This window comes from Bos indicus, chromosome 10 (assembly GCF_029378745.1).
Source record: "Bos indicus isolate NIAB-ARS_2022 breed Sahiwal x Tharparkar chromosome 10, NIAB-ARS_B.indTharparkar_mat_pri_1.0, whole genome shotgun sequence".
Classification (NCBI taxonomy): domain Eukaryota; kingdom Metazoa; phylum Chordata; class Mammalia; order Artiodactyla; family Bovidae; genus Bos; species Bos indicus.
In genome coordinates this window covers 63,126,537-63,270,715 of record NC_091769.1, presented here as the reverse complement: position 1 = coordinate 63,270,715, position 144,179 = coordinate 63,126,537, and the positions used below count along the sequence as shown (strand labels likewise).

General features: G+C 36.5%; 1 pseudogene; it reads right to left on the bottom strand.

Moving 5' to 3' along the window:
• Positions 1 to 37,839: 37,839 nt before the first annotated feature.
• Positions 37,840 to 139,604, bottom strand: LOC109564384 (voltage-dependent anion-selective channel protein 3 pseudogene; annotated as a pseudogene).
• Between the last annotated feature and the right edge of the window lie 4,575 nt (positions 139,605 to 144,179).

Genomic DNA, 144,179 nt, shown 5'->3' with positions numbered 1-144,179 from the left:
TCCTATTATTATACAAAAGGTTTCATATACTATTAAATTTGAGTTGATATCAATCTAGATCAGATTTCTATACATCAAAATATTATTTGAAAATTCAAAAAAAATGATTTTTTCTTCAGCTTTGTAAAACAATTAAAACATAGTGGAAAAAAATGACACAAGAATAAAAATGGTACAACACAAAATGTCTGTTTAACACAAAGGAAACTAATAATGAAGGAATAGAAGAAAAATGTTTAGGATATTAAATATATGAATATTACAGGTATAAATCCTATCTTATCAGTTCAGTTCAGTCTCTCAGTTGTGTCTGACTTTTTGCAAACCCATGGACTGCAGCATGCCAGGCCTCCCTGTCTATCACCAACTCCTGGAACTTGCTCAAACCCATATCCATCCAGTCAGCGATGCCATCCACCATCTCATCCTCATCCGTCCCCCTCTCCTCCTGCCTTCAATCTTTTACAGCATCAAGGTCTTTTCCAATGAGTCAGTTCTTTGCATCAGGTAGCCAAAGTATTAGAGTTTCACCTTCAGTATCAGTCCTTCCAATGAATATTCAGGATTTATTTCCTTTAGAATTGACTGTTTGGATCTCCTTGCAGTCCAAGGGACTCTCAAGAGTCTTCTCCAACACCACAGTTCAAAAGCATCAATTTTTCATTGCTCAGCTTTCTTTATAGTCCAACTCTCATATCCATACATGACTATTGGAAAAACAATAGCTTAGACTAGAGGGACCTTTGCTGGCAAAGTAATGTCTCTGCTTTTTAATATGTGATCTAGGTTGCTCATAGCTTTTCTTCCAAGGTACAAGTGTCTTTTAATTTTATGGCTGCAGTCACCATCTGCAGTGATGTTGGAGCCCCCCAAAATAAAGCTTCTCACTGTTTCCATTGTTTCCACATCTATTTGCCATGAAGTGATAGGACCAAATGCCATGATCTTAGTTTTCTGAATGTTGAACTTTAAGCCAATTTTTTCACTCTCCTCTTTCACTTTCATCAAGAGGCTCTTTAGCTCTTCTTCACTTTCTGCCATGGTGTCATCTGCATATCTGAGGTTATTGATATTTCTTCCGGCAATCTTGATTCCAGGTAGTGCTTCATCCAGCCTGGCATTTCACATGATGTACTCTGCATAGAAGTTAAATAAGCAGGGTGACAATATACTCCTTCCCTGATTTGGAACCAGTCTGTTGTTCCATGTCCAGTTCTAACTGTTGCTTCTTGACCGACATACAGGTCTCTCAGGAAGCAGGTCAGGTGGTCTGGTATTCCCATCTCTTGAAGAATTTTCCAGTTTGTTGTGATCCACAAAGTCAAAGGCTTTGGTGTAGTCAATAAGCAGAAGTAGATGTTTTTCTGGAACTCTCTTGCTTTTTCGTTGATCCAACAGATGTTGGCAATTGGATCTCTGGTTCCTCTGCCTTTTCTAAATCCAGCTTGAACATCTGGAAGTTCATGGTTCACATATTGCTGTTAGGTCCATGTTGTTTCTGTCCTTTGTTGTGCCCATCTTTGCATGAAATGTTCCCTTGGTATCTCGAATTTCCTTGAAGAGATCTCTAGTCTTTCCTATTCTATTGTTTTCCTCTATTTCTTTTCATTGTTCACTGAGGAAGGCTTTCTCTTCTCTCCTTGCTATTCTTTGGAACTCTGCATTCAAATGGGTGTATCTTTCTTTTTCTCCTTTGCCTGTAGCTTCTCTTCTTTTCTCAGCTATTTGTAAGGCCTCCTCAGACAACCATTTTGCCTTTTTGTATTTCTTTTTCTTGGGGATGGTCTTGATCACTGCCTCCTGTATAGTGTCACAAACTTCAGTCCATAGTTCTTCAGGCACTCAATCAGATCTAATCCCTTGAATCTAATCTAATCAGATCTAATCCCTTAATCTAATCCTCTTGCAAAATTCAGACTTAAATTGAAGTAGGGAAAAGGACTAGACCATTCAGGTATGACCTAAATCAAATCTTATCAGTTACTACATGAAATATAAATGGATTAATCGTACTCAAAAAAGATGAACAATGGCACAATGGATTAAAGGAAAATACAAGTTTACTTTCAACATAAATGTAAAGGAAAACTTTGACAGTAAAAGGACGAAAAAAGATATATTATGTAAACAGTAAGCAATAGAGAGCTGGAATGGCTAAAATAATATCAGATAGAATTGACTTTAGGACAAAAAATTTACTAAAAAAAATTACTATTATAAATTGTTAATTTATAATTATAAGGGTAAACTCATCAAGAAGATAGAACAATTATAAAAAAATGTGCACCTAAAATAGAACCCTCAAAATAGGCAAAACATTCAGGTTTTCCTTGTGGTACAGTATTCAGGGATCTACCTGCTAATGCAGGGTACACAGATCTGATCCCTGGTCCTCGAGGATCCCTCAGGCCATGGGGTGACTGCAGCTGTGCACCATGATTACTGAGCCTATGTTCTAGAGCCCATAAGCCATTGTTGCTGACCCCTCGTGCTGGAACTGCTCGGGCTTCCGTGCCCTGAAGCCTATGCTCCACCAAGGGAGAGGCCACCACTACGAGGGACCAGCACACTGAAACTAGAGAGTGGACCCTGCGCACTGCAAATGGAGAAAGCCCACACACACAGCAAAGAAGACCCAGCAAAACCAAAAATAAAAATAAATATACAAATAAATAAATCTTTTAAAAAGAATACATAAAACATTAATTCACAGAATTTAAGGAAAAACAGGCAAAACAACTGGGATAGTTGAACAATTCAACGATTCACTCTCAATAATGGACAGAACAACTACAGAGAAGTTTCGAAAGGAGAAAGAGCACATGACCACACTATAAATCAATTAAACCAAGCACACATGTATAGAACACTAGGGTATTAGCAAAATGTGGCTCAGATGGTAAAGCGTCTGCCTGCAATGAGGGAGACCCGGGTTCGGTCCCTGGGTCGGGAAGATCCCTGGAAAAGGAAATGGCAACCTACTCCAGTATCCTTGCCTGGAGAATCCCATGGACAGAGGAGCCTGGTAGGCTACAGTCTACGGGGTGGCAAAGAGTTGGACACGACTGAGCAACTTCACTTTCACTTTCATCTAGCAAGAGCAAAAAACACATCCTTAAGTACCAGAGAACATTCTCTAGGATAAACTACACATTAACCCATTAAACAAGTCTTAATAAATTTAAAAGGATTGAAATCATACAAAATATAGTTTCTAACCACCAAAAATGATATTAAAAATAAATAACAGACAGAAATTTGGTATTCACAAATAAGTTTAAATTAAACACACACTGATAAAAGATCAGTGAGCTAATGAGAAATCACAAAGGACATGAAAAAATAACCTTGAGATTAATGAAACAAAATCACTGCATAACAACTTACAAGATGCAGTAAATGAAAGATTAGAGGAAAATTTATAGCTGTAAACACCTATATTAAAAAGAAAAAAGATAACTAATCTTTTACTTTAAGAAATTAGAAATAGAGAAGGAAATTATGCTCATACTATGCAGAAGGAAAGAAATAATAAAGATTAGAGTAGAAAAAAGTGAAATACACAAACCCAAAAGATGGTTCTACAAAAAGCCAACAAAAGTGATGAAGCTATAGCTAGATTATACAAGAGAAAAAGAGCAAAGAATCAAATTATTAAAATCAGGAATGAAAAAAATGGGCATTATTAGAAATGAAAATTATTGCAGAGAATACCAATCCTTCACAAACTCTTATAAAAAGTAAAGAGAGAGGAAATATTTCCCAAATCATTCTGTAAGATTAGTAAAGAGGCATAGAAAAAATCATTTGACAATATCAAACATACTTATATAATTAAAAGAAAAATAAACACTCAAGAAACTAGGAACCAAGGGAAATTTCTCAACCAGATAATGGACACCTAAAAAAAAAAAAAATTACAAAATTAACATCATGTTTAGTGGTAAAGGATTCAAGTATTTCCACTATGATTAAGAAAAGATGAGGATTCCCACTCTCACAGCTTTTATTCAGCACTGTACTGCAGTCCCTGGGCAAGACAATTAGCAAGAAAAATAATTTAAAAAGCATCCAGATTAGAAAGGACTAAATAAAACTGTTTCTATTTATAGATGATATTACCTATAATATAGAAAACCCTAAGAAATCTAGTAAAAAGAAAACTATTAGAGCTAATAAATGAGTTCAATAAAATTTTAGGATACAAGATAAATAAACAACAAAAAAAGTAAGACATATTCTGAAATCTACAAAATACCATTGGAAGAAATTAAATACCTGGATAAATCAAAAGACATCCTGTGTTGAATGAGAATGACTTAATACAGTTAATGCACCAATACTCCCCAGAATGGTCTACAACTTTAATGCACTCCTTCACACAATATCAACTCATTTCTTTATAGAAATTGACCAGCTTATTTTAGCCTTTATATGAAATTTCAAAGGACCAGAATAGACATAACAATCTTGAAAAAAAAAATAGTAGAAGGAATCACACTTCTGATTTCAAAAGTTACAAAAATCTGTGGCAATGAGGATGAATGGCTCTGGTCAAACACTGACATATAATAGATCAGTGGAGCAGAACTTAAAGTTCAGAAATAACCCCAGATGTTACAGTCACTTGATATTTTAGTAGTGTGCTAAGATTGTTCAATGTGGAAAAATGGTCCTTTGAATAAATGGTGATAGAACAGCAAGACCACCACAAGCAAAAGAATTAAATTGAATCCCTAACCCACACTATACACAAAAATCAAGATTAAAATGAATCAAAGACCTTAATATAGAAGTTACGAGTATAAATTTTTTATAATAAAACATCATGGTAAATATTTGTCACCTGGAATAAGTAATTGTTTCTAAGATACGATACCAAAGCACAAGAAACTGAAGAAACAAAAAAAAGTTGGATGTTATCAAAATTAAAATCCTTTGTGCTTCAAAATACACTATCAAAAAATTGAACAGGTAACCCACAGAAAGAGAAAAGTCAAGAAATAAAGAAAGTGAAATTGCTCAGTCATGTCCAGCTCTTTGTGACCCCATGGACTGTAGCCTACCAGGCTCCTCTGTCCATGGGATTTTCCAGGCAAGCTAGAGTAGGTTGCCATTTCCTTCTCCAGGAGATATTCTGGATCCAGGGATTGAACCCGGGTCTCCCTCATTGTAGGCAGATGCTTTACTGTCACCAGCAGATGCTTTAGAGCCACCAGGACGTCACAGAAAGAGAAAATATCTGTAAATCATAAATCTAATAAGGGGCTTATATCTAGAACAAAGACAACAGAGGACTCTCACAACTCAACAATAAACCACAAACAATCCAACTTTAAAATGTTCTAAGAATTTGAATAGTAATTTCTCCAAAGATAAACAAATGGCCGATAAGCACATGAAATGGTTCTCAACATCATCAGTTATCAGGGAAATATAATTCAAAACCACAACACGATATCACTTCATACCCACTACAATGGCTGTAATCAAAAGACAAGCAATAACAAGTACTGATAAGATTGTGAAGATATTAGAATTCTCATATATTACTTTTGAAAATGTGACATAATGCAGCCACTTTAGAAAAGTGTAGGGCAGTAGTAAGTAACTCAAAAAGTAAAACAAAGAGTTATGTGACTCATCAATTTCACTCCTCAGTACGTAACAAGAAAAAAGAAAAAAAATATATATATATATATGTATCTCCACACAAAAAATTACACACGAAATGTCATTGTACAGTTTCCAAACCCAAAGAATCTACAACAAGAGTGAACCCTAGGGAAACTACAGGACTTTGGGTGATTATGATGTGTTATTGTAAGTCATCCTTGGTAAAAAAAAATTACCATTCTGGTGAGTGATATTGACAATGCGGAAGGACATGCATGTATGGGGGACAGGGAATATATGGGAAATATCTGTACCTTCAACTCAATTTTGTTGTAAAACAAACTGTTTTTAAAAAGCAAAGTCCTAATTTTAAAAAATTTACATTTATGAATATTATGGCAATTTTATTCATAGTAACCAAAACATGGAAATAATTCAAATGTCCTTCAACTAATGAATGGAGAAATAAAATATGGTATATCCATAGAATGAACTATTATTCAGTAATTAAAATTAATACCATACTAAGTGAAGTCAGAAAGACAAATGCCATATGATATCACTTGTATGTGGAATACAAAATATGACAAAAATTGTTATCTACTTAATTCGATACAAATTAGATAAAAAATTATCTACTTAAAAATAGAAAGAGACTCACAAAGAGAACAGATTACTGGTTTCCAAGGGGGAAGAGGGAAGGAGAAGGATGGATTGGGAATTGGGGATTAGCAGATGCAAAATATTATACATATAAAGAATAAACAACAGGCCCTACTGGATAGTACAGAAAACTATATTCAGTATCTTGTAATAAACCATAATGGAAAATAATAAGAAAAAGATCAAACAAAGAAAAAGGGAATGAAGTATTGATACAACATGAATATATCTTGAAAACATTATGTTAAATGAAGGAAGCCAGTCACCAAAGGCCACAAATGCATGATTCTACTTACTTGAAATGTCCAGAATAACAAATCCATATAAACGGAAAGTAGATCAGTCATGATGAAGGTTGGGAGAGTTGTCAGGGAGTGAAAGCTCTGAGCTGAGAAGAATGTTCTTGAATTCAGTGATGATGGTTGTAAACTATTGTGAATAAACTGGAAACCACTCAGTCATATATTTTAAAAGGCTGAATTGTGTATTAAGTAATTTATATTTCAAAAAAGCATAAGAATTTATTAATGTGAATCACTACAGATTAAAGAAAAATTACAAGTTATCTCAATTTATGAGGAAGAAATATTTGATGAAATTTAATACTGTAATAATTTTTAAAATTAGCAATAAACTAATAATAGAATGCCCTACTTAAATTGATAAACAACATTCAACAACATATCAAATAACCTAAAAACAAATCCAGAGTCCACAAGAAACTTCTACCACTAAAATTTTATAAATCTGACACAAATAACATATCATGCACATACAAGCTGTTAGAAATATGTGACCAAATAACATGGAGTGAGGGGAAGTTGGGACACTATAAAATTAAGCCTCAAAAGTAACTTAAATATTAAAAGTTGCAAAATTAGACTTTAAAATAATTATGATTAATATGCTAAATGAAATAACTTAGAAGGTAGAAAACTGTGCCAGAGGACTCATAACAATACCAAATGTGAATTTTAGAACTTAAATTACTATAACTGAAGATGAAAATGTAGTATACAGATTTTAAAACATTGAAATGTAGCTGATGAAAAAGTCAATTGATTAATAATAATTCAATAGATTATATCCAGACTGAAGCACAGAGAGAGAAGGGTATGACCAATTAACAAAAAGAAGATAATAGATTTGTGGACCATGTGAGAGAAGAGAAGTTCTAAAATACCTATAAAAGAAGTTCCAAAGGAAAATAAAATAATGGATGGGATAAAAACAATAGTTGAAACAATACTGGGCAAAAATCTTCCAAAATAGAAGTAAAAATACACTTAGAGGTTTAAGTAGCTCAATGAATCATAACAAAGAAAAATACAAAGAAAAGAATGCCTAGACAAAGCAGAGTCAAACTACTTAAAGCTAAAGACAGAAGAAAATTTTACAAGCAATTGAAAAGAAAAAACAGGCATGTTGCCTTAACAGAATAACAAGAAACTCAGCTTACTTTCTAACAAAAATGATGGAAGCCAGAAACACAAGAAATATTTTCTTTAAAGTGCTGAAAGAAAACAACTGCCAAACTAGAATTCTATATGCAGTGAGAATGTTCTTCAAAAAAAGGCCACATGGGAATTCCCTGGCAGTCCACTGGTTAGAACTCCAACTTTCACTGCCAAGAACCCAGGTTAGATCCCTCCTAGGGGAACTACAATATCAATCCTAGAAGCTACAGGGTAGGGGCAGGGGTGGTGGGGGGCAAAAAAAAAAAAAAAAAAAGCCATAGGAAGATCCTATTCAGAAAAAAGAAAAACTGAAAGAGAATTCTTCACCTGCTGAATCTTAGTAAAAGATGTAATAAAGGCACAAAGTGAATTCTTTGGGTAATAGATGGAAGTACAATGGATGCTCAGTGGAAATACAAAAAAATGAAGGCAGATTTTAATGGTATACATGTGGTTAAATACAAGTAATTATTGAGTATATCAAACAAAAATATAATTTTGTGGGTTTAAAGTTTATGAAGAATTAGAATCCAAGACCCTAAAGTACAAAAGCTGTAGGCAGATAAGTAGACCAGTGTTGTAAAGGTTCTTGTTTTGTCAGTAAAGCTGTAAACATTCTAATTTAAGTTTTAATAAATCAAAGATATATGTTATAATCTAATGGGTACCCATTGAAAGAATTATAAATATATATATATGTATATATATATATATATATAACTACAAAGCCAATAGAGGAGAAACACAGAATTTTACAGAATAATTGATTAATCCAAAAAACTCAAAATACAGCAAAACAATATAGAAGTAGGACAGAAGAAATAGTATGAAACACTTAATTCCAAATATATGTACAATTATATGTGAATGAATTAAATGTTCAAATTATATTTGAAAACATTGTATTGCATATGAGATAACATAAATGTAATAACATGAAAAAGTTAAAATAATGCAAAAATGTATTGCATGAAAACACTAACCAAATAAATGCTAGTACAGTTGTACTGTTAGACACAGGAGACACTGTGACATAAACATTATTAGATATGCAAATTATTTTCAAAATAGTAAAGGATTAATCTTTCAGAAAGATATTCTAAATCTGTATGCACTGGATAATTTAAAGTCAGAAGTTATAGGGAGATATAAAATCATAGGGAAAGAAGGTGCTCAGTCACTTAGTCCTGTCTGACTCTTTGCAACCCCATAGACCATAGCCCACCAGGCTCCTCTGTCCATGGGATTTTTTTCAAGTAAGAATACCAGAGCAGATTTCCATTTCCTTCTCCCAGGGATCTTCCCGACCCAAGGATCAAACCTGCATGAGGGAAAGAATAGTGGACTCATAAAAAGTCAAGAGTACACATCCATGCACATAGATTATTTACCCAAATATAACCATATGCTGAATCATAAAGAAATCCTCAAAGATGATCTTTGATAAAAGTAGAAATAAACTAGAAATCTGTAATAAAATGATGTCTGGAAAACCCTTAGATGTTTAGAAAGTAAGTCTTTTACTTCTACATAACACAATGGCTAAAGTAGATACTATGAGGGCATTAAAAATTGAATAATAACTGAAGTATTGCATGAAAAAATCCTAGATAATCTTAGAAAAAACAGATTAAAATTCATATATAAGAAATAAGGCCTAGAAATTAATATAAGTTTTCATTTAAAAGAGTTAGTGAATGCCAGAAAATGAAATTCAAAGAAAATTGCTAAATGGAAATGACAAAATAATAGCAGCTATTAATGAAAAAGAAAAGAAAGGTACAATGGGGGAAATAAATAGTGATAAATATTGGTCTTTGAGAAGAGAAATACAATTGATAAGCCTCCAACAAGAGTAATGAAGAAAAAAATCACATAAATTAAAAATGGGACACTACTGCAGATTCTACAGATGTTAAAAAGATAATAAAAACAGACTCTGGAGAAATTCAGCTAGTAAATACCTGAATAGTCTATTTTATTAAATAAATCAAAATAGCATTTAAAATGCTCCTAAATGGCAACCCACTCCAGTACACCTGCCTGGAGAATCCCCTGGAGGGAGGGGCATGGTAGGCTACAGTCCATGGGGTCCCAAAGAGTCTGACACGACTGAGTGACTTCACTTTCACTTTTCACTTTCACAAATAAAGCCCGGGTGCTTCCTTTCAGGTTCTTTCAAAGTTTTAATAATGAAATAATCTCAATCTTCTAAAAACTTAGAGTATAAAAAACTCTAAGTTTCTGAAGCGGAAATACTCCCACTTCATTTTAGGTGGCCAAAATGAACTCAAAAATCCTGAAAAGACCACAAGAAATAAAAATGTAAAACTAATATTCTCATTACTAGTCATGAATTCTATTCCAAGTAATAGTTAACTGAAAGTTATAATTAATATAAAATACAAACAGTTTAAGTTATTCCCTGAGTATTAGCTTGGTTCAACACTTAAAAATAATAATAATAATAATAATAAATGTAATTCACTGTGCTAAAAGAAAAAATATGAAATCAGTTTAACGTGCAGTAAAGTTTTTCATCAATTTAGTTATTTATGATAGAAACTCTTAGCAAACTGTGTAAAAGAAAGTCATTGAACTATACACTTATGACTTGTGAACATTTTTGTATACATTCTAATTTTCACTGGTAAGTTTATATTTTAAATAAACAGATAAATACATGTGACCTTCAGTTCAGTTCAGTTGCTCAGTTGTGTCTGACTCTTTGCAACCTCATGGACTGCAGCAGGACAGGCTTCCCTGTCCATCACCAGCTCCTGGAGCTTGCCCCATTCATGTCCATCAAGTTGGTGATGCCGGGGGGAGGAGCCAAGATGGCAGAGGAGTAGGACGGGGAGAACACTTTCTCCCCCACAAATTCATCAAAAGAGCATTTAAACGTCGAGTAAATTCCACAAAACAACTTCTGAATCCGGCAGAGGACATCAGGCACCCAGAAAAGCAACCCAACTCTTTGAAAGGAGGTAGGAAAAAATATAAAAGACAAAAAAAGAGACAAAAGAGGGAGGGACAGAGTTCCGTCCCGGGAAGGGAGTCTTAAAAAGACAGAAGTTTCCAAACACCAGGAAACCTTCTCACTGCCGAATTTGTGCCGAGCTTTGGAAGCACAGAGGGCAACATAACAGGGAGAAAAAATAAACAATTAAAACTCGCAGATTGTGAGCCCTATGGTAACTCCCCCAGCGGAGAAGCAGCGGAGACGCCTGCACGCGCCATTAGCAGGTGGGGGCTGGGCAGGGAGGCGCGGCACCGACTGCATCGCTTAGAGTAAGAATCTGGCCTGAATACCCTGAGACTATCTGAGTGAAATAATTTGGGATAGCAAACCAGACTGTGGGATATCTACCACGAGAAAAGCCAGCCCCAACCTAAGACACCGCCAGGCCCGCGCACGGAACAAAGGACTGAACAGAGATAGCCGGCTGCAGATCTTCCCCCTCCGGTAACAGGCAGCCAGAGCCGGAAGGGGGCAATCGCAACCCCAGAGAGACATTATCTATAAAACTGTAAGCAGGCTTCTTTGCTAACTAAAACTTCTTGGGGGTCTGGACGGTCAACATCTGCCTGAGAAGGTGCGCCGGTTTTACACCCAGATAACTGAGTGGCGGGGAGGCGATAAGTCGCAGCATTGGCGTTCACCAAACACCTCATCACCTGAGCTGCTCGGACCTGGGAAGAGCACAAAACGCAGGCCAAACTGAGTCTGCACCTCTGAGGACTACCCAAGTGCCTGAACCTGAGCGGCTTGGACCTGGGAGGTACATGCAGCCCAGGGCCAGCCTCGGATCGTTCTTGGCAGAACAACCTAGAGCCCGAGCAGTATGGGCAGGGAGGCTACACGCGCCATGAGTGGGGGCAGACCCAGTGTGGCTGAGGCACTGCGAGCGCATGCCAGTGTTACTTGTTTACAGCATCCCTCCCTCCCTCCCTCCCCACAGCACGACTGAAAAAGTGAGCCTAAAAAAAAAAAAAAAAAGTTTCCCCCACCGTCCCCTTTGTGTCAGGGCGGAAGCCAGACACTGAAGAGACCAGCAAACAGAAGAAGTTATAACAGAGGGAAACGCCTTGGAAGCTACGGGCAATAGATTAAAACCCCGTGGTTACTACGGACTACATAGGAAGGGGCCTATAGATCTTGAGAAATATAAGTCGGACCAAGGAACTAGCCAAAAATGAACTGAACCCACAATACAACAAAACCAGAGAAAGTCCTAGATATATTTTTACTATTTTTATGATCATTCTTTCTTTCTTTTTTTTAATTAAAAAAAATTTTTTAAGTCCTCTATTGTTCCTTTAATTTTCACTTTTATAACCTATTACTTTGCAAAAAAAAAAAAGACCCTATTTTTTTCTTCTTCAGCAAACTTCATATATATATATATATATATTTTATAATTTTTTGACCTTGTTTTTTTTTTTTTTCTTCTTCTTTTCTTTAATACTGTATTTTTGAAATTCCAAACTCTACTCTAGTTTTTTAATTTTAGCTTTTTGGTATATGTTATCAATTTTGTACCTACAGTTTTTTTTTTTAATATAATTTCTGTGAATTTTTTTTTTCTGTTTCATTCTCTTCTTCTTTTATATAACACTGTATATCTGAAATTCCAAACTCTACTCTAGATTTTTAATTTATGCTTTTTGGTATTCGATATCAAATTTGTACCTGTATTTTCTTTATAATTTTTGTGACATTGTTTTTGTTTGTTTGTTTTCTCTCTTTATGTTTCTTCTTCCTTTTTTTTAACATTGTATTTTTGAAATTCCAAACTCTACTCTAGATTTTTAATTTTTGCTTTTTGGTATTAGTTATGAATTTTGTATCTGTATTTTCTTTATAATTTTCGCGACCTTGTTTGTTTTTCTTTGTTCGTTTTTTCTTTCTTTTCCTTCTTCTTTTCTTTAACATTGTATTTTTGAAATTCCAAACTGTACTCTAGATTTTTAAGTTTTGCTTTTATGTATTTGTTACCAATTTTGTACCTTTAAGAACCCAATCTTCAGGACCCATTTTTCACTAGGGAGTGAGATTACTGGCTTGACTGCTCTCTCTCCCTTTGGACTCTCCTTTTTCTCTACCAGGTCGCCTGTGTCTCCTCCCTAACTCCTCTCTACTCTACCCAACTCTGTGAGTTTATGTGTGTTCCAGATGGTGGAGAACACTTAGGGAACTGATTACTGGCTGGATCTGTCTCCCTCCTTTTCATTCCCCCCTTTTATCCCTCTGGCCACCTCTGTCTCCTTCCTCCTTCTCTTCTCTGTAGAACTCCGTGAACATCTCTGAGTGGTCCAGTTGTGGAGTGCACATAAGGAAGTGACTACTGGCTACCCCACTCTCTCCACTATTGATTCCACCTCATCTCATTTGGGTCACCTCTAACTCCCTCCTCCCTCTTCTCTTCTCCATGTAACCCTGTGAACCTCTCTGAGTGACCTTCACAGTAGAGAAACTTTTCATCTTTAAAGTAGATGTTTTATCAATGGTGCTGTATAGAAGGAGAAGTTTTGAAACTACTGTAAAAATAAGACCGATAACTGGAAGCAGGAGGCGTAAGTCCAAACCCTGACTCCAGGGAACTCCTGACTCCAAGGAACATTAATTGACAGGAGCTCATCAAACGCCTCCATACTGACACTGAAACCAAGCACCACACAAGGGCCAACAAGTTCCAGGGCAAGACATACCAAGCAAATTCTCCAGCAACAAAGGAGTACAGCCCTGAGCTTCAAGATACAAGCTGCCCAAAGTCACCCCAAAACCATAGACATCTCATAACTCATTACTGGACATTTCATTGCACTCCAGAGAGAAAAAATACAGCTCCACCCACCAGAACACCGACACAAGCTTCCCTAACCAGGAAACCTTGACAAGCCACCTGTACAAACCCACACACAGTGAGGAAATAATAAAGAGAACTCCACAAACTGCCAGAATATAGAAAGGACACCCCAAAATCAGCAATTTAAACAAGATGAAGAGACAGAGGAATACCCAGCAGATAAAGGAACAGGATAAATGCCCACCAAACCAAACAAAAGAGGAAGAGATAGGGAATCTACCTGATAAAGAATTCCGAATAATGATAGTGAAATTGATCCAAAATCTTGAAATTAAAAGGGAATCACAGATAAACAGCCTGGAGACAAGGATTGAGAAGATGCAAGAAAGGTTTAACAAGGACCTAGAAGAAATAAAAAAGAGTCAATATACAATGAATAATGCAATAAATGAAATTAAAAACACTCTGGAGGCAACAAATAGTAGAATAACAGAGGCAGAAGATAGGATTAGTGAATTAGAAGATAGAATGGTAGAAATAAATGAATCAGAGAGGATAAAAGAAAAACGAATTAAAAGAAATGAGGACAATCTCAGAGACCTCCAGGACAATATTAAACGCTACAACATTCGAATCATAGGGGTCCCAGAAGAAGAAGACAAAAAGAAAGACCATGAGAAAATACTTGAGGAGATAATAGTTGAAAACTTCCCTAAAATGGGGAAGGAAATAATCACCCAAGTCCAAGAAACCCAGAGAGTCCCAAACAGGATAAACCCAAGGCGAAACACCCCAAGACACATATTAATCAAATTAACAAAGATCAAACACAAAGAACAAATATTAAAAGCAGCAAGAGAAAAACAACAAATAACACACAAGGGAATTCCCATAAGGATAACAGCTGATCTTTCAATAGAAACTCTTCAAGCCAGGAGGGAATGGCAAGACATACTTAAAATGATGAAAGAAAATAACCTACATCCCAGATTATTGTACCCAGCAAGGATTTCATTCAAGTATGAAGGAGAAATCAAAAGCTTTTCAGACAAGCAAAAGCTGAGAGAATTCTGCACCACCAAACCAGCTCTCCAACAAATACTAAAGGATATTCTCTAGACAGGAAACACAAAAACGGTGTATAAGTTCGAACCCAAAACAATAAAGTAAATGGCAACGGGATCATACTTATCAGTAATTACCTTAAACGTAAATGGGTTGAATGCCCCAACCAAAAGACAAAGACTGGCTGAATGGATACAAAAACAAGACCCCTACATATGTTGTCTACAAGAGACCCACCTCAAAACAGGGGACACATACAGACTGAAAGTGAAGGGCTGGAAAAAGATTTTCCTTGCAAATAGGGACCAAAACAAAGCAGGAGTAGCAATACTCATATTAGATAAAATAGACTTTAAAACAAAGGCTGTGAAAAGAGACAAAGAAGGTCACTACATAATGATCAAAGGATCAATCCAAGAAGAAGATATAACAATTATAAATATATATGCACCCAACACAGGAGCACCGCAGTATGTAAGACAAATGCTAACAAGTATGAAAGGAGAAATTAACAATAACACAATAATAGTGGGAGACTTTAATACCCCACTCACACCTATGGATAGATCAACTAAACAGAAAATTAACAAGGAAACACAAACTTTAAATGATACAATAGACCAGTTAGACCTACTTGATATCTATAGGACATTTCATCCCCAAACAATGAATTTCACCTTTTTCTCAAGCGCACATGGAACCTTCTCCAGGATAGATCACATCCTGGGTCATAAAGCTAGCCTTGGTAAATTCAAAAAAATAGAAATCATTCCAAGCATCTTTTCTGACCACAATGCAGTAAGATTAGATCTCAATTACAGGAGAAAAACTATTAAAAATTCCAACATATGGAGGCTGAACAACACGCTGCTGAATAACCAACAAATCACAGAAGAAATCAAAAAAGAAATCAAAATTTGCATAGAAACGAATGAAAATGAAAACACAACAACCCAAAACCTGTGGGACACGGTAAAAGCAGTCCTAAGGGGAAAGTTCATAGCAATACAGGCACACCTCAAGAAACAAGAAAAAAGTCAAAAAAATAACCTAACTCTACACCTAAAGCAACTAGAAAAGGAAGAAATGAAGAACCCCAGGGTTAGTAGAAGGAAAGAAATCTTAAAAATTAGAGCAGAAATAAATGCAAAAGAAACAAAAGAGACCATAGCAAAAATCAACAAAACCAAAAGCTGGTTCTTTGAAAGGATAAATAAAATTGACAAACCATTAGCCAGACTCATCAAGAAACAAAGGGAGAAAAATCAAATCAATAAAATTAGAAACGAAAATGGAGAGATCACAACAGACAACAGAGAAATACAAAGGATCATAAGAGACTACTATCAACAATTATATGCCAATAAAATGCACAACGTGGAAGAAATGGACAAATTCTTAGAAAAGTACAACTTTCCAAAACTCGACCAGGAAGAAATAGAAAATCTTAACAGACCCATCACAAGCACGGAAATTGAAACTGTAATCAAAAATCTTCCAGCAAACAAAAGCCCAGGTCCAGATGGCTTCACAGCTGAATTCTACCAAAAATTTAGAGAAGAGCTAACACCTATCCTGCTCAAACTCTTCCAGAAAATTGCAGAGGAAGGTAAACTTCCAAACTCATTCTATGAGGCCACCATCACCCTAATACCAAAACCTGACAAAGATCCCTCAAAAAAAGAAAACTACAGGCCAATACCACTGATGAACATAGATGCGAAAATCCTAAACAAAATTCTAGCAATCAGAATCCAACAACACATTAAAAAGATCATACACCATGACCAAGTGGGCTTTATCCCAGGGATGCAAGGATTCCTCAATATCCGCAAATCAATCAATGTAATACACCACATTAACAAATTGAAAAACAAAAACCATATGATTATCTCAATAGATGCAGAGAAAGCCTTTGACAAAATTCAACACCCATTTATGATAAAAACTCTCCAGAAAGCAGGAATAGAAGGAACATACCTCAACATAATAAAAGCTATATATGACAAACCCACAGCAAACATTATCCTCAATGGTGAAAAATTGAAAGCATTTCCTCTAAAGTCAGGAACAAGACAAGGGTACCCACTTTCACCATTACTATTCAACATAGTTTTGGAAGTTTTGGCCACAGCAATCAGAGCAGAAAAAGAAATAAAAGGAATCCAAATTGGAAAAGAAGAAGTAAAACTCTCACTGTTTGCAGATGACATGATCCTCTACATAGAAAACCCTAAAGACTCCACCAGAAAATTACTAGAACTAATCAATGACTATAGTAAAGTTGCAGGATATAAAATCAACACACAGAAATCCCTTGCATTCCTATACACTAATAATGAGAAAACAGAAAGAGAAATTAATGAAACAATTCCATTCACCATTGCAACGGAAAGAATAAAATACTTAGGAATATATCTACCTAAAGAAACTAAAGACCTATATATAGAAAACTATAAAACACTGGTGAAGGAAATCAAAGAGGACACTAATAGATGGAGAAATATACCATGTTCATGGATTGGAAGAATCAATATAGTGAAAATGAGTATACTACCCAAAGCAATTTATAGATTCAATGCAATCCCTATCAAGCTACCAACAGTATTCTTCACAGAGCTAGAACAAATAATTTCACAATTTGTATGGAAATACAAAAAACCTCGAATAGCCAAAGCAATCTTGAGAAAGAAGAATGGAACTGGAGGAATCAACCTACCTGACTTCAGGCTCTACTACAAAGCCACAGTTATCAAGACAGTATGGTACTGGCACAAAGACAGAAATATAGATCAATGGAACAAAATAGAAAGCCCAGAGATAAATCCACGCACATATGGACACCTAATCTTTGACAAAGGAGGCAAGAATATACAATGGATTAAAGACAATCTCTTTAACAAGTGGTGCTGGGAAAACTGGTCAACCACTTGTAAAAGAATGAAACTAGAACACTTTCTAACACCATACACAAAAATAAACTCAAAATGGATTAAAGATCTCAACATAAGACCAGAAACTATAAAACTCCTAGAGAACATAGGCAAAACACTCTCTGACATACATCACAGCAGGATCCTCTATGACCCACCTCCCACAATATTGGAAATAAAAGCAAAAATAAACAAATGGGACCTAATTAACCTTAAAAGCTTCTGCACATCAAAGGAAACTATTAGCAAGGTGAAAAGACAGCCTTCAGAATGGGAGAAAATAATAGCAAATGAAGCAACTGACAAACAACTAATCTCAAAAATATACAAGCAACTCCTCCAGCTCAACTCCAGAAAAATAAATGACCCAATCAAAAAATGGGCCAAAGAACTAAATAGACATTTCTCCAAAGAAGACATACAGATGGCTAACAAACACATGAAAAGATGCTCAACATCACTCATTATCAGAGAAATGCAAATCAAGACCACTATGAGGTACCATTTCACACCAGCCAGAATGGCTGCGATCCAAAACTCTACAAATAATAAATGTTGGAGAGGGTGTGGAGAAAAGGGAACCCTCTTACACTGTTTGTGGGAATGCAAACTAGTACAGCCACTATGGAGAACAGTGTGGAGATTCCTTAAAAAACTGGAAATAGAACTGCCGTATGATCCAGCAATCCCACTGCTGGGCATACACACTGAGGAAACCAGAAGGGAAAGAGACACGTGTACCCCAATGTTCATCGCAGCACTGTTTATAATAGCCAGGACATGGAAGCAACCTAGATGTCCATCAGCAGATGAATGGACAAGAAAGCAGTGGTACATATACACAATGGAGTATTACTCAGCCATTAAAAAGAATACATTTGAATCAGTTCTAATGAGGTGGATGAAACTGGAGCCTATTATACAGAGTGAAGTAAGCCAGAAGGAAAAACACCAATACAGTATACTAACGCATATATATGGAATTTAGAAAGATGATAACAATAACCCTGTGTACGAGACAGCAAAAGAGACACTGATGTATGGAACAGTCTTATGGACTCTGTGGGAGAGGGAGAGGGTGGGAAGATTTGGGAGAATGGCATTGAAACATGTAAAATATCATGTATGAAACGAGATGCCAGTCCAGGTTCAAGGCACGATACTGGATGCTTGGGGTTAGTGCACTGGGACGACCCAGAGGGATGGTATGGGGAGGGAGGAGGGAGGAGGGTTCAGGATGGGGAGCACATGTATACCTGTGATGGATTCATTTTGATATTTGGCAAAACTAATACAATTGTGTAAAGTTTAAAAATAAAATAAAATTAAAAAAAAAAAAAACGTGAATAAGCAAGTGAATAAAAAAAAAAAAAAAGTTGGTGATGCCATCCAACCATCTCATCCTCTGTCGTCCCCTTCTCCTCCTGCCTCCAATCTTTCCCAGCATCATGGTCTTTTCCAATGAGTCCGTTTTTCACATCAGGTGGCCAGAGTATTGGAGTTTCAGCTTCAGCATCAGACCTTCCAATGAATATTCAGGACCGAGGTCGTTTAGGATGGACTGGTTGGATCTCCTTGTAGTCCAAGGGACTCTCAAGAGTCTTCTCCAACACCACAGTTCAAAAGCATCAATTCTTTGGCACTCAGCTTTCTTCACAGTCCAACTCTCACATCCATACATGACTACTGGAAAAATCACAGCTTGGACTAGATGGACCTTTGTTAACAAAGTAATGTCTCTGATTTTTAATATGCTTTCTAAGTTGGTCATAACTTTTCTTCCAAGGAGCAAGTGTCTTTTAATTTCATGGCTGCAGTCACCATCTGCAGTGATTCTGGAGCCCAAAAATACAGTCTGTCACTGTTTCCATTGCTTCCCAATCTATTTGTCAGGAAGTGATGAGACAGGATGCCATAATCTTAGTTTTCTGAATGTTGAGTTTTAAGCCAATTTTTTCACCCTCCTCTTTCACTTTCATCAAGAGGCTCTTTAGTTCTTCTTCGCTTTCTGGTGTCATCTGCATATCTGAGGTTATTGATATTTCTCCCGGTAATCGTGATTCCAGCTTGTGCTTCATCCAACCCAGCATTTCACATGATGTACTCTAGGGTGACAATATACAGCCTTGATGTACTCCTTTCCCAATTTGGAACCAGTCTGTTGTTCCATGTCCAGTTCTATTGCTTCTTGACCTGTATACATGTTTCTCAGGAGGCAGGTCAGGTGGTCTGGTATTCCCATCTCTTTCAGAATTTTCCACACTTTGTTGTGATCCACACAGTCAAAGGCTTTGACATAGTCAATAGAGCAGAAGTAGATGTTTTTCTGGAACTCTCTTGTTTTTTTGACCACCCAATGGATGTTGGCAATTTGATCTCTGGTTCCTCTGCCTTTTCTAAATCCAGCTTCAACATCTGGAAGTTCACATTCATGTACTGTTGAAACCTGGCTTGGAGAATTTCAAGCATTACTTTGCTAGCATGTGAGAAGAGTACAGTTGTACGGTAGTTTGAGCATTCTTTGGGATTGGAATGAAAACTGACCTTTTCTGGTCCTGTGCCCACTGCTGAGCTTTCCAAATTTGCTGGCATATTGAGTGCAGCACTTTCACAGCATCATCTTTTAGGATTTGAAATAGCTCAATTGGAATTCCATCACCTCCACTAGCTTTGTTCATAGTGATGCTTTCTAACTCCCACTTGACTTCTCATTCCAGGATGTCTGGCTCGGATTATCTGGGTCGTGAAGATCTTTTCTGTATAGTTCTTCTATGTATTCTTGTCACCTCTTCTTAATATCTTCTGCTTCTGTTAGGTCCATACCATTTCTGTCCTTTATTGTGAATGATAAAATTCTCCCTATTTATTTTCTTGCCTTTTTAGGTTACTTTATCCAATCATTCATTCCCTATCTTTGAATTATGAGTACCATCCATATTTGAAGCACCTCTAGTTATTGTAGGTACAGTATATTGTCCTGTCCCATTTTATTTGGTTTGCTCATGTGACTGCCTTGATCCTGCAATGTTAAGGAGCTCTACTCAATAGAAGCTTTTCATATGCTATATGGTTTAATTTAGTCCCTCATGTTTCTGCCACAAGTCATGAGAAGATCATGTCCTGGGTATCACTGATCCAAAGAGAACAAAAAGACAGTCTTGAACCAAAATGTCAGCCAGAAGCAGACATCAGTCAATCCCAACCAAAGCTAGCATAAGTATACAGCTTGCTTGTACACAGTGAGAAAGAAATAGATGCTCTTCATGGTGAACCATGGAATTTTAATTATTTCAATGCAGTGCTATTTCAGCTGAAATCTGATCAATATAGCTTTCAAAGATTTAATGGACCCATGGATAATTCTTAATTTACATCAGTAATTCACAAGGCTTTTGTGAAATTAAGCTAGAGGTCATGAAAAGACTGGGAAGTCAAATAATACTGGGTAGTTGAAATAAAATAATCATATTTTAAAATAATTAATGCTTCATACCATTGTTTTATAATATTTCACAAAGTTTGGTGCATTAATACATAGAAGTATATGTGTGATTATACTGTATATGTGGTGCTGGGTGCTGGTGGAGGGAATGTTTTCTTTCAATAGAGTAACCCAACTTTGCCATTCCACTACCTCTCAGTGCCATGCCTGACTCTTTGCGACCCCATGGATAGTAGCCTGCACCAAGCTCCTCTGTCCATGGGATTTTCAAGGCAAGAGTACTGGAGGGGGTTGCCATTTCCTTCTCCAAAAAGTATTGGTAGAGTTCTTATTTAGTTCTGGTGACATTTCTGACTATTCCCCTATTGTATTAGTGTGGTTGGAGGCTGTAAGTAAATTCATGGAGAAGCTAAGAATGGACATATAAATTGGTTCTATTCTTTTTTTGGGGAAGCATTTGGAATATTACAAGGTGCATTGTTGGTTTGCACACACACATATGCACACAGATGTCTGACTCTGTCACAGCCATCAGTCTACTGCACAAATGTTCCTTTTATACATCTTCACAAGACTGAGCGCACACACACACGCATAGCACAATGGGCCACATTCCTGTTTCTTCCTCAAAATCATATCCACCAGAGCTGCTACACAGGTATATTTTTATCACCTCTTCCTTTACTCTTGCCAGTATCAAATGAGGTAGCAAATCCTTTCTAGGCTTTCAGACCAAAGTCTATTAGCATTTTGCAAGGCCAAAACACAGATGGGTACTATTTTTAATTTAAAAGCACAATCAGATGTTGAAAAGGAAAAAAGTTATCCTTTTAAAACACTAAGATAAATATATTCTTTTAAAAAAGACTCATCATTTTTAATTTGTCCCAACTTATAATAGCTAGTCTTATTTTTAAATATCTTAATTATTATTGGAGAAGGAAATGGCAACCCACTCCAGTATTCTTGCTTGGAGAATCCCATGGACGGAGGAGCCTGGCAGGCTACAGTCCACAAGGTCGCAAAGAATCAGACACGACTGAACGACTTCACTTCACGTCACTTCACAGTCTTGTTTTATTCATATTGTTAAAGTGTAAAATACTTATCTTGTTACACAAATATGAGCATAACCACACACATCTTTTATAGAAATTTCCCAATAAGATGTCAATTAAAGAAAGAAAATATAAACTTTTATTGCTAATATCTATGTTAGGTGCCAAAGAGGTATATAGCAATGAAAAGCTCTCTTATACTATTTAATGCACTGAAGTATACAAATGTTTTTCACATCCTTAAACACTGGAAACTCTGCAAATCAAAGTTTATTTCTTGTAGTTGTGAATAATTATGACATTCACTCATCTAATCATAGGACTCAAACCTACTATATATCTGTTGTACTCTTTTGGTTCTATATTTTTCTCTATTCAGAAGGTGAAAGTAGGCATAATTTGGGGGTCTTTTTAAAATTAAAAAATCCAATCAGACTTAACTAAGATCTATGCTTTTTAAAAAAAATTAACATTTTATTTTGTGATACCTGCTGATGCACATATAATTGTAAAAAATATCACAGAGATCCAATGTATACTTTACTAATCCCCCACCACCTCAAAAAGCATCTTGAAAAACCATAATACATTATCACAACTAGGATACTGATAGTGATACAGTCAAGATATAGAAGATTTTCATCACCACGGAACCCTCCAGTTGCCTTTTATAGCCACCTGCAAGGAGATCCAACCAGTCCATTCTGAAGGAGATCAGCCCTGGGATTTCTTTGGAAGGAATGATGCTAAAGCTGAAACTCCAGTACTTTGGCCACCTCATGCGAAGAGTTGATTCATTGGAAAAGACCCTGATGCTGGGAGGGATTGGGGGCAGGAGGAGAAGGGGATGACAGAGGATGAGATGGCTGGATGGCATCACTGACTCGATGGACGTCTGAGTGAACTCCGGGAGTTGGTGATGGACAGGGAGGCCTGGCGTGCTGTGATTCATGGGGTCGCAAAGAGTTGGACACGATTGAGCGACTGATCTGATCTGATCTGATCTCACCTTCTTCCCTCAGCCACCTTTTCCTTGACCTGTGGCAAACAGTAATGTGTTCTCCAGTTCTATAACTTTGTCATTTAAATACTGTTATATAAATGGAATCATGCAGTATGTAACTCTTTGGGATTAGCTTTTTCACTCAGTATAATTCTTAGAAGATTCAACCAGACTGTTTCATGTATCAATAGTCTGCCCATTTTTATTCTAAAATAGTATTTCATATTGTAGATGTATCATAGTCTATTTAAACATTCACCCATTGAGAGATATCTACATGTGTTCCAGTTTTTGGCAATTATAAATAAAGCTTTTAAAAATTAACATGTACAGATTTTTCTGTAAATATAAGTCTGTTTCTGTGGGATGCATACCTGGAAATATAAATGCTGGGTCATATGGAAATTGCATGTTTAGTTTTTTGTTTTTGTGTTTTTAATCTAACAAGCTATTTTCCAAGGTGAAATCAGCCTTTCATGCCTGGAATAAACATATCATAGATACCATATACAATCTTTACTACTGCTAGATTCTGTTTGCTAATATTTTGTCAAGGACTTTTACTACTATATGTATGAGGAATATCAGTCTATAGTTTTCATTTTGCGTACAGTTTTTGTCTGGTTTTGACATCAATCTAGTACTAGCTTCTAAAAATTAACTGGGAAGTCTTCTCTCTTCTATTTTCTGAAAGACATTACATAGAATCTGTTTCACTTCTTTTTAAACATTTGGTAGATTTCAGTAGTGAAACCATATGGACTTGAAGATTTCTTTTTTGGTAGTTTTCAAACTACAAGTTAAATTCCTTAAGAGGAGTTTAAATTAGGCAATTTAAATTGTATATTTCATAATGGTGAGTTATGGTAATTTGTGTTTTTAGAAGATTTAGGCTAATTTGTCAAGTTAACATACAAAGTTTAGGGATATTCTAAAAGGGATTGTGTGTGTTCTTACTTATCCCAATAACCAGCAGTCTGAAAACTTCCAATTCTATATGTTAAAAAGCGTTGTTTATGAATCTAAAGGCATTGGTTGGAGTGTCAGGAGATGGTGGAAACACTTCTGTTGATGGAGGCAATGAAGATAACATTGTGCTCCTTGATTAACCTGCTAGACAAAGCAGAAAATCTTAGACATGAGAACAAGTAACAGGTGCAATCCTGATGTGTTGCTGAAACCAGAGAGCTCTGCCAGTTGCAGCATTCTCTTCCTCCCTTTTTGGGATGGCCCGGCATGAATGGCTGAGGCATTCTCCTGATTCCTAGTTAAAATCTGCAAGTGTTGGCCACCGTGACACTCTCCCACCCTCTGGCTGGGGCTAGCAAGTATAAGGAGTCTCAGCATTATCCTCTTCCTGCCAAAAGTCAATTCAACACTCTTCAGGCTTCTGGTTGGGGCCAACAAAAGCAAGCAGTCATGGCATCCTCCTGCTACAATCAAAAAGCTGACATGCAGACACAGACAAGGCACTATCGCACTGCAGTGCTAAAGCCCACAGGCACAGCATTTTCCCAGTGATTTCCTACAGCAAGAGAGCAAGTCTTCCCCCTCCACTTTCAAATTTCCTAGCTAAAGAAAATGGGTATATGCAATCCACACAAGGGATACTCCTTGACTTCCTGGCCCTCGTGGCCAAGGGGACTGGTGATTCTAAGCTCCGTGGTACCATAACAATCAGAAAGAAAGTTATTGGCAAGCTATCACAGAGCAGAAATTTCACAGATAGAAGACAAACACAATCCCAGACTTCCTGTGAAAAAGGGCTGATAGGAAGAAAGACTAGTGTTTGTGATCTTACCCAAATATCTGCTAAAAAAAATCACCTGGCTATTTAACAAAATGTGATTTTTTTTTTTAACTCATGTATTCAAAAGAGGAAAACATTAATGATGGAAAGGACAGGAAGAGTTGGGTAAGACAAATGGACAGAACTGGCATTTACTGAGTATCACCTAATTGTTATGCCCTGTTAGACAACTTAAAATGTTAATCATTTTTTCACCATTTTCTTATCTTTGTTTTAGAGGTGAGTAAAATTAAAGATGAAGGAAATGAGCCAGCTGGCCCAACATTACACAACTTGTGAAGAAATTCATATGCAAAATCCATGATTATTCTCTTTCTAATTTATTTATTAAATTAATGGTGGCTATGTGGTTGACCAGAGATATTTCCAAATATCTATAGATATGCTAACAACTTTAAATAATTTCCTAAGTCAACCAAAATCATATCAAAATTGAAAGACAAATTCATAACTTAAACTTATCTATAAAATGAAATCTTAAACACTATCTTTAAAAAACATTATTTACTTGGAGAAAACTTCTTGGTTTTCAATATTATTAAACTTAACAGATAATTGAAAAACAATATTCTCTCAACTGGACATAAGAGGCCAAAAGATATAAGTCCCAGGATAGGATCAACCATGGGGACTGAGAGCTAAGAGAAGAAGTGGTCAGAGAAGCTCATTTTGATCTCCCAAAGGAACAAGTGTAGCTGGGTGGGAGTTTCATCAGATTGCCTCAGAGGATGAGTACTAATTTTATTTTATCTGAGATCTTCAGAGTCTCAGAGCGGGAAGGGATGATGAACTCGTCACTGATGAAGAGACACTGACAGGCCATTATTCATTATGAAAAGTTGGCCTAAACTAGTCAGTTATTGTCAACAAGAAGAGGGATAACAGAACTTAGAACAGGAAATGTAACTTTTTTCTAGCAAGTATGATGCAATAATCTTAGCTCAGGAGAGCTATTATAGTCAGTGAAGAACTAAACATTGCTATTTTTCCACAAAAACTAGAAAGGGAAAGATAAAACTTCAGATGGTAAAAGGAGACTGCAAGGGAGACTGCTATGGAGGTCCTCCAGGGTCCAGGCTGGCGAGTCTTTAAGACACATTATTACTAGGTGTTTCATTATGGAAAAATAGTTAACCTTTCTGAGTCTGTTTTTCACCTGCAAAATGGACTATCATGAGGACTGAATAAGATTTTTAAATATAAATATTATAGTGCAAACTAAGAGGTTACTGAATACAAAGTGAGCACTCAGAAAATTTTTGTTATTAACTAGGGACAGAATGTGAAGACTGGAAATGTGTGATCTGGATAGCAATGCTTTTCTGTCAGATGAATCTCTCCATCTCTCTTTCCGCTGACTCTTCCTACACTTGCATGTGTGCGTGCTCAGTGGCTTCAGCCGTGTCCAATTCCTTGCGACCCCCTGGACTGCAGCTCTCCAGACTCCTCTGTCCATGACATCCCCCAGGCAAGAATACTGGAGTGGGTTGCTGTGCCCTCTTTCCATGATCTTCATCACCCAGGGATTGAATCCAGTTATTATGTCTCCTGCATTGGCAGACAGGTTCTTTACCACTGGCATCACCTGGGAAGCCCCTTCATATACTAAGTCAATGCTATAAGCAACGCCAAGAGTTTACATAAAAAGTGTCTCAATGCTGCTGGCAACATCTAGATAAAATATATTTATTACAAAAGGTATGTCTAGTACTGATTTCATTTCTCCAGGATTCCTTCAAGTACATCTTATCTCTGGGCCTTCAAAGCACAATAATTTGTTTCAAGATCAAGATTGTGAAACAAGAAGATTCTGAGCTGACCTCTCTAATAGATACATCAAAACTACAAATACATATAGAACAACTATCTCTGAGAATTACCTTAAGACTGACAGAACAGATTTTGTACTGTTAAGGATATAAAGAAAAGGCCACACTGAGATAGATAGGAGAAGTCAAGATGAAATCTAGGCAGAGCCCACACGCCTGTCACAGCCACATAAGCAAGAGGAATATCACAACTGCAAGAGGGTCCCCAGAAGAGGAAGGGGTCTGGACTCCACTTTAGTGTTCCCAGCATGGGGGACCTGAACTGGGAAGACAGACTCCCATAACATCTGGCTTTGTATATGTTTTATTCCTTTGTTCCGCCTAGCTACATGTACAAACCCTAGTTAAAAGTAATTAGAGGGGAAAATAATGTAACTTAAGGGAAGTTCTGCAACCACATAAGATGCAAAAAGCTTGAATAAAACATCATACTCCTCCTAACAATGAAAAACCTTTCAGTTCAGTTCAGTTCAGTTGCTCATTTTGAGACCCCATGAATCACAGCACGCCAGGCCTCCCTGTCCATCACCAACTCCCAGAGTTCACTCAGACTCATGTCCATCGAGTCAGTGATGCCATCCAGCCATCTAATCCTCTGTCGTCCCCTTCTCCTCCTGCCCCCAATCCCTCCCAGCATCAGGGTCTTTTCCAATGAATCAACTCTTTGCATGAGGTGGCCAAAGTACTGGAGTTTCAGCTTCAGCATCACTCCTTCCAAAGAAATCCCAGGGATGATCTCCTTCAGAACAGACTGGTTGGATCTCCTTGCAGTCCAAGGGACTCTCAAGAGTCTTCTCCAACACCACAGTTCAAAAGCATCAATTCTTCGGCGCTCAGCCTTCTTCACAGTCCAACTCTCACATTCATACATGACCACTGGAAAAACCATAGCCTTGACTAGACAGACCTTTGTTGGCAAAGTAATGTCTCTGCTTTTGAATATGCTATCTAGGTTGGTCATAACTTTCCTTCCAAGGAGTAAGCATCTTTAAATTTCATGGCTGCAGTCACCATCTGCAGTGATTTTGGAAAAACCTTTAGGTAATGTATAAAATCATAATTCGAATCCTTCAGAAAATTGAGATTACAAGCCAACCAGATGATGTGGATTTCAAAGAATGAGAGTCTCTTCCAGTGAGAGATGAAAACACTAAACTCTCATTATTGTCAGAGCATAGGAAAAAGTAGCTGATAACTAAATAGTTAAGTATTTTAAGAAACTCTTAAATCTGTTTATGCTTCAGTATGACAGTTTAAAATCTCTAGAAGTGTCAGACATACAAGCTACATCAACTTGTTAGGTTTTTTCCAAGGGCCTCTGTAATAGGTGCTCAAAAAGAAATGGTGACAGGGCAGGAGACCCAAAAGAATTCCCCTCAAAAGACACACAGAACGTCTGTGTAGGTTTTACAGTGGAACAGGTGAATCTGTAGAAGCCTTCAGATTTCTGGACCCTGTATGAAAATAAAGTGAGGATCAGCAGTCCCTAGAGAAAAGGCTATATACTATCCCACATGCTAGGCTTTTCTGTGCTATAAAGCAAATATTGGCTTACATTAAGTGAGAAGCAGGAGATTGACCCATACAGCAGACCAGCTCTAACATAAGGCACAAGCCATCTGTCAATGAGAGAGAGAAAGGAAACACTTTCATATCTGGTCACTACCTGTGTGCTCAGTTGCTCAGTCACACCCAATTCTTTGCAAACCCATGGACTGTAGCCCACCAGGCTACTCTGTCCATTGGGATTACCCCAGCAAGAATACTAGAGTGGGTTGTCATTTCCTTCTCCAGATGTTACTACCCTAATACCACAAAAAAGTTGGCTGCCACTGGGGGAGGAGAAAAAAGTCCTTTTGTTCTCCAGATGCTGCTACAATATTCATATAAAGTAGAATGCTACTGCCACTGATGGTAGTGAGGGAATCTCACTTGCACTCAACTTGTCCCTCATCACCAATAAAAGACAAAGTTAGACTGCCACGGGAATGGAGGCAAAGGGAAAGATAACCCATCCTTGTAAAAGTCACAAGTTGTCTACCATTAGAGGATGGGAAAAACTGAAAAAAAACTACCCCTGCGATTTTGCCTGCCTCACACACATAATGTCTGCTTAAGACTGCTGTTGTATTAGAACAGAGATATCTCCCTATATCAACCATTATCCTTTACCAAATCATAAGCAATAGCAGCCTGTGACAAAAGAAGGAACTAAAGCAGAGAGAGTGACTTTGTTATGAAAGCATGCAGGGCAGCACACAGGGCCTGCTGAAAGCTTAGGGTAGAGAAGAAATACTGGGGAAATCCTCTGGAACTCCAGCCCACAGACACGGGCAAGCTAAGACAGTTCACTACAAAAGAAATTTGAAGCCTTTGGTTCACTGAGGGCTTCCCTGGTGGCTCAAATGGTAAAGCGTCTGCCCACAATGCAGGAGACCCAGGTTCAATTCCTGGGTCAGGAAGACCCTCTGGAGAAGGAAATGACAATCCACTCCAGCACTCTTGCCTGGAAAATCCCATGGATGGAGGAGCCTGATAGGCTACAGTCCATTGGGTCACAAAGAGTTGGACACGACTGAGCGACTTCACTTTCACTTTCACTTGGTTCACTGAACGCAATCATAGAAACAAAAAATGTAAACCCAGTATAATTACTAACTAGATTGACTTTCAGTTCAGTCACTCAGTCGTGTCCAACTCTTTGTGACCCCATGAATTGCAGCACACCAAGCCTCCCTGTCCATCACCAACTCCCGGAGTTCACCCAAACTCATGTGCATCGAGTCCTCCCGGAGTTCACCCAAACTCATGTGCATCGAGTCAGTGATGCCATCCAGCCATCTCATCCTCTGTCATTCCCTTCTCCTCCTGCCCCCAATCCCTCCCAGCATCAGAGTTTTTCCAATGAGTCAACTCTTCACATGAGGTGGTCAAAGTATTGGAGTTTCAGCTTTAGCATCATTCCTTCCAAAGAAATCCCAGGGCTGAGCTCCTTTAGAATGGACGGGTTGGATCTCCGTGCAGTCCAAGGGACTCTCAAGAGTCTTCTCCAACAACACAGTTCAAAAGCATCAATTCTTTGGTGCTCAGCTTTCTTCACAGTCCAACTCTCACATCCATACATGACCACAAGGAAAAACCATAGCCTTGACTAGACGGACCTTTGTTGGCAAATTAATGTCTCTGCTTTTGAATATGCTATCTAGGTTGGTCATAACTTTCCTTCCAAGGAGTAAGCGTCTTTTAATTTCATGGCTGCAATCACCATCTGCAATGATTTTGGAGCCCCAAAAAATAAAGTCTGACACTGTTTACACTGTTTCCCCATCTATTTCCCATGAAGTGATGGGACCAGATGCCATGATCTTAGTTTTCTGAATGTTGAGCTTTTAGCTACACACAAATGGCTTAACAGAAGTGTTATTTATGCCCATTACTGGGCATAAGTAATATATACTTCAGTTTCTCTTGTTCTTTTATCACAATGTACCTCATTTTTCAAGAATTATAAGACATACACAGACAAAAGAGGAAAGTCAAGAAAAATGAACCAATTGTCAAGAAATAGAAGAGTTAACAGAACCAGGTCTGCATATGCCCAGATATAGAAACAATATTTAAATAAGCATAATTAATATGTAAAATGGCTTCGCTGGCGTCTCAGATGGTAAAGAATCCAATTGCAATACAGGAGACCCACGTTCAAATCCTGGGTTGGGAAGATCCCCTGGAGGAGGAAATAGCAACCCCACTCCAATATTCTTGCCTAGAGAATTTCATAGACAGAGGAGCCTGACAGGCTACAATCCATGGAGTCACATAGTTGGACACGACTGAGTGACTAACACTAACTAATATGTAAACTAATCTAGTGGAAAAACCAGACAATAAACATAATCAGGAATTTTAAATGGAGTTAAGAAACTATAAAAAAAAAAGATCAAATGTACATGTTAGAAATTTTTTTAAATATATCTGACCTGAAGAATTCCCTTGATGGTTTTATTAGCAGATTGGATACAGTAAAGAAAAAAAAATTGTACTTTAAGATAGTTTAATAGAAATGATCCTTATGAAACAAAGAGGGAAAACAATTTTTAAGAAAAGTTAGCTAACAATAACGAAGAGAAAAATGCATTCAAAATCTGTGAGACAAAACATAATAAAATACCTATAACTGGAATCCTAGAGAAATGAAGAGAGAGACAGACCCAACAGGACATAAAAAATTATTTAAAGAAAAAGAGACCCATGGCCAATAATTTTCCAATATTTTCATAAGACAATAGTATACAAATTGAAGAAGCACAATGGATCCTAGAGAGAATAAATTAAAATAAAATAAAGAACACTCTTAGGCATTTATTAGCTAAAAGGTGAGGATCCAAAGATAAATAGAAAATATTGAAGACTGCCATAGGGTGAAACATTTCAATCAGAGGAACAAAATTAAAATTATAGCTCGCCTCTCATCATACACTTTCCAAGTCATAGAACAATAAAATATCTTTAAAGTTCTAAAAGAAAATGTCAAACTAGAATCCTATATACAGCAAAAACATCTTTAAAAAGGGCATGATAAAGGACTTTCTCCTTTTTAGATAAACAATTGCTGAGAAAATTTATTGGGTTCAGTGGAACACTGAATCAGAAAGTAAGCTCATGTCAGTGACTCCATATCTTGCTTTAAAGTTTGACTTTATTTGGCAGGTTATAGGGAATCTCTGAATTACTTTTTACCTCAAAAAGTGGTCTACCCTCCTACACTGTTGGTCAGAATGTAAACGGGTACAGGCACTGTGGAGAATAGTATGGAGGTTGCTTTAAAAAACTAAAAATAGAGCTACCATATGATCCTGCAATCCTATACCAGGGCATACATCCACAGGAAACAGAGGGATGGATGAATAAGCGGTACATATATGCAATGGAATATTACTCAGTGATAAAATGAATAAAATACTGCCATTTGCAGTAACATGGATGATCCTAGAGATTGTCATATTGAGTAATATATGACAAAGACAGATATCATATGATATCTCTTCTATGTAGAATCTAAAAAAGGGTACAAATGGAGTTATCTACAAAACAGAAGTAGAGTCACAAATATAGAAAACAAACTTAAAGTTACCAGATGGTAAGGGGAGAAGGGAAGAGGGAAACTGAGAGATTGGGATTAAGATACTCAAACTGCTGCTGCTGCTGCTGCTACATCGCGTCAGTCGTGTTCGACTCTGTGCGACCCCATAGATGGCAGCCCACCAGGCTCCCCCATCCCTGGGATTCTTCAGGCAACCCACTGGAGTGGGTTGCCATTTCCTTCTCCAATGCATGAAAGTGAAAAGTGAAAGTCAAGTCGCTCAGTCGTGTCTGACTCTTAACGACCCCACGGACTGCAGCCTACCAGGCTCCTCCGTCCATGGGATTTCCCAGACAAGAGTACTGGAGTGGGGTGCCATTGCCTTCTCCAAGATACACAAACTACTATATATAAAATAGATAACTAAAACAAGAAAATAGGTAACTAATAAGGACCTACAGGTCACTCTACTCAATACTCTAATGGTCTATATGGGAAAAGAATCTAAAAAAGAGTGGATATATGTATAACTGATTCACTTTGCTATACACCTGAAGCTAATACAACACTGTAAATCAACTATACTCCAATAAAAATGTAAATAAAATCTTTATAGATATGAATTTATTCCTAAAAATAGTTCTATGAGGCAGATGCTATTACTCCTGCATATAGAAGACATGAGCAAGGCCCTAAGACATTAAGACAGATGATGGTGAACTGCGAGCCCTAGGCACTCTGGCTCTTTGTCTTATCCCAGTGCCTCCTGTCTCCCTCACCACAGATGCACTTCCCAGTCTTTGCCACCCTGCTGGGACCCTGGAAAGCTGACTTGGGAGTATGGACTCCAGTGAAGATGTCTCTTTCCCTCCAGCTTCTGGTTATGTTCAACCAATAAAGAGAATGGAGGAGAGGGATACGTGCATATTTATTCCTCTGGCTTCCTTCTTGTAAGGTGGCTGCTGGCATCAGGCTTTCCTCCATCTAAGATTACTTCTATTAGGTGACATATCCTCTCTGAGTTCTGGTAACTATTGCCCTGACCTCATTACTCTGGAATTTCTAGGTATAACACTTGTTCTTTAAAAGATAATGCACCTAGAGTGCTTACACACACTTCAGATTGAGTGTCTTCTTAAATTTTGTGCCTTCAGTCCCTAGCTCCATCCCTGGTCACTCATTATCTAGCATTCCATCTGTTTTTTGCTGAGACATTGACCAGTACATGTTCTAACCATGATCTACTGATCTATTCTGCCTCCTAAAATGCTCAGAAAGACTAAGTTAAATGGCCCTGCCAAATGATGACCATGGGGTCAAGGCTAAGAGACTCAATTTAGAAGCAACACATTTTCAAATAAAATAATTTTATTTAAATAAATAAGAAAAAAAGAAGCATTTGCCAAGTTGATTTCCATGACAAAATTACCTGTCTATTCTGGAATGATTTGAAAACCATTGTGCCTCTTTCCTTGTGTGTTTTTTGAAAATTACCATTGGATTCAGAGCTTTTAGCAGCATAGGCATCATCACTGACAATTATTTACACCACTTATAAAAACTTCCATGTCCATTATCTTGGAGTTTGTAACATGCTGATCATCAAGCAAATTGCATACAGATTCTACCTCAGTAGCTCTGAGGTGGGATCCTGAATCAATATTTTCATAGGCATTCCAGATGATGCTGATGCACAAGATCCATGGATTACATTTAGAGATACAACTAGGCTATTACTCTACTGATGGTTCATAGGATTGGCATATCTTTTGCTAATTCCACAATATTTTACTTTCTCAATTATCCATACCATCACCAGGTGCAATTAGGTTCTGTTGATAGAAGCAATGGAAATGTTAACTGTGGTGGCCAGAAGACAGGCATATTCTGGAGTGTAGTGGAAAGTCTCACCTCCAATGGAGCATAAAACAAAATAAAACAATAACAAAAACAATATACAGTATTAGTGAATAACAAAGACTTATGAGTAAAGATTCAAAATAAAGATAAAGATTCATAATAAAGATATTTTATTAAGTGATAGAATTAAGGTGCTATGACAGTTCAGTGGATCAATCTATTTTTAGGTAGACTGCCTTTATACTGGCACATTAATCTTATTTCATGGGCCTATACAAATCTTAATCTTATTTCATGGGCCTATACAAATTTGTCAAGTTCACTCTGGGTATATTACTTGTTTAGTTGCTAAGATGTATCTGACTCTTTTGCGACTCCATGGACTGTAGCTCACCAGGCTTCTCTGTCCATGGGACTTTCCAGGCAAAAACACTGAAGTAGATTGCCCTTTCCTTCTCCAGGGGATCTTCCAGACCCAGGGATTGAACAGGCATTGCAGGCAGAATCTTTACCGCTGCATCACTGGGGAAGTCCATGGTATCTTACTAAACAAAGTTAGACAGATCTTTAAAAGCGCCAAATTTCTCTCCTCAAGTTTCAGTAATTTATGAAGATGATAGAGATGAGAATAAACGCTATGAAACATATGACATAAAATGATTATGCCTCCTTTATATACTCTTTTCCAATCACATTCATTATAATGACATTTATCATCTACTTAACTTAAAATAGTTCCTATACTTCAGTGAAAAAATTAAAATAAATAAAATAAAATATTTCCTTTCTTTCAATACATACTTTTCATAAATAATATATATGAGCGAACTCTGAGTATAAATTCCTTTGTTTTGAATGACAGTGTGCATGTTTTGATAACTTCTGCTTAAATAATACAGCATTAACTGTCCTAGAGGCTCTCTCTTGTAGTTGTTTTCTATTTCGCATGAGGAAATTCGCAAGCTGAATGCTACATTAACATATTCATTTAATGAGGCCATGAGATGACATGTAAAGCACTGACTGTCCCTTCTCTACCAAATATTTAAATAGAAAAAAAATACTCAAATTGTAACTTTCAAGTTTTCTGTCAAATGACATCATGCAGCAATTTAAGAGTAGACTTGGTGAAGCAATAATGCAACTTCGTCATCTCACTTCTCTCAGTATAAGCAAACCAGCTTCTGTTGCTAAAAGTTTTGAATGATTCTAAGTTTTTTAGTAAAGAAAATAACAGTGAAATTATGATGTTTTAAATCTACAAAGCAAATAATGTCCATCTTGGAGAGCCCTGTTCTGTATCACCTGACTTTCAGAAACAAGTATTTCATAAAAACACCATTTACTTTTGTTTTAATTTATAATTATTGAAATTTTAATAAGGATTTTGCAGCAATATCAGCTATCACATAATACCAGGAAGGAATTATAACTTTATTGCAGCCCACACTGACAGCCAACTCATAAAAATGAATGACATTCTATATCATAACATCTCATAGGCTGTTCAGAATGTTAATAGCTTACTTCATCTTTCTTTAGCGTAATGAGGCAGACAGTGTAACAATACTCAATGTGAAAATGAAGATTAAGAAAATCTGAATTAAGGTAGGAAAGTAACATTTAACAGAATTCAGACAACATTCAGATTAAAAGTTTCAATTAAAACACTGTTAGCAAGCTTTTTATCACAAAAGCAAAGCTTTGTCACCCAAGACCAATCACTATTTTGAAGAATATTTATTTATCTGTAGACACAGTTAGCTCTTCTATTCTATTTTTCATTCAACTTCTATTTATAAAATGTTACAAAGTTTCCACCAGCACTCCAGAATTCTTTGACTCAGATGGAACTATAAAAGGTCACTGAATTAAAATAATTGCAAAAGAACCTTATGGACACATAACTGAAATAATACTTATCTCTATTTAAACCATTCATTAATCCAATAGCCTTAAACTTCCTAGCTTACCTTTGGATTGAGATAAATCCAAAGACAGATGAGGGTACGTGAGTTTTTCCTTAAATGTATCTATGATTTATTAATATAAATTTCATATAAATACAAAAATGTATTATATAATAATATACTATAATATATGATTTATCTGCCTTCTCCAGTGGCTTAGAAGGTAAAGTACCTGCCTGCAAAGAGGAGGCACAGATTTGATCCCTGGGTCAGGAAGATCCCCTGGAGGAGAACATGGCTACCCACTCCAATATTGTTTCCAGGAAAATCCCATGGACAGAGGAGCCTCATGGGTTATGGTCAGACATGACTGAAGTGACTAAGCACATATAATTTATAAATATAAATTGTATATAAATACAAAAATATATTCCATAATAATACATTATAATATTATATATATTTTTTTCCAGTTCCATGTTTATGGGATTAAAAATGCAATAACCATGAATAAATAAAACAAAGTGAGATACTTCTAGTAGCATATAAAACTTAAAACTGGTTGTCCCTCTTTGTAAAACTATACAGCAATACAAAAATTGAGTACTTTTCAATCTCTTTAACTTTGTATAGAATTGAGAAATTTATTTTTTGTCATCTTTCTATGCACTACACAGAATTTTTTAGTTAGCTGGGTTGCCCAAACTGCTGAAATAAAATGGCAGAGAAAGCAGTCAAGGTTAGCCCCAGATGGGGAACAACGGGGTTTTCATTCTGAAGCTGAATACAAATGGGGGAAAGTAAAAGGGATTAGAGGGGCTTCCCAGGTGGCGCTAGTGGTAGAGAACCTGCCTGCCAATGCAGGAGACATAAACGATACCAGTCCGAACCCTGGGTCAGGAAGATCCTCTGGAGGAGGGCATGGCAACCCACCCTGGTATTCTTGCCAGGAAAATCCCCATGGACAGAGGAGCTCGGCTGACTACAGTCCACAAGGTCGCACAGAGTCGGACACATCTGAAGCGACTAAGCACACAAAAGTGATTAGGGACAAATTAACTGTGCCTAATAGACTTCTACAACCACTATTATAATAAGAGAATGATAATGTATCATTTTTGAGAGTCATCATACTTCTTGTGTGGATTATTTATGATGTAAGAAGAAACTAAAATACTAGAAAACACAATGTTATTTCACACTTTAAAACAACTGAGATTTATTATCATGAAATTAAATTTGTTCCTCATTTTTCAAGGTGTTAGAATAGTGTCAATTCCCTTTAATGAGTGCTATGTCATCATTAGCGATTTGATATTTTCTAAAAACTTGTCTATTTAGTAACATTACTTAATTCAGAGGAGTGCAGAATTTCTTGACCATACCAGCTAAACATTTTTAAAAATTTTGTAACTTATGCTAACTGCACATTTGTTTTCATATATTATCTAATTGTAAGAAATCTTAAAAAAAAAGTTTTCATTTTCATTCAATGCTTCAGTTACCATGAACTCTTACGGATAATTAAAATTCTTCTGATGGTACAATTATACAGCTACTTTGAAACAGATTTAATGACTTGTTGAAACCTTTGAATTTATCACATTATGTTAATTTTTCTTGGAAAATCTCCCTATATCCTTCAATTGTATTTAATATTTGTTCTATTAATGCATTAGAAATTCTTTTATCTGTGACATCTGACTATGAATAAAGGGAATACTTGCTTCCATTCTCTTTCATTTTCATTATCAACCTAGCTGACACAAACTGTATTTTGGATCCTAACCTTAGAAAATCAAAGTTTGTCCTTCCTTTTTAGAAATGGTGACCTCTAAACTTTATCCTTTTACACAATATGTTTTTGTTTTTATTTTTTTATGTTCCAAATATGATGGGTTTATTTTATTTTATTCCAATGCAAAACCAAAGATTCCACTATAGTACAGAGGCAAATACATTACAAGGTCATAAAAAAGTGGTGTATGACATGTAGGACGTGATGGACAACTGGAGGGTTGGGTCAACTTCTTTCTAACATGACACTACACTATTGCTGAGGAAGACATTTAAAATAACACTGCAGAACTGAACTGAAATGCAGCAGGAACATGACGACTTCTAGACATTCCTTCAAGTACCTCCCTTAGGATGGACTTGTTAGGTAGGCCTCAGTGTGGAGAGGATTACAATTCTTCAGAATAATAAAAAGTTCGCACTACTGAAATTTCACAAAAGAATTTTAAGGTCAAAATATAGTGGGTTCATTTTTCTTCATCTCTAGGGACAAAGCTGATGCTTTACTCAAAACCTAGTTCAAATCCCAGCCCAAACTTGTGGCCTCCTGCATTGATATTCTTTCTATTAATTAGAGCTGACAGGGTGAGTTTCACTCTGGGTAAAAGGGTCTGAGTATAACCCAATTCAATCAGACTGATATTATTTACTTTATCAGATAGAGAAATTCTATATCCAGGTTGTACTTAGCAGGGATGCCTTAATGGCTGTTATCACTGCTGGTCGTCCACATTAGGTTTATTGACGTTTCAATCGTCTCGTTCATCTTTTGGTAGATGGACCCTCCAAATTCAGTGCCATTGTTCATGTGAGTGTGCAGCTGGAAGTCTGTGGCCTCGTAACCCAGTGGAAAATTATTCTGTGACAGTTTGGATTTGGCTGTGTCAAAATTCATCTGATAGCCTGCAAACCAACCTTCAAAGGGCAGCATAGCCCAATCATAGATGGTTGGTCTAGAAAAATCTATATCAATGCTACTGTCAAGACTGAAACAATCCTGTTTATATGAGGCCTTTAATTTTCCACTCTTCTTTTCTTTTCTTGGTACCATTTTTAGTACAAAAATGGTATCAAGAGTCAGTTTCAACTCTTCAGCCAACTTATTCTCCAAAGAGATTTCTCTTCCAAGAGTACTGTCTGTGTACCACTTTTGGGTGAGGGTCAGCCCACAGTTACAAATTTTGTATTTGACCTCTAGGTTGCCCTCCCTATATTGATATAAACATGACCAGAAGTAGAAAATTCCACTCCATTACATAACTTGGTTCTCAGATCTATTTGACCATACCAAACCCATATCCTTTGTTGAAGACATCCTTGGCAGCCTTTCCTAGGTCACAGTAAGTCAGTGTTACACATATCTCCAATCAGAGGGCCTGACAGTAAGTTTTAAGTGATATCTACCCAGGTGGCTCAGGGTTAAAGAATCTGCCTGCCAAAGCAGGAGACATAGTTTCAGTCCCTAAGTCAAGAAAATCCCCTGGTGAAGGAAATGGCAAACCACTCCAGTATTATTACCTGGGAAATCCCATGGATGGACAGAGTAGTTTTGAGGGCTATGGTCCATGGGATCAAAAAAGAGTCAGACACGACTTAGTGACTAAACAACAACAACTATCGTTAAAGAACATAATTTAGCTGTTCACTCTCACAAGGAAAAAGACAACATATACTTTCCAAAGAATTAAAATGAAAAGAGAGACCTCAGCTTCCTTTGCTGGCCCTAGTCCTCCTTGCTGATACCTGGAAAAGTAACTTGATATTTTAGAACATCATCTTATCTCACACATAACGTGGGCATATCTTTTTTGTTTTACCTTGGTAAATAAGTAGGCTAGATTGAGCTATGTTTCCCTCGTTTCTTATCAAATTTGAGCAGTTTTAAACCTTGCTACATTTCAAAAGAGTAACATAATTTTCAAAAATGATGTGGATCAAATCAAGGACGGAAGGTGCAAAGAAGGGGCAGGGCAACCACTAAAATAAAAGTCCAGAAATAATGAATTAGATGTCGAGTGCGGCCCAGGGAGGCACACACTGCAGTGGCTAAAGAAAGAATTTTAGAGTCATTTGGACATCGTGGCTTTTGGCACATTATCGCTTACCTCTTTGTGTGTGGTTTTGTTTTGTTTTGATAAATAAAGCACGGATAATAAAACCTGCCTCTGAATGTTGGTATAAGAATTAAATAAAATCATGGAGGTGAAGCATTTGGCACAGTACCTAGCAAATAACTATTTGTATTTCTACGTACTAGCCTTCATTCATTTGAGACTTAATGGCAAGATGGCATGAAAGAAAACCAACAGTTGCAGTATAACCCAAAAGTGATCTTTCTGTTTCAGAATATTTTAGTAAAGCTTCCCACCATATTTGAGAGACTTCATTTATGCAAAATTCAAGCAGCTCATCTAAGAAACAGCTCAAACCTTGTGAAAAATGCATCCTTCTGGAAGAAACTGAAGATGATGAATGTAAAACTGTCTAGATGTACAAATCTAGATGTGCAGTTTTCTGATACAGCTGTAGAATTAATCTAATAAGATAACATTATAAATCACTGCAAATGTACATGGTGTAGTTTCTAAAACTTAAATTGACATTCTTGTCTGAGTTGTGAAAATTATGTAATATGGCTTAAGCTATGTCAAGTAAATGCTTCTGGTGGAGTAGGGAATAGAATGATGTAAATCAAATCTATCTGACTAATGATTTAAATAAAGGTATAAGATTTAATTTGAATCTCATTGATCCCAACTCTAGTCAATTTTGGATTAGCTGTGAGTGGAGATGAATAAGGCAAACAATTCAAATAATTTAGGAACTGATGTAGTAAATGATGTTATGTCAGTCAAAGAACCTGTAGCCTCTTACTCTCTGAAAAGAGACTGGATACTCACTAGAAGTTATAAACTAACTTAAGTGGTATTCAAGAGATATATCAATAGGTAATGACAAAACAGATTTATCATTTGGATGACCAAGTCATAGACAGTATTGTGGAAAGAAGATAGCTTGGTTAGCTTATGAAGTAAAAATGAAAAGAAAAGGGAAAAAAAAAAGACCAAAGAACTCATAGATACATCATCTGAACAAAACTTTCTGGCAGTACCCTGGCTGGCTGAACTCATTGGCATGGGATCCAACCCAAATTCAATCTGAATCTTTACACAGCCACTTATTAGCCATGCTATCTATAGTAAGTCACTTAACATCTCTGAGTCTCTAGCTTTGTCATCAATAAGAATAATAACACTTCATCTGCATTGTTTTAAAAAGGACTACAGATAAAATATGCAAAGCATATTAGCAAAACAGTAAGTACTTCATAAATGGTAGCTATTCTTATAAAATGATAATATGATGATTACCCCTTGCTACAAATTGCCCAATTTTGAGAGCCCTTAAGATTATTTTCTCTTGGGAGGCTGCCCTTTATGTTTAACTGGATTGCACTTATGTATAAATGAGTGAAAATAGAAAATAAAGTAATTTGAATTTCTAGAACCTTGTATTCTACTGCTAATGCCAACCCCCACTCTGGTTGATACTTAGAAAAGATAGGAAGCTTATGCAGAAAACATCACCTTTATTCTAATCAAGCCTGGTCAAGAATGGAGAAACCAAACCTCACTGGTTATCTTCTACAAAATTAAATGAAAATACTTATATATGGCAAGCTTGTAATTATATAATGTGCCAAGTTGCTTCAGTCATTTCCAACTCTTTGAGACCAGTGGACTGCAGCCTGCCAGGTAGCTCTATCCATGGGATTCACCAGGGAAGAACACTGGAGTGAGCTGCCATTTCTTTCTCGAGTTACAAAACAAGGTCATATTATTTGTTAGTCCTGAAATTACAGTAACTCAAAATTGCATCTCAGTATTCTGTAGCAATTTCTTCATTAGTCTTACTTCCCCAAATAGTTTCTAGATTCCTCAGAGTAGGCGTATATATTTCACTTCACCTGAAGCACGAGGTGAACTACCTATTGCACAATGACATATTCTTTCCCAACTGCCCTTATTCCAAGGTCAATAACCACAGAGCTCAGAGAGGAAAACGCCTCATGGCCAAAACCCCAGTTCATCTATCCAGCCCTCCTTTCTTGTCTCCTCTCACAAGAAAGATCTATACTCAGTATTTCCAAAGTTCTCAGAGGATACCCATCTCCACATCTTAAGGCGAACCTACTTGATGAATAACCATAGAATGATTCTGGCACATACAGTTGCAGGATATTGTATCCTAAAGCTAAGTACTGATCCAGTTTTGGGACACCAGTTCTGGTCCAGGTCGAGTTTCTGTTGCCCAGCCCAATCTCCTTTTGACTATATTTCCACTGCTCTGGGATGAAAATCAGGCTTGCACATCTTTTCTTACTCTCTCTGTGACACCTGTTGCCAATCTAATAAAATGACTTGTTGGACAAGACAAAATACAAGCATTCCTCCCAAGAGTAAGTGAAAATGTTCAGGGATGATGAAATCTAAATTGTTACATAAAAAAGAAACCATTACTTGACCACAAGGCAGAATATTTGCAGAATATCTGACTAGACTCCTATTCACATGTACGAACCAGAATACTTGGCTTTCTAGTCTTAAAATATCTATTCACTGATTTCTTACTTTTATCACTGATTTTTAGGAGGAAAGTTTATATTTCTTTTGAATTTCAGGGATAATCTGTAACATTTCTTAATAATCTACATTAAAACTTTTGACCTTCAGTAACACCAAGAAAAACTTTTAAAAAATAAAAGGATTCTATTTTAACGCATGTCTTTCTCAGGAATGATTGTTCAATACTTGCCTTATATTTGCATAATTAAAGATCACAGTTTTTTAATTTTTTTATTAAAAAGAGAAACTGCAAAGGTAAATTCATGTCACAACCTCTTTAATACAGAAAACTGCCGAAAGCTTTGAAATTACTATCTTCCATAAACCTTTTAGGAATTTTTTTAAAAGAGTCTTCATGAAAATATGATACTCATTACAAGCATTGAAGAGAGGTAAATAAAAGAAAAACTTCCATGCTAATCTAAATAGGAGGTTTGCCTCCAAAAAAAGAAGTCTGAGAGAGATTTGATTTAGGCTAGATTTGATTTAAGGCTTCCAAGGAAAGAATATGCATGTGTCACTTCAGTCATGTCTGACTCTTCCTGACTCCATGGACTATAGCCCACAGGCTCCTCTGTCTATGAGTGTCTCCAGGCAAGAATACTGGAGTGGTTGCCATGCCCTCCTCTAGGGGTACTTCTCGACACAGGGATTGAACCCACATCTTCTGTGGCTCCTGCATTGCAGGCAGATTCTTTACTGCTGAACCACCAGGAAGCCCAAGGAAAAACTATATATTAGGGGGGGAAAAGTGATTTTTCTGGGAATCAAAAAAGCAGAAATAGATAAAAATGATTGCGATCCTTATGAATATAGTGTATAGCAAAGTAATATTAATGTCTTCACAGAACTCAGCATGATGTGCTTTTCCAATTTGGCATAATGATTTTCAGTCCTAAATCTTTTCCGCTCTAACTACTGAATCTACTGTAACATTTAAACAAGTGTAAGAATATGTGAGAAATATTGCAAGAAGAAAGAAAGAAGAAATCTCCCTTGAAATATTCACTAAAAGCTGATTTTCCAAACTATAGCAGTCAGGTTCTGGGAAGAAATATATGATACACTTAAATGGGGATATCTGAATACAGCACATTAAAAAAATGAGCTATTAACAAGTTGTGAGTAGATACACCAAAAATAATAATGCTGTATGTACACTGCAGCTGGTACTATCTCTAGGCCTGAAGGGGCAGAGAATAACAGACTCATCACAACCTGGAAACAAAATGTCTGTGTGAAGAGAGCCACCTTGAAGAGCAGTGATTTTTCTTTTAAGGACAATTCATGCTGTGATCACCCAGAAGAAGTCAGATCTTTTATCTCCCTCCTTGATGATCACTGACAGTGCCTACCCAGAAGTCAGAAGACAAGTAAGCACATTGAGATGCTCTATATCAACAGATTCCTAAGCTACAGGAGTACATGAGAAAGAATCAAGCATGTTCAGACACTCCACTTGCTTTGTTTTGAGCCATTCAGGACATGGTTTGAAAGTGGAAGAGGGCCATAGAATTGTGGGGTGGTCTACTTAGTAGACTTTAGTAGGCGTCCCTGGTGGCGCAGAGGTTAAAGCGTCTGCCTGGAATGCGGGAGACCCAGGTTCAGTCCCTGGGTCAGGAAGATCCCCTGGAGAAGGAAATGGCACCCCACTGCAGTACTCTTGCCTGGAGAATCCCATGGACGGAGGAGCCTGGAAGGCTACAGTCCATGGGGTTGCAAAGAGTCGGACATGACTGAGTGACTTCACTTTCACTACTTAGTATATATACTTTCTTATTTACAATTCACACAAACATGTAGAGTTTCGCTATCATAATTTTAAAAACAGAATTAGAATACCCAAGAGTGTAACTGGCTGAATAATACAACTAACTCAGAGGTAACCACAAAAGAGGAAAAACAACTTTTAATTTTCATGTGTTACAATTTCTCCAGTGATACTTTGAAACAGCTATGTCAAACACTATTATCTTTCACCCATGGTTAGATTACTTGTAATTCAAATTCTATATTAACATCTGTCAAAATAATCAGGCTAGGGACCCCTATTATGATGGGAGAACACTACAGAATGTGTCTTTGCTATTATTCATGCATACTATCACACCCATGCATAGATCTCACAGATAACCTCAAAGAGAGTAAATATGTATCACATTATTTTGAGGAGAAACATTCCAAATAACCCATCCTTTTTAAGAAATGTGTTCTTTTTATACATCACATGTTCTAGTTCATGTGTTTTGATTTTTATGGGTGTGTGCCAATTTATTATAGAAATAAATGTATATTTTATATATATATATATATATATAAAGAGAGAGAGAGAGAAAGATAAAGAAAGAGAGAATGAAGAGAAGGGAAGAAAAGAGAGAGACTTAACAATGTGATCTTCTGCTGGACATCCCTAATCATTAGGACCATCCATGGGTCAGTTCCACAGAACTAAGATGCAAAACATGGTTAGCTGAAACTAGGTCGTTTTTATCTCCTTCACATTAAGCCTACACTGGTATAGCAGCTTGCTTCACAGGGTCCTAAGAAACCAGGTATGGATATGGAGTTCCATCCATGTTGCAAGGATCCAACTTTTTTTTCTGTGTTGCCCAAGAACATCGCACCTCCACATCTTTATTATAGCCAGAAAGTAGGGGAATACGGAAAAGAAAAGACACATCTGTTCCTTTCAAAGGCATATATATGAAATTGCCCATATCTTCTTCATTGTTTCATCCTTTTGTCCAAAGCTTATTCATAGGGCCACATATTTTTGAAAGAGGCAAGAAAATAGTCTTTTAGGGGGTGGCCATAAATTCAACTATAGAAGAAGAAAGCATGGGTATTGAGGAAAAGGAGCCAAAGTCATTTGGAGTGACCAGGCATTTGCCATGAAAATCCATTCCTTTGTATAGGAAAGGAATGTCACAAGGGATTCATTCTCATTTTTGCCTAAATATACCCTACAAGAATTGTTGACCAATCACCAAAATACTCAGTGCTCACTGTATACTAACATAAATTGCTCTTAAACATCATATAGACAAAAAATAAGTTACTACAAACCAGAGAAGGAAATCATAAAGAAAAATCATTAGCATTGGCAAGACAAGCTAGGGTAGAAAAAAGGAGGATAGAAACAAAGCAGGGAGAGGTGACAGTACAATGAACGACAAATCTGAACAAGCACTGGAGATATGGAAATGTAAAAATATCTTGATTTTAATTAAGAACAACAAAGAACAAAGAAATAAATAAGAGTCAATGAAATGTGCATGAATAAGTTATTTACTACTGTGTATGGTTATGCTGGAGACTCTGAAAGATATAAAACATGCCTATAATTTTGACCTTATAACTGTCTACCCAAGTAAAGAGAAAACTGTGTATTTTACTTATGATTTCCTGCTTTTATTTACCGACTGAGTATTGTACCTGGAAGCATCAACTTTCCAGCATGTCTTGTCTTCCAAGAATGACCAAAGAATGCCCTCAGGCAGGAAGGTGTGGAAATAGAAAGCTTTGGGAATATAAAACAAGGGTCAACTGGGGTGCAGGTGATTTCTAGGATGGCCTCAAGAGACATGAGTGGAGGAGTAGAGGATGAACAGCATCTGTTACAGGAAGTAACCAAGATATACAAAATCAATGCTTTTGTGGATTTTATAATTCATCAGAATTGATGTACAATCAACAAGTAAATAAATACATGGGTGAGATAATTCCTGGTAACAAAAGACAGATGCTATACACATAAAACAGAATCATGTGATAAAGAATGACTGGAGGCCAGGATGAAGGAAAGAAAAAAGAAAGAGAAGCCAGATTAGGTTCGGTTATCAAAGGAAGTCTCTGAGAAAGAGGAAATAAGTTCTGCAAAAAATCAGGGAATAGAACATTCCAAACAGAGCAAAATATAAGAACAACAAAAACTCAGAGGTAGGATCAATCTTTATAGAACCGTTCAACTTCAGCTTCTTCAGCGTTACTGGTTGGGGCATAGACTTGGATTACTGTGATATTGAATGGTTTGCCTTGGAAACGAACAGAGATCATTCTGTCATTTTTGAGGTTGCATCCAAGTACTGCATTTCAGACTCTTTTGTTGACCATGATGGCTACTCCATTTCTTCTAAGGGATTCCTGCCTGCAGTAGTAGATATAATGGTCATCTGAGTTAAATTCACCCATTCCAGTCCATTTTAGTTCGTTGATTCCTAGGATGTCGACGTTCACTCTTGCCATCTCCTTGTTTGACCACTTCCAATTTGCCTTGATTCATGGACCTAACATTTCAGGTTCCTATGCAATATTGCTCTTTACAGCATCAGACCTTGCTTCTATCACCAGCCACATCCACAACTGGGTATTGTTTTTGCTTTGGCTCCATCCCTTCATTCTTTCTGGAGTTATTTCTCCATTGATCTCCAGTAGCATATGGGGAATACCAGACCACCTGACCTGCCTATTGAGAAACCTATATGCAGGTCAGGAAGCAACAGTTAGAACTGGACATGGAACAGCAGACTGGTTCCAAATAGGCAAAGGAGTACATCAAGGCTGTATATTGTCACCCTGCTTATTTAACTTCTATGCAGAGTACATCATGAGAAATGCTGGGCTGGAAGAAGCACAAGCTGTAATCAAGATTGCCAGGAGAAATATCAATAACCTCAGATATGCAGATGACACCACCTTTATGGCAGAAAGTGAAGAGGAACTAAAAAGCCTCTTGATGAAAGTGAAAGAGGAGAGTGAAAAAGTTGGCTTAAAGCTCAACATTCAAAAAATGAAGATCATGGCATCTGGTCCCATCACTTCATGGGAAATAGATGGGGAAACAGTGGAAACAGTGTCAGACTTCATTTTTGGGGGCTCAAAAATCACTACAGATGGTGACTGCAGCCATGAAATTAAAAGATGCTTACTCCTTAGAAGGAAAGTTATGACCAACCTAGATAGCATATTCAAAAGCAGAGACATTACTTTGCCAACAAAGGTCCATCTAGTCAAGGCTATGGTTTTTCCAGTGGTCATGCATGGAATGTGAGAGTTGGACTGTGAAGAAAGCTGAGTGCCGAAGAATTGATGCTTTTGAACTGTGGTGTTGGAGAAGACTCGTGAGAGTCCCTTGGACTGCAAGGAGATCCAACCAGTCCATTCTGAAGGAGATCAGCCCTGGGATTTCTTTGGAAGGAATGATGCTAAAGCTGAAACTCCAGTACTTTGGCCACCTCATGCGAAGAGTTGACTCATTGGAAAAGACTCTGATGCTGGGAGGGATTGGGGGCAAGAGGAGAAGGGGATGACAGAGGATGAGATGGCTGGATGGCATCACCGACTCGATGGACATGAGTTTAAGTAAACTCCGAGAGTTGGTGATGGACAGGGAGGCCTGGCGTGCTGCGATTCATGGGGTCACAAAGAGTCGGACACGACTGAGCCACTGAACTGAACTGAACTGAGGATCAATCTTGGCATGCTCAACAGTCAGAGAAAAGGAAGCAGAGCTGGAGTGGTAGAGAGTGATAAGAGATGACATTGAAGAGGGAGTCACATTACATGGATCCATAGATCACTATAAGAATTAAAATGGTAAAACTCATTTATATTTTTTTTAAATCAGTTGGGTACTCTGTAGGATATGTATTTTACGGGGGTGAGAAGGAGGAGCATTATCACAATCAGTAGTCTAGACAAGAGACAATGTTTGCTTAGACAAGACTGGCAGCTCTGGAGGTAGATCAGGATATATTCGTGATCTTCAGTTCACTAAATGTGTTGATAGATTGGAGCACAGAGGGTAAGTGATATTCTACTCTTCTGCTGCTGAGTCACTTCAGTCGTGTCCGACTCTGTGCGACCCCATAGACATCAGCCCACCAGGCTCCCTCATCCCTGGGATTCTCCAGGCAAGAACATTGGAGTGGGTTGCCATTTCCTTCTCCAATGCATGAAAGTGAAAAGTGAAAGTGAAGTCGCTCAGTCGTGTCCGACCCTCAGCGGCGCCATGGACTGCAGCCTTCCAGGCTCCACCATCCATGGGATTTTCCAGGCAAGAGTACTGGAGTGGGGTGCCATTGCCTTCTCTGATTCTACTCTTCAATGAAAGAGAAATATAAAGGGAAAAAATGGAGTGTTGGGAGTTCAGGAGATTTAACTCTTGACTTGACTTTGAACCTACCTAGCTGTTTAATCCTAGGTCAACTGAACAGCTATTTAAGGTTTTCTGCTTCCCCACTTCTGAAATGGTATCAATAATAGCATTCCTATGCCAGAGTTTCTAAACTTCAAAACTATAGAGATAAAAGAGATTTGACAATTTCAATGTGCTATATAAATTTAAGGTATTATTAGGGATGTCATAAGTTGCTTTTAAAAAATTGTATGCTATTACTTTTATAACCTTTTATTTATGATAATTTATGTGATTAGTGTGTTAATTTTCTACAGCTGCGCCCTGGGGCAGTCATGCAACCGTTGTAATTTTTAAAATTGGGCAAATAAGTAAATGTCAACCTGTAATAAAATCCAAATGAGTCCCTGATGAATGTTGATGGTAACTGGTAATTTACTTTATAAAATATTGTACCTGCCCAGTTACCTTGGAAGAGCTGATTTTTCAAAATAATTACCGTGTTCTGACTAGTGAAGTGTCATCTAAGGGAGTTTTAACACATAGTGGTGATTTTTAATTTGCTGATTTAAATATCATATTTATTAATGAAATAGTAACATTTTAATTCAGATTATGTCCAAAGAAAGAAATGCACATTACATACTATAGAGTGCCCTGTTGCACAATGATAAAGCCCTCCCTTGGTCCTTTCCAGACGACTAGTTACAACGGGGTTATATGTAACAGGTGCAGTAAAAGAGACCTGCTCATTTCTTACATGTTTTTAACTACCATTTATTAAAAAAAAAACGAGAAAGAAAAATAAAAACTCTCCTCCTGATAAAAACATAATCTTATTGGAGAAAGAGCTAAGAAGCAAATGGATACAGCCTCCCACCTGGAGCCAAAAAAAAGCCTTAGGTCTAAGACATGACATATTTAAGAAGTCAGTCTTTAACTTTTTATTTTCTGAGAGTCATATTTTATTTCATTAAGATCTGCAAACAAACTATAGAATCATATTGACAGTATGGAGTACTAATATTTGCTATGATAGTGTTCACTGCTCATCAAATTTTTAATTTTGGTTAACTTTCTGTTTTGCTTTTTAAAGCATAATTCTCACAGATATCATCAGTTCAAGAAATCCAGGGGGGGGGGAAAGAGCTTAAAATTCTTCTTGAAAATGAATTAAAGAATCATAAAGTAATTGCCTAGAATAAATGTATGGAGACTTGGATAAATAATTATAAAGGGACCAAAGTAGACTGAAAATAAAAATAACATTTTTTAGTATGTTTGGAAAAACCTCCTGAAGATGTTTTTTCAGCATGACCAATACCAAAAGATAAGTTTTGGTTTTTATATCCAGTCCAGAAAAAATGATAAATTCTCTAACAGCTCAAAAGCTCTTGTCTCTTTTACTTCTTCAGACTTTTAATCAGTATCACAACTTTATACATCTTATTGGAAATATATAGATTATAAAATACTATACATTTTGCCAGTATGTTTGAATTAACCCTTTCAGTTATTTGAAAACTAAAGATGTAAAATATTAGCAGAATATGAAATAATCATCTTTTAATTTAAAAATTAAAAGGAGAAAAAGACCTGAACAAACACCTGAGCAAAACAGATTTACAAATAGCCAGTAAACACACGAAAAGACAATTAGTATTATTATTCATTAGAAAAATGCAAACTAAAACTAAAGTTGAATGGTTTTATGAAGACATACAGGATCTTCTATAATTAACACCTCCAAAAATGTCATTTTCATAATAGGGAACTGGAATGCAAAAGTAGGAAATCAAGAGATACCTAGAGTAACAGGCAAATTTGGCCTTGGAGTACAAAATGAAGCTGGGCAAAGGCTAACAGAGTTTTGCCAAGAAAATGCACTGGTCATAGCAAACACCCTCTTCCAGCAACACAAGAGATGATTCTACACATGGACATCACCAATGGTCAACACTGAAATCAAATTGATTATATTCTTTGCAGCTGAAGATGGAGAAGCTCTATACAGTCAGCAAAATCAACACCAGGAATTGACTGTGGCTCAGATCATGAACTCCTTACTGCAAAATTCAGACTTAAATTGAATAAAGTAGGGAAAATGACTAGACCATTCAGGAGGGACCTAAATCAAATCCCTTATGATTATTCAGTAGAAGTGACAAATAGATTCAAGGGAATAGATCTGATAGAGTGCCTGAAGAACTACGGACGGAGGTTTATGACATTGTACAGGAGGCAGTGATCAATCATGTAACCACCATCAAAATCAAAATACAGAATATTTCCATCATCCCAATAAGTGCCTTTATGTACTAAATCCCCAACTCCTACCTATGGGCCCTGGTAATCACTGATTTGATTTGTTTCTATAGTTTTCCCTTCTCCAGACTATCATATAAATGGAATGAAATTGTTTGTCTTTCTTCATGTCTTTTGTAAGATTCATCCATGTTCTTGCATTGACTTGAAGTTTGTCCTTTTATAATTGCTAACAATCTATTGTTTCTATGTATTACAATTTGTCTATCTCTAGCTGACTGATGTACATTTAAATGAAAAAAGTGAAAAGAAATAGAGGATAAAAATAGAATGGGCAAGACTAGAAATATTTTCAAGAAAATTGAGAGATCACGGGACTATTTCATATAAGGATGGGCACAATAAAGGAAAGAAAAGATAAGGACCTAACAGAAGAACCATATTTCTAAAAAGGGTGAATTTCAATAAATGTAGATTATGCATTAATAAATATGCTCTTACAATTGTATTGATGACTAATGACTAATTAACATGACTTTATTAAGATGACTTATGACTAATTTTATGGCAATAATTTAAACACATAATAAATAGATAAATATCAAGAAAAATACTTACTAAAATAGACACAAGAAAAACAGAAACTCTGAGCTAAGTGATATATTATGAAATTAAATGTTTACTATTTTTAATTTTGGAATACTAATGCCTGAATTCACTTATAAAATTTTTTAAAGATTTAAGAGAATAATAATAATTGTAGACTAATACTTACAGAAAATAGAAACTGTGAAAACCCTTTTCAGAACATTTTATGAAACCAAAATAATCTTGATAGAAAATCTGACAATGTACCACATAAAAGAAAAGTACAATCTAGCCTTATCATAAAAATTGATGCAATGCAAAAATCCTACACAAAAATTTTACAGAAAAATGCCAGTAACATATAAAAAATTGAAAACAGCCTAAAAGATTTCCTTTTTAAAAAATTAATTTATTACTTTAATTGGAGGATAATTACATTATTGTGATGGTTTTGGCCACACACTGAAATGAATTAGCCATGGTGCACATGTGTCTTCCCATTCTGATCCTCCTTCCCACCTCCCTCTTCATCTTACCCCTCTGGGTTGTCCCAGAGCACCAACTTTGAGTGCTGTGCTTCACCCATTGAACTTGCACTGGTTGTCTATTATACATATGGTAATATACATGTTTCAGTGCAATTCTCCCAGATCATCCCACCCTTGCCTTCTCCCACAGAGTCCAAAAGTCTGTTCTTTACATCTGCGTCTCTTTTGCTGCCATAAGATTGTTATTACTATCTTTCTAAATTCCATACGTATGTGTTAATATATGGTATTGGTGTTTATATACAAAAATATTTTAATTCTTAAATATAGATAAGTAAACTTTGATTTTATAGTTGTACTTTTGATTTTGACAGTTGTTGGGGAGATGCCTTAGTTCTTAGGAAAACAGGCTAATTATTAATAGTTTATGGATTAGAGATATGAAGGGAAAATTTTATGCTAAGATGGGCTCAATAAAGGACAGAAATGGTCCTGATGTATAGAACAGTCTTATGGACTCTGTGGGAGAGGGAGAGGGTGGGGAGAATTGGGAGAATGGCATTGAAACATGTATAATATCATGTATGAAACTAGTCGCCAGTCCAGGTTCAATGCATGATACTGGATGCTTGGGGCTGGTGCACGGGGACGACCCAGAGGGATGGTATGGGGAGGGAGGAGGGAGGAGGGTTCAGGATGGGGAACACAGGTATACCTGTGGTAGATTCATTTCGATATTTGGCAAAACTAATACAATATTGTAAAGTTTAAAAATAAAAAAAATTTAAAAAAAGAAATGGTATGGACCTAACAGAAGCAGAAGATAATAAGAAGAGGTGGCAAGAATACACAGAAGAACTGTACAAAAAAGATCTTCACGACCCAGATAATCACGATGGTGTGATCACTCACCTAGAGCCAGACATCCTGGAATGTGAAGTCAAGTGGGCCTTAGGAAGCATCACTACAAACAAAGCTAGTAGAGGTGATGGAATTCCAATTGCGCTATTTCAAATCCTGAAATATGATGCTGTGAAAGTGCTGCACTCAATATGCCAGCAAATTTGGAAAGCTCAGCAGTGGCCACAGGACTGGAAAAGGTCAGTTTTCATTCCAATCCCAAAGAAAGGCAATGCCAAAGAATGCTCAAACTACCGCGCAATTGCACTCATCTCACTCACTAGTAAAGTAATGCTCAAAATACTCCAAGACAGGCTTCAGCAATACGTGAACTGTGAACTGCCAGATGTTCAAGCTGGTTTTAGAAAAGGTAGAGGAACCAGAGATCAAATTGCCAACATCTGCTGGATCACCATAAAAGCAAGAGAGTTCCAGAAAAAACATCTATTTCTGCTCTATTGACTATGCCAAAGCCTTTGACTGGATGGATCACAATAAACTGTAGAAAAATCTGAAAGAGATGGGAATACCAGACCACCTGACCTTCCTCTTGAGAAATCTGTATGCAGGTCAGGAAGGAACAGTTAGAACTGGACATGGAACAGCAGACTGGTTCCAAATAGGAAAGGGATTATGTCAAGGCTGTATACTGTCACCCTGCTTATTTAACTTCTATGCAGAATACATCATGAGAAACGCTGGGCTGGAGGAAGCAGAAGCTGGAATCAAGATTGCCAGGAGGAATATCAATAACCTCAGATATGCAGATGACACCACCATTATGGCAGAAAGTGAAGAAGAACTAAAGAGCCTCTTGATGAAAGTGAAAGCGGAGAGTGAAAAAGTTGGCTTAAAGCTCAACATTCAGAAAACTAAGATCATGGCATCGAGTCTCATCACTTCATGGGAAATAGTTGGGGAAACAGTGGAAACAGTGTCAGACTTTATTTTGGGGGGCTCCAAAATCACTGCAGATGGTGATTGCAGCCATGAAATTAAAAGATGCTTACTCTTTGGAAGGAAAGTTATGACCAACCTAGATAGCATATTAAAAACAGAGACATTACTTTGCCGACAAAGGGCCATCTAGTCAAGGCTATGGTTTTTCCAGTGGTCATGTATGGATGTGAGAGTTGGACTGTGAAGAAGGCTGAGGCCCAAAGAATTGATGCTTTTGAACTGTGGTGTTGGAGAAGACTCTTGAGAGTCCCTTGGACTGCAAGGAAATCCAACCAGTCCATCCTAAAGGAGATCAGTCCTGGGTGTTCATTGGAAGGACTAATGTTGAAGATGAAACTCCAATACTTTGGCTACCTGATGCGGACAGCTGACTCATTGGAAAAGACACTGATGCTGGGAAAGATTGAGGGCAAGAGGAGAAGGGCACAACAGAAGATGAGATGGTTGGATGGCATCACCGACTCAATGGACATGGTTTTGGGTGGACTTGGGAGTTGGTGATGGACAGGGAGGCCTGGCATGCTGCAGTTCATGGGTTCACAAAGGGTTGGATACAACTGAGCGACTGAACTGAACTATGGAAAAAGGGAGCAATATTGCCAATTACTCTGCTTCAGAAAGAAAAAGAGGGAAAATCATAACAGGGAAAATTTATGCATTTGGAGAATCTGAATGTATGGGAGTTTTTTATATTTTTCTTTCAACTTTCCTATTAATTTGAAATATAACCCCCTTTCCCCAAATTTGCCAAAGTTACATTTAAAAATCAATCAGTATAATTCACTAGTGAATGAAGAGAAATATCTATGAAGAATGGCATAGAAATAAAAACCAATTCAAAGTCATAACCAATTTATACAAAAGCTCAGAAAACTAGTAGATTTTTAATTTGATAAACATCAACTTCAAGGAATATGAGAAAAAAATCTGAAATGTTAAAAGTTTTCCCTCCAAGATAAAAAGTGAGGCAATATTTGTTACTCTCATCATTTTCATTCCATTTCATTCTATTTTATCCAAAGCCAATGCAAAGACAAGGAGTAAAAGAGTAATGATGAGAAAGGGAAAATTTTTACTTTTGATTGCAGTCTATACGTTTGTGTTCATATACAAGAGAACTTTCTAATAACATTATAAATAACACAGTGAAGCAGTAAGGTCATTATTTAAAATTTTATTTCTTTATACAACAGAGAGAATACTAAAATAAAAAGTGATACTATTTAGAATAGCATCAAAACATCAAATACCTTGAAATAAATCTAATCAAATTTATGTAAAATTCCAACAGAACTATACAACATTATTGAGCAAAATTTAATCAAACATAAATAAATGAAGAGATAAAATATGTTCACATATTTAAAGCCCAAATGTATAAATGTGCTCATTGTCCTAAAGTAATCAATTGGTTACAGTGGCAATCATAGTTCTAGCAGACTTATTTATTTTCAAAACTGACACATTAACTCTAAAATTTAGATGAAAATACAAAAGCTAAGAGTCACTAACATCTTAAATAAAAAGACTAAAGTATTCATAGTACAAGATATAAAGACGTATCATATAAACTATTTAATGAAGAGAGGGAGGAATATTGCAAGGGAGGATAAACCAATATGACAGAATAGAGTCCAGAAAGAGAACAGCCTGGTTCTTTGACAAAAGGGGCAATGTCGTGTAGGAGAGATGATATTTTCAATAAACAATTCTTAGCAATTGACTATCCATAAGAAAAAACAAAAGTAGATTTTTTACCACACATCAATCCTCAGAATCACTTTCATTTATTGTAGATCTAAATGGGAAATGTAAATTATAATTTTAGAAGATAATATAGTAGAATATCTTCAGCACACTGACAGGCAAAGATTTTTAATAGGTAATAAAACATTAATCATTTGAACTACATTAAAATTAAATATTACAGTCCTGCAAAAGGTCCAAGTAAGAGTTCAAAAGCCAACCCAATTAGAATATTATTTGCAACTCATACAGGTGACAAATGGTTTACATGGAGAATACACAAAGTCTCCAACAATGAGGCAACTTATCAGAAAAATGGTAAAAATTTTGAAGAAACATTTTCAAAAGAGGCTCTACAAATATCCAATAAATACTTGAAAAAAGTACTCAAGTTTACTAATCCCCAACTAAATGATAATTAAATCTATCATGAGAAACCACTACACACCCACCAGAATACCTTTTAAAAATGGATACACGTATGACTGAATTCCTTCGCTGTTCTCTTGAAACTACCACAACATATATTAATTGGCTATACCCAAATACAAGTTGAAAAGTTAAAAAGAAAATTTAAAGTGTTGATGAAGTTTTGGAGCAACTGGAAATCTCTCACAATGCTTTTGGGGATGCACCCTGAACAACTACTTTGGGGAAGGGTTTCATGTTATCCACTACATTTTATACTTACTGTGTGACTCAGGAATTTCATTTCTAGGTATCTTATCAATAGAAATATGTGTATATATGCACTACTAGAAATACTTATAAATGTTCACAAAAATTATTTATAATAGCCTCAAACTGAAAACAATGTCTAACAAGATAGATAGGAAAGAAAAAATAGTGTTATACACATATATTGGACTACTATACATCTAGCAAAATAAATATGATAAAGATACAATTATGTATGTGATTCTCAGTCATTGAGCAAGAGGAGTAAATAAAAACAAGCACATTCTGCATTAATACACTTATATCAACTTTTTAGGTTTAAGTTGTTCTGTCCCATTAGAAATCAGGACAGAGGCTACATTGTGGCAGAAGGGCTAGGATAGTGAGTAGGATGGGGCAGGAGGAACCTTCGAGATTCTGCTAGTCTTTCACTTCTTAACCTAGTCGGTAGATTCAACAGTCTATTCACCCAGCCCTAATTCACTGTACTGTATGCTTATGATTTGTATAATTTAAGGTATGTATATTGTATTTCAATGAAAAGTTTCAAAAAGAGAAACATAATGAGAAAATGGTATCATTTTATTTGGTGGAGAAACAGGATTATGTCACAAAGATAGAAGCAATAAATGCTGGAGAGGGTGTGGAGAAAAGGGAACCCTCTTACACTGTTGGTGGGAATGCAAACTAGTACAGCCACTATGGAGAACAATGTGGAGATTCCTTAAAAGACTGGAAATAGAACTGCCTTATGATCCAGCAATCCCACTGCTGGGCATACACACTGAGGAAACCAGAAGGGAAAGAGACACGTGTACCCCAATGTTCATCGCAGCACTGTTTATAATAGCCAGGACATGGAAGCAACCTAGATGTCCATCAGCAGATGAATGGATAAGAAAGCTGTGGTACATATACACAATGGAGTATTACTCAGCCATTAAAAAGAATACATTTGAATCAGTTCTAATGAGATGGATGAAACTGGAGCTTATTACACAGAGTGAAGTAAGCCAGAAAGAAAAACACCAATACAGTATACTAACACATATATGGAATTTAGAAAGATGGTAATGATAACTCTGTATGCGAGACAGCAAAAGAGACACTGATGTATAGAACAGTCTTTTGGACTCTGTGGGAGAGGGAGAGGGTGGGATGATTTGGGAGAATGGCATTGAAACATGTATAATATCATATATGAAACGAGTCACCAGTCCAGGTTCGATGCACGATACTGGATGCTTGGGGCTGGTGCACTGGGACGACCCACAGGGATGGTATGGGGAGGGAGGAGCGAGGAGGGTTCAGGATGGGGAACACATGTATACCTGTGGTGGATTCATTTTGATATATGGCAAAACCAATACAATATTGTAAAGTTAAAAAATAAAATTAAATTAAAAAAGAAAACAAAAAAGAAAAGAAAGGTTTCCCACAAGTCAACTACGTGACAACTTTAGCCTCAAAAAGAAAAATGATTTTAGTGGGTTGGAACACACTGGATCAATGAAAATCCAAGAGTCCATAATGATTTTTAAAAAAGAAAAGCTAAAAAAAAGTTCATTTGTCACCCTTTATCTTTTGAGGCAGCTATTAAAACAACTCCTTACTTTGAAAATTGATAACAAAAGATAAAAGATTTAAGTACTCACATTGCCCTTCCAGTAAAAAACTATATTTTAAGATAATAGACAGATAGATAGAAATGGAACTTTATCTTTATGTATAACCTATGGTAACTTCCCCTATGTTATAATTTTGTATGTTTACTCTTTTATGTTGCTATAATGAGCATAAATATTAGTTTATATATCAGATCAGATCAGATCAGTCACTCAGTTGTGTCTGACTCTTTGCGACCCCATGAATCGCAGCACGCCAGGCCTCCCTGTCCATCACCAACTCCCAGAGTTCACCCAGACTCACGTCCATTGAGTCAGTGATACCATCCAGCCATCTCATCCTCTGTCGTCTCCTTCTCCTCTTGCCCCCATATATACTAATTTTTAAATTTTGGATTAAATTCATTTTAAATTAAATATTGGCTTTTGGGTTTATTCAATAGTTATATCCTTTTCTATTTTCTAATTCATTCCTTTCCATTTCCATTTTTAATCCTCATGTATCCTTTCTTTTGATCCATTTCACTGTAATTTAATTCTTTACTTAAATACTTTGTTAATTTTTCTTTTTTTATGTTAAATTATTTATAGTAAATAGCCTCTGAATGCTGCTACAACTATGCTAAATGTTTTAAAGCATGGTGTTTCATTATTATTTTCTAGTTAAATTTCAGTTATAATTTTGATTTGTTCTTTGATCCAATGAGATGACAGAATCTTCTACACCAACTGGTATAGATAATTTGCTTACAATTGTTATTATTAATACCTTGTCATATTACATTATCATCATGGATTAAGCTCTGCATTGCTTCTCCTTTTTTGAATATCCTGAGGTCTTTCTTGAGGCCAAATACTTTGTTGACTTTAGCTTAGTCCATGAACATACAAATGAATACCCACCTATTAGTTCTCCCCTCAACCGTTATTTTTACCTTCTTTAATATCACTGTTTTGCCCACTTGATCATTTATTAGCTTAGAAAAGAACACTGTAAGTTTTCTTTTAAAAATATGTTTCTACTTCCTGAAGTTTTTACTTTATAAATTTTGTAGACACAGTATTTAGTAATAGTTATTGTTGTATATTATCTTCATATTAAAATATGTCTGTATTTGTCCATTTTAGCCTCCCTTGAGCCTCAGTGGTGAAGAACCTTCTTGAAAGTGCAGGAGATGTGGGTTCGATCCCTGGGTCCGGAAGATCCCCTGGAGAAGGAAATGGCAACCCACTCCAGTATTCTTGCCTGTGAAATCCCATGGGCAAAGGAGCCTGGTGGGCTACATTCCAAGGGATCACAAAAGAGTCAGACAGGACTTAGTGACTACAGAACAACAACAACAATTTATCCTTTTAATATTTTTTTACCAACCATGAATCAATCTAACTTGATATTAAAATTATGATCCATGCTTTTCTCTTAGTTTCATTTGCCTGCCATGTCTTTGCCTAAAGTTTCCCTTTCAAGCTTTTTGAGTTAAATTTTATTATGTTTCTTATACACAATAAATCACTGGCATTGATACAAGAGATAATTCTGAAAGAAATCATGATTCCTCTCTGAGGTTCAACTGTAGAGAACTAAATAAAGAGCTTGTTTACAGAATTATAGCTAGGATTTTAAAAATTCATGAGAGAAAACAAGAGATGCTTGGGAACAGAGACACAGCAACTGCAGTAAGCCATAAAGGGACAAAGGGATGGAAAGTGTCACCAAAGCCAAGTGACTGCTGGAGCTATGAGGAAAGGCCCCCAGCAGAAGCCATACATGGAGACATGCTGCCAGAGGCACAGGACCAAAGCAGGGAGGAAACAGGAAAGAAATACCCTCTTCTCCCTCCTCCCAACTTGAACCCTACTGAAGTCACCCACTGAGAGTATTCTGCTAGAATTCAGACCATAAAGGGACCTGGATGTCCAGTTCTGCATCCATGACCTAAAAGAAGATGGAGCAGGAAAGAAAATAAATCTAGGAAGCAAAGAGAAAAGTACCAGATCACTGTGCCCACTCAGTATCCATTTTTGGCTTTTACTGAGATAAAGAAAATTGCATCCCCAGTGCAGGGAAAACTACAGTTCCATGATGACTTAAACTGTGACAGGGTATCAGAAATTCAGCCATACTCCCAGTTGAAATTTAAATTTTAATATTACCCACCATCAGTAATCTTCACATAAGAGAGCAAAGAGTATGGTAAGAGGAAAGAAATGCTCAATTAACAGAAAATAAGATAATTAGATGCTATTGTTCTTGCCTTTGATCATGAAGCCAATTTGGTTATTAGAATTTTTTCTATTATCCATTTCATGTTCAAAATACACTTTGCTGAACTTCTGAAGGACACGAATATTTGTCTCATGAGTTGACCCAAATCTTTGTCTCATAGTCTTTCACAGTCTTTGGCAAGTCTGTCTTTATTTGGTGGCCAGGTTGTTTCACTGACTATTTTTATGGCCCATGTAAGTGATAAAACTCTCTATAGTGAATCCCCTGGACTCCAGACCAGTCCTTCTACCTCAATTTTCTCTTGTTACAGAATTAATCATAGAGTAAACTTCATTGTTGCCAGTTAGGTCACTGGCATTAGAAGTGAAACATCATAAGAGTATAGTTTTAAAACCCAGTTTAATACATACATAGGCAGAAGTCTTCCTTCCTAGGAAAAAGAAACCCCCAAAGTCACCTAATATGTACAAGGTTTCAGGAAGAGAAACAAAATTTTATAACTAGAATATTAGGTAAAATAATGAGAAAGATTTCTCTCAATTATACCTCTTAGTTCCAGGACCTTCATGATCTGGCTTTGGGGCATATGGAAACATGAATTGGCTGATGGTATAATCCATTAGGCAGTACTACAATTTCAAACAATATTGTCTCCCAGCTGGCACTGTAACTGAACCTCCAGGAAGCCATTCCATCATTCTATCAGGCCAGCAGCTTACTGGTGATTGGACATGTGGGAAAACTTGAATTTTATGGCTATGAATCTGTTGTAACAGTTCCTTTGCTGTAAAATGAGTATCCTGATCAAAGGCACAATGTCCATAATGTTGGACATTATGGCAATCAATAAGGTATTCTATAAGGCTATGTATGGTGATACTGGTAGAAGCATTGAGGGCAGGAAATGATTAACCCATTTCCAGAATATGTATCTATTTCTATGTGGAAAGTCATTGCTTATTCCATAATGTAAATGGATCAATGTAATCACCCTGCCACCAGAATGGTGGTCCCTAAGGAATGGTAGCATATTAGGAGCTCGGCATTACCTCTGGTAGTGGTTGGCTAGACACTGGCAATAGCTGCCAGGTCAGACTTACTAAAGGGTAGTCCATTTTGTTCGGTTCATGCATATTCACCATCCATGCTACCAGGATCACCACATGGACCCACTAAGTAAGCACCAGAGTCACTGGTAAAAGAAGTTTACAGATAGCCATCCATGGAGAGGTCACACATCTGACTCACCTGATTACTGAACACCTTCTCTTCAGACAATTATTCTGATAAATACAAATGTGGATTGAGGGAGATTCAGCAAATAAGTAAGCATATACTGTAGGAGACTGAATTATCTGCTTATTTAATGGATTTGTGATTCCCATACCTATTCAGGCCATTTCATATAAATAATTTCCATTTTATAACTTATAATGCTAATGTACCTGCACTTTAGGATTTGATAACTCAGAGAGCAATAACACCCAGTTGGTATAAACACTTCAAATCACATAGTTACCCAGTATCCCATTCTCAAGCATTTTATTTATCCCTGGGCCCATTAGCAAGTCAGAAACTGCTTTTCATATAGAGAATATTTGAAAAGCAGGTGTGGCTTTGCTTCAAAATCTTAGCCAAAATGAACTGAAATACTCCTCTAGGACCTAGCTGGAACTTCAAACAGCATCACTCTCAGTCTCAGAGACTCTGCACTATTAGATCTAATGAGTCATACTGCCTACACGGCAGGGGAGCTTACAGGACCAACTGGACCTGCTGCAAAGTGCTCTTTCTGCATGTTGGGCAGTACAAAATGCCATTGCTTGGTGTTCTTTGTAAGAAAGATATTCTTCCATACTTCACTTTGTAACAGCCACTATATCAGTCAGTATCCTTGCAAGAAACAAATTTCTGCTTCAGTGGTCCACCTTACAGACTTAAGTGAAGGGTCTATTTTCCTCAATGTGAGCAGAATTTAGGGACTCAGCAAAGGATGCTACAGTACTCAGAGACTAGAAATAGTGAAAAACGTTTAACTTAGACCTGAAAAGACAAAGGGTATAGATAGCATTACAAAAGCTCACGAAGAGCTGGTCATGTTAAGAAGGGTTATTTGGTAGAAAGTATAGTCATGCAGAATCAGCAGGGAAATAGAGAAGAAATGCCATGATTTTTTTCTCTTCATGCTCTCTGATCTCTTGCTAGTAACGTGAATTAACCCAGTTTGACTAGAAGCCAGCTGGCAGGAGAACCAAGTGATAGAGTTTGAAGTTTGCCTCCCAGAGTACACAAAGGAGCAGCAAAAGCTGGAGAAGGGATCTGGTGGAATAAACAGGAAAACCAACACTTTTTTTCTTGTCCAATATGAGTATTTTTTTCTTTCATTTTTATTTCATTTACATATACTAGTAAAGATATGTTTAGTTTGAGTTTTGTCATCTTATGTAATTGTTTCTCCTTTGAATGGTTCTACTTTTTTACATGTTCCTGTAATATATCCCTGTATGTATACATTTGCATTTATTTCCCATCATATTATCAGACTATGAATCAATGTGCATGTCTTTGTTATGAAGGTTGCTAGCAAAAAAATTTAAAACTGACTTTTAAATATGCAAATATCTATTAAGTAGACATGAACCAAATAAATGTTTGGTCAGAGGCTGAGCATCAAATTCAGTGTTCATCTGAAGCTAAACATTACTACCATAAAATGAATCCAAACTCTTATTAAATTCAGTTGTAACTAATTTTGTTACAGAAATTCTGCTAATGACTACATTTTCCATTATTGTACTTATGATGACATTGCCACCAAATTATTAATTTTCTCCCTTTATGATATTAAAGAACTAGGGTATAGGTATGAACATTCTGGATCCTCAAATGTGGTTGATGGTACTGATACAGTACCATCAGGACTGCTGCAATCCTGTTAGTGAACTGTTGACTGAAACCGCCCACCTTGGCCAGGCACAATAATAATCACTTGCATGAGTTGTCTCACAACAGAATCACCTGATAAGAAATATGGTGCCTCAGAAAACTAACTGGCAGAATTTGGGAGGGGCTACAAGCAGGGAGGAGATGCCAGCCCATCATAGGTCCTGCCAACCTCCCAGAACATCTCACACTAGAATCCATCTTGGCTGAGAGATGCATGAGTCCCCAGGAAGGAACCTGAGTCAGACCAAATACGGACACAGGCAAGAAGACTGGTCAGAAACAACCTAGAAAGCAAACCACCACCCTCAGACCAGAGACTATGAGCCACGTGGCAGAGAAGTTCTCCTGGGTTCCCTTACCCTGCTACTGTCTGCCTGGGTGCCATTTCTCAATAAAGTCTTTTGCTTTGTCAGTGTGTGTATCTCCTTAGACAATTCATTTCAAAGCGTTAAAGAGCCCACATTGGGGCCCTGGAAGGAGTCCCCCTTCTGGTAACAATCCCACCAACCAAAGCTTTGCACAATGACAATATTTTCAGAAGCAGAACTAGGATTGTTCAGATCAGATCAGTCGCTCAGTCGTGTCTGACTTTTTGCGACCCCATGAATCGCAGCACGCCAGGCCTCCCTGTCCATCATCAACTCCCAGAGTTCACTGAGACTCAAGTCCATCAAGTAAGTGATGCCATCCAGCCATCTCATCTTCTGTCGTCCCCTTCTCCTCTTGCCCCCAATCCCTCCCAGCATCACAGTCTTTTCCAATGAGTCAACTCTTCGCATGAGGTGGCCAAAGTACTGGAGTTTCAGCTTTAGCATCATTCCTTCCAAAGAAATCCCAGGGCTAATCTTCAGAATGGACTGGTTGGATCTCCTTGCAGTCCAAGGGACTCTCAAGAGTCTTCTCCAACACCACAGTTCAAAAGCATCAATTCTTCGGCACTCAGCCTTCTTCACAGTCCAACTCTCACATCCATACATGACCACTGGAAAAACCATAGCTTTGACTAGACGAACCTTTGCTGGCAAAGTAATGTCTCTGCTTTTGAATATGCTATCTAGGTTGGTCATAACTTTCCTTCCAGGAGTAAGTATCTTTTAATTTCATGGCTGAAGTCACCATCTGCAGTGATTTTGGAGCCCAGAAAAATAAAGTCTGACACTGTTTCCACTGTTTCCCCATCTACTTCCCATGAAGTGGTGGGACCGGATGCCATGATCTTCGTTTTCTGAATGTTGAGCTTTAAGCCAACTTTTTCACTCTCTTCTTTCACTTTCATCAAGAGGCTTTTTAGTTCCTCTTCACTTTCTGCCATAAGGGTGGTGTCATCTGCATATCTGAGGTTATTGATATTTCTGCCGGCAATCTTGATTCCAGTTTGTGCTTCTTCCAGTCCAGCGTTTCTCATGATGTACTCTGCATATAAGTTAAATAAGCAGGGTGACAATATACACCCTTGACGTACTCCTTTTCCTATTTGGAACCAGTCTGTTGTTCCATGTCCAGTTCTAACTGTTGCTTCCTGACCTGCATACAAATTTCTCAAGAGGCAGATCAGGTGGTCTGGTATTCCCATCTCTTGAAGACTTTTCCACAGTTTATTGTGATCCACACAGTCAAAGGCTTTGGCATAGTCAATAAAGCAGAAATAGATGTTTTCCTGCAACTCTCTTGCTTTTTCCATGATCCAGCAGATGTTGGCAATTTGATCTCTGGTTCCTTTGCCTTTTCTAAAACCAGCTTGAACATCAGGAAGTTCACGGTTCACATATTGCTGAAGCCTGGCTTGGAGAATTTTGAGCATTACTTTACTAGCGTGTGAGATGAGTGCAACTGTGCAGTAGTTTGAGCATTCTTTGGCATTGCCTTTCTTTGGGATTGGAATGAAAACTGACCTTTTCCAGTCCTGTGGCCACTGCTGAGTTTTCCAAATTTGCTGCCATTTTGAGTGCAGCACTTTCACAGCATCAATTTTCAGGATTTTACCCCGACTTAAATCTTCTTATTTCTGTATTTGCTTATACTAGTTGCTCCATGAAATCACTTCATAATAATTGTCTCTAAGTCTTAGTTTTTAAAATGTGGCAATGAAGAATGAAATTGATTTTCAGGATAAAACACTTGCCCCGGAGTTTTCAGCCACCTTGAAACTTTCATCATACACATTATTTTACCCAGGTTAGGATCGCAAGATGGTCTTCACAGCAGGTATTTTATAAGAAATATGTACATTCTATTGGCATATTGCATTGGATATTTCCTCAGCAAATTCCAGCAAATAATTAACTTCTCTGCAAACAGGCACTGGGTGTCAACAAGTCCTTCTATGAAAAGTATTGCTATTAAGGTATGGTCCAGCAGATGTTGTAATGTGTAATTGTTGCTGATTCATATTACACAGATTCGTGATAAACCAGTTCTGAGATTGTATGCATATCACATAGTATGTTTGAAGATTTTAAGGTTCCACCTAGACAAATCAACCTTTGAAAGTAAATATTCAAATATTTATAGTAAATCTGAAGGATTATAAGATTATTGCTCCCAGGCAAGATCAAGGATGACAGAAATGAAGGTAGAATAGGTTTGTCTAATTTGGTCTCTCCAAAATCTGAGGGTAAATCTGAAGGCAAATGGAGATTGAGCCAACACAGAGTGTAACGCCAAATGTTCATGCATTTTCTTTTTGTAAAAGTCAGATAACTGTAAATCTGCACATTTTTTTAGCTTTCCTGCAAAGCTGGTACAATTCAACTCAGTAACTTTCTTTTTCTTCTCTCTTTTAATTTATATTTGGCTGCCCTCGCTCTTTGCTGCTTTGTGCAGGCTTTCTGCAGTTGCAGGGAGCAGTGCAGGAGCGTAGAGGGGTACTCTTCATTGTGGAGCACAGGCTTCTGGTTGTGGCGGCTTCTCTTGTTGTGGAGCACAGGCTCTAGGCATGGGCTGCAGTAGTTGCAGCACATGGGCTCAGTGGCTCCCAGGCTTGTGGAATCCTCCTGGACCAAGGATGTCCCTCACATTGGCAGGCAGATGCCTAACCACTGCACCACCGAGGGAAGTCCATGTTGGTGCATTCTTCATGTATGTGAGCATGTGTGTGTGGGTTTGTGACTGTGCACACATGTGAGTGTCTACATGTGCTTATATGAGAAAGGAATTCTCCAGGGCCTGGAAAAGTAGTGACTGAGATAGCCTATTCAGGAACACATGAACACTGACATTTTCTTTATGCATGGGATATACTGGTCCGTGGGCTAAACCAAATTCACAGAGAAAGATTCTGAGTTTCCAATACACATCAAATAATTAAGTGAGGTATCGTCAACAGTTCACTGACTATTATAGTGGAAGGAAAATCGCAAAATAATGGCATTAGGGATGATTTGATGGCTCTGTTAATATCTCCACCTGGTAAGAGGAAGGGTGCTTTTCCCAATTTTTGTGAATTTTGGTCTTTATTCTAAATTAGGAGTTGTCATATTTCTGGAACTGAAGAGAAAACTACAGCCAACCAGAATCTAAACTTTCAATCCAGCCAAGAGTTTACTTAATTCACTCACTTAAAATGTTAATTCTTTATAATACCTATTCATAATCTCTGTAAGCCCATATTTTCCCCTTTATGTACAACTCCCACTCATCAGCTGTTGATTTACAGTGAAAGCTATTTTTTAAGATAGTAGAATTAATTTTTGAACATGTATTGCCTAATTCTATAGACTCATAAAATCCATATTCACCTCTGTTTCATTGCTTATTCATCTAGAAACAGTGGTCAGAAATAAGATAGAGTGTGTTTCACATATAACACATTCACTGCCTCTCTTATTTCCTTTTGTTCGTTCACTAGACAAAGGAGCATCAGGGAGCAACAGGACTGGGGGAAGAGGGCAGACAACTGAAAAAATATATGTATGATCCATCTCTTGAAAAGGTAGTCGAATGTCCTACAGGAACACTATCCTACACTTCCATCTGTAAATCATAACCAATTCTTCCAGTTACCAGAAGGAAACTTTCTTTTATCTATGTTATACATTGTTTAACTTGGAAAGGTAAAATAAGAACTTTGGAATTACACCTAAGATAACAGTCTCATAGTAATCAGTGCAATCATATAAAATAGTCCGTTTTGGAGTTTAAGATTACTTTAAAAAATTGAGCTACAACTGTGGAATGTTTGATGTAAGGAGTAGAAACCAGGTTATACACACCAAGAGCAGATAAACAACTAAAGATGTTTAGCTTGAAAGAAAGATTTTATGATATCAGAGCTGTCTTCAAATATTTGAGGGCTTGACAGTAGATGAACTTGGAGACAAATTTTATACTGCAATGATGAGTAGATAAAGGAACTAGGAGTTTTAGAGTAGTAAATTTGAACTACTATAAGGAATTAATGGTAACAATCAGATATTGATTGCTTTAAGGGGTTAGGAACACAAATAGAAAGGTCATAATAGAGTTCTGTTGTTAAAAGATGCTGTAGAAGAAATTTGGGTACTGAAATTTGGGCATTTGGGGAGTTAGATTAATTCATTTTATTGACACTTTCAATTCTGATGTTCTGCAATTGTATGAAATTATAGCACTGACTCTGCTGCTGCTGCTGCTGCTAAGTCACTTCAGCCGTGTCCGACTCTGTGCGACCCCATAGACGGCAGCCCACCAGGCTCCCCCGTCCCTGGGATTCTCCAGGCAAGAACACTGGAGTGGGTTGCCATTTCCTCCTCCAGCACTGACTCTAGCAACTTGGAATTAAAATATCTACCAAATCTGGGCCTTAGTTCTTATGCTAAAAATGATGATTATTATACTATCTATTTCACAAGATTATTATGTGAGTTAAGTCAGATAGAGCATATTCAATTTAGCAGCACTTAAAGATGACCTAATGTGTGCAATACAGTCTTACAGGCATAGACTCAAAGATGAGCAAGATGCACCTACAGCCTAAAATTCTGCTAGGGTTTATGGCAATTCAATAGGGTAAATGCTATAATAGAGGTGAATCAAAAAGTATTTTATGAAAATATAAATTTGGGAAAGGAGGGTGGGTTTGGGAAATGAACTGGGGGAAAATGCAGAAAAAAAAAAGGTGCCATAAATCCCTTAAGATAAACAGAATTTAGGCAGTATGCAAATAACATACCAAAAATATTCAGCATGAGAAAATGCATAGTGGTGAAAACAGTCTGCTCAAGGTCTCCCTCTCTCCCAAAATAATAAAATGTAAACCCTATTTGGTGAATAGCAAATAGTAAATCTGATTTGATTACGTATTTGAAAACATTTAGTATGGTACACAGCAGATAGCAGGTACATAATACGTGCTCTTTTAAAACCAGAGTGTTTGATTTCCGGTTCTAGTCATAACAAAATAATGGATTTCAGACTATTCTGCAGTAAATGACTATAACACTAGAAAAAATATATGACGCAACAGTTTTCAAGCATTCTACAGCAAACAATACAGAGTTGTGATTCTTAAAGTGAACTCCATATTCAAGGCTGAGTTTCTATATATATAGTTACTTTTAAAACTGCAATAAAGGAAGGAGAAGCCCAAATAGATAAAAGTAATTTTTCTAGATAGGGAAAGAGATTATAGGATGAAGCTGAGATGACTGGAATTTATGAATATGAGCAAGATTCCAGAGAGAAAGGAGCTGCAGCAAGGAGGAAATCCAAAACCATACATATGAATCTTCTTGAGTTTTCGACTGAATACTAAATTGTATAGACACTGAGTAAGATTTCACAAGGCCAGAGAGAAAACCTTTACTGAGCACCAATTAACTTAGAGGCTATACAGTGTTGGGAAATATTCGAGTTTCAACTAGTCAAAGTGAAAAGACCTCACTAAACATCCTCAGGTGTTTAAGAATTCAGAAGAGTAATGCATAATTAGGGACAATTTAGCCCTATCAAAAGAAATGATCTAAGTTTTAGAAAGCTTAAAATAAAGTATAACTGAATCAAGTTTACCTGATAGTAAACTACCTACCTGCTCAGAAAAAATTCAACACAAATTCATAGAAAACAAAAATCAAGACATTCAATAACATAGCCTGAAAAATATCAAGCAGCAAAGTTTAAGTCATTAAACAAAGAAAAAAACAAAAAAGAGGAAACTGTGACATAATCAGAACAAATAAGCTATAGAAGTAGACCTGTAGATAAAGAGAACATTGTCAGTAGAAGACAAGCTCATATTAAATGTTAAAATATGGCAAAGATTTAAAGTAAAAAAAAAAAAAAGAGAAAGAAGATATAAGGAATATCAGGAGAGAAATGAGAATTTTATATTGTAAATATATCCAGCTGGGAAGACACATAATATAAAAGTGAATGATTAGATAAAGAATACTACTAACTTCTTATCAGAATAAATTTATGCCAGATAACAACTGAAAAAATATTTTAAGCACTGAAAAGAAGTATCATTTCAGAATTATACACCCAGCAAAAACAATCTTCAAAAGTAAAGGCAAAATTAAAGATTTTAGGGTTAAAATAAAAGTTAAGAAAATTTGTTACCAATGGAACAGCACTAGAAGAAATATTTTTTAAAAGATCTTTGTATAAGAAGAATAGTGATACAAAATGTAAACTCAAATATACTAAAGATATAAAGAGTATCAGAAATGAGAGATATGTGGATACATTTAAAAAGATATCAGATCCGATCAGATCAGATCAGTTGCTCAGTCGTGTCGACTCTTTGCGACCCCATGAATCGCAGCACGCCAGGCCTCCCTGTCCATCACCAACTCCCGGAGTTCACTGAGACTCACGTCCATCGAGTCAGTGATACCATCCAGCCATCTCATCCTCTGTCATCTCCTTCTCCTCCTGCCCCCAATCTTTCCCAGCATCATAGTCATTTCCAATGAGTCAACTCTTTGCATGAGGTGGCCAAAGTACTGGACTTTCAGCTTTATGACTGTTCAATTAAAAACTATTAATTTATTGTGTGGTAGATATGCAAAGCTGAGAAGAAATCATGAGAAATGCTGGGCTGGAAGAAGCACAAGCTGGAATCAAGATTGCCAGGAGAAATATCAATAACCTCAGATATGCAGATGACACCACCCTTATGGCAGAAAGTGAAGAGGAACTAAAAAGCCTCCTGATGAAAGTGAAAGAGGAGAGTGAAAAAGTTGGCTTAAAGCTCAACATTCAGAAAACGAAGATCATGGCATCTGGTCCCATCACTTCATGGGAAATAGATGGGAAAACAGTGGAAACAGTGTCAGACTTTATTTTTGGGGGCTCCAAAATCACTGCAGATGGTGACTGCAGCCATGAAGTCAAAAGATGCTTACTCCTTGGAAGGAAAGTTATAACCAACCTAGATAGAATATTAAAAAGCAGAGATATTATTTTGCCAACAAAGGTCCATCTAGTCAAGGCTATGGTTTTTCCAGTGGTCATGCATGGAATGTGAGAGTTGGACTGTGAAGAAAGCTGAGCACCGAAGAATTGATGCCTTTGAACTGTGGTGTTGGAGAAGACTCTTGAGAGCCCCTTGGACTTTGAGGTGATCCAACCAGTCCATCCTAAAGGAGAGCAGTCCTGGGTGTTCATTGGAAGGACTAATGCTGAGACTGAAACTCCAGTACTTTGGCCACCTGATGCAAAGAATTGGTTGACTCATTGGAAAAGACCCTGATGCTGGGAGGGACTGGGGGCAGGAGGAGAAGGGGACGACAGAGAATAAGATGGCTGGATGGCATCACTGACTCAATGCACATGAGTTTGGGTAAACTCTGGGAGTTGATGATGGACAGGGAGGCCTGGTGTGCTGCGATTCATGGGGTGGCAAAGAGTCGGACACAACTGAGTGACTGAACTGAACTGATATAACACATGTAGAAATACAATGCATGATAGAAGTATCAGAGAACAGGAATAAATGGATACAAGCACACTGGCACAAAGACTGGCATGTGTGTGGACATGTACCTTGCCTCCTTAAGCATGTCAGTAGCCCCAAGTTTATATCGCTATCCATGGTGACAGTGCCAGTGCAGAAGATGTGAGAGACACAGGTTCAATCCCTGGGTCAGGAAGATTCACTGGAGAAGGAAGTGGCAACTCACTCCAGTATTCTTGCCCGGGAAATCCCACGGACAGAGGAGCCTGGCAGGCAACAGTCTATGAGGTTGCAGAGTCGGACATGACTGAGCACTATCACAAGTTTAGGCCACAAAGTTCTTTAATGAAGAAACATTTTCTTGATGAAACATTAAATGATGGTTTATTCATGAACATGTTTGCTATTTACCATTTTTTAAAAGGGTAGTTATAGAAAGATACCTCAATTTATTGGTTTTAATTATATATTTTTATTCAGAACTGATGTAATTTAAATAAAATCCACAGAAAAGATTCTTTGCATGTTAGTACTGACTTACCTGTCTACATGTGAATATTCATATTCTATTGCAAGTAAACATGAATAAGATAAAGAAAACTACAAAATTTCTGAAAAAAAATTTTTTTTTACTTTGAAGCAAAGATTTTAACACATTTGTCCTTCAGATTTTTAGTTCTTAATTTAAATATCATTCATTACATTTGTTAGTAATTCCTTTTCAGATAGTGTTGTTTTACTTGTAAACAAATTTAAATAATTATGGCCAGTTAATTTTTTTACTATGAGGCTGGGTTTCTACACAGGGTATCTGAGACTCAGTGTCAATTTTTCATATTTTTGATATTAACTATAGTTATTTGATATATCAGTAATATCATTAAAATTTTAAACAAAAGCTTATGTAATTTCAAAATAATTCAAGAAGTGAGGTTTATATTTTGTTACACAAATATTAGAACATGGTTTCCTGAAGTTTATTTAAGATGAAGTTCCTGATGGTTTTGTTATTCTATGTAAATATCTTTTTATACCCCAACAGAGTGAGAACAAGCTTAGGGAGTAAAATAAATAAGTTTTCTCTTTTTCCTTTGTTTCTCTTTCCACAACTAAAAACACATGGAAATTTTAGAAACAGCAATATGAATTCCTAAACTTGTGCATCACCATAATAATTTAACTGAATATTGGGGTTTAGATCAGGAGTTAGAGTGGGTTTAATAGTCCTATTATTTCTCTCCTTCTGTTATATATAACAAACCAACTCCTTCCTCTTGCTATGTTTGAAGTATTAAACTGTTCATATATATAACTGAGCCAACTCCAAATGAAGAAATTCTATCATTGAGGTCAGTATAACACTTTATGATCACAGCAATAAAAGACACTGGCAGAAGCATTTGAATTTTTTTTCAGTTCTATATGATAGAATGGAATAATACACTGCATGTACCATATTGTACCAAGTTGAGTAGGAAGCAAAAGAGCAGAATAGAGAAATGATATTTATTGCTTACATTATGGCCTAGGCTTGTGATGGATTTTTCTGCACATGTTATTTATTCACACAAGAACCTTATAAGCTGAAAATCACTCTCATGTTACAGACAAGAAAATTGAGACTCAGACAAGTAAAGTAACTCATCCAAGGTCATATTAAGTGGAATTTCTATCCATATTTGTCTAATACCAATGCCCATTATCTGGCTCTCTGGAAGGGCAACAAACTGGAGAGGATAAAGAATAAATATAGCAGTGAATAAGGAATCTCTAAATTCTGTAATTCAGTCAGGATTATATAGGCATCTTTCTGGAACTACTACACATGAAAATTTAGCCCTCTCCCAGTATCTCTTACCATGTCTTTGTAATATACTATTTCTTTGTAATAAGCTACAGAGAAACATAGAAGGTCAAGGTCTCATCTGTTGGTTAAATGCTCCCAAGTGGATATAAATGTGAAATCTCTAGGTCTTGTGCAGGCCCTGATCTCGGGTGGGCCAGTGAGGCCCTTGCCACAGGTGTGGTGCCAAAAAAGCTAAGCACTCAAAGTAAACAATATTTTAATGTAATATTTCATTAAATCAAAGTTCATTTTTTTAAAATCTATGATAAGCAACATAGCAATTTTTTTTTTAAGACACAATCAATATTACTGATTTTTCCCTTTGCTTCAGGCTTCCACATGGCTTGGCAAGGTAGTGTTACCAATCCTGTCAGATAACTAAGATTATCTGCTAGAGATAATAGGTAAAAAGGGCCCTCAAAGCTTTGAATTGGGGTCAAGAACCACATTCTAGAAACACCAGCCTACACAGGTACACAAAATCAGTTTCAAGATTGTGCACTTCTATAGTTGCATTAAAATAACACTGAAATGCTAGTGCCTTTAGCTTCCTGTCGGAGAAGGAGATGGCACCCCACTCCAGTACTCTTGCCTGGAAAATCCCATGGGCGGAGGAGCCTGGTAGGCTGCAGTCCATGTGGTCGCTAAGAGTCGGACACGACTGAGTGACTTCACTTTCACTTTTCACTTTCATGCATTGGAGAAGGAAATGGCAACCCACTCCAGTGTTCTTGCCTGGAGAATCCCAGGGACGGGGGAGCAATTTAATTACTCTAAGGAAAGTTAACATTTTTCTTGACTTCAAATTATTTTCAAGTGCCTAGTACTCAAAACAAATAGAAATAAATAGGCACATGTGAAGATATGAAAGAAAAGAAATCACTATGAGGAAAAAAGACATACAATTTTTAAAAATCAAGAGAAAAAGTTTCTCCTTGAAAAATCAGTAAATACTCTTTATAATTCTTGAATAATCATGTATTTATTTCAGAAAGAGAGAGAAAAAAAGATAGGGAGACAAAGAGAAAGAACAAAGTTTACCAATAAATGAGAGAGAACATTATACAGATTCTACAGAAAGCAAAAAATTTACCAAAGATATTCTAGTGGTCCCAGTTAGTGCAATAAAAAAGAATTTACATTTAAAGAATGTAAATAAAAGAATAAAATAAAAAGAATGTACACAATAAAAAGAATTTACATTTATAAAGACTACAAAGAAAATGTAAATATTTTTAAGAGGACCTGGCTATGTGCAAAGAAGATCCAAAATTAACTAAAATCAGAAATAAAAGTAAGTTTAAAGTGGTAGCTGAAATTATGACAAATGCACAAAAAGTAAAAATTGCTTACCTATACACAGGCAATTGGATAATGAAATTTTTTAAATGTCATTTAAAGAACAACAAAATTATATAATTATACACAACATCAACAAAAGATGTGTAAGACCTCTACACTGAAAACTATGAAAGAGTACCGAAAAAATTAATCAGATCCACAAACAAAATAGACCGTACTGAAGGATTAGAGGGTTGAATAACATTAAAGTGCCTGCTGCTGCTGCTGCTAACGTTTAAAGTGCTTATTCTTCCAATATTCAACACTTTTATCGTAGATACCTATATGGATTTAGCTTTAAATGTACATCTAAGGTACAACAAAGTTGGGAAAAAAGGAGAAAGAACAATATGTTATTTATTATAAGTTATATGTTTTTTGTTTGCAAATTAGAAATAATGCACCAAAAATGGGAAAAGGAAGGAGAAAAAATAATTCCATCCTTATATTGTGTACCTACATGCTTCTCTTGACTCATCCTGGTATTGGTCCTGATATATCCAATAAACACAAAAATTTTTCACTATTCATTAGGGAAATTCAATTTAAACTATAAAGAGATACCACTGTACACATACCAGACTAACTTGTATTAAAATACTAACAACAATAACTATTAAGATATAGAACAATAATTCTCAAACAATGTTGGGAAGAAAATAAATGTGTGAGCTACTCACTTACACATTTACACTATAAATCATGTGCATATATATTCAGATATTCACAGCAGCATTATTTGCCTTAAAAAAGAAAAGGTAGAAAAAATTTTAAAACTCTATATTGAATATTATACAACAACAAAAATCCAACAAATTAGAATAGCATGCAACTTCACTGATTAAAAAAAGGACTCTGGACTAGTTTACTGTGGTTCTTCTAAAAAATTACAATAAATTTAGTAGCTTAAAATACAGAAATTTATTCTTTCATAGCTCAGGCTAGATGAAGCTGGAAGTCTAATGTCAGTTTCCTTAGCTCAGTTTCACAGAGTTATACTCCCTATGGAGACTCTAGAAGATAATCTGCTCATCACCTCTTACAGCCTATCAAGTTACATTCCTTGATGAGTGGCCCTATATTACATTTTCAAAACCAGCAGCATCACACTTCCAAATCTCTTTGCTTTCACTGTCACATTGCTCCCTGCTTTCTTTTATTCAAAAAACTTGTGATGACATTTAAAGACCACCAAGACAACCCAGGACAATATCATCTCAAAATCCTTGAATAATTACATTTGTAAAGACCCTTTTTTCTCAGATAAACTTTACAGGGATTAAAATGTGGGCATATTTTTGGGAGCCATTCTCAGCCTGCCACATGGTAGATATATAAATTCCACAGCACCAAGGAAAGAATACCCTGAAGAGTGGATACCTTTGAAAATAAAGTAAGAAGTAATGGTCTATTTTGCAGAAAATGTTTCTAATAGCTATTGAGGTATTTGTTTTGTGATAGTTCCTTTAATAGGGTAGATTTTGAGTACTTTTAAGTTTTTGCTATATATATGTGTGTGTGTGTGTGTGTGTGTGTATGTGTGTGTGTGTGAATGTGTGTGTGCGTGCGCGCATACTAAGTTGCTTCAGTTCTGTCCGACTCTTTGTGACCCTATAGACTGTGGCCTACCAGGCTCCTCTGTCCATGGGATTCTCCAGGCAAGATCTAGGGAATCTTCCCAACCCAGGGATCAAACCTGAGTCTCTTACATCTAACTGCACTGGTAAGCATGTTCATTACCACTGACACCACCAAATATAATTAAAATTTAACAAACCATCATGACTCAATCATCTGATTTATCTTCTCTTAATGAAAATGTGAATTTTACAGGAAATAATGCACTAAAGGACATAAATGTACTACTTTTACCTAAAATAGATTCTCAGAAATATCTCTTATCTTTTGTTACCTGTATATGTCTATCTTTCATATACACACACACACACACACACCAATCAATCCATTCAAATTTTTAGGATATATGAAATTTGAACCAGATATAATTTTATAGCTTTTATAATGATAGATGTGTGTGTGTGTGTGTGTGTGTGTGTGTGTGTGTGTGTGTGCACTGGGACTTGGTCTTGTACAGTGCATTGCGACCCTATGGTCTGTAGCCTGCCAGGCTTCTCTGTCCTTGGGATTTTCCCAGGAAGAATACTGGAGTGGGTTGCCATTTCCTCTTCCAGGAGGTCTTCCTGACCCAGAGATTGAATCTGTATCTCCTCTATCATCAGGCGGATTCTTTACTACTGAGCCATCAGAGAAGACTTATAACGATAGTACATGCGTATTATTTTTTAAAGTTAAACAATACCAAAAGCTACTAACAGGAAACAGAAAAATTACCAAAAATGAACTTTAACACTTAACATGATAATATCTGGAAATTTTGGATAATATGCTTGTTTCTTCTTTGCACTTTTTGGATATTGTTCAAATTTTTAAAATGATAAGCATGTAGTATTCAAAGGGAAAGTTATTACTACAAAAATCACTTAAGTGAAACTGGTTTCTCTGGTGGCTCAGATGGTAAAAATATCTGCCTTCAGTCAGGAGACCAGGATTTGGATCCCTTTGTCAGGAAGGTACCCTGGAGAAAGGAATGCCAAGCCAATACAATATTCTTGCCTGGGAAATCCCATGGACAGAGGAGACTGGCAGTCTATAGTCCATGGAGTCACAAAGAGTCAAACGTGACTGAGTGACTAACACTTTCACTTTTTTCATAGATTATAACAGTGAGAATAACAAAAAGAGGGATTGCTATTTACAAAGCAACTTATTTAGCACTTAAAGTATATTATGAATTATTTTATGTGATTTTAATTGTTTTCTAAACATGACAATAATTTGATAAGAGAGACATGTAAAATAGAACGTCTCATCTATACTATAGGTGAGGAAGCAGAAGTGCTTTGTAAGTAAAAGTGGCATGACCAAAAAACAGGTATGTTTGGATATGGTACTCGAGTCACCTGACTTCAGAATGAAAAGACTCTGATATGCTCCACCTACAAGTATTTGGATTCAGTTACGACTGAATCAGATGAGGTTGCTGGCGTTTCATAGGTATAGTTGTTCAGTGAACCCATCATGAATTATGTACACTTCTGTGATCTCCCTAAATCTTGCACTCCTTCTTCATCCTCCATTACCTAACCCCTCCCACAAAATACACATGATACATACAAAGAACAATTCGTTCCTTGGTGGCTCAGGGGTAAAGAATTTTCTGCAAGTATTCTTGCCAGGAAAATCCTATGAACAGAGGAGCCTGGGGGGCTATGGTCCATGGAGTCACAGAGAGACATGACTGAAGCAAATGAATGTGTGTATATATATATACACACACACACACACACACACACACACACACACACACACACACACATACACATGCAGAAGCGCTGGAACCAAAACCAGAGCTTGGGTAGTAGGCAAGTAATCTCTTGCCTGCTTTCTATACAAAAAGATAAAGTCCATGAAGTCCATAGCTGCCATATCCAGAGGTTATAACAGCGCCACTATAAAAGTTCTCACTACTATTGTCATAGTTTCCATTAAGTGAGGTCAAATTAAACCTAGAAGAGGCAAAAATATTATCAAACAAAATCAAATAAGACTCTGACCACATTCTCTCTTTCAAGAATTTGCATCTGAGAATATCATAAAGGAAAGCAATTCAGAGGTAACTGCTTGTTTAATATGTAAATCAGTAACATGTTAGTCGAAAGCTTGACTTCATGAGATTAGTGCTATATAAATGTAGGCAAAAGAAAACCACCCAGAACCAAAACTGTTTCTTGTCAGAGAAAGTGCATAAGTCTGTATTTTCACAAAACCCCAGCTAGTACTTATTAAGCCAATATGAATGCAAAGCAGCTACAGCCACAGTGTTAAACCTGCATGAGAAAACATAAAAACAATGAACTCAAATTTAATATTCCTAATTATCCCAAATTAAGTAACAGTCAATGAAAGAGCATGCAGCCCTTTCCAATAACAAGAACACCCTACAGGCAAGAATTCTCCAAGCTAGGCTTCAACATTATGTGAACTGAGAACTTCCAGATGTTCAAGCTGGATTTAGAAAAGGCAGAAGAACCAGAGATCAAGTTGCCAACATCCATTAGATCATAGAAAAAGCAAGAGAATTCCAGAAAAAATATCTACTTCTGCTTCACTGACTACACTAAAGCCTTTGAATGCATATCACAACAAAATGTGGAAAATTCTAAAAGAGATGGGAATACCAGACCACCCTACCTGCCTCCTGAGAAACCTGCATGCAGGTTGAGAAGCAACCATTAGAAAAGAACAAGCAACAATGGACTGATTCAAAATTGGGAAAGAAGTACTTTTAGGTTATATACTATCACCTTGCTTGTTTAACTTATATGCAGAGTACATCATGAAAAATGCCAGACTGGATGAAGCACAAGCTGGAATCAAGATTGCCTGGAGAAATACCAATAACCTCAAATATGCAGATGACCCTTATGGGAGAAAGCAAAGAGGAATAAAGAGCTTCTTGATGAAGGTGAAAGAGGAGAGTGAAAAAGCTGGCTTAAAATTCAACATTCAAAAAACGAAGATCATGGCATCTAGTCCTGTCACTTCATGGCAAATAGATGGGGAAACAATGGAATCAGTGATAGACTTTATATTGTTGGCCTCCAAAATCACTGAAGATGGTGATTGCAGCCATGAAATTAAAAGACACTTGCTCCTTGGAAGAAAAGCTATAACCAACATAGAAAGCATATTGAAAAGCAGAGACGTTACTTTGCCAACAAAGGTCCATCTAGACAAAGCTATGGTTTTTTCCAGTAGTCATGTATGGATGTGTAAGTTGGACTATAAAGAAAGCTGAGCACCAAAGAACTGATGCTTTTGAACTGTGATGGTGGAGAAGACTCTTGAGAGTCCCTTGGATAGCAAGGAGATCCAACCAGTCCATTCTAAAGGAAATTAGTCCTGAATATTCACTGGAAGGACTGATGCTAAAGCTGAAGCTGAATACTTTGGCCACCTCATACAAAGAACTGACTTACTGAAAAGACCCTGATGCTGGGAAAGGTTGAAGGCAGGAGGATAAGGGGACAACAGAGGATGAGATGGTTGGATGACATCACCAACTTGATGGACATGAGTTTGAGCAAGCTCCAGGAGCTGGTGATGGACAGGGAAGCCTGATGTGCTGCAGTCCATGAGGTCACAAAGAGTCAGACACAACTGAGCAATTGAACTGAACTTAACTGAAAGGCAAGAATTTACTAAATGTATTTATAAAAACCACTAAAATGAATGCACTAAATGATTTCCTTTCACATTTGCAATGTTTTCTCAAGTTCAGATGATCTTCTCATAAAATCAAGTTCCCCTAAAACTGAGTTTGTCTACTGAGCTTATGATTAATCCCTCTATCTAAAATATTCCCTTTCTTGTCCCAAATCTGTTTCCCTCAAGACTGAGAACTATCAAGGGCAAGCAGGGATTGAAACTATATACAAAACCCTATGTCCCTTTCCTTTGAAGTAGAAGGCTTTTGCTTTATTTTCCCAAGCCTCTTCTGATTCTCAAACAGCTGGTTCAAGAGTTTAAAATTTAGACTATAAACCAACCACACAGCAGAGTCACTGAAATCCCAGTTCCCTGAAAGATATAAAGGACTGACACACTTCCTCAGTTGTTTTCACATGAAGCAGACCCACCCCGCCCCCAGCCCAGGTGAAAACTGCTACCTGAAAGCATGTAGCACCATGAGAGGTTGACACCAGCAGACCTATGACACTTGAAACTTCACCTGATGCCAGGACATCACACGAAATTGGTTGATTGAGCATGAGTTGATGATATGCCCCGAAGCCCCCTCCCTCACACTGAGTTTTTAAAAATCCTTCCCTGAAAGCCAATAGGATGCTGGGTCTTTTGAACATAAGCTGTCCATTCTCCTTGCTCTGCACCCTGCAGTAAACACGGTGCTTTCCTTTGCCACAACCTGGTTGTCAGTAGATTGACTTACTGCCAGCAGGCAAGCAGATCCAAGTCCAGGTGTGGTAACACTCATTGCTGTATTTTTTTTTAATTTCTATATATATTCATGTAACTCTTACTTAGAAATATTGAGCTCTAAAGATATTTTCCTCAATTAAATTTCTTAGAATCAGAAATGTGGAAAGAATTCTAAGATATAAACATTCTTACAGACTAATAACTAAATATTACTCCTAATTGAATTAAGATGTGCCTTTTATCTGTGTTCCAAGTAAAATAAAATGGAAGAAAATGAATATTTTAAGAAATGCCAGTTTTCAGCACTTATTTCTCTTTTGCACCTAGTGTAACAGTAAATAACTAGTTCACTTTTGCATAAATAACCACTCAACACTCTCCAAGAACTGTCACTCTGTGCTGTGCTTAGTTGCTGAGTCATGTCCGACTCTTTGCAATCCCATGGACTGTAGCCCGCCAGGCTCCTCTGTCTATGTGGATTCTCCAGGCAAGAATACTGGAGTGGGTTGCCATGCCCTCCTCCAGGGGATCTTCCCAACCCAGGGATCAAACCCAGTTCCCGCAGTGCAGGCACATTCTTTACCAGTTGAGCCACCAGGGAAGCCCAAGAATACTAGAGTAGGTAGTCTATACCTCTCCAGGGGATCTTCCCAACTGAGATATCAAACCGGGGTCTCCTGCATTGCAGGTGGATTCCTTACCAGCTGAGCTAGCAGGAAAGCCTTCATTTCATTCTGACAAATAGTCAAATGATATAGATAAGGGCTTTCAAGGTGGCGCTCGTGGTAAAGAACCTGACTGCCAATGAAGAAGACTTAAGAGACGCAGGTTCAATCCCTCAGTCAGGAAGATATCCTGGAGGAGGGCATGGTAATCCATTCCAGTATTCTTGCCTGGTGAATCCAATGGACAGAGGAGCCTGGCAGACTACATAGTCCGTTGGGTTGCAGAGAGTCAGACGTGACTGAAGCAACTTATCACACACAGATATGCCATCCTTGCCTCCAGTAAACAGCAAAGAGTAAGAGACAAAATTGACAGACAGTGGAAGAAAGATGATTTGTTCTCAAAGACAAACATGTAAGGTCAAGGTATGAATTTTAGATAGACAGGGAAACAGTTTCTCTTGTGAAAAGATTAAAAAAAAAACTTGGTGATATGTAATGCACTTGCAATGTCAGAAAAAATGAAGTATTACGTTTCAACTTCAAAGTATCTGGTATGGTATAATAGTTAACTCAAGGGATGTTAGTTTTAGGGAGAACAAAGCGACCAAGAGCCAGACTTGCCTCCTCTGAGTCTTAATCAAACTAAGGACCCGTTACACTTGGGAAATCACCACTAGAACTTTAATCGACTTTGTTGTTGCCTTTCATCTACTTTGCTGTCTCAGAACTGGATTGATTTATTGATTTTGATTTTGAATTGTAAGAATTTCAAGAAAGATCTTTTAGTGCCAGACCAAGGTATCCAATTTAAAAGGTGCTGGAAATATTTTGTGAAGATGCTGTCTTTCTACTGAGTTACTGAAAAGCATTTAATTGGCCCCTAAAATAATAAGTTTGATTTAGAGGCCTGATGCCAGGTTACAAAGTGCAGGATGGCTTAGATCTGTCCCTTTCAAGCTTAATGAACAGTCTTTGTTCAGCTTCCAAACACACCTTATGGTTCATACTTGATAGAGCACAATATTTTCATTCAGAAAGGAAAGTTCAATATGTTTACTCATAACTCCTAATTGAACAGCCAATTTAGAGTCAAAATTTAGTCTATTTTTCTCTATTAATTTATATATTTAGGAGAGTTTTAAGTTCACTGGGTTCTGAAGCAGTTGTATAAAATGTGCTGCCAGAACATGTGTGATTTATTTGGTTTCACTGCTGATACTCACAAAATCTTGATTTCCTCTGACTTTCCACTAAGCAAGCTAGTAGAGAAAAGTAATAGTGAAAAGGAAAAAAAGAAAAGTAATAGTGAAAATGACGTCGTACTTTTCTTTGAGGAACACAAAGTTTTTTTCCAAGTATATCTTCATTAATCCTTACAACATTCCTATGACGTTAACCAGTAGAGAGATTATTTCTGTTTTATAATAGGGACCAAAATCTTATATATATATCAGTTCAGTTCTGTCACTCAGTCATGTCTGACTCTCTGCGACCGCATAAACTAAAGCAGGCCAGGCTTCCCTGTCCATCACCAACACCCGGAGGCTACTCAAACTCACGTCCATCGAGTTGACAATATCATCCAACCATTTCATACTCTGTCGTCCCCTGCTCTTCCAACCTTTAATTTTCCCAGCATCAGGGTCTTTTCCAATGAGTCTGTTCTTCAAATCAGGCAGCCAAAGTACTGGGGTTTCAGCTTCAGCATCAGTCCTTCCAGTGAATATTCAGGATTGATTTCCTTTAGGATGGACTGGTTGGATCTCCTTGCAGTCCAAGGGACTCTCAAGAGTCTTCTCCAACACCACAGTTCAGAAGCATCAAAACTTCAGCACTCAGCTTTCTTTATAGTCCAACTCTCATATGCATACATGACAACTGGAAAAACCATAGCTTTGACTAGATGGACTTTTGTTGGCAAAGTAATGTCTCTGCTTTTCAATATGTTGTCTAGGTTGGTCATAGCTTTTCATCCAGGGAGCAAGTGTCTTTTCATTTAATGGCTGCAGTCACCATCTGCAGTGATTTTGGAGCCCAAAAATATAAAGTCTGTCAGTTTCCATTGTTTTCCAATCTATTTGCCATGAAGTGATGGCACCAGATATCATGGTCTTAGTTTTCTGAATGTTGAGTTTTAAGCCAACTTTTTCACTCTCCTCTTTCACTTTCATCAAGAGGCTCTTTAGTTCTTCTTCGTGTTCTGCCATAAGGGTGGTGTCATCTGTGTAGCTGAGGTTATTGATATTTCTCCTGGCAATCTTGATTCCAGCTTGTGCTTCATCCAGCCCAGCAATTCTCATGATGTACTCTGTATAAAGTAAAATAAGCACGGTGACAATATACAGCCTTGATATACTCCTTTCCCAATTTGAAAAATGTCTGCTGTCCCATGTCTCGTTCTAACTGTTGCTTCGTGACCAGCATACAGATTTCTTAGGAGGCAGGTCAGGTGGTCTGGTATTCCCATATCTTTAAGAATTTTCCACAGTCTTGTGATCCACATAATCAAAGGCTTTGGCATAGTCAATAAAGCAGAAGTAGATGTTTTTCTGCAATTTTCTTGCTTTTTCAATGATCCAATGGATGTTGGCAATATGATCTCTGGTTCCTCTGCCTTTTCTAAATCCCACTTGAACATGTAGAATTTCATGGTTCGTGTACTGTTGAAGCCTGGCTTGCAGAATTTTGAGCATTACTTTGCTAGCATGTGAGATGAGTGCAGTTGTGCAGTAGTTTGAGCATTCTTTGGCATTGCTTTTCTTTGAGATTGGAATGAACATTGACCTTTTCCAGTCCTGTGGCCACTGCTGAGCTTTCCAAATTCGCTGGCATACTGAGTGCAGCACTTTCACAGCATCATCTTTTAGGATTTGAAATAGCTCAACAGGAATTCCATCACCTCCACTAGCTTTGTTCATATTGATGCTTCCTAATACCCACTTGACTTAGCATTCCAGGATAACTGTCTCTAGGTGAGTGATCACACCATCATGGTTATCTTGGTCATGAAGATCTTTTTTATATAGTTCTTCTGTGTATTGTTGCTACCTCTTCTTAATATCTTCTGCTTCTATTAGGTTTGTACCATTTCTGTCCTTTATCAAGCCCATCTTTGCATGAAATTTTCCCTTGGTATCTTTAATTTTTTGAAGAGATCTCTAGTCTTTCCCATTCTATTGTTTCCCTCTATTTTTTTGCACTGATCACTGAGGAAGGCTTTCTTATCTCTCCTTCCTATTCTTTCGAACTCTGCATTCAAATAGGTATATCTTTCCTCTTCTCCTTTGCCTTTCGCATCTTTTCTTTTCTCAGCTATTTGTAAGGCCTCCTCAGACAACCATTTTGCCTTTTTGCGTTTCTTTTTCTTGGGATGGTCTTGATCACTGCCTTCGGTACAATGTCACATACCTTCATCCATAGTTCGTCAGGCACTCTGTCTATCAGATCTAATCCCTTGAATCTATTTGTCACTTCCAGTGTATAATCATACGGGATTTGATTTAGGTCAAACCTGAATGGTCTAGTGGTTTTTCCTACTTTCTTAAACTTAAGTCTGAATTTGGCAATAAGGAGTTCATGATCTGAGCCACAGTCAACTCCCAGTCTTGTTTTGGCTGATTGTATAGAGCTTCTCCATCTTTGGCTGCAAAGAATATAATCAATCTGATTTCGGTGTTGACCATTTTGTGATGTCCATGTGTAGAGTCTTCTCTTGTGTTGTTGGAAAAGGGTTTTTGCTCTAACCAGTGTGTTCTCTTGGCAAAACTTTATTAGCCTTTGCCCTGCTTAATTTTGTACTCCAAGGCCAAATTTGGCTGTTACTCCAGGCGTTTCTTGACTTCCTACTTTTGCATTCCAGTCCCCTATAATGAAAAGGACTTCTTTTTTTGTGTGGTCAAACACACAAAATGTGTTGTGTGTTTGACCACACAAAAACACATGTGTTTGACCATGTGTTTCGGATGGTCAACACCAAAATCAGATTGATTATATTCTTTGCAGCCAAAGATGGAGAAGCTCTATACAATCAGCCAAAACAAGTTCTAGAAGGTCTTGTAGGTGTTCATAGAACAGTTCAACTTCAGCTTCTTCAGTATTACTGGTTGGGGCATAGACTTGGATTACTGTGATACTGAATTGTGATATTGAATGGTAATATATCAGTTACTTATCCAGAATTTTGTAAGCTATCAATGTAAAATCAGGGTGAACATTAGGTTTCCTATAGGTCAGATACTCATATAATTTATTGTCCAAACTAGGACACTCTGAAAAGGGCAATAGTAATAAGAGGGTTAATATTAATATCAGAACTACAGCCATAAACTGACATATACAGTTACATGACCTATAGTCCACTGAATGGAATAGGGATAAAGCCACAATGCTTAGTGGGAAGTCAATGGTATAAAACATATATTTTGAACTTACTTCTATGGAGAAAATATATAAGAACATAAGTAGTAGTTCAAAGGATTAGTTTCATTATTTACTATAAAATTCCACTACTGGTAGTTTGTTGCATTTACTTTTAGGGTTGTTCTACACAATTTAGAAAATAGTTGAAATTACACACTATATGTAAGTTAGTCTTCAGAATTTTGAACTTGACAAATCAAAAATATTTTTCCAATTTACTAAAAGTGCTTCATGAACTTTTAAAAACTACCACATTATGTCCCAGGATATTCAAACACCATAATCAATATAACCATATCCAATTATTGCTAATAACATTTTAGATTTATGAATAGTGCTATGATGAGAACTTTAGCATACATTTTTCACTTCAGTTCAGTTCAATTTAGTCACTCAGCCATGTCCGACTCTGCAACCCCATGAATCACAGCACGCCAGACCTCCCTGTCCATCACCAGCTCCCGGAGTTCACTCAGACTCACGTCCATAGAGTCAGTGATGCCATCCAGCCATCTCATCCTGTGTCGTCCCTTTTTCCTCCTGCCCCCAATCCCTCCCAGCATCAGAGTCTTTTCCAATGAGTCAACTCTTCACATGAGGTGGCCAAAGTACTGGAGTTTCAGCTTCAGCATCACTTCTTCCAAAGAACACCCAGGGCTGATCTCCTTTAGAATGGACTGGTTGGATCTCCTTGCAGTCCAAGGGACTCTCAAGAGTCTTCTCCAACACCACAGTTCAAAAGCATTAATTCTTCGGTGCTCAGCCTTCTTCACAGTCCAACTCTCACATCCATACATGACCACTGGAAAAACCATAGCTTTGACTAGATGGACCTTTGTTGGCAAAGTAATGTCTCTGCTTTTCAATATGCCATCCAGGTTAGTCATAACTTTTCTTTCAAGGAGTAAGTGTCTTTTAATTTCATGGCTGCAGTCACCTGACCTGCCTCTTGAGAAACCTATATGCAGGTCAGGAAGCAACAGTTAGAACTGGACATGGAACAACAGACTGGTTCCAAATAGGAAAAGGAGTACATCAAGGCTGTATATTGTCATCCTGCTTATTTAACTTCTATGCAGAGTACATCATGAGAAACGCTGGGCTGGAAGAAGCACAAGCTGGAATCCAGATTGCCGGGAGAAATATCAATAACCTCAGATATGCAGATGACACCACCCTTATGGCAGAAAGTGAAGAGGAACTAAAAAGCTTCTTGATGAAAGTGAAAGAGGAGAGTGAAAAAGTTGGCTTAAAGCTCAACATTCAGAAAACGAAGATCATGGCATCCGGCCCCATCACTTCATGGGAAATAGATGGGGAAACAGTGGAAACAGTGTCAGACTTTATCTTTTTGGGCTCCAAAATCACTGCAGATGGTGACTGCAGCCATGAAATTAAAAGCATACATTTTTAATACAGTTCTAATAATTTCCTTAAGATATATTTTTACAGTTTCCTCCAGCTATAAAGTGAATTTCTATTTATCATTCTTTCTATTTCTTTATGCTTTAAGTTTACATTTTGGGGGAGATTTATGCTTTAATTTTATTAGAAGTTGTTCAGATGTTTGAAGGGAAATTCAGGTTTTGTATTATTGTTATTAAAGAAATTCTGATTAGTTTTACTAGTTGTTCATTTTTTATTTTTTCAGTTTTGTATTATATCAAAGTGTGTTTGAATAATATCATCTTTATTTTACTTTTCTTAGTGTCATTGAGATTGTTTCAAATTAGTTATGAATTCTTCTGTTTAGCTTTGATCTTCTTCTTCACTCATGGCAGCTGTTTAATGCTATACACAAAATTCTATATAGAGCTATGGTCTCTTCACCAAAATTCTAAAACACAGTGTTGGAAATTTCCTGAATTACATTAGTTATGCTCTTTCTTTTAGCTTCCCCTTTGAAGGTCTCATTTTGTCAACAGTCTTAGGGCTCTCACTTTTGTTATTCTCTAGATTACCTATAACTTTAAAACTGTTACCTCTCAATTTGCTGATATTCAGCATCATTTCAGTTCTTAATCTTGATTGATGGTTTTAGTTTTCCTTATGTAAATTTTGTGTTCTAATTCCCAGTTTGGGAGCATTTTATTATAAAAGATGAACATTTTATAGTTTGGATTTTGCTCTCTATATAATTGCTTTGGTATTTAAAGGATCACATTTACTGATATACCTATGGTGAAGGAAGAGATTCGTAGAGTAAATTATGTCAACAAGCAGCCTCAATTTTGTTTTATTTTCCCTGAACATTTTCTCAGCAATTCTCAGCAATTTCTCAGTAATCTGTGGGAATCATTCTTTTCATGGCCAGCAGTAAACTGGTCTGGCTTTATCATTAATTTAGCCTTGGAAACTATGACCACTGAGCTCAATATAGATATGAGATGAAAAATCCATTTAATGTCATTTAAATATCCAGAAAAGTTATGACTTGGGCAGATAATAAGAATATAAGAAGTACTCTGACAAGAATCATACAATAAATAGATTTTTAATCCAACTTAGTCTTTAAACAATCTGAGCAGGGAAATTAATTAAAATCAAACTGGATGTAAGATAATGTGAAGAAGACACATTGGTATGGTGAATCTAACGAACACGAGTTGTCCCTCCATCACTTCATCCTTCTTCAGAGTTCATAGACTTGGAATCTCTATTTATTAGTATAACTTTATAAAAGGTTCAAATTTTGTTCACCATATTTATAAAGGAAATCACCCTGAATATCTGCAACTCCAGAAATCAATATCCAAGTGAAATGTCCATTAATGAAGCAGCCTGTGATGCTACAATTTACTTGAGTTGAAAACCCCATGTGTTTAAGAAAGCTTAATTGTTTTCATGGTAATTTTTTCCCTGGGAAAAGAATTTTTTTCAAAGTAGAGAAATGATTAAATAGATCAAAGCTATAATATTCATATTTTAAAGATGGTATACACATCAATAATTGATGTTAGTAATTTAAATATCTACAGATTAGCACTTTAAATTCACACTGTAAGTACATAACCGAGTGATTATTTTAAGCATTGCTTTTTGAGTTGAAAGATATAAGAAATTTTACTAAGTTGGCAGTAGTGTTTTAACATTTGAGACATCTTAAGATTCACCATGTTATTAGTTTGATTTATTATCTTTATTAGGACTGTTTAAGTACTCTGGAAGGTTTTGTTTGTTAGATAATTAAAATGTTCACAAAGATAATTGAGCACACTAAATTTATAAATGCAGTTTAAAAACTTTAAGGGAGTCTAATTAAGTTGTAAATGGAACCAAACATTAATCAAAGTCCCCCTTTAAAATTATTTTTAAATTCATTAGATTTATATAGAATAAATCTTCCTAGTTTAAAATATAAAATTGTAAGTGTTTAAAAAATTTAATATGCTGCATGTTAACTTAAAATTTGTACTTACTATTAAGACTCCTTTATATATTCAAAAATCACAGCGAAAAACAGCTTGACATGCTCACTTATCAGTGTAAAACTGATAAAACTACTGTAAAACTCTTGTAGGCTATAGTTCCTATATGGATTCTAATCTCCATGATCTGAAGATCACACATCAATTCTTTCTTCTTATTTTATTTTTAATTTTAAAATGTTATATTAATATATCACACAGGTTAAATGGTCAAATAATTATTTGAATCTTATTATGGAAAATGGCAATATCCTATTCCTTGCATCCCACTTCTCCCTCCTCAGAAAATACTACTTTCAATTACTTTAATATTGCTTTTGGATTTTGTGTTTATATCTCTAAATAATAGTCTAATACTGAAACTTCATTATTGTTCATCATTAAGTATTTTCTATCAATCACTATTCTGACAACTAAAGATTTAACTCTTCTTCCCATCCTCTCAATATAACTATATCTTAAAGTTGTTTGGTCAATAGTTAGTGTTCATATTATTATGACTATGTTAATGTTACTCACAACTGATCCATTTAAGTATAAATGATTGTATTTCTTTTCAATATTTTCCTTCCTTGAGTTGATAATTCTCTTATTTTTGTTTTGTTTAGTTTTGTATATATGTATCAAAAAATGAGTTCAATTCCATTGTCTAATGAGTCTATCAATACATTCAAAAGACAAATTTTATCTCTTTGAAGATTTTTTTCTTTACTGCTAATATACACAGATTATCACTTAAATATATTCTACTTCTTTAACAACCTGGAGATTCCTTATACATTGTGCCTTTCTCTTTCCTCACTTACTGTTCAATTTAGTAGAACATTCTTCAGTAACTTTCTAACATACTATGCAGTGGAAGTATCATTTTGGAAATTTTAATGTCAAAATTTTTTTTGTGATTTTTCTCATATCAGTTTAACAGTTTGGCTAAGTATATTATACTACATTGGAAATAATTTTCCAATTTACAAACTTTTGCTTCATTGACTTCTAGTGACCTATTTTTGTTTTTCCTCTCAAACAGCAGGAATTATCTTCTGTTCTTTTTCTCAGTGAGCTGATTTTTTTCATTATTATTCTTAGTGTTGGTAGGTCTGTTTTCATCTACTGGGTTGAACCCCAGTGTATAAATTCAATGTGAAAACTTATGAACTCTAATTGTTATCCATTACAAATTATTTAATTTATGTATACCACACTCCATTGTATTAACTGCTCTTTAATTATAGAATTATTCCCCTATGTATTGCTGCCCTTTTGGACTGATGCTTTACTTTACCAAACAGTTCTCTCCTAATATTCATCTCTTATATTTTCCTCACTTTCTCAGGAAATTAAGTCAACTTTATCTTCCAAATCTATAATACTATTAAATTATATTATTGCAATATTTTTTTAATTTTCAATAATTTTGTTTTTAGTGATTCATTTTATGTCACATCTTATTCTTGTTGTGTAGGTGTATTATCTCTGAGGAGATTAATGGTAAGTCTCATTCCTCCCTGTATAACCTTAGTATATTTCTAGAGATTTTATTTAGTTTTGTCTCTTTTACCTTACTGGTTATTCCTAGATTTTCATAGCGGTTATGAACAGTGCAACAAATGTTGACAATAATCTCTAAGTTCATGAGGAATAGTTTTCAACTGTGGCTTCACTACAGGCTAATCTAAGTGGACTATTTCCTTGGGACTGCCCCTTATAAACATATCCTTTAGTCTATTTCACTGGACTAAAGTAGATTCTTCAAAGCAGATTCAGTTTCCTCCTCTGAGGGTACAAGACTAATAGATCTTGATATTGTGAACCCACAGAGGATTAAAGATTGGAGATATCTCAGCTTTTACTATTATATGTTTGTTTTAGCCCCTATTTCATGTATCACCAAAAAGTTGATTTCTCCCATCCCAAGATTCCCTTTTACCTCTTCAGAGGATAAACCTCCACTATTCTGCCAGAGGGGCCAAAAGGCATTCACTAGACTTGGTAATCTGAGCATTAAAAACATACTTCTAACCAATTTTCCTGAGTTTTATCTTTGCTTTTCTCTATACTTCCAATGGTATCTTATACCATTAATTCAAGAGACTTTAGGGAGATCAGATCTCCCCATTGACAGTGTAAAATTCGGTCCTCTTCAGTCTCTTTAATATTTACATGTCTTATCTTCAAAAATATTGCTCTTTGATCCTATAAGTTTATACCATTTTATTAAACTATTTACCATCAAACTATGGAATTTCAAGAGAGACTAATCTATATGCATTTGATATGACATATTTGTTCAGGTGTCTGCACCTACTCTTGCCTTATTTTGAAGAACAGAATAAATTGTCATGGCATTGAGCAACTATTCCTCAGAGTTTGCTTAAGGATTTTTTTCATGGTGTTTATTTTTAACATAACTGGGTTTTGTGTTTTCTCTTTTATATTCATTTTTTCAGTTGTTTTAATGATGAAAAACTGTTATAAGTCACATTTTACCTCTTATCTTATGTATCCCTTATTATAATCACACTTATTTTTACTACTTTTTTCTTTTATATGCCAAAGAATGTTCAAACTACTGCAAAATTAGACTCATTTCACATTCTAGCAAGGTAATGTTCAAAGTCCTTCAAACCAGGCTTCAGTAGTACATGAACTGAGAACCTTCAGATGCACAAGCTAGATTTAGAAAAGGCAGAGGAACATGAGATCAAATTGCCAACATCTGTTGGATCATAGAAAAACCAAGGGAGTTCCAGGGAAATTTCTACTTGTGCTTCACTGACTACACTAAAACCTTTGACTGTGTGGATCACAACAAACAGTGAAAAATTCTTCAAGAGACAAGAATACCAGACTACCTTACCTGCCTCCTGAGAAACCTGTATGTGGGTCAAGAAGCAACAGTTAGAACCTTATATGGAACAACAAACTGGTTCAAAATTGGGAAAGGGAAATATTGTAGGCAGGAGGTGAAGGGGATGACAGAGGACAAGATGGTTGAATGGTATCACCTACTCAATGGACATGAGTTTGAGCAAACTCCGGGACATGGTACAGCACAGGAAAGCCTGGTGTTCTGCAGTCCATGGGGTCGCAAAACTTCAGACATGACTGAGTGACTGAACTGTCTTTTATATACCAGCTTTATAAGTGATGAATACACTACTTCTACCATACATTTGCTTTTCCAGTGAGATTTTTTCCTTCAGTGTATTCTTGTTACTAACTAGCACCTTTTCTTTGCAGCTTATAAAAGTTCCTTTAATATTTCTTATAAGACTGGCTTAGTGGTGATGAACTCTAGCTTTTGCTTCTTTGGAAAAAGCTTTATATTTCCTTCAATTCTGAATTATAGCTTTTCCAGGTTTTCCTAGTTAAAATTTTGTTTTTGTTTTTTTCCTTTCAGCAATTTAAATATACTGTGCCAGTGCCTACTAGCTTACAAAGCTTCTGCTGAAAAACCTGTTGTTAGTCCCTTGTACATAATAAGTTGTTTTTCTCTTACTGCTTTTAATATTCTTTCCTTGTCTTTAAGTTTTGACATTTAATTTTAATATGTCTTCATGTGAATCTCTTTAAGGTCATTTTATTTGAAATTCTCCATGTTTCCTGAATCTTGATGCTTGTTTCCTTCACAAGATATGGAAAGTTTTCAGCCATTATTTCTTCAAATTTAAATTTTCTATCCCTTCCTCTCTCTACTCCTTCTCTGAGAAGTTTTTATACATAAGATTCACAGTGATCATAAAGCAAAAACCTGTAATAAATACAAATAAGATAAAGAAATATAAACATATGACTAAAGAAAGTCATTAAACCACAAAAGAGAGCAAAAGAGAGGACCTACTAAAAGAGTCAAGAAACAACAAAATGGCAATAAGTACATACCTATCAATAATTACTTTAAATGTAAATGGACTAAATTCTCCAATAAAAAGAGAGAGTGGCTGAATATATGCAAAAATAAGATCCATCTATATGCTACCTACAAGAGATTCACTTCAGATGTAAGGATACACACAAACTGAAAGCGAAGAGATGGAAAAAGATATTTCATGCAAAAAAAAAAACAAACCTGGGGTAGCCATATGAAACAGGGCAGGAACCTACAGTCCTCCCCTGATCATGTCTACAGCCTGCCTTTTGTCTGAGGAATAATTTTAGCCAAAGAATAACTTTAATCAGAGAAATGAGAAAATGCAGAAACTAAGGAAAACAGTCCAACAAGACTAAATAATAATAGTTTAGTCATTTAGTCAAGGACCTTTAGCTCCTATGCAATGGCTATTTTAAAAATAATATTCTGAGCCATATTCTTGAGTTATCTTATAGATACTAAAACCCCTTCAGGTACAAGACGTTAACTATGATGACCAGACTGTGACTATGATATAAGCTGCCACAATTCCAATGACCTGTCTTAAAGAGATGGGGACAAACTGACCCTGGAACTAATGACTAAATGTTCTTAAAACAATTAAGATGACACTGATCAGACCATTGCATGATTAATATCAAGATAACTATTAGAGTTGACTGTGCTATTTCTGCCTGGAGCCCCCTCCCTCAGTCTATAAAAGCTCTTGCCCACTTATTGTCAAAGGAGGAGTCAGCCTTTGACCAGGAGTCTGTCACCCTCCATGGTTGCCTGCACCTGAAATAATGCAAATCTTCCTTTCCACAAACCTTGCCTCTTTAGTAGCTTTTGAGTGATGAGTAGCAGACCCCACTGTCAGTAACATACTCATATCAGACAAAATAGAGTTTAACAGAGTAACAAGAGACAAGGTAGGTGTTACATAAAGAAAAAGGGTCAATTCAATAAGAGGATAAAACTCATATGATCTTTTCAATAGATGGAGATAAAACATTTGACAAAATTCAACAGTCATATATACTAAAAGCTTTAAAGTGGGTATAGAGGGAACATACCTCAACATAAAAATACCATACATGGCAAGCCCACAGCTAACATCACACTCAGTGGTCAAAAGCTAAAAGCTTTTCCTCAAGATCAGAACAAGATAAGGATGCTACTCTCACCAATTTTATACAAAATAGTGTTGGAAGTATAAGCAAGAGCATTTAGCCAAGAAAAAGATATTAAAGACATTCACATCTGAAAGTAAGAAGTAAATCTGTCACTATTAACATATTACATAATATTATATGTGGAAAAATCTAAAGGCTTTATCAAAAAGATGTTAAAACGAATCTTTTTTAAAATTTTTCTCTTTTTTTTTTTTCAAATAAATCTTATAGTAGTAAACAAGTGAAGTCCCTCAGTCACATTCGACTCTTTGCGACCCCACAGACTGTAGCCCATCAGGCTCCTCCATCCACAGGATTTTCCAGGCAAGAGTATTGGAGTAGATTGCCATTTCCTTCTCCAGAGGATCTTCCCGACCCAGGGGTTGAACCCGGGTCTCCCACATTGTAGGCAGATGCTTTACCGTCTGAGCCATCAATCTTACAGTAAACTTATAATATATAAAATAAACAGCCAAAATGTGTTGCATGTCTACACACTAATAATGAATTATCAGAAAGAGAAATTTAGAAAACAATCCCATTTATAACTGCACCAAAAAGAGTAAAATATCTATAAATAAGTTTAACCAAGGACATGACAAGTGCAAGACACATACAAAAAGAAATGAATATAAAAGAAATAAATGAAAAGATATCCCATGCTCATGGGCTGAAAGAATCAAAATTGTTAAAATAAACATACTACCCAAAGCAATCTATAGATTCAAAGCAATAATCCTAAAACTGGTATGGGCCACCAGAACAGCCAAGTGAATCTTGAGAAGAGAACAAAAGTGGAGGCCTCAAGGTCCCTGATTTCAAACTATATTTCAAAGGTATAGTTATTATTAATAAAAGTATGCTGCTGCTGCTAAGTCGCTTCAGTCATGTCCGACTCTGTGCAACCCCATAGACGGCAGCCCACCAGGCTCCCCTGTCCCTGGGATTCTCCTGGCAAGAACACTGGAGTGGGTTGCCATTTCCTTCTCCAATGCATGAAAGTGAAAAGTGAAAGTGAAGTCGCTCAGTCGTGTCCCACTCTTAGCGACCCCATAGACTGCAGCCTACTAGGCTCCTCCATCCGTGGGATTTTCCAGGCAAGAGTACTGGAGTGGGGTGCCATTGCCTTTTCCTAATAAAAGTATGTACAGGCATAAAAACATAGATCAGTGAAACAGATGGAAAAGAAATAAACCTGCACATATATTGTCAATTAATTTATAACAAAGGAGCTAGGAATATTCAATGGGAAAAGGACAGTCTTTTCAATAAGTAGTGTTGGGAAAATGTGATTGTTATAGCAAAAGAATGAAACAAGACCACTATCTTACACCATACACAAAAATTAATTCAAACTGGATTAAAGACAGGAATGTAAGACCTTCTGAAAACATAGGTGGTAAGCTCCTTGACATAAGTCTTGGTGATGATTTTTTTAATCTCACACCAAAACAAAACAAGAGCAATAAAAGCAAAGGAAAATGGCAACATACTGAATGGGAGAAAATATTTGAAAGTCATATAGGTGATAAAGGGACAATAACCCAAGTATATAAAGAATCCATAAAACACAATAACCAAAAAACAAACAATCCAATTTAAAAGATGGGCAAAGAATCTGAATAGACATTTTTCTAAAACAAAAAAATATATATGGCTAAACATCATTAATCATCAAGGAAATGTAAATTGAAGCCACAATGAGATATCACTTCACACCTGTTTCGAATGGCTATTATCAAAAAGACAGAAAACAACAAGTGTTGGCAAGAATCTGGAGAAAAGGAAACCATTGAGCTCTGCTGGTGGGAATGTAAACTGGTGTAGGCACTATGCAAAACAGTATGGAGGGCCCTCAAAGAGTTGAAAATAGACTACCATATGTTCCAGTAATGTCCCTTGCTCACTGAGTATTATTTACAATAGCCAAGATAGGAAAATAACCTAATTGAAATACATTTCAGCCTATTCAGAAATATTATTCAATATATAATATTGTTCAAGAGTATTATTCAAGTTCATATATATATGAGTATTCAGTTCAGTTTAGTTCAGTCACTCAGTCGTGTCTGAGTCTTTGGCACCCCATGGACCACAGCATGCCAGGCCTCCCTATCCATCACCAACTCCCGGAGTTTACCCAAACTCATGTCCACTGAGTCAGTGATGCCATCCAACTATCTCATCCTTCATCATCCCCTTCTCCTCCTGCCTTCAGTCTTTCCCAACATCAGGGTCTTTTCCAATGAGTCATCTCTTCACATCAGGTGGCCAAATTATTGGAGTTTCAGCTTCATCATCAATCCTTCCAATGAACACTCAGGACTGACCTCCTTTAGGATGGACTGGTTGGATCTCTTTGCTGTCCAGTGGAATCTCAAGAGTCTTCTCCAACACCACAGCTCAAAAGCATCAATTCTTCAGTGCTCAGCTTTCTTTATAGTCCAACTCTCACATCCATACGTGACTATTGGAAAAACCATAGCCTTGACTAGACAGACCTTTTGTTGGCAAAGTAATGTCTCTGCTCAATACTCAATAATATGAGTATTAATGATTCATAAAAAACAATGAAATATTTAACATAGACAACACAGATGGACTTTGAGGGCATGATGCTAAGTGAAATAAGTCAGAAAGAGAAAGACAAATGCTATATGAGCTCTCCTTCTGTGAAATCAAAGAAAAAAACAAAAAAATGAAAAACCCAGAGATACAGATAACAGTAACAGATTGCTGGTTACCAGAGGCATGAGGTAAAGGGTAACAGAAATGTGTTAATTTTTTTTAATTAAAAAGAAAAAAGGAAATAAATTTGTGAGATCCTGTAATCAAGTTGAAGGGAAATATTTCCTCCAATTTAATTAGATATGCATATTGCTATGAAAATCAAAAAAAAATGAAAGTAATCTTAAATACATACACACACGCACACTTGAAGGCAGAGCTATATTTATTTCCTGTGCCCTCACTAAAAAGAAAAAACCTTTAAACAGCACAAGAATTAACTTTTCCTTTAATAGGACCTGCTTGAGATATGCATGTAGGCCTTAAGCTATTTGGGTGGTATGACCTTACAACTTTTTCCATTTATGTTGTTGGAATATTTAAGAAGTTTTAATTTCTCTTAATTCAGACTTTTTTTAACATTTTTTTCTAAAACTTAACCTTTTCACATACACTTTAAATATGTTGGCCAATATTTACATTCTGTATTCTTCAGAACCATTTAAATCATCCAGTTTCTCTTTCATCTTGATTTATCTATTTATATTCTTTCTCTTTTGGGTGAGGGGGTGTCTAATGCATTTGTATGAAAAAAACAAAAACAAAAAAAACAGCCTTTCACTTACATTAAAATTCTATTGGTTGTTATGGAGGAAGGTTAATATTTTAAACGGAAGCATATTGTTTTCCAGATTATGAGTAATACATATTTACTGCAACATTTCTTAAAGCAGATAGTGAAATACTTCCTGCTGCCATGTTTCTCCAAAGGTTACACAATTGGACCTTCAGACTAAACAATTCTTCCTTGTCTAGGACTGTCTGGCCCAATGCAGGATGCACACCATCTCTGACCTCTACTTGGTAAAAGCAAGCCATGTCCCTGTCATTGATTAAGCCTAAATACTAGTCATGTCCCTGTCACTGATTAAACCTAAGATGACCTACCTTCCCAAAAGCATGTGAGGGGAGTGGTCCTGAGAAACATTTGAAAATTCACAACTCCCCTTCTCATTTCAGACCCAATTAAATAATGGAATAAATATGCAAACCAATAGATGAAAGGTTTTTCATTATACAATTGTTTACAAAATGGATAAAATGGAAATGCCATAAATTTTCATCAATTATGACTTATTTAAATATAGGTAAAAGGAATTTCATGGTGGTCCAGTGGTTGGGACTTTGCCTTCTAATGCAGGGGATGTGGGTTTGATCCCTAGTCAGGCAGGGAGCTGGGATCTCACATGCCTCAAGGCTAAAGAGCTAAGACAGAGGCAATGCTGCAATAAATTCAAGAAAGACTGCAAAAAAAAAAAAAGATCCAATCAGAAAAAACTTAGAAAAATAAATATAGGTTAAAAAATAGCACTTTACAGACTTTCAAATAATGGTAAGATGTTCAATGTATTTTTTAATGAAATGTCAGAAACTACATATCATAAATAGTATTTTTATATATGCATGTATATATATGATATAATCTAAATTTTTACCAGTAATTATGAAGAGATAGAGAAAAGGATATGGCACTTGTAATTACAGAGAAAATTATATTTTAACTTATTATACTTAATCCACTTAGTCCATTCTGGACTATTAGAGTATTTACAATAATCATTTATAAAATGGTATTTCGATTTTTTTTTAAAGGGAATACCAGGTAACAGCTGCAGCCATTCTAGTATTCATAAATGACTATTTCTTGCCTTCATGTCATGGTAATGGGTACATATTAGGGAAGGAGACAGATTCCATACTGCATGCAGTGAGGATATAAGATAAACAAAAGGAGGATTACCCAACTATGTGCCCTGGCTTCACCAGTTCCTGAGCGAGCTGGGAAGCCACATAGTCCAAGTCTCCATATACACTAGTGAAACGTTATTTTTGCCAAAGGACATTTTCTTGGTGGTGAAAACATCATGTTAGGTATGAAAAAATGGTATATTAACTATGCTAAGGAAAAACTGTGGTTCAGTGACGTTTTCAGCCCCTTTTTAGATCATGTAGTTACAGCAATAATACAAGCTAAGTTTGTCTCAGAATGATTTCTGGCCTGCTTATTCCTACCTATTCACTATTATTTTAAAACTTAAACAAAAACAAATACTAAAATAACATCCAAGAGTATACAATTAAGCTCTATGTTTTAGGGGATGGTTTATAAGTATGGAAAAAAATTCAAAAAGGACAGTGATCAAGGAGGGAATAGTTAAGAATGGGAAAAAAATGTAATCCAGTCAATGAAGGATGGCTAATAGTTATATGGCAGGATGGAGAAGAACATTCTTGGCCAGGAGAACACAAAAGAAGTCATGGGTTGGACCTAAGGATAACAAATAGGAAAGAAGGAAAAGAATACTCAATGTGCTTAGGAGCAAAGTTTAAAAAGCTTAAAAAAAATCTTAGTTAAGTACTATGGGACCAAGGAAAGGAGAAAGATTAAAGCAATGAAGAAGAATTTAAATATAAAAAGAAGAAAATTGAGAATATTTGTAGGTTTCTGATCAAAAGATGCAATGATTAAAGCCACATTATAAATTATTCTATCCACAGAATTAATGATGGATTGAAAGGGATAAAAGTCAGAGAAACTAACCAGAAGTTTCTCTTTTAAGTGACTATAAGTCTACTTCAGAACCTAAAGAATTCACATATCTAACTTAATCAGGTACTTTCTGTATACGATTTACACAAAAGTATCTATGTATACATTTAGAAAACTTCTTAATTGCATGTTTTCTGAAAAACTAAAATAGGAGATTGTTATTACTTCAAGTAATATTCATTATAGATCAACCCATGTCTTCCTCAAAAATATCTTGGTTAAGGATTAGATTTCACTACCATGTTTCAGATTTGATTTCCTTTCAAAAAGGTATTATCTGTTACTCTGTCATTCAAATCAAAGGGGCATAATTAATGTGGCTCATAGCCAAATTCAGCTTCAACATAACAGTTGTGTATTGAAACATTCATCTTCAAATGGTTCCCTTCTAACTGGAATCTTTAGAATTAACTTACATTTTCACTACAGTCTCTACAATGAAATTATTTTAAATTCTTCTTTAAAGATTATCCAACTATTTTGTTTTCATAATAGAGCTAGTCCGTCAAAGAAGGTAGAAACTATTAAGACAGGAAAGTTAATATATGTCCTACAGTGCACAAAATTGGGTGAAAATTGAATGTTTAAAAGTTAGTGACATGAAATGCAAAAGAGAAAATTAAAATTTGTCACAGAATGGAAAGAGCCTTAAGTAATTAAAATCACAATGTATGAGTTACAGATTTTGCCCATGCTATTCTGGGGAAGAAAGTAAAGACCTCTATATCATCATAAAAATATAAATAGAGATGTTTTAACTTTTCTAATGTGTAGTTTGGTAACAGTTCAGTTCAATTCAGTTCAGTCACTCAGTCATGTCTGACTCTTTGCGATGCCATGGGCTGCAGCATGCCAGGCTTCCCTGTCCATCACCACTCTTGGAGTTTGCTCACATCCATTGAGTCAGTGATGCCATCCAACCATTTCATCCTCTGTCATCCCCTTCTCCTCCTGCCTTCAATATTTCCCAGCATCAGGTCATTTCCAATGAGTTAGTTCTTTGCATCAGGTGGCCAAAGTATTGGAGGTTCAGCTTCAGCATCAGTCCTCCCAATGAATATTTAGGACTGATTTCCTTTAGGAATGACTGGTTTGATCTCCTTGCAGTCTAATGGAATCTCAAGAGTCTTCTCCAACACCACAGTTTAAAAGCATAAAATCTTCAGCATTCAGCTTTCTTTATGGTCCAACTCTTACATCCATACATGACTATTGGAAAAACCATAACTTTGACTAGATGGATCTTTGTAAGTAAAGTAATGTCTCTGTTTTTTAATATGCTTTCTAGGTTGGTCATAGCTTTTTCTTCCAAGGAGCAAGTGACTTAATTTTATGACTGCAGTCACCATCTGCAGTGATTTGGGAGCCCCCCAAAATAAAGTCTCTCACTGTTTCCATTGTTTCTCCCATCTATTTGCCATCGAGGGATAGGACGGGATGCCATGATCCTCGTTTTCTGACTGCTGAGTTTTAAGCCAACTTTTCACTCTCCTCCTTCACTTTCATCAAGCGTTCCTTTAGTTCTCTATGCTTTCTGCTGTAAGAGTGATGTCATCTGTGTATCTGAGGTTATTGACACTTCTCCCTGCAGTCTTGATTCCTGCTTGTGCTTCATCCAGCCTGATATTTTGGATGATGAACTCTGCATATAAGTTAAATCATCAGGGTGACAATACATAGCCTTTACATACTCCTTTCCTGTATTGGAACCTGTGTATTGTTCCATGTCCAGTTCTAACTGTTGCTATTGACCTGTGTACAGATTTCTCAGGAGGCAGGTTAGGTGGTCTGGTATTCCCACATCTTTAAGAATTTTCTACAGTTTGTTGTGATCCACACAGTCAGAGGCTTTGGTGTATTCAGTAATGCAGAAGTAGGTGTTTTTCTGGCACTCTCTTGCTTTTTCAATGATCCAACAGATGTTAGCTAACACTCCAGTGTTCTTGCCTGGAAAATCCCATGGATGAGGAGCCTGGTAGGCTGCAGTCCATGGGGTCGCTAGAGTCAGACACGATTGAGCGACTTCACATTCACTTTTCACTTTCATGCATTGGAGAAGGAAATGGCAACCCACTCCAGTGTTCTTGCCTGGAGAATCCCAGGAATGGGGGAGCCTGGTGGGCTGCCGTCTATGGGGTCGCACAGAGTCAGACACGACTGAAGCGACTTAGCAGCTAGTCTTTCCCATTCTCTGTTTGACCACTTCTAGTTTACCTTCATTCATGGGCCTAACATTCCAAGTTCCTATGCAATATTGTTCTTTACAGCATTGGACTTTACTTCCATCACCAGTCACATCCACAACTGGGCATTGTTTTTGCTTTGGCTCCGTCTCTTCATTCTTTCTGGAGTTATTTCTCCATTCTTCTCCGGTAGCATTTTGGGCACCTACTGACAGGGAGTTCATCTTTCAGTGTCATATCTTTTTGCCTTTTCTTACTGTTCATGTGGTTCTCCAGGCAAGAATACTAAGTGGTTTTCCATTTCCTTCTCTAGTGGACTACGTTTTGTCAGAACTCTCCATCATGACCCATCCGTCTTGGGTGGCCCTACACAGTATGGCTCATAGTTTCACTGAGTTAGAGAAGGCTGTGGTCCATGTGATCAGATTAGTTTTCTGTGATTGTGGTTTTCATTCTATCTGCCCTCTGAGGGATAAGGGTAAGAGGCATATAACAGTTAAAAAAAGAATTTTAAAAGCTCATTGTTATAAAATGTGAAAAATAGATATTGAATTACCATGTTTATATAATACTAGTGTTCTATACATCATATACATAGAAAATCAGAAACTAATAGAAATTTTCTAAAATAATGAAAATGAAGAGTACTAAGTGACTTTAATGTGAACTTTAGTCTTATAAAAAATGAAAATTTTAGTAGATTCTCTTTGTTTAAATAGAATTGCTAAAATTATATTAAAAACTTTCTCCAGTTATTCATTATATTAAAGTGTTCTAAGAATGTCTGCTTACTTTGGCAAAATTATTCATTACATATGTTCAGGAATCAAGCAAACTGCCCAAATTTTATTTTTAGAATTTATATGTTAGAGATTTAAAAGCAAAGTATACCTTACACTCACCCAAGAAATTGTTGTATTTTTGGATAAACCAGCTCTCTCTGTTAACTCAATGACTGTAGACATTGAATGAATTTTAAATTAAAAATAGACAAGGTCCTGATAAAACAAATGAGGAAAAGATGTTCAAATTCAAAACTAAAAGATGGAACCAGAGCTTATCTGAAATAAGATCATCCCTAACAATGTGGAGATCTTACATAAAAAGCAGAATTTATAAATTCTTTCACCAAATGAACATACAACCAATTAGTAAGTAGCTGATTTTTACATGAATCTTTATTACATGTTGGTTAAAATCCCAGATCTAGATGATTTCACTGCAGAAATCTGTGCAATATATAAAAACAAATCAATGGATAAGAGGGTGGCAGAGGATGAGATGGTTAGACAGCATCACCAATTCAGTGGAATGAAATTGGGCAAACTCTGGGAGATGGTGATGGGCAGGCAGGCCTGGTGTGCTGCAGTCCATGGGGTCACAAGGAGTCGGACACGACTTAGCAACTGAACAACAACAAAGTTAGTCAAACTTACAGAGATCAGTCAGTCCAGCTGTTCAGTCATGTCCAACTCTTTGCAACCCCATGAACTGCAGCATGCCAGGCCTCCCTGTCCATCACCAACTCCCGGAGTTTACCCAAACCCATGTCCATTGAGTCAGTGATGCCATCCAACCATCTCATCCTCTGTCATCCCCTTCTCCTGCCCTCAATCTTTCCCAGCATCAGGGTCTTTTCAAATGAGTCAGCTCTTCACATCAGGTGGCCAAAGTATTGGAGTTTCAGCTTCAACATCAGTCCTTCCAATGAACAACCAGGACTGATCTCCTTTAGGATGGACTGGTTGGATCACTTTGCAGTCCAAAGGACTCTCAAGAAAAAGTAAAATTAAATTTGCCAAGGAAAGGCAGGAGAGACAAATAGAGAGTTGGCTTTTCAATGAGTTTTAGATAGATGAAAATAGTTGACAATATAGTTGACAATACTGTTCTGTACACTTAAAAATTGTTGAGGGTTATATGTTCCTTATCACTATGAAAATATTTCTGTTGAACTGACATTTTATGGGAAAGGACAAATAAACTAGTAAATAGTAGTCTTAAATGCTGTAAGCATATCAAAAAAGAGGAATCAAGAATGTGTGAGTACAATTTTAGTTCATAAATATTTCTGTATTAAAATAGTATATGAGCAAAGAACTGGGGAGCGAGGAGGTAAACCATGTGGAACGCCCAAGGCATCCAGTAAGACATACAGAGAAAACAGTGAGGATAAAGACCGTGAAGGGAAATCGTGCTTGGCTTACTTCAAAACAACACCAAGGACACTGGTGTGACTGACAAGAATGATCAGTGGGGAGTCTGGTGAGTTTTTCAGAGACATAGCTGAGGGACAGTACCCTAAAGGCATTTATAGGCTCAGTAAGAACTTTGAATTTTATGCTGGATAAAATGGGAAGCCATAGAAAGCAGAATAGTGTTTTTAAGCAGAAAGGTGAAATGATCTGCCTTATATTTCAAAAGGATTATTCTATTTTAAGGAGTAGATACTGTACTGCCAAGCTAGAAGCACAATCAGTTAGGTGCTTACTGCAATATTGTTATGTGAGAAACAGTAAAGGTGATGAGAGGTCATCCGCCTCCAGCTGCCATTTCTTCCAGACATTAGGCTCAAAGACTTGTGGACTCTCCAGAGTTTCTTCACAGTTCTTACTTTCATTTCTCATGTGCAAACATAATCCTTTTACTTCTGCTACATCTTAGATCGAGATCCTGTTTAGAGAGTTGGCAGTCTATTTCAGTTTAAATGTTTTGATATTATTTGATAAAATAATATAGAGTACAGTAAAATGGAGGTTAGAGGAATAATGAAGACGGAAGTTCCTCTCCTATGTCAACACCAGCGCCAGAAGAATAAAGAGATATATCTACACGGTTTTCCTATTGGCATAGGTCCTCATATTCTGTTAGGAAACAATTATTGAATATAAATGAAATAAAAGAGTTTTCTTACTTATTTTCAGGATGTCTTTTCTTTGTCACAAAAAAAAGGAATCAAGGCATTTTTCTTCTATTTATTGCTTTTTACAAATTCACCACCATCTCTCACTAAGTTATTGATGCTTTTCTTCAAATTGTGGCATACTGTCATCCTATATTCTAAATTTTTCATGGCCTGAGTTCTCACCTTTTCAGTTCCCTCACAATTATTTTAGTAAAAAGTTGGGACCAGCTGCAATGGAGTCACCTAATCAGATTTTTTTCATCCACCATAATTTCTGAATAAGGAAAAAACATCAACACCTTTTCTCCTGAATTTGCAAAGAATTTCCAAGGAGAGGAAAAGAAATCAAAACAGCTGCAAAATGTTACAAACCAAGGGACCATATGAGGTGAGAGTTAAAATGAGAAAAAATGTCCATATTACTTTGGGCAATGCAACTCCAGGGAAATAGTAACTCAGCACCTGAGAGCTAAATAATTCTACAGAAATAAATATATATTCTGATATTCAGGGGGGAAATGACATCATGGAGAGACTGGGTCTATTAAAACACACATTTGTAGACATGTCAGTGTGAAAATTGCTTTCAGAGAAGGGAAGAGGAGAAAAGCTCATCTTGTTTGTCTAATAATTCTATTGGGTGCTTTTCACTAAGAGAATCACCCATACATTTATAATAGCAAGAATGTGAATTGCAGTACATTTCAAATTACATGAGAAACTAGAGAAAATCTCTGTTTCAGGTCATTGAGTAATGCTTTCTTGTTTAGTGTTTGCCCCTAAATTTTGTGATTTTATGAATAATTCAGAACAATGATTTTACCTTCTTTTACCACCACAGCACTTGGCAAGTTTCCACTTTATTTTTATTGCAAATAAACAGCTGAGGTTCTTAGAATGGGAATAATGTTTAGAATGCATTTTTTTCATAATGAAGAATATTATGAAAGAGTCAACTAAGACATAGTTTAGAGGTTTTCAATACAGATACTTGGAGAAAGAAATGGCAACCCACTCCAGTATTTTTGCCTAGAGAATCCCGTGGACAGAGAAGCCTGGTAGACTGCTGTTCATGGGGTTGCACAGAGCCGGACACAACTGAAGCAATTTAGCATGCACATGCATTAGAGAAGGAAATGGCAACCCACTCCAGTATTCTTGCCTGGAGAATCCCAGGGACAGAGGAGCCTGGTGGGTTGCCGTCTATGGGGTTGCACAGTCTGACATAACTGAAGTGACTTAGCAGCAGCAGCAGCAATATAGATACTAACAGACTTGCTGCTGCTGCTGCTAAGTCGCTTCAGTCGTGTCCGACTCTGTGCGACCCCATAGACAGCAGCCCACCAGCCTCCCCCGTCCCTGGGATTCTCCAGGCAAGAACACTGGAGTGGGTTGCCATTTCCTTCTCCAATGCATGAAAGTGAAAAGTCAAAGTGAAGTCGCTCAGCCGTGTCCAACTCTTAGTGACCCCATGGACTGTAGCCTACCAGGCTCCTCTGTCCATGGGATTCTCCAGGCAAGAGTACTGGAGTGGGTTGCCATTGCCTTCTCCTAGCCTCAAGGAAAAACGGCATCTTGGTAACTGTAAGATAAAGAAGATAACATTGAACCAGACGGGAAAGGTGAATTCAACTTAGTTACAGATCTGTCACCCAAAGCAAAACAAATTCAAGCTTGAATGAAGCTGCTATTGATACTGAAACATTTATTTGATACATAGAGATAGTATCAGACAAGCATGGCCATGTGAGTGATTTTATTTTAAAGGAGACTTCAGCTATTGGAAGGCTTCCCCAGTGACTCAGCAGAAAATAAATAAATTTATATTAAAAAAAAAAAAGAACCTGCCTGCAGTGCAAGTTTGATCCCTGGGTTGGGAGACCCCCTGGAGGAGGGCATGGCAACCCACTCCAATATTCTTGCCTGGAGAATCCCATGGACAAGAGGAGACTGGTGGGCTACAGTCCATGCAATCACAAAGAGTCAGACACAACTGCAGTGACTAAGCATACATGGACACACTAGTTATTGGAACATGTAACCAAAAGTCTACAGGCAACTTGTCAGTATATCAATCAAAACATTTGGGAGAGTAATGTAGATACAGTAGGGGAATTGTATTGATTCGTAATCAAGGCAAAATGAATTATAACTAATGGGAAAATCCATTAGACTTGGTTAGTAAGAAACTGATGATTCATTGTGAACCTTGATACTGGACTTAGAGCAGCAATCCTATTTCCAGATCTGCCTGAATTCTGGTTCAATATTCTCAAATGCTTTCAATTTTGGCAGGGACTAGCTCAATACTGAAGGTAGTTGAGTGTGCAGGTGTCTACCTGGAGCTGTAAGAGGCCAGGAGAAGCACTATTTAATGCTTGGAAAACCTGACCTGGAGTTAATATCAGTCCCATTTCAAATGGGAAAGTAGCATAATTATAAGAAGCTATTATCCAATAACTGATGGATAATTCCTTTCTCTGCCAAAGTCTTTATTCAGTAGCAATCTTACTTACCACCACCCTCCCAGACAATCTCAAGGGTTCAAGGAAACTAAAAGCAGCTTCCTGTTGCTAAAACTAGGAAATCTGCTATTGTGCAAGAAGGAAATTATCCTATGTCTTGCTATGACTTTCTTCTAACGTAATCTGCAGTCCCTAAGCACCAATCAAAACTGATGCAAATTTTCTAAGAAATTTTCCTTGCATTTCAATAAGTTCTTTGTGTTTCTGACTTGTATGTATTGTCAGGCCTTGAGGTTAGCAGTATGGCTTACCAAACTTAAATCTATCCCTATCCTCTACCGTTATCTTCACTCCTCCCCAAGATTAGCACATTGTCAATAAATGTTCATTAAACTGAACTAAACATATAATTGTTCCAAGTTCCTTAACCTACATAAACACCACATTTCTACGCTCACCTACAACAGCAGATAACTTTTTATGTCAGTTACGTATTGCTAACAATTGCTCAAACATCATACCCAAGCTCCACATTAGACATCAAAACTTGCCAAAATATACATTAAAAGCAATGTGTAGCAAGTGCAAACAGAACCCAATAAATGCTTTAGTTTATCGCAATGTCTCCAAAATATTAATCCTTCTCCTGACGTTACATGCAAATCAGAAAGATTTTATCTCACTTAAAAAACAATGTGTTTTGCTGTGTTTATTGAACTAAAGTGTAATTGAATAGAATTCATGTTTAAAGCTTTTCCTCAATGTTAAAATTAAATGTTCTTCTATGTGATTCTTTGTTTGTATTCTTTTCCATTTTGTTGTTAGAATTTGCCTCTGCTACTATGATCCATTTAACATTCTAAGCTGTCTGCTCTTTTTGAATGTGTATTTTTTATAAGAACCTCTAAGTTTCAACCTTTGGGCTAGAAACATTTTTGAAAAACAAATAATATTTGTAGTGAATCACGTATTTTAGCAAAAATTTGCCTGTAGAAATACAGCCTCAACCAAAACAGCTAATAGCTGACTGACATTTACAATGGCCAAGTATGCTCTCTATTCTCAATATTTTATTTTCAAGCATATATGCTGGTTATGGAGAAGGCAATGGCACCCCACTCCAGTACTCTTGCCTGGAAAATCCCATGGATGGAGGAGCCTAATGGGCTGTAGTCCATGGGGTCGCTAAGAGTCAGACACGACTGAGCGACTTCCCTTTCACTTTTCACTTTCATGCTTTGGGGAAGGAAATGGCAACCCACTCCAGTGTTCTTGCCTGGAGAATCCCAGGGACGGGGGAGCCTGGTGGGCTGCCGTCTATGGGGTTGCACAGAGTCGGACACGACTGAAGCGACTTAGCAGCAGCAGTAGCAATGCTGGTTATAGGAAAATTTTCATTAAAAGAAGCGGGACAAGTTCAATTATCTTCAGTTCCACTTTCACTTGTTTTTCACTTCTTTTTTAAACTATGTGGCAATATTTACCTTTATAATATTCCATATACATTAAATGTAGTATTATCAACACTCTACTTCTTTCAAATTTGGATTGAGCTATGTATAAAAAAAGTCTTAATGACCTAGATAACCAAAATGGTATGGTCACTCACCTAGAGCCAGACACCCTGGATTGCAAAGTAAAGTGGGCCTTAGGAAGCATCACTTTGAACAAAGCTAGTGAAAATTATGGAATTCCAGCTGAGCTATTTCAAATCCTAAAAGAAGATGCTGTTAAAGTGCTGCACTCAATATGCCAGCAAATTTGGAAAGCTCAGCAGTGGCCACAGGACTGGAAAAGGTCAGATCTATTCCAATCCCAAAGAAGGGCAATGCCAAAGAATGTCCAAACTAACACACAACTGTGCTCATTTTCAAATGCTAAGAAGATAATGCTCAAAATCCTTCAAGCTAGCCTTCAACAGTATGTGAATGAAAAACTTCCAGATGCAAAACCTGGATTTATAAGAGGCAGAGGAACAAGAGATCAAATTGCCAATATCAACTGGATCATAGAAAAAGCAAGAGAATTCCAGAAAACATCTACTTCTGCTTCATTGACTATGCTACAGCTTTTGACTGTGCAGATCACAACAAACTGTGGAAAATTCTTCAAGAGATGGGAATACCAGGCCACCTTAGCTGCCTCCTGAGAAACCTGTATGCAGGTCAAGAAGCAACAATTGGAACCTTATATGGAACAATGGGCTGGTTCAAAATTGGGAAAGGAGTACAAGGCTGTATAGTCATCCTGCTTATTTAACTTATACGCAGAGTATATCATGTGAAATTCTGTGCTGGAATCAAGATTTCCAGGAGGAATAACAACCTCAGATATTCAGATCATACCAACTTAATGGCAGAAAATGAAGAAGAACTAAAGAGTTTCTTGATGGATGTAAAATAGGAGAGTGAAAAAAACTGGCTTAAAACTCAACATTCAAAAAACTAGGATGATGGCATCTAGTCCCATCACTTCATGGCAAATAGATGGGGAAGCAATGGAAAACGTGACAGATTTTACAAAATCACTGTGGACAGAGACTGCAGCCATGGAATTAAAAGATGCTTGCTCCTTGAAAGAAAAGCTATGATCAACCTAGACAGCATAGTAAAAAGCAAAGACATTACTTTGCCGACAAAGGTCAGTCTAGTCAAAGCTATGGTTTTTCTAGTAGTCATGTACAGATGTGAGAGTTGGGCCACAAAGAAGGCTGAACAGTGAGGATATGATGCTTTAGAACTGTGGTGTTGGAGAAGACCCTCGACAGTCCCTTGGACAGCAAGGAGACCAAATCAGTCAATTCTAAAGGAAATCAACCCTGAATATTCTTTGGAAGGACTGACAGCTGAAGCTCTAATACTTGGCCACCTGATGCAAAAAGCCACCTTATTGGAAAAGACTCTGATGCCAGGAAAAATTGAATGCAGGAGGAGAAGGGAATGACAGAGAATGAGATGGTTGGATGGCATCACTGACTCAATGGACATGAGTCTGAGCAAACTCCAGGAGATGGTGAAGGACAGGGAAGCCCGGCGTGCTGCAGGCCATGGGGTTTCAAAGAGTCGGACATGACTTAGCAACTAAACAGCTGATAATTGCATAAGAATTAGCCTTGCAACCATTATTCATTTATCTCATTTTCCTTCTTACTTTCTGAATTTCTGTATCATTGTTCACCTTCACATCAATTGTATATGACACAATAATTTCATATCTTATATTACCTAACTTTAAAATATTATTTGAATTTATACATCTACAATTTTCCTTTGCTTCTGGGAAAATATACTTTCATTGGAGCCTGTTTTCTTATCCTTTTTCAAGAGTGATGCACAATTATTGTTCAGTCCTGCTCCCTGAAATGAGTAAAAATCTTCACTAAATTATTTCATTTAATGTGTCATGTTTTCTCATCTGGATTCAATAGGAAATACTAATAGCATTCCTCAGCTAAACAATAAGTGGGAGTGCATGCAGTTAATGCCATGTTTCTTAAATTCTTCTCTGATCCAGAATAACAAATACAATGGGGTGAGAAGTGGAGAAAAGAAATTAAGTGTATCTACATCTGCAAGCAACTGTTGCAGCCACTTTGTCAAGGGTAAAACAATCATCAATGAGCAATACAGATTGTTTGTCACCAGAATAACTGAATCAAGAGGTTCCAATTCATTGATTTCTTTCATTCCCATATGCTTGAACATCTGGGACACAAAGAAAGAGTGCATATACGTTAATAGGGAATGCAGTGGTAATGACTTCTACCTAAACTAGAAACAGTTCTCCATTTTTTCTTTAATATCTAACTTTACATTAAAATACTTTAGATGAATTCTGATGAAAACTCAGGAAGAACTAAGAAATACATGAATACAAAAGAAATGTAGCAGTGGAAGAAAGTGAGTATCCAACAATACTGTCCTTGTAAATTTACAAGGACAGTATTGTTGGATAAACTTTTTATCATTTTGATCTGAAATGATAATATACAGCTAACAAAGTATAATATTCAACTTTTAAATATGTATTTTTTAAGATTCAATAACTAGGGTTTACGGCAATAAAAAATTTAGAGAATGCTGGATTGGATTTTATGCATATTTCATGTTTATTCCTCTTGTCAGATAGTACCACATTTCATCAGGTGTTCAGTAAGTTAACATTCAATCTCTGAAAACTATCACATGAATTATTGTAGAAACATAGTAGGAAATACACATGCAGCTAATTGTATTCTCAAGTTTATAAGTCTGTGTGAAGACTACACTATGTATGTGTGGAAATAACATAATTATGCTCATAATTGATTTTTAAAACATGCAAATTAATATAATATGAACTGAATGCATAAGTATGGGGGCACAGTATAAAGCAATGATCAATGCCAGTGAGATTAATCAAGAAAGGTTCCTTGGAGGAAGTGAATTCTAAGCTGAATTATATTTATTTATTTAGCACTCGAATGTTTTCTAATTATAAAAATAATATATTCTCATGGTAGTAAGTTTGCAAATTTAAAATTTGTAAAATAAAAGAAACTAAGAATCTACTGTCCAAAGATAATCCCTATTCAGATTCCATTATTTTCCTTCCGTTTTGTTCTTTTTCTTTTTACGTAGCTACCATAATATTACATATTTATTATTATAACATTCTTTATGTTTCAGCAGGGTCTTAAGGTACAGACATTGAGTGATTCAAATGCCTCATTAAAATCAAGTTTAATGCCATTCAAAATGTGTCATATTCATAAATCATTTGCCTACAACTGAACATTTAGATTTTTCAAAATTTTTGTTAAGACAAATGACTTTAAAAATCATCATTATTGATACCTTTTTACCCTAGTATTATTTTTTAAGGTAGACGTCATGATCAGATGTAATGATCATTTTAAGGTTCCATATATCTCTATACAGTCAGCAAAAACAAGACCAGGAGCTGACTGTGGCTCAGATCATGAACTCCTTATTGCCAGATTCAGAATTAAATTGAAGAAACTAGGGAAAACCACTAGATCATTCAGATATGACCTAAAACAAATCCCTTACGATTATACAGTGGAAGTGACAAATAGATTCAAGGGATTAGGTTTGATAGAGTTTGATTAGAGTTTGAACAACTATGGACAGAGGTTTGTGACATTGTATAGGAGGCAGTGATCAAGACCATCCTCAAGAAAAATAAATGAAAAAAGGCAAAATGGTTGTCTGAAGAGGCCTTACAAATAGCTGAGAAAAGAAGAGAAGCTAAAGGCAAAATAGAAAAGGAAAGATACACCATCTGAACACAGAATTCCAAAGAACAGCAAGGGGAGATAAGAAAACCTTCCTCAGTGATCAATGCAAAGAAATAGAGGAAAACAAGAGAATGGGAAAGACTAGAGACCTCTTTAAAAAAATTAGAGATACCGAACAAACAAAGCTAGTGGAGGTGATGGAATTCCAGTTGAGCTATTTCAAATCCTAAAAGATGATGCTATGAAAGTGCTGCACTCAATATGCTAGCAAATTTGGAAAACTCAGCAGTGGCCACAGGACTGGAAAAGGTCAGTTTTCATTCCAATCCCAAAGAAAGGCAATGCCAAAGAATGTTCAAACTACCGCACAGTTGCACTCTTCTCACATGTTTGCAAAGAATGCTCAAAATTCTCCAAGCGAGGCTTCAACAATATATAAACTGTGAATTCCCAGATGTTCGAGCTGGATTTAGAAAAGGCAGAGGAACCAGAGATCAAATTGCCAACATCTGTTGGATCATTGAAAAAGCAAGAGAGTTCCAGAAAAAACATCTGCTTTATTGACTATGCCAAAGTCTTTGACTGTGTGGATCACAACAAACTGGAAAATTCTTAAAGAGATGGGTATATCAGATCACCTTACCTGCCTCCTGAGAAATCTGTATGCAGCTTAAGAAGCAACAATTATAACCGGACAGGGAACAACAGACTGGCTCCAAATTAGGAAAGGAGTACATCAAGGCTGTATATATTGTCACCCTTCTTATTTAACTTATACATCATGCAAAATGCCGGATGGATGAAGCACAAGCTACAATCAAGATTGCAGGGAGAAATATCAATAACCTCAGATACTCAGATGACACCACCCTTACGGAAGAAAGCAAAGAGGAACTAAAGAGCCTCTTAATGAAAGCAAAAGAGGAGAGTGAAAAAGCTGGCTTAAAACTCATCATTCAAAAAACTAAGATCATGGCATCCAACCCATTACTTCATGACAAATAGATGAGGAAACAATGGAAATACTGGCAAACTTTATTTTCTGGGGCTCCAAAATCACTGCAGATGGTGACTGCAGCCATGAAATTAAAAGACACTTGCTCCTTGGAAGAAAAGCTATGACCAACCTAGACAGCATATTAAAGAGCAATGACATTATTTACCGAAAATAGTCCATCTAGTCAAAGCTATGGTTTTTCCAGTAGTCATATATGGAGGTGAAGGTTGGACAATAAGCTGAGTGCCGAAGAATTGATGCTTTTGAACTGTGTGGTGTTGGAGAAGACTCTTGAGAGTCCCTTGGACAGCAAGGAAATCAAACCAGTCAATCCTAAAGGAAATCAACCCTTAATATTCATTGGAAGGACTGATGCTGAAGCTGAAGATCCAATACTTTGGCCATCTGATGTGAAGAGCAGATTCATTAGAAAAGACCCTAATGCTGGGAAAGATTGAAGACAGGAGGAGAAAGGGGATGACAGAGGATGAGATGGTTGGATGGCATCACCAACTCAATGGACATGAGTTTGAGCAAGCTGTGGTAGTTGGTGATGGACAGGGAAGCCTGGCATGATGCAGCCCATGGGGTGACAAAGAGTCAGACATGAATGAGTTACTGAACTGAACTGGTATCTGTATTATTTATAATTAATAAAAGCTATCACTTCTTTGTAATTACTTATTTTTGTTTTATATTTGATTGCATTGATCTGAATTCTCAGAAATACCAAATGCTAATTATTAACTCTAAGATTCCTCCTCATTAAATTGTAATGAATTTAATAAAATGATACTGTTTAGAAATTTTATTGGCATGCTTGATACATCTTTAAGAATACTTGTATTTCTACTTTTCAAGAAACTTTTTGTTTCATTTTTAATCAGAAACCAATCTTGAGTTTTGCTCAAAAACTTTATAATATTTATTCCAATTTTTACATTACTTTAACACAATGTCCCCATTGAAACATCACTTTTATGTAACAGAATAAGAGTGACCTCATGCATGCACTGTGAAATATCAGTACACTGATACTCAACTGCATTAAAAACGCAAAATATCCACACAGATATTCTCAGTTCCCAATGTGTCATAGCTTGAAAACTTTGTGATTTTCCAGATAACAAATAACAAAAATTTGTATTAAGATGTGGCAATGACAATGATAATGAAAGGATAGAAACTAAATACATTTCAAAGGAGTAAGAACTGGCTAGACCTGAGAAACAGTTATCCAAGGCATGGAAGAATCAGGAAGCAAAAGAGTCTATGAGGATTATGAAGCAAAGTGAATGGGAATCATATAGCATCATTTTTAACAGAAAGTCTCAACCTTTAGTATTGAGGCACACAAAGTGTCACAAAGATGTACTGCTGTTAATAAGGTCTCATAATTATGAATAATTTAGTTTTCATGAATTAAAGAGGATTTTCAAGTTTACCCCCAGAATAACATCACTTACTTTCACTCCTATATCATTTCTTCAGTGTAAAAGAGAATTTGATGGATATATTGCTAAAGGTAGAACTTTGTCTCTTACTCTGGTGCAGACTTAGCGAATGAACGTATACTTTATGATTGTAACAATTAAACATTTCCTACCCTGGACTTTCCTTCTCCAGAAGAAGGAAACTCCAGAAGAAAAGATTATTTGTGAATGGGAAAAAATGATAATATTTATGTCATATGAAATACCTAGAAGGAAGCCACTTTTTGATGGAAGTTTTCTTACACCAGTAGATCCCCCATTTGTGAAAAGATTCTCTTCCACATGCCACAACTTAGACTATCCTACTCCACCTATGCAGAATTAGTGCTCCCTGCACTTTGCACTTGATTCTTTAACGTTCCTTCTTCTGAAATGTGAATCTCTTTTTCATGTTTATAGCTGCAATACCCAGTAGAAGCACAAAACCTAGTTCAGTTACAAAACAGATGGTCTCTGAGTCCAAAACAGTCTTTTGCATTTCACTGAGAAATTTATATTAATTCACATTCCTTTGATAAATAATTTTTATTGATATTAATGAGGATGGACTATTAATCCACTACTGCTATTGTATCTGTTTTGTAAAAGATATACATGGCTGGCAGAAAAGAAAATATTTTATAAGATAAATTATATGCTTTCTTGAAATAAGACTATATTTTTCATGAAACAGATATTCAGTAAATATATGCTTTCATTAATATATGCTATTATTACAATTACTTTGCCACGTGTTGACTATACTGATGAAGTGAGAGGTAGTTTGAAGCTGCAGACTTTTAAAGCTGAAAATGTACATATAGTGTACAGTGATACATATCATACATCATAGCAGCTTATTATTAATACAATTCTTGAGTTCACTGTCATTTTTAAGTTTAATTATCCTAAATATGACTGGGGGATTTTAATGGTTATAAGTCAAAATCTCTTTTCCATTTTTTTAGCATTATTCAATCTATTCTTAAAAAATTAAATTTTCACTGTTCAGCTGATCAGGATCCCAACATTATTAATTTCATTACCCAATCTTTTCTGACTGAAATAATGTCAAACTTATTGCAGTCATGCATTTTACACAAGTTTATTATACCTTATTTAAATCTTAAGGAGAATTTCATTAATTTTTCTATCCTCTAATAAAAAAGAACTGAGTACTTTTACTTTAAATGCAAAAATAATGTTTTCCTAAGTAATTTTTCTAGATCCTAAACAAAATAATTTTTAAGGAAAATGTTTTAAAATATTTTAATTTTTTCAAATGAATATTTTTTATGAGATTTTGTTAAGAGAGTATTGGAGGTTTTTAACCAAGTGAATATCTTAGGAAAGATAAAATAATGCAGTACCAGTTTTTAAGTTTTGGATACATAGAACCACAGGTATCTATTTAAAACAATAATAATAATACCAGAAAAATTCAAAAGGTAGTTGTTTCTAGTGGTTTAGGATATATTTTTATTTGGGGTTTTGCTCACATATATTTCAAAGTCATCTACAACGGGCATGTATTATATTTTAATTTTTAAAGATCATTTTATTTACATCAAACTTTATATGTTTCTTTCATTTTACACCAGAGACTTTGTAATAGTAGAAGCAACTATATTTAAAAATGGATCCTCATAAAACCCCGATTCTGGGCTAGTAATAGTGTGCCTCCTCAGTAATGAAAGCACAGGATTATAGCTGTAAAATTGTTCTAAGTGCAGCATATGTGTATCTGTCTTTATTTTTTTAATGCAGATCAATAGAAAATACATGGTTTTGGGAGGAGGGAGGAGGGTTCAGGATGGGGAACACATGTATAATTTTTTTTTAATTAAAATTGAATAAAAAATTATAAAAAAAAAGAAAATACATGGTTTTATATGTTGGATTTCAAATTAAGGACTACATTTTAGACATTCTTTTGCTTAACAAAATATATCTGTATTCAGAAAAAAAATATTTGCTGTGAAGCAGAGTAAAATTGATCAAGTATCCAAAGCATAAGTTAAATTTATTTTTTGAGGAGTTATAGATTATTATCTCCGTTTGGATTTTACTATAAGTTCATGTATGTGCATGCTCAGTCACATCCAACTGTTTGCAATCCCACAGAATGTAGCCCGTCAGGCTCCTCTGTCCAGGGAACTCTCCAGGCAAGAATACTGGAGTGGGTTACCATTTCCTTCTCCAGGGGAATCTTCCTGACCCAGGGATTGAACCTACATCTCTTGCATGTCCTGCATGGGCAGGTAGATTCTTTACCACTGAATCACCTGGGAAACCCCATACATGCAACCACATAAAAATGGTTCTCAAAGTGCAATCTGGGACAACTGGGGGCCCCCAAATTCAAAACTATTTTCATAATAATGCTCAATTCATTTCAGTCACTCAGTCATGTCCGACTCTTTGCAACCTCATGGACTGCAGCACAACAGGATTCCCTGTCCATTGCCAACTCCCTGAGCCCACTCAAACTCCTGTGCATCGCATCGGTGATGCCATCCAACTATCTCATCCTCTGTTGTCTCCTTCTCCTCCTGCCTTCAATCTTTCCCAGCATGAGGGTCTTTTCCAATGAGTCAGTTCTTCACATCAGATGGCCAAAGTATTGGAGCTTCAGCATCAGTATCAGTCCTTCCAATGAACATTTAGGACTGATTTCCTTTAGGACAGACTGGTTGGATCTCCTTGCAGTCCAAGGGACTCTTAAGAGTCTTCACCAACACCACAGTTTAATAATGCTAGGAAATTCTTTTCCTTTTGCACTCTCATTCTGCTGTAAGTGTGCAGTGGGATTTCACAGAGGCTATATACATGTGATATTAGAACAGATTGAATCCAGACACAATATAAGATTCCAAGGGAAAAAAAAAAAAAGATTCCAAGAATCTTCCATTAACCCAAGTTTTGAAGAGATTTGCAAAAACATAAAGCAATGTTAATCTTTTTACTGACCTTTTTTTTCCTTTGGAAAAATAGTCATTGTTAAAAGAAGTCATTTGTTGTAGTATATAATAAGTTTATTGTTATTTTAAATGAATTAATATACAAGTAATTTAAAAATTGCTTTTAATTTCAAATATGATATATACAGAACCAACACAAATAAAAGTTTTCTTAATTGTAAAGTTGTCCTGACACCAAAAAGTTTGAGTACATCTATACCACCAAGTTTAAGTAACCACTTGGTGACAGGACTATTTACTTCTTATGTTTTTAATATTAGATCTAGACCTTCTTCTAGACCAGAAATAAGCAAATTTCTTCTCTTGGCCATGCTCAGTCACTCAGTTGTGTTCAACTCTTTGTGGCCCCATGGACTCTAGCCCGCCAGGCTCCTCTGTCCATGGGATTTTCCAGGCAAGAATACCAGAGTGGGTTGCCATTTCATCCTCCAGGGGATCTTCCCAACTCAAAGATGGAACTAGCATCTCTTGCATCTCCTGCATTGGCAGACAGATTCTTTACCACTAGCTCCACCTGGGAAACCCCTATTGGCCATATGGGCCTGTAAATATACTTTAGGCTTTGTAGGCCATATAATTTCTGTTGCAACTAATCAAATCTGCCATTATATTGCTGAAGCATCTATAGATACTACGTAAGCAAATGAGTGTGGTATTATTCAAATAAAACTTTGTTTACTAAGATAGATGGTGGGCCAGATTTAGCCACAGACTATAAATGACCAATTCTTGCCCTAGTTTCAAATTTATTTTTTACAGTGTGTGTGCATATGTGTACATGGTGTGGAGGAAGGAATTAGAAAAGTAATATTTATCTCTTATCTCTTTATCATTTATTAAGAACTATATGCTTTATATATTATTTAAATAGTTACACTTCTGTGAGTTGGTTATAGATACTAATTTTTAATGCTATTTTATAGATGAGGAAACTATGATATAAAAATATGACATGCAGTAAGTACAAAAGCGACTTGGATTTGAATTCCAATCTGTCTGACTTTCAGTTTGGCAGAATGCTTGCTATCACCATCAGCACCAGCACCAGGAGCAGTAAAAGCAACAGGTAGCATTTCCACAGTACTTCTTAGTACACAAGGTGTACACATAATCTTAGTACACATAGATTACCTCCTTTGATCTTCTTACACACACACACACACACACACACACACACACACACACACACAAAGAGCCAAAACCTCTGCAACAGGTGGAAAAGTATTACTATTTCCAGTTCACAGAAGAAGAAAATGAGGTTCAGACAGCAAAGCCACAATTCTGACCCACATATTTTTTGTTCCTAATTCAAATGTTCTGTTTTTATAGATCACTTTGGAGGGTTTACCCATTTTAAGATTTCTGGAAATCAAATATTTCTCCTTTTTTTTTGATACCTAATCTTTTAGCACAGACTTCAAAGTTATAAAATGTCCATTTCTCTGAAATGTACAAAATGGAACACAGAGTGAAAATGTGCATTTTATCTCCATCTCTATGAAACAGAATTCATGCTGAATCAATGGGAAAGCATCAAAGGTCAAAGAGATGGAAAAGACCTCAGCTTAGAATTAGTAACAATTTCAATGAGATATTCTTCTTTGAAGCAGAAGGTAATGGGGCTACTAGGACATTCAAGTGACCCAGAGTTATAGTGGCTTTCATTCCTACAATAAATGAGAGCAGAAACCACTGCATCCTGTAGAACTGTGATGGTAATCTGTGAGCCTCTTACTGACCATTTTGAAAGTCCCAGATATACAAGTTGATATATCTCTTGGTGAAATATGTTTAGAACATGATAGTGTTAAGGATCCAGTGTGGATAAATATTTGCTTTAGGTTGAGAACAATTTACAAATCTATAAATTGAATGATAGTTTATATATCTTTCTTCTGAAAACACTGATAGCTAATTTAAGAAAGAAACTAAATAGAATAAAATATAAATTTATGGTAAGATTATTAAAAAAAAAAAGGCTCTTTGTGCTAATGATGCAAGTGAAAAAGGGAATATTTAAGATTCCAAATCACCCCAGTATATTTTCCTGATAGGGTCAATTTTAGCTAATACTGTCTTTAATGGCCCTCTCTCACTAGTGCTTGTAATGAGTATTCCCTTGCTGCCCATTAGCTATGCAGACATCACCCATTGTCTAGATTTTTCTTCTTCTAATTTAATCTTACATGCTTTCCCCCACCCATTCAAAGAGGTGTGCTAGTAAAATAGCAATAGGGAAGTGAGACAGATCACTTCCAACTTCCGTCATCAAGTCCAGACATCAGAGGCCAAGAGATGATTATTTAATGAAAAGCAAGTTGACATCATTTTAGTATGTAGTATTTAGTATTTTATGTAGTATTTAGTATTTTAGTATGGAGAAGGAAATTTATGAGAAGGTGTGAAATAATGAAAAATATATAATCTGGTCTCTGCCCCCTGTATCTGGCATGTTGCTCCTAAATCCTTTATGATGGCCTAAGACAAGTTTCATTGTTGCTGTTCAGTCACTAAATTGTGTCCAACTATTTGTGACCTCATGGACTGCAGCACACCAGGCACCCCTGTCTTCCACTATCTCACAGAATTTGCTCAAAGCCATGTCCACTGAATCAGTGATGCTATCTAATCATCTCGTCCTCTGCTGCCCCCTTCTCCTTTTGCCTTCAATCTTTCCCAGCATCAGGGTCTTTTCCAATGAGTCAGTTCTTTGCAGCAGGTGGCCAAAGTATTAGAGCTTCAGTTTTAGTATCAGTCCTTCCAATGAACATTCAGGGTTGATTTCCTTTAGGACTCACTGGTTTGATCTCCTTGCAGTACAAATGACTCTCAAGAGTCTTCTCCAGCACCATAATTCAAAAGCATTGATTCTTCAGTACTCAGTCTTCTTTATGGTACAACTCTCAGATCCATTCATGATTACTGGAAAAACCACAGCTAAGAAAGGCAGAAATATCTTTCTTTTTCTAATATTTTGTCTCTTTGACCTTGGTTTCTGAAGCTCTCAAATTCCTTGGAATTCACTGGATGACAATAGTGTCTTTAGTTCTAATGAGACAACTCTTGATGGGCCCATCAATAACTTCATGTTGGGGGCTAACCACTAGAGACCAAGCCATGATTAGAAGCTGGAAACTCATGGCCTCACCTTTTATACTCTGGGAAGGGGAGAGGGACTGGAGACTGAGTTAATCATTGATCATGTCTGTGTGATGAAGTAAAGTGAAGTGAAGTGAAAGTCACTCAGTCATGTCCGACTCTTTGAGATCCCATGGACAATACAGTCCATGGAATTCTCTAGGCAAGAATACTGGAGTGGGTAGCCTTTCCCTTCTCCAGGGGATCTTCCCAAACCAGGGATTGAACCCAGGTCTTCTGCATTGCAGGGGTATTCTTTACCAGCTGAGCCACAGGGAAGTCTATGTAATGAAGCCTCCATAAAAAAAAAAAAAAAAAAAAATACAGAGCTGGGAGAGCTTCTGAGTTGATGAATACATCCAGGTGCTGAGAGGGTGGCACACTCCAACTATAGGGAGACAGATGTTAGTGTACTCAGATCTCTTCATCTGGCTATTTATCTATATCACTAATTATATCTTTTATAATAAACCAGTTAACATAAGTAAGTTTCCCTTGAGTTCTGTGAGCCATTCTAACAAATAATAAAACTCAAGGAAGGGATTATAGGAATCTTGGTGTATACAGCCTGACAGAAGTACAGTGACAACCTGAATTTATGATTGGCATCTGAGTGGGGGAAGTCTTATGGGACAGATTTACTTGCGAGATATGAAGCTATTGATATATTGAGGCAGATAGTGTCAGAACTGAACTGAATTATGGGACATCCACCTGGTGTTGGAGAACTGCTTGATGTGTGTAAAAAGCCACATATCTGACGTCAGAAGTGAAGTAGGTAGTAGTGTGAGACATAGAGGAGAAACAGGATATTTTTACAACTTAGAAGCAAAAATTAAGTTACATACCCAGTAAAACTTTGATCCTGCAACAATTAATAAATTACAGAAAACTTAGCCAAAAGAGTAGCAGAAACCAAATTGCTCAAATCACTAAATTCAGCAAAACCCCTGGCAACCTACCACAATAACCAAAATCTCCTCTGCAGGGCTGAAGCCTAGGTGGTCTAATAGGTGTTTTCCATCATAATTTTCACGCTTCTCTGATAATTGTAACTTTGTTTTCCTGCTATGTTATACTTCCCATTCTGAGAAACTACTTAGAATTCTTGAGTGAAATCTTGTAGAAATCAAGCTGAGAGGACTCTAAGAAATGGTGAATACTGAGTTATTCAGCCACTTGTGATTATTTTATTTAAAGCCAAATATTACTAAAATTTTGACAAGCTGTCATTGTACTATTATTAAACTTCTTGAAGAATTTCAAGATGGAGACAAGCATAACTTTAGAAATGTGAAAAGCAGGATTATAAAAATCACTGGTTGATTTCTTCAGCTGATTTGGCCTCTGTGTGTGAAATCATGAATGCAGGAGGAACACAACAGACTATTTGGCAACTATGTAATGGATTTTGTCTCAGGTACAATACAGCCTTAAAATGGAATAGCTTGAAAAGAGTCCATCCCATCACAGAGGAACTCCAAAAACAGGCTTTCTTATGATAATTTCTGTTCCAGAGAACTTTGGTTTTCAACTTCTAGTGTACCTAAAAATTACTTTGCTTCAAAAATAGTATGCTGAGAGAAGGAAAACAGAAACAATTATCTATGGTAGGTTCCATGTTGCTAAGGCTCAAGAACAGATATAACCAATGTATGTTGAGAAAAGTCAGAATTGTGCTTAACACAGTTGGAGTACTGAGAATTGACTGAAAAAGACCAAGATGAACTTTCTGGGATAACAATAAAATTGTTCTACATCTTGTTCTGGGTGGTCACCACACATAATTTACTATATACAGTTATGTCTCCATAAAGTACTATTTAAAAAATAATCTACTGGCTATCTAGTTAGAAATGGAAATGATCAAAACTCAATATCATAGATACTAATTCAGGAGATATAGGATGATAAAGTCCTCAAATCCACAATTTGATCTTCAGTGGGATAACTCTTAGATCATACTTTAAAATTTGCTGATAGACTGAACAATGCTTTACTTTTAAACAGAGCTACCTAGGGCCTTCCAGATCATGTTGGAGATTTCTGCTCAGCTTTAGGAAGATTATACTAGGTTCTCCCCATCCCATCTCTGCATTAGTCAAGTAGACTATTCTCTTATACCTCTAGTCTCCTTAGGATAATTAAAATGGAATAATAATTTTTGTATCCTATCTCACTGCTGTGTCTCCTGGTCTACAGGTTCTTACACGAGCTGCTCATGGAGCTGAATCCTAATTTTCATGATTGACACTAGAGATTGCTGTATTTCCTGTTTGCAAGCTTCTACAGAGTAATTGGCAGAGCTGTAAGGGTCATGGAAAGATGACAAAATTTTCGAACATCGATGAAAAAAATATATATATACATATATGAAATTGTTATTACTTCTTTGCTCAACAAGAATGTCTATTGTCTGGAAGCTAACAAATTGTAAAGTAAAGATTGAAAACATGAACTTTAAAATGAGGTATTTTCTATTTTTTCTACTTTTATTTTTTAAACTCTTATTTTATTGATTTGTTAAAAATAAAAATGATTGTTATATATATTTAAATAAAATTAAATCAATCTAGCTTAATTGATTAAAAAATTTAGATAATTACCAAAATAATTATTACTATATACTATATATACACACAAAAAGTGAAGCTTTATATATAATTTAACACCAATGAATTAATACAGAAGCCATCAAATTTAACCAAACTATGAAAATACAACTTTAAAAAAGCATTAAAAATTGGCAACTTTTTACACAAATTTCCAGTAGTATTTCACAACTGTGAGGTTTTGGAGGCAAAGAAGAAGTTTTAGCAGAACTGAACAGAGAAATAAACAGTTCTACAAGAAGAATTGGAGATTTCAATACCTCTATTGCAATAATAGGTAAAATAAACAGACAAAAGATAATAGAGGACTTGAACAACACAATAAACCAACCAAGTACAACAGGTATATGCAGAATTCTTTACCAAATAACAACCAAATATATATTCTTCTCAAGTGCACATGGGTCATTTTTCCATACAGGACAATGTTAGGACACAAATAAAGTCTCCAACACAATGATATGAAGTTAGAAACCAATAAGAGAGAAAATTGCAGAATTCACAAATCAGTAGAAATTTTTTAAAAAATCAATTAATCAAAGAATTCAAAAAATAAATTAGAAAATACTTATAGCAAATTTGGAAAACTCAGCAGTGGCCACAGGACTGGAAAAGGTCAGTTTTCATTCCAATCCCAAAGAAAGACAATGCCAAAGAATGCTCAAACTACCGCACATCTCATCTCACACGCTAATAAAGTAATGCTCAAAATTCTCCAAGCCAGGCTTCAGCAATATGTGAACCATGAACTTCCTGATGTTCAAGCTGGTTTTAGAAAAGGCAGAGGAACCAGACACCAAATTGCCAACATCCGCTGGATCATGGAAAAAGCAAGAGAGTTCCAGAAAAACATCTATTTCTGCTTTAGTGACTATGCCAAAGCCTTTGACTGTGTGGATCACAATAAACTGTGGAAAATTCTTCAAGAGATGGGAATACCAGACCACCTGATCTGCCTCTTGAGAAATTTGTATGCAGGTCAGGAAGCAACAGTTAGAACTGGACATGGAACAACAGACTGGTTCCAAATAGGAAAAGGAGTTCGTCAAGGCTGTATATTGTCACCCTGTTTATTTAACTTATATGCAGAGTACATCATGAGAAACACTGGACTGGAAGAAACACAAGCCGGAATCAAGATTGCCGGGAGAAATATCAATAACCTCAGATATGCAGATGACACCACCCTTATGGCAGAAAGTGAAGAGGAACTAAAAAAAGCCTCTTGATGAAGGTGAAAGTGGAGAGCGAAAAAGTTGGTTTAAAGCTCAACATTCAGAAAATGAAGATCATGGCATCTGGTCCTATCACTTCATGGGAAATAGATGGGGAAACAGTGGAAACAGTGTCAGACTTTATTTTTGGGGGCTCCAAAATCACTACAGATGGTGACTGCAGCCATGAAATTAAAAGATGCTTACTCCTTGGAAGGAAAGTTATGACCAACCTAGATAGCATATTCAAAAGCAGAGACATTACTTTGCCAACAAAGTTTTGTCTAGTCAAGGCTATGGTTTTTCCTGTGGTCATGTATGGATGTGAGAGTTGGACTGTGAAGAAGGCTGAGCGCCGAAGAATTGATGCTTTTAAACTATGGTGTTTGAGAAGACTCTTGAGAGTCCCTTGGACTGTGAGGAGATCCAACTAGTCCATTCTGAAGGAGATCAGCCCTGGGATTTCTTTGGAAGGAATGATGCTAAAGCTGAAACTCCAGTACTTTGGCCACCTCATGCAAAGAGTTGACTCATTGGAAAAGACTCTGATGCTGGGAGAGATTGGGGGCAAGAGGAGAAGGGGACGCCAGAGGATGAGATGGCTGGATGGCATCACTGACTCGATGGATGTGAGTCTGAGTGAACTCCGGGAGTTGGTGATGGACAGGGAGGCCTGGTGTGCTGCGATTCATGGGGTCGCAAAGAGTCGGACACAATTGAGCGACTGATCTGATAGACCAATGAAAACAAAAATACAATATATCAAATTGATGGGACACAGTGAAAGGAGTGCTGCTGCTGCTAAGTCGCTTCAGTCATGTCCGACTCTGTGCGACCCCATAGATGGCAGCCCACCTGGCTCCGCCATGCCTGGGATTCTCCAGGCAAGAGTACTGGAGTGGGTTGCCATTGCCTTCTCCAAAAGGAGTTCTAAGGGGGAAATTTATAGGTATAAATGCTATAAAAAGAAACAAGATCTCAAATCAGCAACTTAACTTTATAACTTAAAGAACTAGAAAAAGAATAACAAACTAAACCCAAAGCTACGGAAAGAAAAGATATAATAAAGATTTAAGGTTAGTACAGAGATAAACAATATGGAGAATAGAAAAATCAACAAAACCAAAAGTTGGTTCTCAGAAAAGATTAACAAAATTAGCAAACCTTTAGCTAGATGAACTAAGAGGAAAAAAGACTCAAAATATTAAAATCAGAAACGAAAGGGAGGACATTATTGTGGTATTGAGATCTATAAGAAATATATATTTGATCTTTGGCCCACTTTCTGACACAGAATTCCTAAAATCCTTGAGATTTCTTGCAATAAATGTGTCTTTTGTTATGTTAATGAGGTTACTTTGGGAACAGGATTGGTTGGTTGTCAGCGGAGCCAACTTCTCACTCCCAACTTTTAGTCAGTCCCATTCCCAACTTCTAGGAAGAGGAGAGGAGAAGGACTGGAGATTAATCAATCACCAATGGCCAACAACATAATCAATCCTGCCTATGTAATGAAGCCTCCATAAAAACCCAAAATAATGGGGATTGGAGAAATTCCAGGTCGGCAAATACCTGGCAATTTAGGGGACAGCGTTGCAGCTAGAGAGGGCACGAAAGTGCCACACACTACCCCCATACCTTGCACCAGACACCTCTTCTATCTGGCTACTCCCAAGTTATATCCTTTTATAATAAACCAGTGATCTAGTAAGTAAAACGTTTTTCTGAGTTCTGTGAGCTATTCTAGCAAATTGAGGGCTTCCCAGGTGGCTCAGTGGTAAAGAATCACCTGCCAATGCAGGAGATGCAGGAGACAAGGGTTCAATCCCTGGATGGGGAAGACCCCCTGGAGGAGGAAATGCTACCTGCTACCTGCTCCAATATTCTTGCCTAAAAAATCCCATGTGCAGAGGAGCCTGGTGGAACACAGTCCATGGTGTCACAACTGAACACACACACATGCACTAGCAAATTAGTCAAAACTACAGAGGAAGTCATGGGAACTTCTGAATTATACTCAGTCATTCAGAAATACAGGCAACAACCTGGACTTGTCACTGGTATCTTAAGTTCAAGAAAGCTGTTTTTGGAACCTCCAATCTATAGCAAATGGGGCAGAAACATGGGTGATAACCTGCTGACACCTGAGAATTGCTTGATGTTATGTGGGAAATCCCCACACGAACATTGGGATTGAATCCAGAAACCCAAAATAATTACTAACAATTCTATAGAAATAAAAAGGACTATACAAAAGTATTAAGAGCAATTATACAAGCACAAGTTATATAATCTAGATGAAAATCCTAGAAACACAAAACCTATCAAGACTAAACCAGAAAACCTGAGACTAACCAGATATAGACTATCTGAATAGGCCTATAATTAGAAAGGAGATATGTACCAAACATTCAAAGAACTAAAATTCTTTCTCAAACTTATCCAAAAACTGAAGAGAAAACTTCCCAACTAGTTCTGTGAGGCCAGCATTACCTTGATAGCAAAGTCAGACAAAGACACTGGGGAAAAACTACAGATCGATATCCCTTAAGAATATTGTGATATTCGGCAAAACTAATACAATATTGTAAAGTTTAAAAATAAAATAAAATTTTAAAAAAAGGCAAAAAAAAGAATATTGTGAGGCAGAAACCTTCATAAAGTACTAGCAAATGGAATTTGATCACATATTAAAAGATTATACACTATGACCAAGTGTGACTTATTTCTGGAATGCAAGATGGTTAACATATAAAAACCAGTTGATGAAAAAGACCATATTAACAGCACAGAGGACTAAATCAACACAATCAACTAAATATATGCCAAAATAAAAATAAAAATCATCTGACAAAACAACACATTTTCACAATTAAACACTCAAAAAATTAAGAATAGAGGAAAACTACCTCAACATAACAAAACCAATATACGAAAAACTCACAGAAAATATCATACTCATTATAAAAAACTGAAAGCTTTTCCTACAAAGTCATGAGCGGAGCAGTTAACCTGATTTTCCCACTTCTATTCAACACAATACTGAGACACTCGGTCAGAACAATAAGGCAAGAAAAACAAATTAAAAGCGTCCAGATAGGAAGGAAGAAGTCCAATGATCCCTGTTAACAGATGCTATGATCTTATATATATAAAACTTCAAATATTAAAAAGAAAGGTTAACAAAAAATCCCTGTTAGAACTAATACATTCAGCAAAGTAACTGGATAGAAAGTGAACACCCAAAACTCAATTCCATTTTTATACAGTAATAATGAACACAACTAAAAATAAATTAGGAAAATGATTCCATTAAATGGTATCAAAAAGATTAAAATGCTTAGGAATCAATTTAACCACGGAATTGAAAAGCATACAAAGAAAACTATTAAACAGGTGAAAGAAATTAAAGATATTTTTAAAAATAGAAATAAAGCTCATGTTAGTGGATTAAAAGACTTAATATTATTTAACATTCTTAAAATGATAATATTACCTGAAACGATTTACAGATTTAATACAAAACCTATCAAAGTCCCAGTGAGTTTTTTGCAGAAATGGAAAACCCCTGCTAAAAGTCATGGGAAATCTCAAGGGACACTGAATAGCTAAAAGAATCCTAAAACAGATCAAGAAAGCTAGAGGGCTTACATTTCCTGATTTTAAAGCTAAGTGCAAAACAAAACTACAGTAATCAGAAGAGTATAGTACTGGTCAATATATTCAAATGATTTTCAGTAAGGATGCTAAAACCATTAAGAAAAAAGACAGTTTTTCCAACAAATGGTTGCAGGAATACTGGATATTCACATGCAAAAAAAAAGTTGCATTTTAACCTAAGACCGTATACAAAAACTACGTCAAAACAGATCCATGATCCAAGCTTTACAATGTCAGATTAGCAACAATGTCTTGGGTATGACACCAAAGGCACAGATAACAAGAGGAAAAATAAACATATTCACGATGTTTTTTAAAAAATTGTATATCCAAAGACACTATCCACAGAGTACAAAGACAACCTATAGAATGGGAGAAAATATTTGCAAATTACATTTCTTATAAGGAATTAATATTTAAAATATATAGATAACTCCTAACACTCAAAAACAAACACAAAACAACCCAATTCAAACATAGGCAAAGAACTTGAACAGTCATTTCTCCAAAGAAAATATACAAATTGCCAACAAACACATAAAAAGATGCTCAACATCATCAATCATTAGGAATATGCAAAGCAAAACTATTCAATACAATGAAGTACTATCGCACACCTAGTAGGATGGTTGCTATCAAAACAAACACAGAAAATATAAACATTGGTGAGGACGTGGAGAAACTGTAAAAACTTGTGCACTATTAATGAGAATGCAAAATGATATAACCATTAAGGAAAACAGTATGATGCTTCCTCAAAAAAATAAAAATTATCATAAAAATGATCCAAACAATTTCACTTCTGGAGGTATACTGAAAAGTATTTGAAGCAGAATCTCAAAGAGATATTTGTACATCCATGGTCATAGCAACATTGCTCACAATAGCTACAAAGTGGAAGCAACTGAAGTCTCCATTGGTGGATGAACAGATAAGCAAATGCAGTAAAAGAAGAAAGGAAATGGAAAGAAATACTGCAATATGCTACAATATGAACAAACACTGAGGGCGTATACTAAGTAAAATATGCCAGTTACAAAAAGACAAATACTATGTAAGTCCATTTATATGAGGTCAAAATCATACAGATAGAAAATGAAATACTATTAATAGTTGCTCAGGGAAATGGGATGGGGAGTTATTGTTTAATGGCACAGTTTCAGTATTGTAAGAGGAAAAGTGGAAAAGAGTTCTGGAAAGGATAGTGATAAAGGCTGCACAAAAATGTGAATTTTACCTAATGCCACTGAATTGCACACTTAAAAAATGCTTAAGATAAAATTGTACATGTATTTTACGACAATAAAAAAATTGTGGACTTCCCTCATGGTCCAGTGGTTAAGAATCCACCTACCAATGTGGGGACATGGGTTGTACCCCTGGTCTGGGAAGACCCCACATGCCTCAGGGCAGCTAAGCTCCTGCCCCACAACTACTGAAAGTCACACACCTTATGTCCTGCAACAAGAGAAGCCACTGCAAGGAGAAGCCCACTCACCCCAAGGAAGAGTAGCACCCATTTGGCACAACTAGAGAAAACCTGCACACAGCAATGAAGCCCCAGGATGGCCAAAAATGAATGAATGAATTTTAAAAACTGAATTAATGTACTGTAAGACCACTTAGGGTTGTGCTCTCAAAATAAGTGGAATACAAAGGTTTCTGGAAACTTCCAACTGGACTTGCAAATAAATTGATATGTAAGTTACAAGTTATTTATTTAACATACCTTTCATTTTAAAGCACAGAGTACTATTTATCATATAACAAATTATGTAACAAAAATCCTTGTAAGTACTATTCATATTTAAGCCACACTTACAATTCACTGTATTTGTTTCAGATTATACTCTTTATTTACAGAAATAAAAATGTACAGATACAGCTAAACCCACCCCAGATCTATTTATCTTCTTCTCTTCTAAAAGGGGACTACTATCCTAAAGCCAGGAAATATGATTTTAATTCGTGTTTATATAGTTCTATTAAATATGTAGGCATCTTGAAACAATACATGTGGGGCGGCTATTTACATAAAGGGCATTTCTCTTTTTTAAAAACTTTTTTTTCACTCTGTATTAGGTTTTTGAGTTTTATTTGTATAGATTTGGAAAAAACAAAAAGCCAAGAAACCTCGTCTGAGTCTGGCTAGGTTACCGGAGACAACCTGAACAGTCAGCCTGACAAGACAACCTGAGGGGACAGCTTGATGAGAAGACATCTGAGAGCTCAGAACTCACGGATCCAGACTAGGAATTGTGGGGAGGCTCCAGACATATTGCCAGGGCAAATGCGCGTGGTGGAAAACCTCGTCTCCTCCCATTCCCCATCCTGCGTGCCCCACATACCTGACTCAGAGCTCAGAAGATAGGGATTCGCACTTGTAGACACCGACCAAGGACCACAGGACTTCGGGTGCCAAGACCAAGTCGTCGTGGCGGCGGGACGCTCACACGGCCTTCACAGGGAAGCGGTCATAGCTGCGTCGAGAGAGCACAAGTGCCGGTTGCACCTGGAGACGCTATCAATCAGGTGAGGAGCAAGGGGAAGAGTGGAAGCGCAGGGGAGGCCTTGGGTGGGCGTGGTTTGTCCCTGAGCTCTGCCCAGAACACGGCCTCCAAGAGGTCCCACACCAAGGCAGGCTCACCCAGAGAAAAACCCAGTAGAGCTAGTTAGATCACTTTGATTTCAGTGTAATATTTGGTTGATTAAATATATCTTGTGTTATTAAAAAGTCAAGTTGTTTGCAATTTTTCCTGTTAAAATGTTGCTGTATAAAGAAATCCTACTATATGTATATGTGTGCAAAATTTTTTCTAGGATAGAAAATAAGAGAAATTATTATATCATAGGGGCTTCCCCAGTGGCTTAGTGGTAAAGAATCTACCTGCAATGCAGGAGAAGAGGCAAGAGCCACAGGTTCCATCCCTGGGGATCTCTGGATTGGAAAGATTCGCTGGAGAAGGAAATGTCAGTCCACTTCAGTATTCCTGCCTGGGAAATTTCATGGACAGTGGATCCTGGCAGGCTATAGTCCATGGGGTCACAAAAGAGTCTGACACGACTTAGCGACTAAACACATACAATATATCATAGAGCTTGCTCATCTTAAACTTTAGGAGGTATTCTAAATTGCTCTTCAAAAACAGATTACTTAAAATCATTCTTTGCAAAATTCTAATGCATTAAGAAGGAAGGCAACAAGTTTCTTTAGAGAGAGACTTGGAAAAGTGACATGGATCAGGCCAACTTAATTAGAAATACCTCACCACGATTTTCTTCTAAGATAACTCATATTCAAAAACTGGTTAAGACAAACGTGCATTTCATTTAAAATGCCTTTTGGTACACTGCTAAGTAGCCTTTCTAGTGACATGCAAGAGAGAATAAACCACTGAGAATTCCAACAATAAATTCAAAGTATGTCTTCACTAAGGAAATAGATGCATGAGCAAAGTATATACATAATTGCTCATGCTAAGACACTTCAGTAACATCTGATTCTTTGCAACCCTATGGATGGTAGCCTGCCAGGCTCCTCTGTCCATGCAATTCTCCCAGCAAGAATACTGGAGTGGGTTGCCATGCCTTCCTCCAGGGGATTTTCCCAACTCAGGGATCAAAACCACATCTCCTTCATTGCAGGCATTTCTTAAACCACAGAGCTTTACTAACCTACAGTTGGTGTGCTCAGTCGCTCACAGGGAGCTCCACAGGTGCAGCTTGCACCTGGAGAAGCTATCATCTGTGGGAGGAGCAACAGAGGAAGGGGAGAGGAGGGGGAGATCCCACTCTTTGTGACCCCATGGACTGTAGCCCACCAGACTTCTCTGTCCATAGGATTCTCCAGGCAAGAAGACTGGTGTGGGTCATTTCAAGTCAGTTCTCATTTAAAGCGTGAAACATGTGTTAATATGTGTTGAGGTTTCTCTTTTCTTTCTCCCATCTTTTTTTTTTTTTTTAAGTATGGAGATATCCAGTTGTTCTAACACTTTGTTCAAAGACAACCATTTGTCCATTAACTGACCTATGCAATTTTATAAAAAATAAACTGATCATATATGTGTGGGCCGATTTCTGGCTTCTGTAATCTGTTCCATTTTCTATGCATTACATCCTTCCAACAACCCCATACTTTTTTAGTTACCACAGTTTATGAATAATCTTGAAATTAGGTAGTTTGAATGCTCTAACCTCATACTTTTATGTAGAATCATTTTATTTATTCTAGTTGCTTTGCCTTTCCATATAAATTTCAGAATCTTCTTGTCAATATCTATAAAAATGCTTGCTGAAATTTTCATTGAGATTGAGATAAATATATAGATCAAACTGGAGAGAAGTGACATCTTAATTCTCATCTTCAATTCCAGAACACAGACTATATCTCTCTCATCTCAAGGCATACATAGCAGAAACTGTACTTCTTTTATCAGTGTTTTCTAGGATTAGGAGGCTTTATTTGTATCAATCAGATATGGAAACAACTCAAACAAATGCTCATCAATACATGAATAGGAAAACAAATTTTGGTCTCTGTACTGTGGAATACTACTCAGCAGTAAAAAGAAGAAATTATTGATAGAAACACAAGAACATATCTGGATTTTAAAAGTAATTATGTTCCATGAAAGAAGTCAGTCAAAAAATATTGTATTCTGTATGATCTTATGTATTTAAAGCTCTATAAATGAAAAGCTAATCAACACTGACAGAAAGAACATCAGTAGTCACCTGGGTATGGGTTGGAGGTTGACAGAAGAGAGTAGAACTGAGGATTTACAAAGGGACACAGGTAAACTTTTGGGGGTGATGGATATATTCCTTCTTTTGTGGTAATGGTTTCATGGGTGTACACATAGATCAATACTGATCAAATTATACAATTTAAGTGCTTACAATTTATTTTATGACACATATAACTCAATGAAGCTTGCTTGTTTTACTTTGTATTGCTAAATTTGGTTCTGCATATTTGACAACACACTAATATCCCTTACATCACCTGTCCCGTATTTTCTCCCGAAAGAGGAATTTGAAGACTTCACGACAGAATCAATACATGGAGCTCTAATAACAAAACAGGACCAGTTCTCACAGGTCTACATTTTCTCAATATATTCAGATCACAAAGTAACCACATAATCACACATTTATAACTAAATACTCATCTAAGTTAAAGGAATATTTTTCTCCCTGGAAGTCATAAATTGTAACAATATATTGCATTAGGTAATCACAATTTTGAAGAATAGATGGTGTCCCATTCAGAGTGGTTACTTAGGACATTATAATGGCAGTGTTCCATTCATCACAGCATATAGAAGACATGACACAAATACAATAGAAAGGTCATTAATGTAGAAAGGTTTTAAAACTGTCATCAGATCCATTAGATTTGCTACCAGTATTTTACATAAAAATTGCCTGCTGTGAGGATACAGTACCTGAGATTAGATATTTGAAGAAAATCAAATCAGATACTTGATTGCTAGATGGCATAGCTGTTAAAAGGCCAGACACAAATATATATGAGTAGAAGCTTGATGCATTGAAGGCAGAAATGTCAAGAGACAAATTTCCTTGAGAAATAGGCTGATTCTTTGGTTAGGAGCTGAAATAAGATGGAAACCCACATTTTTCAAAACAAACCCGAGGATTATCATTTTTGTCTATCATGGAAACATATTCATCAATATGTTCATATACTGTGGGTTCAGCCAAGTAATTCAATCAAGTAAGTTGTCAAAGTGACCTTTGTTCTCTTCTTTTTTAAACCTTGACTTGGAAAATGTCACTAGGAAGCTGTTCAAACTCTTAGTCTCCTAGTGGTAGGCCTCAACACAATATTAGGTTTTTCTTTCACTCTTCTGACATCGGGGCTTCAGGTGGCTCAGTGGTAAAGAACCCGCCTGCCAATGCAGGAGACATGGGTTCGATCCCTGGGTAAGGAAGATCCCTTGGTAGAAGGAAATGACAACCCACTCCAGTATTTTTGCCTGGGAAATCCCATGGACAGAAGAGCCTGGTGGGCTGTAGTTCCTGGGGTTGCAAAAAAGTCAGACATGACCTAGTGACTAAACACAGAGAAGGCAATGGCACCCCACTCCAGTACTCTTGCCTGGAAAATCCTATGGACGGAGGAGCCTGGTAGGCTGCAGTCCATGGGGTCGCTGAGAGTCAGACATGACTGAGTGACTTGACTTTCACTTTTCACTTTCATGCATTGGAGAAGGAAATGGCAACCCACTCCAGTGTTCTTGCCTGGAGAATCCCAGGGACGGGGGAGCCTGGTAGGCTGCTGTCCATGGGGTCACACAGAGTTGAATATGACTGAAGTGACTTAGCAGTAGCAGTAGTGACTAAACAACAGCAACATTCTGACATTGACTAAGGTGTGTGCTCTGATAAAGATCCAATATAAACAGATCACAGTATATTTCAGTTTTTAATAACCAGTATGCTAGAAGGCTAGTGTGTGTGTGTGTGTGTGTGTGTGTGTGTGTGTGTGTGTGTGTTCAGTCTTGTCCAACTCTTTGCAGCCCCAAAGACTGTAGCCCACCAGGTTCCTCTGTCCATGGGATTTCCCAGGCAAGAATACTGGAGCAGGTTGCCATTTCTTTCTCGAGGGGATCTTCCTGACCCAGGGATCGAATCCACCTCTTGCAAGTCTGCTGCATTGGCAGTCAGGTTCTTTATCAGTGCCACCTGAGAAGCCCTGCTAGCAGGAGGAATTCTGTTTAATACAAAACTATATACATCTGGTGTCTGTCTGGCAAGATGAGCTTTTTAGAGTTCTGGAATGAACTTTGTCTTAGCCATTATGTTCAATATTAGTAGAATTATTTGGAATTTCTCTGAGGCTACTACATTTCTTAAGCTCAGAAAAGAATAGGTATTTTATAAGGCAGTAACTGAAAGGAGGAGAAAGTTTTGCCCAAAGGGTTATCATACTAGGATTTTAATAAATTTATGTCAGGGCTGTGATACAATTTGGTTAATTCTCAGATCATTCTTTAACCTATTTGAAAATTCATTCATACCTCTTCTATGATTAGCATCACTAACCAGGACAAGGTCACAATTCTATGAAGAGCCCAAGGGTTCTCACTTAGCTAGAATCTGAATGCAAAATATGAAAAGGGAATTAGAATAAAACCACCAGTGAGTATTCTAGAAAGCACTGTTGCCTTGAAAAGCAATGTGGTTGGACTTAAGACAGCCCAAGAATGGTTCAAAGCTATTCCCTCTTGCCCCTGCCTTTTCCCCTTAATTAAGGATACTGGCAGTAGGTGGGGTGACTTACAGAGTGATCCCTTTCAATTTAATGGACACCTAGTCCCAATTTAGAAAAGGCAGAGGAACCAGAGATCAAATTGCCAACATCAGCTGGAACATGGAAAAAGCAAGAGAGTTCCAGAAAAACATCTATTTCTGCTTTATTGACTATGCCAAAGCCTTTGACTGTGTGGATCACAATAAACTGTGGAAAATTCTGAAAGAGATGGGAATACCAGACCACCTGACCTGCCTCTTGAGAAACCTGGAAGCAGGTCAGGAAGCAACTGTTAGAACTGGACATGGAACAACAGACTGGTTCCAAATAGGAAAAGGAGTACGTCAAGGCTGTATATAGTCACCCTGCTTATTTAACTTATATGCAGAATACATCATGAGAACACGCTAGGCTGGAAGAAGCACAAGCTGGAATCCAGGAGAAATATCAATAACCTCAGATATGTAAATAACACCAGATGGACATGAGTCTGAGTGAACTCCTGGAGTTGGTGATGGACAGGGAGGCCTGGCGTGCTGCGATTCATGGGGTCGCAAAGAGTCGGACACGACTGAGCGACTGATCTGATCTGATGGCACAAAGTGAAGAGGAACTAAAAAGCCTCTTGATGAAAGTGAAAGAGGAGAGTGAAAAAGTTGGCTTAAAGCTCAACATTCAGAAAACTAAGACCATGGCATCTGGTCCCATCACTTCATGGGAAATAGATGGGGAAAGAGTGGAAACAGTGTCAGACTTTATTTTTGGGGGCTCCAAAATCACTGCAGATGGTGATTGCAGCCATGAAATTAAAAGACGCTTACTCCTTGGAAGGAAAGTTATGACCAACTTAGAGAGCATATTCAAAAGCAGAGACATTACTTTGCCAACAAAGGTCCATCTAGTCAAGGCTATGGTTTTTCCAGTGGTCATGTATGGATGTGAGAGTTGGACTGTGAAGAAAGCTGAGAGCCGAAGAATAGATGCCTTTGAACTGTGGTGTTGGAGAAGACTCTTGAGAGTCCCTTGGACTGCAAGGAGGTCCAACCAGTCCATTCTGAAGGAGATCAGTCCTGGGTGTTCATTGGAAGGACTGATGCTAAAGCTGAAACTCCAGTACTTTGGCCACCTCATGTGAAGAGTTGACTCATTGGAAAAAACCCTGATGCTGGGAGGGATTGGGGGCAGGAGGAGAAGGGGACAACAGAGGATGAGATGGCTGGATGGCATCACCGACTTGACGGACATGAGTTTGAGTGAACTCCTGGAGTTGGTGATGGACTGGGAGGCCTGGCGTGCTGGGATTCAGGGGGTCGCAAAGAGTCGGACACGACCGAGTGACTGAACTGAACTGAGTCCAAACAACCCCTGTACCTTTCTCTAATTCTGTAGTCATTTATGCTCTACCTGTGGACATACAATTGATAACACTACAGTCTGTATTTACACAGTATAGTACTAACATCAGGGGATTTCTGAATCATTTAAATCACACAATTCATCAAAATGTTCATCACTGAGAAAAAAGGCCCTTTGTGGGTTTTCTTTTCTTTTTTCTGCTTTACTCTATATTTAGAATATTTCAAATGAGTCTGCTCTAATTTTTCAAAGAAGAAAAGCCAAAGAAAACGTTAAAATATGGTAAATTCTAAACACAGAAAAGTAGTTAATTACAGGGAAACTTTAAATGGACATTATACATATGACCGGAGAAGGCAATGGCAACCCACTCCAGTACTCTTGACTGGAAACTCCCATGGACGGAGGAGCCTAGTAGGCTGCAGTCCATGGGATCACTGCAAGTCGGACACGACTGAGCGGCTTCGCTTTCACTTTTCACTTTCATGCATTGGAGAAGGAAATGGCAACCCACTCCAGTATTCTTGCCTGGTCAATCCCAGGGACAGGGGAGCCTGGTGGGCTGCCATCTATGGGGTCACACAGAGTCGGACATGACTGAAGCGACTTAGCAGCAGCAGCAGCAGCAGCATACATATGACCATTTGGATACATAATGAAGCAAAACAGGAAGAGGAATGACCTACCATCTGACAAATCTCTGTAACCTTCCAGTAAACATCTTTAGTTTAGGTCATTGGTTCCTAATTCATCATTTCATGTAACTCAGAGACTTTTTATTTTACATTATTTTGAAAGAAGAAGGAAATCTTTATCTCAGTTGGTAACATTGTTCGTTGCAAACTATCTGTTTTGTTTCTGTGGTCAGTCTTGGGAACAGTCTTGTGAGCCAACTGGTATTATTAGTAAAAGAGGGTGCATTCGAATGAGAGGAAGAATATTCTTCATAGGTCTAGTTTGTAATAATCTTCCTCTTAATTCTATTTTGTGGTCCGAAACCATTTAAGTATATCCTACTTTGGGAATGTAATTGGAAATACTCAATCTAAACTGTTTTTAAATTGACAATTTAGGTTGGGAAATTGCTGAGGGCCATTTATTAATAACATTAGGATTACATAATTCTTAGACTCATTTGGTCATTAATGGTCTCAAATAAATTACAATCCATCATGATTTTGACTCTGATTGTGAAATAATATGTAACTTTTATTCTAATTAACACTTAGTTCATAACATGAATAGTTCAAATTTATACACATGAGTATATATATTTATATATTCTGGAATAACCAGTTACACATAGTTGTATCAGTTTATTTCCTTTTAATTTTCTTTTCACTATTATTTAATGCCCATTTAAACCACCACCTCTAGCTGATTAACTGCTATTTAAACTGGTTAATTAGGAATGCAGATTCCTTTGATTTGTTCAATAAAAATACATTCTAAAAATATAGCAAAAGTAGAACCTTCTTTTACATTCAGTTAAAATTTCATTACCTCATAGCCACTTGAAAATATATTCTTCTGCCAATGCTGAAAATATTTCTAATTTTAAAAAAAGAAAGAAAACACCTGTTTTGGGTCCAATTATGAATTGCAGAGAACTATCATTCCTAATTACTAAATAGCTACAGAATTCCCATTTAAGTAAAATCAACTACACTTGAAAATAAACCTAGAATTTAAATGTTATAATCATTTATAATTCATTCTGCTTCTGCACACAAAAATAAGGCTTGATTTAAAAGTAAGCCAAGGGTAGGACATGTCCTTTGAGAATCTCACTGGGTGGTTTTAACATGGATGACACTAAATTTTAAGAAATTGAATGAGAGCATTTGTTTTTTTTTTTCCTTCTAGCACATTTTGTAAATTAACCTTAACGTAATCTTAGCTTCCTCTCCCCAACCCCAAGAAAAGATAACCTGTAATACTTCTAAATGTATTTTAACATTACCAATTAAATCTTCTAGATTTAATTCTAGAACCCCAATATGAAATTATACTTAAGAATTTCTGGGCATAATATAAAAACTTACTCTTAATTTGTAAGAATGAGTATAATTAGATCTCAAAGATTGAAACAGATAGCACTTGTACTTTAGGAAAATCAATGACCCAAAGAAATCCAATGATACTTTCTCAGACAAAATTACTGAGGGTGGAACTTTTAGAACTCAAATACAGTTAATGTTCTCTTGGGAAAGACTCCCAATATCAATCTTTAATGTGTAGACACATTTCAGTCCCCCAAACACTACAAATCAGTTCTCCCAATTTAGGCATCTTTCATGTTGATTTGTACAAAGAGTATTTTAGTCATTGCTTCATGCCATATATCACTAAAATACATATATTATCATTACATTTTTCTTCAAAAAGGCATTTAACTATACCCAAAACAATATGGGCTGCTATAAGGAATTCTAGTGGGAAAAAAAAAAAATTCAATGGCCACTTTTTGGAACTTGGTTTTGTTAGCCAAGCCTTCTTCTATAGGTTATTTTAGACATGTTTGTTTGCTGCTACTTAAAATAAGGTCCCACATAACCTTGCTGATTATAGAAGTTCACTGCTAAAACCACCTGACACAGCACATATTCTGTCAAAAGCACACATTGCAGAGTTGATTTATAGGGGAATATGACAATATTCAGGTTAGGTAGGAGGCAAAGTTTAGCATTCCCTTAAGGCTCTATGTGTACATGCTGATTTACAATCAGTTGAGTGCATCTTAAATTAAAACATGTATATACATCAACAACAAAAACATAAATTTCTGTTATGATTTTTTTTCAATTTGCATGCCCCTTTTTCTGCATTTTTCCATGTAAGTAGTGATGTTTTTGAGTCCACAAAGAAAGGAATGGATTCCTAGGCCTGCTGAGAAAACTAGGATGATCCTAGAAATGCTCACTAATCCTTGGCAGGGATTAAAACCAAGGCAAAATAAAGAAACAAACAAAAATGTTGTCTTGCTCCTGATATGTGGACCTGGGAGGGAGTCAGTCAGTAAATATGCCCCATTCTCTGGTTTTCTTCTAATAGTAAAGAAATTATTTAAGCACAGACTTTGGATTGGCAGACATATATTTGAGTTCTGGCTTTGCCACTCACCATGTGTGGATTTCGGTCAGGTCACCAACATCTTTAGATCTTAGTGTTACCCCTCACTAGGATGGGGATAAAAATTGTATCAAATTTTTAGAGAATATATGATACATTGATGAAACAATACATGTGAAGAAATTCGTAGCTGACACACAACAGTCATTAAGTGTTACTATTAGTGTCATTTCTGAAAGTCACAATTTTTTTGTCAGCTGTACAATGTACTTCACCAGTGAATTTTTACAATGTATACAAAAACATAACCATGACAATCACCATAAAATAGAACATTTCATCATCCTAAAATGTTCCCACATAAAGTCACAAACTTTTAAGACTGGAAGAAAATTTTGTGGCATCTATCCAATGTCTTTATGTTATAAATAAGGAAGCCAAGGTCCTGTGCAATGTAGAAAATTATGCATGCTTACTTACCTCAGTAGTGTCAAATCTGTTAAATATCTCAAATCTCCTTCCTCTGGATTTTGTTCTCTTCTGCTGTACCATACTGCCTCCAGGGAGCCACCCTGTAGGGAAAGCTCAGCACCCTACAGAGCTAACCACAGAAATGCAACAATACATATGACCAGGACCAATGGACACAGAACCAGTGAACAGCAAAGAATGCCCTCATTTGGAATATGAGCACTGAAGAGGTTTCTTGCTTTTTCAGTCTGGAAGAACCTGCAAAATTTACTTTATTATTGAAGTTCAGAAATGTCAGTAGTGTTTGCCAAGAGCAACATATTTAAAGAAAAATAATACATACATTAAACAATGAAATTTGGGGATAAAGTGGGTGTACCTTAGAAAAAGATGTTGTATTGGAAAAAGAGAAAGACTCCTAGCACTGTAGACACAAAACAAAAATCATATGGGTTTTGGATCAAAGTCTTGTTTTTAGGAGGATCTGATGCTTCATTGTTCGGCGAAACATTGGCTCATTTCATGCCAAGCTATGATGGCCTTGTATCCTGATTGGGCTTTTTAAGTGTTTAGAGTAGATCAGTCAGGATTACAGAATTCCACACTGCTGGTTCTTTTGAGATGAAAGAGCCTTGCACTTCTATCCTTCATCAAATGTCTAGGTTAAAGAGATGATATCTACACACCATAGATGAAAATAGTGACTTTCTAACATTTTATTTATATTCTCTAAAATAATTTTGAAAACCTATGAATTGCCTTGCACATTTTAAGTTGACATCCAGAATTTCCTGTCATTATTTTAAGTTTAAAATACTACTTAAAATGTATAAGATCTGGTGTTTTTTAAAATACTAACTTTAAAAAACAAAATTATTAGATTTCAAACAATTGAAACATATTTCAGATATTTTCAAGGAAATCTAATTATCATTGTGATTTTAATGCCCACCATCCTCTATGAAAGAAGGAAAAATGAATAAGGTATTTTTTTGAAAATCTACCATCATTCCTTTTGGATCTTGTTCATATAGTTCCATTCTACTTCCATATACAATCTATTCTTTATAAAATAATTTAATGTATGAAAGTCTTCTCTAGGTAATCCTATAATCCTTAATTTTAGCTTGTACATATGAACATTTGTTTGTTCATATATTTGTTTATAATTTTCAATGATCATCTGTGTTGACAGAAGCAAAATAAATTTATCATCAATTCAACTAAGGATAGTAAGTAAAATATAATTAAGAATGCATTTCTTAATGAAATACATGATGGATGCTCTTGTTTCAATTAGTTTATGCACCCTCTTTTAAAAATTCAGACTCATTTCTATTTCTATTTTTTACTTGACATATTCAGTGAGATAACTTGCTCTCCTCTAAAGAGATGAGAATTCAAAGAATTTCATTATGGCAATGAAACAATTCATTGAACTCCTTTCAAGTTATAAGGCAAAATCACATATTGATCTCTCATTAAAAATATGTCTGTAATGATCTAATTACTAGATTTGTTTCTTCATTCAGTTTTATCAAAAGCAAAGAATTAGAAGCCACATGACTGGCAAAAGAAATCATTTCTCAGTCAGTATCATTTAAATTATCCCTTTGATTGGGCCCTCTCACAGAGGCAATGTACCATATGAAGATTCCCTTTGTATGAAATTTATGACTTCCTATGGCAAACTGGGAGAAAAACAATTAGAAAAGAGAAATTGAGAAAGTATAACAGACAAGAAACTTTCAGCATGATGCATTGGCCACCAGCAAACTGTCAGGCATATCCATTCTAGGAAACTACACATGTGGCAATGTTGAATATTTGGAAATAGATTTCCTTAAAGCTATTCTTGCTTAAGGACCTGGTGGAACATGGACTCCCAGGGGAAAGTATATATTCCAGCATGAAGACCACTGGAGTAACAAATGTAAGACTAATTTTATTCATGAAAGATGTTTTCTATGCTGCTCTTTAGACTTCTATTAATTTGTATCATATGAAAGCTACATGCTTACTAGAATCATTCCTCATTGATATCAGTTCAGTTCAGTCGCTCAGTCATGTCCGACTCTTTGTGACCCCATGAAGCGCAGCACGCCAGGCCTCCCTGTCCATCACCAACTCCTGGAGTTCACCCAGACTTAAGTCCATCAAGTCAGTGATGCCATCCAGCCATCTCATCCTCTGTCATCCCCTTCTCCTCCTGCCCCCAATCTTTCCCAGCATCAGAGTCTTTTCCAATGAGTCAACTCTTCGCATGAGGTGGCCAAAGTACTGGAGTTTCAGCTTTAGCATCAGTCCTTCCAAATAAATCTCAGGGCTGATCTCCTTCAGAATGGACTGGTTGGATCTCCTTGCAGTCCAAGGGACTCTCAAGAGTCTTCTCCAACACCACAGTTCAAAAGCATCGATTCTTCGGTGCTCAGCTTTCTGCACAGTCCAACTCTCACATCCATACATGACCACTAGAAAATCCTCATTTATATATATATATATATATATATAGTCCTGATTTTGAAGGCCAAACACTAAAAAAATCATATACCATTACTAGGAGTATGATAAACTCAAGACTGCAACTTAGGGCCAATTGGGAAAAAAAAAAAGGTAACTTTTAGAGGTAATGTTAGCATTTTCTGTAAAATGCTTATTGAAAATAATTCAATTACATTCCTCTCATTAAAGTATCTTGCAACAAATTCTTTCCACTAATTTGTACTAGGAAATTTTTGTCAGTCTTGAATAATTAATAGATTTTATTTTATTATGGAAAAAAGGTTATAGAACATTTTGTGCTTCTAGTTTTGTCTTAACTGCTAGGATACTTAGACCCCAATTTAGAGTTAAATCACTGTCAATATTTCTTAACTATAAAATATGCTTCTTCCCTTTTCTTATGATTTTATATTTTTTCAAAAGTCTTATATATATGCAATTCATTTAAGCCATAAGTCTCTTTTTTGAAGATTTAAGGTATAAGTTAGAGAATGGAGGAATTTAAATAGAAATAATTAAAATATTTACAATCCCGCTATATAGCTGGGGAGGCTAAAATTTGTTCTTATGACAATTACTATATGTTAGGAAACTGGTATAAATATGGTATACTCTGAAACGTTTTTCAGATTAGCAGTAGAATACTATACATAATTATTTATAGAGTTGCTATTGGTCTGTAACCTGATAGCATTACTGTTCATGGTAGCAAATGCACATAAGTTTCTACTGGTCTCTGATTGGAGCTGCTATCAGAACTTCTGACAGGACTCGTGACCACAAAAGCAACCATACCTAGAAACAGCAATGGTAAAGAGACCTCATTGCCTTGCTCTACTTTCCAATTTTGAAAGAAAAAGTTCTGCAACCTATCTAATCCATATGGGTGTCAAAATACGAAGAAACAATTTTTGGCATTACTTTCATCAATGACATCATAACTTATTGCTTAACAATTATGTGAGTTTGAAGACTAAGAAGCCCAAGGTAGAGCCTTGACCCCATTGTGAGAACCTAATCAAAGAATTCTCAGATGTCAGGATCTAGGTTGTGACTCATTTGAAAAAAAAAAAAAGAAAGAATGGCTGGATATATCAGATTAGAAGTCAATTCACAAAGCACAAGTGTTAACTGGCTTTGGGATCCTTTTAAATTAAGTAACACATTATATATTTTTAGTCTATTAACAGACTTCTGAATGAATACTAATACTCTTAACTGAAAAGCAACAATAATTACATTTATTGTGGTTCTAGTTGTACCTCTAATGCAAAAGAGTTGTTTATAGATTGGGTAACACCCAATTCTTTGAATGCAGGTTTAAGAGGGAAAAATACTTCAAATTTAGGTTAATTTAATGAAATTAAAGTCATTAAATCCAGACATACTTATAACATTTATGCACATTTTCTTTTACTGATAGATATCATTGGATGATAAACCATTAGAGACCTGAATTTAAACAGAGGATTGCAATGAAAAATCTAAGTATACACATGATGTTAATTATTAAGTTGGCTCACACCCATTTGCAAACTAATGTCCTGCTTATTTCTTAAGTTCTACTAGACATATTGTACAAGAGAATGCCATAAAAATTATAGTAACCTCAATATAATATATGATCTCAACTCTAAAAAAAGTTCACATGTACATATGTAAGTGTGAAAATATTGGAAAACAACATACATGTGTTAGTGGCTATTAGATAATACAGCTGATTTTTATTTTATTCTCTGTACTCTTCTATATTTTACAGATCTACTATGTATGCATAAATATATTGTAATATATCAGAATAAAATTATACAGATATTTCTAAAATTGACAGGATTCTGACAGGTTTTTGGGGTTTTGTTTGGTTATTGGTGGAAGAAAGAGATTTAAAGTTAAGTATAGCTTAGTTTCAACTTTACCATTTGAGGCTATATGTCTTTACAGGATCTTTCTTTATTATGATGCCAGATTGAAGTATTGGGAGGACAAATTATAAGGGAGATGGCTTCAGGATCTTCATTACCAAGTTTCAACTCTGCACCAGTTGCATGGTTATTGAGTACATATAAGATCAAGCTTACCATGCCTAACTTGTCCCCCTGTCTCTCCAGCCTTCCTAATACTGATCTGAATGTCCTTGCTCTAGGGAAGGCAAAA